At 47.9% G+C, this 130,911-nt stretch overlaps 10 protein-coding genes across 19 annotated transcripts; 7 read left to right on the top strand and 3 right to left on the bottom strand.

Annotated features, from left to right (window-relative positions):
- The first annotated feature begins 263 nt into the window (after positions 1-263).
- On the top strand, positions 264-4,755 carry VPS25 (vacuolar protein sorting 25 homolog). Its single transcript, XM_037493878.2, has 6 exons — positions 264-358; positions 571-716; positions 1,400-1,453; positions 1,814-1,902; positions 2,661-2,736; positions 4,107-4,755. Exons 1-6 carry the CDS (start codon positions 306-308, stop codon positions 4,217-4,219), a joined length of 531 nt encoding a protein of 176 aa, XP_037349775.1. The 5' UTR covers positions 264-305; the 3' UTR covers positions 4,220-4,755.
- A 1,011-nt stretch (positions 4,756-5,766) lies between these two features.
- Positions 5,767-19,989, top strand: WNK4 (WNK lysine deficient protein kinase 4). Its single transcript, XM_037491526.2, has 19 exons — positions 5,767-6,466; positions 7,875-8,047; positions 8,976-9,196; positions 9,478-9,635; positions 10,130-10,218; positions 10,315-10,531; positions 12,356-12,620; positions 12,835-12,956; positions 13,186-13,244; positions 13,342-13,459; positions 13,701-13,817; positions 16,717-16,851; positions 17,368-17,422; positions 17,510-18,078; positions 18,152-18,212; positions 18,298-18,706; positions 18,793-18,992; positions 19,159-19,256; positions 19,362-19,989. Exons 1-19 carry the CDS (start codon positions 5,852-5,854, stop codon positions 19,362-19,364), a joined length of 3,684 nt encoding a protein of 1,227 aa, XP_037347423.1. The 5' UTR covers positions 5,767-5,851; the 3' UTR covers positions 19,365-19,989.
- On the bottom strand, positions 18,016-21,495 carry LOC119230441 (cytochrome c oxidase assembly factor 3 homolog, mitochondrial). Its single transcript, XM_037491594.2, has 2 exons — positions 21,154-21,495; positions 18,016-20,822 (listed from the first exon to the last, which is right to left on the bottom strand). Exons 1-2 carry the CDS (start codon positions 21,365-21,367, stop codon positions 20,716-20,718), a joined length of 321 nt encoding a protein of 106 aa, XP_037347491.1. The 5' UTR covers positions 21,368-21,495; the 3' UTR covers positions 18,016-20,715.
- Positions 21,496-21,525: 30 nt separating this feature from the next.
- Positions 21,526-33,106, top strand: CNTD1 (cyclin N-terminal domain containing 1). Of its 6 annotated transcripts, XM_037491563.2 has the most exons (8): positions 21,526-21,913; positions 24,689-24,764; positions 25,003-25,171; positions 26,100-26,262; positions 26,744-26,888; positions 27,514-27,610; positions 30,264-30,326; positions 30,427-33,106. In XM_037491563.2, exons 1-8 carry the CDS (start codon positions 21,745-21,747, stop codon positions 30,433-30,435), a joined length of 891 nt encoding a protein of 296 aa, XP_037347460.1. In that variant the 5' UTR covers positions 21,526-21,744; the 3' UTR covers positions 30,436-33,106. The 6 variants fall into 6 exon arrangements, with proteins under 6 accessions (XP_037347460.1, XP_037347463.1, XP_037347462.1 ...); XM_037491566.2 differs by lacking the exon at positions 30,264-30,326; XM_037491565.2 differs by lacking the exon at positions 30,264-30,326 and having other exon boundaries at positions 30,867-33,106.
- BECN1 (beclin 1) lies at positions 28,910-38,873 on the bottom strand. Of its 2 annotated transcripts, XM_037491548.2 has the most exons (12): positions 38,741-38,873; positions 38,341-38,469; positions 36,772-36,839; positions 35,634-35,692; positions 34,872-34,962; positions 34,626-34,762; positions 34,276-34,470; positions 32,966-33,112; positions 31,559-31,708; positions 31,007-31,067; positions 30,455-30,597; positions 28,910-29,716 (listed from the first exon to the last, which is right to left on the bottom strand). In XM_037491548.2, the coding sequence occupies exons 2-12, from the start codon at positions 38,465-38,467 to the stop codon at positions 29,548-29,550; spliced, it is 1,347 nt and encodes a 448-aa protein (XP_037347445.1). In that variant the 5' UTR covers positions 38,468-38,469; positions 38,741-38,873; the 3' UTR covers positions 28,910-29,547. The 2 variants fall into 2 exon arrangements, with proteins under 2 accessions (XP_037347445.1, XP_037347446.1); XM_037491549.2 differs by lacking the exon at positions 31,007-31,067 and having other exon boundaries at positions 29,565-29,716.
- Positions 38,874-46,336: 7,463 nt separating this feature from the next.
- Positions 46,337-51,062, top strand: PSME3 (proteasome activator subunit 3). Of its 2 annotated transcripts, none has more exons than XM_037491571.1 (11): positions 46,337-46,603; positions 47,301-47,333; positions 47,456-47,518; positions 47,697-47,801; positions 48,652-48,700; positions 49,221-49,333; positions 49,570-49,638; positions 49,773-49,840; positions 49,938-49,992; positions 50,116-50,202; positions 50,823-51,062. In XM_037491571.1, the coding sequence occupies exons 1-11, from the start codon at positions 46,562-46,564 to the stop codon at positions 50,901-50,903; spliced, it is 765 nt and encodes a 254-aa protein (XP_037347468.1). In that variant the 5' UTR covers positions 46,337-46,561; the 3' UTR covers positions 50,904-51,062. The 2 variants fall into 2 exon arrangements, with proteins under 2 accessions (XP_037347468.1, XP_037347467.1); XM_037491570.2 differs by lacking the exon at positions 46,337-46,603 and adding an exon at positions 47,003-47,212.
- Positions 51,063-51,112: 50 nt separating this feature from the next.
- Positions 51,113-58,854, top strand: AOC2 (amine oxidase copper containing 2). The gene is made up of 4 exons (XM_037491538.2): positions 51,113-55,559; positions 57,220-57,505; positions 57,727-57,856; positions 58,192-58,854. Exons 1-4 carry the CDS (start codon positions 53,978-53,980, stop codon positions 58,456-58,458), a joined length of 2,265 nt encoding a protein of 754 aa, XP_037347435.1. The 5' UTR covers positions 51,113-53,977; the 3' UTR covers positions 58,459-58,854.
- A 495-nt stretch (positions 58,855-59,349) lies between these two features.
- On the top strand, positions 59,350-66,332 carry AOC3 (amine oxidase copper containing 3). The gene is made up of 4 exons (XM_037491536.2): positions 59,350-61,116; positions 63,110-63,395; positions 63,784-63,913; positions 64,522-66,332. The coding sequence occupies exons 1-4, from the start codon at positions 59,517-59,519 to the stop codon at positions 64,795-64,797; spliced, it is 2,292 nt and encodes a 763-aa protein (XP_037347433.1). The 5' UTR covers positions 59,350-59,516; the 3' UTR covers positions 64,798-66,332.
- A 21,108-nt stretch (positions 66,333-87,440) lies between these two features.
- G6PC1 (glucose-6-phosphatase catalytic subunit 1) lies at positions 87,441-93,584 on the top strand. 2 transcript variants are annotated; one of them, XM_037491560.2, is made up of 5 exons: positions 87,441-87,743; positions 89,522-89,631; positions 90,534-90,639; positions 91,493-91,608; positions 93,073-93,584. In XM_037491560.2, exons 1-5 carry the CDS (start codon positions 87,514-87,516, stop codon positions 93,582-93,584), a joined length of 1,074 nt encoding a protein of 357 aa, XP_037347457.1. In that variant the 5' UTR covers positions 87,441-87,513. The 2 variants fall into 2 exon arrangements, with proteins under 2 accessions (XP_037347457.1, XP_037347458.1); XM_037491561.1 differs by having other exon boundaries at positions 87,498-87,743; positions 89,522-89,628; positions 90,608-90,639; positions 93,073-93,137.
- Positions 93,585-118,810: 25,226 nt separating this feature from the next.
- On the bottom strand, positions 118,811-128,097 carry AARSD1 (alanyl-tRNA synthetase domain containing 1). Of its 2 annotated transcripts, XM_037491551.2 has the most exons (12): positions 128,018-128,097; positions 127,741-127,872; positions 125,996-126,155; positions 125,237-125,294; positions 123,827-123,983; positions 123,615-123,731; positions 123,267-123,397; positions 122,869-122,935; positions 122,602-122,693; positions 122,101-122,155; positions 121,025-121,119; positions 118,811-119,046 (listed from the first exon to the last, which is right to left on the bottom strand). In XM_037491551.2, the coding sequence occupies exons 1-12, from the start codon at positions 128,054-128,056 to the stop codon at positions 118,911-118,913; spliced, it is 1,239 nt and encodes a 412-aa protein (XP_037347448.1). In that variant the 5' UTR covers positions 128,057-128,097; the 3' UTR covers positions 118,811-118,910. The 2 variants fall into 2 exon arrangements, with proteins under 2 accessions (XP_037347448.1, XP_054544744.1); XM_054688769.1 differs by lacking the exon at positions 121,025-121,119 and having other exon boundaries at positions 119,004-119,046.
- Positions 128,098-130,911: the final 2,814 nt, after the last annotated feature.

The raw sequence follows: 130,911 nt of genomic DNA on the forward strand, positions 1-130,911 counted from the left end.
AGCTCAACATAGTGGAAGCAAGCCTAGGCTGGGCTGTGGCGTCTTGGGTTCTACTAGCATCTCTACTAACAAACAGTGCCGCTTTTGGGGAGTCTGTGGCACTGCCCTTCTAAGGAGGGCTGAATCGGAAACTTCTCAGGACTCCTCCTGCTCTAAACGGTAAGATGTTTAGGATAAAGGCCAGGGAGCGGTAAACGAGGAAGCGGACACCCCGGAACCTTTCTGCTGTGCTTTCTGCGCGGACGTGCAGAAGCGGAGACCGGAAGTCCACTGCCCGGAGGTTCCGGGTTTCCTGGGCTACTACGATGGCGATGAGTTTCGAGTGGCCGTGGCAGTATCGCTTTCCGCCCTTCTTTACGTGAGGCTCGGACCCCGCGAAGCCCCGCTGTAGCTCCCTTCCCTCCCTCGGACCCTGGGCTCTGCCCTGATGCTTCACGCGGGGAGGGGGAGAAAGTACCCGGTCGCCACCGCCCGCAGTCCCTCACTTTCTTTCCCTTACGCGCTTCCCGGCTGGTGCTACCTCGCCCCTCACGCCCTCTAATTCTGCACCCCACCTCCTTCACCCGGCAGGTTACAGCCGAACGTGGACACTCGGCAGAAGCAGCTGGCCGCCTGGTGCTCGCTGGTCTTGTCCTTCTGCCGCCTGCATAAACAGTCCAGCATGACGGTGATGGAAGCTCAGGAGAGCCCGCTCTTCAACAATGTGAAGCTACAGCGTATCCTCTCTCAGGCTCTTCCACAGCCCACACAGTGCTCTTCCACACTGCCCCACATACCGGGTTTCAGACACCCTTTTCGCCCACAGTAGGCAGCTTCGCACTCACACGAAAACTGGGAAAGAGCAAGAATATATAGCAGTTACCCCTAACTCCCAAATCAAATGCAGCATCAAACCCTCTTGTAGGCAGCGATGAACACCCAAGTTCAGTTCTTAGAATCTCTGCCCGGAAGCTAAGTCCCAAACTTTTCAACCTCAACTCTTTTGACTGTTTGAATCTCTTGTTCTATGTGTGAGCTCAAACGTTGGTACTGCATTTAGTCATTTTCTACTCTTCTCCTCTCAGGAAGTAAGGGTAATTTGTTTTGCTGCCTTATTCATACTTAAAATATGAATTTTAAGATATAAAGGCTGAAGGAAGGAGGGGGGACAGAGGATGAGCGGGAATGGGCAGTACTGTTCATTTTCAAAAGCTGTTCCTTGTAATTGAACTAGTTTCTCTCTATCCCCCCAAGTATCCAGAAAATGCCAATTTATATCCCATTGAGAAATTTAATTGCACATATATGTGTGTGGGAGAGAGGGGACAGGGGTAGGTGGTTCTCAGCATGAGACTGATGCAGAGAATTTTTATCGCACCCAATTCATTCCATTAATGCCATTCCCTTAACATTAAACCAGGAAAGCTCCCTGTGGAATCAATCCAGATTGTATTAGAGGAATTGAGGAAGAAAGGTGGGTTGTTCCAAATTCCTTATTTTTCTTCATAGTTGGGTTTTCCTGAGGAGATTAACAAAAGTCTTTTCCCTTTAGCAACACTTTTTTTCTCCAGAGTGTTCTGTACAGTAGACAGTACAATTCCCCAGTTCCTTTCACACCCCTCCCCAGTGTATACAAAACTGAAACCTCTCCATCATGCCCTAAGACCTGAAGAGAGGTAGAAGATGAGAGGATGTCTTGTTAGGTAATAATAGTAAAGCAAACCTTGTATTCTCGTTCCGAAAGCTGAGTCTCTTCTACTCCGTTCCACCTTGGTTTTTGCCTCTTTGTCCCATTTTAGAGCATGATGCTTTCTTTCATAAGTGTCTTTTACAGGGAACCTGGAGTGGTTGGATAAGAACAAGTCTAGCTTCCTGATCATGTGGCGAAGGCCAGAAGAATGGGGGAAACTCATCTATCAGTGGGTGAGACTGTTTTGCTGCGGTGACCCATGGCAAGGAGCATTATGTCTGTGTTCAGCAGATACCTTCTTTCCAGATCCAGACTGAGCAAAGTGGGAGGGGGCAAGAAAGAGGAAGTGTAGATGCTCCAGGCAAGTCTTTCAGTGACTCAGTCCCTGAATTAGACTGCAGTAGAACTTCTGGCCTGTAGGAGGCCAGAGGCTAGGTGAGGCCATGTTTGGAGAAGGCTGTCCTGGGAACCACCAGTACTATTGTTGGCTGGAACCTCTGGCCACAGAAGATAAATGGGGAAAGGAAGGGGGGTGGGGGGGAACTGGCCCCACCCCCACTACATCCTGATGGGGCGGTCCACAACAGGAATGAGACTTTTTGAACCACTGTGGGTTTGGGGACAAACTCCTTCCCCCCAATTCCTAGCTACCACCAGCCCTAAACATTCCCCAGGGAGTGAGGTGGGGAAGAAGAGTCAACAACCCAAATATAACAGACACACCACCCTTCATGAGCAGGAAAACAACCAAAAGTGAGAGCTCACCCCTGAGACACGTGAACGCCTGCAGTTCAGGCCTTCTGAATGAGCGCATACACATATAAATATAGCGCCTAGAGGGTTTGTGGTTTATACCACTCCTCTCAGAGGGCCACTGAGCCCTGGTTTGGGAATAGGTGCCATTCTTGGATCTCAGAGGTGGAGCTGGCAATTTACCCTCTCCCTGGAGATTCTTGGTTCTTATTCAGTCCCTTTTTTTCTGTGTCCATAGGTATCCAGGAGTGGCCAGAATAACTCCGTGTTCACCCTATATGAACTCACCAATGGGGAAGACACAGAGGATGAGGGTAATGCCTTTCCAGTTTTGACATCTGAATCCCCTTCCAATCCTTGTTTAATTGACATTCAGGGATATTCACAGAATTTCTCTGCCCCTGAATTCCACGTACTACAAAGTGCAAAGGTTCATAAACCACCCGAATTCTTGTGCAGAAGCCCTCCCAAATTTTGTGGGGGTGTACTGCATTCTTCCAGGGACAGAGTCCATATGACAAGATTTTCGAGAGTATCTGTGACTTATGAAAAGTTAAGAATTACTGGTGTATATGCTGAATGAGGAACCAGGGCAGGGGATTAATCCTGAAATCTCACTTCTTGCTGACTCAGGCTTTCTTTCACCCTTTAGTCTTATAGAGGGCTCAAGACTTGTGGGTGGCAGCTGAAGGGATAGGGCCAACATCCCCACACCCACTCCCAGCCTTTTTAAATACTTTGGTTTCTGGCCAGGCAAGGATTTGTATAGTGTTTGGTTTTTACATAGCATAAATACTACTCTCTTAGCTCTTTTATCTCTGACTTTACATTCTTATCCCCAGGATCACCTAAAGTTCCAATCTTAGCTGGGTGAAATAGGTGCCTCCCCTTTCTGCCAGGCCTTGGCTGCCCCAACAGAGTTTACAGTTCTTGGCCATGCCCCCCCTCCCCCACCCTGCAGGCCTCTGCTTGCTACTCCCACCATCATGCCATGACTTCAGCGCTACAGCCTTGCCCAGCCCACCACTCAGACTGAGCAGAGCTGGAGGCTTCCTTAGAAAGCAAGCTCCTGAACTGGAGCTGGGCTCCCGCAGGGGGTGAGGTGGTGTGCAGGCCTGTTAGGGCTTGCCTTCTGCCTCTCACATCTCCCTGTAGTGTCTTGCCAGATCTCCAGATGCTCAGCTGGCCCTTGGCCCCCAGCCTTGTTCCCTTTAACAAGGAAAGGGTAGATATCTGTGCTGAACCTTATGATGTCTCCTGGCCAGAGTTATGGCTGTGCTTTATATACTTTATGATGGATACAGATGTGTGGCCAGGGTCCCTGGACTCTGGACACAGTGACCAGTGACAAATGCCTTTACCTCCCTAGGCTTGATTGTCAAGGTCCTCTGTGGCCCACAAGTAAATGCTGTCACTCACCTGCCTCTGACACTAATGGGTGAGGGCACATGAGTCTGAAAAAGACCAGGAAGGGGGAAATAAACATGAACACATTTCATGTTGACTCAGACTGTCTTCCAGCTCTTACCCCTAAGGGGGAAGGATGGGTGATGGCACAGCAGTGTAGGGGGCACGTGCATACTCTGGCCTCGTGAGGTCTCAGCTTCCAGCTAGACAACTCTCCTCAGAGATCTTGGGCTCCAAGCTGCTGACTGTTCCTCACTGCCTGTTCCTCCTTGTCCAGAGTTTCATGGGCTGGATGAGGCAACCCTACTGCGAGCTCTACAGGCCCTGCAGCAAGAGCACAAAGCCGAAATCATTACCGTCAGCGATGGCCGAGGCGTCAAGTTCTTCTAGCAGATACCTGTCGCCCTTCTTACCTCCTACCCTTCCAGGGCTTTCAAAGGGAGACAGACCCAGTGTCCCCACAGGCTGGATCTGTGACTCCACCAGACTCAAAAGGGCTCTAGTCCAGGGATGGGTTCCCACTTACCCTATGTGTCAGTCCCTGGATAGGGTGAAGATGAGGTGCCAGGGAGAAAAGATGTGCTTCTCCTTGCCCCACCTCTGCTCCCACCCTAGGTTAGCCCTGAGCCAGGCTCTGTAAACCTAACACTTTACATATGTTCACACACATAAATACACAGATACGCACACCTGCACAAATGTCTGTCTCTTCCCCCTCCTACTCCCTTAGCTGCTATTGCCTCCCCTCTCAGGCTGGTGCTGGATCCTTCCCAGGGAATGAGGGAAGCCCTGGCTGCAGGCAGCCTTCCAGGCAGTATGAAGATAAGAGGCCCAAGTAGGGGCCTGGCAGTGAAAGGCAGGGTGGGACACTGATTTATGATATTAAAAAGTTCAACCTCACTGCGTGCCTTTGAATGTACTGCTGGAATGGGCCCCCGAGGAGGGACCTTGAAATGCTGCCCTTAAGTGAATCCCAGCCTAGGAGAGGGGCGATGAAAATGTCCTCCAGTCCTGGCCGGCTCCAGTAAGCCTGTGGTTTTGCATTTGCTGGGTGGGCTGTGCGGGGGAGTGCTGATGGAACACAGCTTGGGGACAGTCTGCTTTCTGTCTCTGAACTGACTAATTTAATGGTTTCCCCTTCCCTCACCATCTCCCCCTGAAGTCCTGAACTGCTCTGAAGCCCCTCCCTCGCGCCCTGGTCCTGACTAGTCGAGGCCAAGGGGAGCTGAGAGGGAGCATACCGGATATGGACTTTGGTTTATTGGAAACTTTGGCAAACGTGAGAGGCAGGAAAGAGAGCCCACATAGCACAAACAGCCGCCCTGGCCAGGGCCAGGATGCGGTCAAGGTAGAGGGGTGGAGGGGATGGGTGACCGGCTCCTTGGCTGGGGGAGGGACTTGCCCTGGGGTGCACACACCCACCCTTGTGCCCCAGCGGAGGGCCGGCGAGTCGGAGAAAACCAAGCCGGACCTTTCCGTTGACCTCGGCGAGTTCGGCCTGGGGCTCCTCCGGACGACGGGGAAGGAGCGGCGCTACTTTATCTGGGGCCTGCAGGCGGGTGGTAGCCTCCCCCTAACCACCCGCCTTTCTAGGGCCGGGGAGCCGAGGTCAATTTCCTTTTGCAGTCCGGGCGTCGCGCCGTCCCCCACCCCTCCCCGTCCCCAACTCAAACAGTTCTGCGCACCCAGCGCGGGAGCGCACCTATCGCCGCGCACCCCTCGTCCGGGAATGGGACGGAAAGCGGGTTCCCGGGAGGTGGGGGCGGGGCGGGGGCGGGGCGGCGGCTGAGGTGTGGACTTGTGCGCGGGGATCCGCACAGCTCGCGGGCGAGGGGGCGGCCCTGGGGGGTAAAGGCGGGGGTGCGCTCGGGGGCGGGGCCGGGGGCGGGGCGGCGGGGCCGCCGAGCTCGGGGTTGGGGCCCCAGCGGCTCAGCCCCAGAGCTGCACACCCGGCCAGCTCCCCTGTCAGGCCGCCTCCGCGCCAGCGCCCGCTCGCCGCTCTGCGGTGGCCGGCTCGTCCCCATGCTGGCACCCCCGACCCCAGAGGCCGCGGCCCCCAGGTCCCAGGCGGAGGCCGACCTGGCCCTGCGGCCCCCGCTGCCTCTCGCCGCCGCGGGGCCGCCCCGCCTCGGGCCCCCTCCTCGCCGGGTGCGCCGCTTCTCGGGCAAGGCTGAGCCCCGGCCGCGCGCCTCCCGTCTCAGCCGCCGCAGCTCGGTCGACTTGGGGCTGCTGAGCTCTTGGTCCCAGGCAGCCTCCCCCGTTCCGGAGTCCCCTGATCCTCCGGGCGCCGCGGGCCCCGGCCCCCCGGGGAGCCCACCGCCGAGCCCCAAAGAGCCCCCCGAGAGCACATGGACCGGAGCAGCCCCGGTGAAGGCGGCGGAGCCCACGCATCCGGAGCCCGCGGGCTCCGCGGGAGGCCCCGCTTCCAGGGAGCCGCCGAGGGTCTCCGAAGCCGAGGCCCTGGAGCGGCAGCGGGAACAGGAGGAAAAGGAGGACACCGAGACCCAGGCCGTGGCAACGTCCCCGGACGGCCGATACCTTAAATTTGACATCGAGATTGGACGTGGCTCGTTCAAGACGGTGTATCGCGGGCTGGACACCGACACCACCGTGGAGGTGGCCTGGTGCGAGCTGCAGGTGTGGCTGGGTACCTCCGCGGTCGCACCGCGGGACGGGACCTTTCGGGAGTCTTGGGAAGGGACACCCAGGGGACAGCAGCGGGGCAGGGATGTGTTTTTCCAGCGAAATGCCCAGACACTCCTTCCTCCCTTGCTCTGATCATCCGTGGAGTTGACTAAGGGATGCCCAAGGAGAAGCTGAAGCAGGTGGTGTCTGGTGGCTCCCCTATGGGTTTGGACATCCCCACTTTAAAGCCTCCATACTCTGAGAGCTGGAATAGGAAGGGAAGTTGAGTAGGGAGCCAGTGCAGATGAGGGGGGCTGGCCTCACCGCTTTCCCGCAGTGATTACTGGCTGTCTCTCTCCCTTGCCCTGAAATCCTCAGACCCTCAGTGTGGCCCTGGTCCTCCTGCTCCCTCACTCTGAGTCCCTGGATCAGGAGGCTGGGGTGATGAAGACCAAGAGCTAGGGCAGGGCCCTTGCACCCCCTGAAGATTTCAGGCAATTAATTTGGGAGAGGGCCCTTCCAGCTCCCTTCCTAAGCAGTTCCACTTCTGGACTTCTCCGGAGCTGGGGGAGGGGGAGCCAGCGCTCTAGCCCTGGCCTGAGTCCAGTCCTGCTCCTTATCCCACTGCCTACCTGGGCTCCGCCTTCCCAGACTCAAAGGCATCTGAACCCTGTGGGCTTTGGGGAACATTGGTTTGCAGGACCTTTCTCCCACTGGGGAGAACCCAGTTAAGTCCAATTCAGACTGGGGGACAGAGCCTGGGGGAAGGGTCCTCTCCTGGAGCCCTGGCACTGGGCTCACCCCTAGTGCCTGCCAGTGCCGCGCCCCAGGCTCAGGGCCAAGCAAGGAGAAGCAGCCAAACTGGAGGGTGGCGGGGGAGGGAGATGAGACGGGGCAGAACGGGCCGGGGGCTGTCTCCTGGCACCTGGTCCTGGATCCTTTCTCTTTTCTCTTTACCTCCCTCTGCAGCCCTCCAGCCTCCTGTCTGGATCGAGCAGTTACCAGTTTCTGGGGCCAACCCTCTTGCCGGTCCCAATTCTCTGCTCGCCATCCGCCTGCTGCCTGCCCACTGCCAAGCACTGGGGCACCCCCTCCCTCCACACGGCTGGCCTTGGCTGCCACAAAGGCGCTATTGAGCTCAGGGCTTCCAGACCTGGCTCCATAAAGGCGCTTGTGTCCAGTGGGGGTCCAAGAGGCGGCCCCAGGCCCAGGATAGGAGTGTCGTTGGAGCAACCCAAGGGGGTGGACCAGGAATTCGGGGTCTACAGCCAGTTGGGAGAGCAATCCCACTGTCCCAGCCCCAACTCTCCAACCCCCTCTGCTCCAACCCTCACCTCTCCCTCTAGCCCCATCCTTGTACCCCCATTTCCCTCTCCGTGGGGGTCCTGGGCCTGATGTGTGCATAACTCCCACCCCACAGACCCGGAAACTATCTCGAGCTGAGCGGCAGAGATTCTCAGAGGAGGTGGAGATGCTCAAGGGACTGCAGCACCCCAATATTGTCCGCTTCTATGACTCATGGAAGTCGGTGCTGAGGGGCCAGGTTTGCATCGTGCTGGTCACCGAACTCATGACCTCGGGCACGCTCAAGACGTGAGCTCTGCGCTGGTGGTGGTGGGAGGGCTGGTGATGGGAGGTACCCACTTCTGGAACTTTTCCAAGGCTCCTCAAACTCTACACCCAGGTCCAAATCCAAGGTCACTGTCTCTCATCCACCCTCCCTGTGTCCTTGCCTTGGAGAATGGCAGCATCTAACAATCCAGTCCAAACTTGGGCATCTCTCCAGATCCCTCCTCTCTCTCCACCCTGTGCATCTCCTTCCCCCCACCTGTCTGTCTCCAAGTCCTGATGTCTCCCCACTGGTCTTTTACTGCCCATCCTCTTTGCCACGTCACTGGTCTGGATTCCTGCAGCAACCTCCTACAGGCAGGACCTTCCCCACCCTGCCCCTCTCCTCTCCATGCTAGCCTATCTTCCTGCAGCCTGGGGTATCGCTCTCCATGGGAAAGAGGACCTTATCACCCCCTCCTTAGAGCCCCTTCGATGTTTCCCACTATCCTTGGGATAAAGTCCACACACACAGTCTTTAGGATCTACCCTTATCTCCAGCCAAAGTTCCAGACAAACAGATTTCCCAGCACCTCCTGCCAGCCTGCCCTGTCACTTGCTGTCCCGGCTGCCTGGAAAGTCTCCATTCCTTCCCCTTTCACCCTTCTCTCCTTCAAGACGCAACACAAAAGTTATTTCCTCTGTGAAGTCCTCCCCCATGCGCTGGGCAGTTAGTCATCCTTTCCTGCATTCCCAAGGCACCTTGGCCCCTGCCCTCTCTGTGATTTACTGCCCGGCCCATTTTGTAACCTCCTGTCTACCTACCACACCTCCAACTCAGTTTCTCCCTGAAGCAAAGTAGGCTTCTGCCTAGAATGTTGGCAGATGTCTAGATGGTGGTTTGGGGGAGGCTGGGGGTATGTCCCGCCTCCTTCCCTGCCCCGTGAGACTCTGGCTATGCCTCCTCTCCCAGATACCTGAGGCGCTTCCGTGAGATGAAGCCCCGAGTCCTTCAGCGCTGGAGCCGCCAGATCCTGAGAGGGCTGCATTTTCTACACTCCCGGGTTCCTCCCATCCTGCACCGGGATCTCAAGTGCGACAACGTCTTTATCACAGGCCCTTCTGGCTCGGTCAAGATTGGTGACCTGGGCCTGGCCACACTCAAGCGCGCCTCCTTTGCCAAGAGTGTCATTGGTGTGTCCCCTCCAGGAGGGTCCTTGCCATTCCTACCTCCCCATGTCAGAAGAGAGTCTGGGGGCCCCCTCCCCTCAGCAGGGTCCCTTGAGATCCACAGAATTAGAAGACCTCTGGCCTCCCCCTCTCCCCTGCAAACCCCCATGGTGGGTAAGGACTGGTCAGTTGCAATGCAGAACTTGCAGGGCTTGCCCCCAGCTTCCTAGCCTCTGCCAACCTGAGGGAAGCGATGGAGTCAGAAGGGAGGCCCTGCAGCCTGATGCCTGCCGTGGATCCTGCAGGTACCCCGGAGTTCATGGCCCCAGAGATGTATGAAGAAAAGTATGATGAGGCCGTGGATGTGTACGCGTTTGGCATGTGCATGCTGGAGATGGCTACCTCCGAGTACCCTTACTCTGAGTGCCAGAATGCTGCGCAAATCTACCGCAAGGTCACTTCGGTGAGAGTGGGCAGGGAAGAGAGGGAATTCTAGGTTCCCTGCCCATTTTCCTGCTCCAACCAGTCCTCTGTCAATGATCCTTAATGAAAACAGGATAGATGCCCCGTGAACATGGCAGGATAGTGGATGCACTCACGCCAGCCTCCAGTACAAGCTATTTTAGGGAGAATGATGCGTGTAGCGCCCCCTAGAGTTCACAAATGATTTTACATCCAATCTCCCCCTGCGATCCTTACAGCGGCCCCACGGGGAGAGCAAGGCCAACAAGCTCTGCCCTGAGTTTTATACACGCCCGCTCAGGGGAGACTTGTTCAAGGTCACACAGTGGGTAACTGGGAGAAAGGGGGGCGGGGCTGGGATTTGAAATCAAACCTCCCAGTAGCAGTCGGGGGCTCTTGCGAGGGCAGGAGCCGCTGCCTTGGGCTAGGTGGGGAGGGTGGGTCGGAGATTAGGGCGCTGAAGTCCGCAGGCTTCAAGCAAATCCCCTCCCCCAGGGCACAAAGCCCAACAGCTTCTACAAGGTGAAGATGCCTGAGGTGAAGGAGATCATCGAAGGCTGCATCCGCACGGATAAGAATGAGAGGTGGGCTGGGGTGGGGGGCGGTGGGCACGGTGAGGATGGATGTTGGGGGGCTGGCGGCCGGGAGATTCGGCTCACCGTGGCGTCACCCATCCTCAGGTTCACCATCCAGGACCTGCTGGCTCACGCTTTTTTCCGCGAGGAGCGTGGCGTGCACGTGGAGCTGGCGGAAGAGGACGACGGCGAGAAGCCGGGTCTCAAGCTCTGGTTGCGCATGGAGGATGCGCGCCGCGGGGGCCGGCCGCGGGACAACCAGGCCATCGAGTTCCTCTTCCAGCTGGGCCGGGACGCCGCCGAGGAGGTGGCACAGGAGATGGTGAGTGGAGGACAGACCTGAGGGGCCGAGGCCATGAGGGTGGGGCCGGGGTGGGCTGGGAGAGACCCCTGACCCGCCCCTCTCAGCTCCTGCAAGTGTCTCCCAGCCACCGCCGCGCACCTGTGCCGCGCACCTGTCTGCTCACGTGTGCTGGCTCACCAAGCTTCCCCTTTCACAGAGCCCTGGGTCCCCCAACCGCCCTGCTTTACTTCCTGCTGGTCTGATAGTCCTGGGATGCCCTTCTTTCCGATTGATCTATTTGTTTTTCTCTTTTTCACTGTTCCAGCCCCCCTCGGTGTTTTCTTTCTTTCCCCATACCCAGAACTGTCAATATTAGGAAGCCTGTCCCTTACCCAGAACTGTCAATATTAGAGCGCCTACCCCATACCCAGAACTATCAATATTAGGGAGCCTGTCCCCTCTAGAGTCAAAATTAAATGCTTCTTTTCACTTCAGCAAGTCCTTCATACAGGACCCACCATAAGATGTCTTATATTAAGACATCTTCCTGTCTTTCTCCTCCACTAGACCATAAACTCCTCGAGGGCAGAGGCTGTTCATTGGTTTTTCTACCCCTGCAGTGCTTGGCTCTTCAGTAGCCCAGTCCCTGCTTGACTTAGAGTACTTTCACATGCATTTGATTGTTGTTACCAACCCTGAGTGGGATGAGTTTATCCTGATTTATTGATGAAGTGAGAGCTCAGAGGGTTGACTACCTTGTCCAAGTTCCAAACAAGTGGCAGAGTCAAATTTAAATGCAGGTCAGTGGAGTTGAAGTCAGATCCCCCATCTCCTTTATATGCCCAGCAAAGCTTGCGTGAAATGAATAGGGAGATAATGGTGGACCATGAGAGGCTTCTATGGGAGGTACAGGCACAGGGGTAGAAGTGTGGGGGCTGGATTAGGAAGCCTGATGGGAGCGGGGTGTGGGGAATATGAGAGTCTTGATAGAAAAATGGCAGCTGAAAGGGGAGGATGATCTGTGGTGGGTCAAGAACCTGAGAGTGTGTCTGAAATGTTGCATATTTCAGATGGGCTCCAGGGCACAGTTCAGACCTGACCTGAGATCCAGTCCTCAGCCATCACTTACAGTATAGTCGACCTTAAAGTGTTGACATCTTTTGGGGGTCGGGGGGGGGTGGCTGTCCTTGTCATTGTAGGGTATTGAAAAGAATCCCTGGACAAGGCTACTCATTAGATTATCTCCAGATAATCTAATATTTGTGACAACCACAGCCACAGATATTTGTGACAACCACAAAAATACTGCCAGATGCCTCTCCTCCCCCAGCCCACCCCAGTTGAGACCATCTGACCAACTTAACTATGAACTCATGAATGGGTCATTTACTTATTTCTAATATGGGGTTAATAAGACCTACTTCAAAAGGCTATCACAGGAGGGCCTTCCTGGTGGTGCAAGGGTTTAAGCACAGCACTGTGAAGCAATCCGCAACCTCTGCAGCATGAGTTCGATCCCTGGCCGGCCAGGGAGCTACCCACATGACACAGCAGACCTCTCCTATCTTGCTCGCTGCTCCCCTCAGCAGTGTTCTTCAGTCAGTCTGCCTGTTCTGCTCTCCATTTTATGGTGGATCCTCGCACCTCTGGCCTGTACCCCAGTTTTTGTATGCATAAATAAATCTTTTTTTAAAAGGCTGTCACAGGAGGATATAATGATGGTAATATAGTTGCCTGTCAATGAACAGTGGCAATCAGTCAGTATTGGTTCCCTTCCTCTCCTATCTTGGAGGTCACAATAAGGTGTCCTGATGGGTCTTCGAGGAGGGTCCCAAACTGTGTTCCTCACCCTCCCAACTCCAGGTGGCCCTGGGCTTAGTCTGTGAAGCTGATTACCAGCCAGTGGCCCGTGCAGTGCGTGAACGGGTTGCTGCCATCCAGCGAAAGCGAGAGAAGCTACGCAAAGCCAGGGAGTTGGAGACCCTACCCCCTGTGCCAGGACCCCCACCAGCAACTGGCCCCATGGGTCCTGGTCCCCCCAATGTCTTCTCCCCTGAGTCTGAGGAGCCAGAGGCAGACCAGCATCAGCCCTTCCTGTTCCGCCATGCCAGTTATTCATCTACCACCTGTAAGTCACTCCTAATCTTAGAACCTAGGTCCCAAACCCCTTGGCCTTGCCCCCCAGCAGCACTGCCTCTTACTGTGCCCTCCACTCATAGCCATGGAGCTCCTTCTGGAAAAGAACTCTCCCATCTCCCTCCTTGCTCAGGCAGTCTCCTCCTCTGCCAACACACCCCATTATTTCCCCTCTTTTGACCCCTCTTTCCCTCCCTCCCAACCAGCGGATTGTGAGACTGATGGCTACCTCAGCTCCTCCGGCTTCCTGGATGCCTCAGACCCTGCCCTTCAGTCCCCTATTGGGATGCCATCCAGCCCCGCCGAGCCCCATCTCTGCCTGCCCTCGGTGAGAGGGGTCACCTGGGGTGGGGGCTCCCAGACATTCCAAACCTATGACCTATCTCCCTTCTTATGAAACCCAACCCCATGACCTGGTCCCATGTCCCTGAAAATCCACCACTCTTGTCATCACCCTCCTTAATTACATCTCCCCAGCATTCCAGTATCCCTGATAGCATCTCCTGGGTGCCAGCAATTACCTCCCTCTGAGCTCACGAACCCACTTCCTATTTCAGGCATTTGCCCTGTCCATTTCACATTCTGGCCCTGGTAGTGACTTTCCCCCTGGAGACAGGTAAGTTCTGGTCCAAGTTGGGGTGCAGGGGTGAGACCTATAGAGTTCTGAGAGCTCAGTGTCTGCTCTGACACCCCTCTCTCCTTCCCTTTCCTAGCTATGCCTCAGATGCAGCATCAGGCCTTAGCGACATGGGAGAAGGGATGGGACGGATGAGAAGACCCCCAGGGAGAAATCTCCGGCGCAGACCCCGATCCCGGCTTCGGGTCACGAGTGTGAGGAAGGGTCACAGGAGATGGGGAATAAGCTATAGGGCCAGGAGGGAACTGTTAGGGGGTGGGGGAGTAGCAATATGTGACAAGAGGCAGCTGGATTAGTTTCTACTACTAGACTTTGAAGTCAGAGTCAGTTTCTCTGCAATTCGTCTGGCCAATGTCACTTGGTTGGAGAGGGGTGGGGCCACATGATGAGAATAGAGGACTTGACCTCCTCTCCTCTGCTGATTTGAATCCGAAGGTCTCAGACCAGAACGACAGAGTGGTTGAGTGCCAGCTACAGACGCACAACAGCAAGATGGTGACCTTCCGATTTGATCTGGATGGGGACAGCCCAGAAGAGATTGCAGCTGCCATGGTGAGGGCAAGAGATGTGGACAGAGTCTTCAGGTCTGGGACAACAGTCTCCCTCCTGATGGCCCTTGGTGCTGAACTCCTTCTACCCCCTATACGACAGCAAGGGTTCTTGAGAGCACCGGATGGCGCTCAGTGCAGTAACACTGGAGACAACGCGACCCTTATTTTGGGGAGATGTCTGTTTATCCAATAAGGTTTGGCTCCTCAACTGGAACAAAGAGAGGCAGGGTATATACAAATGCTCTGGTGCAGTGCACACTAGATGTGATAGTGTGGCTATAAGTAAAGCATAGGCTGGGGGCTGCAGGGGGCAGAGGCAGAATTTATGCAAGGCCCTGACCAACAGGAAAGAATGGTAGTGAAGAGTAGAAAGTGTGTCTCGTGGCCATACAGCATAAGCAAAGGCATGGAAGTAGGGAGTGACTTAGAATATTGGGACTGGGAGAGCTCCATGAGGAGACCACTGTTAGTGGACCAGGGATTCCTGTAAGAATTGTGGAGGCGTGGGTGTATGTGGGCGTGTAGAGTGGGACCAGATTATGGACCGTCTTAAGAATTAAAATGGTGAAAATAAGCTTTCATTCTGCCATGGGATGTGGGAGGGGGTTGGAGATAGGGGGCAAGTGAATATAAGAAGCCAGATGAGGATCAAGGAAAGAATGGATTATGGGGGCAAGGGATAGAAGAAAAGGGGTTGCTGGAGGAAAAAAAAGTTACTCTGCAATCCAGTAATTATTGACACGGTATAGTACACAGAAGTGTCGGTAAATATTTTCTGAGTTGTTCTGATAGGCAGTTAGGGAGAGGGGATGTCAAGGGTGACTTGTGGCTGGAGGAAATGATGAAATAAACCATCAAAGGGCAGAGGGTGTTGGAAATGAAAATAATTCTTTTTTTAGGGGTCAGGTTGAAATTGAATTACAGAGGGGTAGACATGATAAGATGCTTCATAGAGGCAAGATAAGGGGCAGGCGGGACTGGGGAGAGAGGTGGGTTTAGGAATCATGAGCAGAGGATTGAGAGTACAGGGAGATAGACCTGCAAAGTCAGAGTCGTAGAGGGCCCAAGAGTGTGTCTCAGTGGATACCCCCAATTCCTCAGAGAATTGGGGGGAGAGATACATCATTGAGGGACACAGAGATGGAGACAGAGAGGTAGGAGGTGACCATGTGATAGTAAAAACTCAGTGAGAGTTTCAAGGAGGCTGCTTAGGGCAATGACTGTGGTGAGTGTGCTGGCTTCTGTCAGGAGTCTTTGTGGGGGTCTGTTTCAGTGGAGTGGGGGAGTGGATGCCAGCCTCTGGGGTGAAGTGAAGGAAATGGGAAAAATGTCAGGTTCCGGGAGCTCTCAAACACTTCTCCTCTGCCCTGTCATTTACTGTGTGTCACAACGACAGAATATCACTTGGCATGTGGCTTACCACCTTCCCCATCAAGCCACTTGACCTTTCCAGAGTCTTCCAGTCACTCTGGTTTCTGCACGGTCCTGCAGAGGTCCTCTTTGCTTTCCTCCCCAGCACACCCTCCACTCCTCTGCAGCACAGAGACTTAGAGCTGATCTTGTTGCTTTTTGACCCCTAAAAGTAGCTTCCTGTGGTTAGAGTAAGCACCAAATTCTGGGGCGTGGCCTGGGAAGTTCACAGTGCTCTCAGGCAGACTTGTCTTCGTGCTTTGTGAACGTGCCACTCTTTCAGGCAGAGCTGTTATTCATGCTGTTCTCTGCCTTGACTGCCCTGCTCTTCCTGACGAGCAGGGTGGTAGAGGAAAGGGTGGGCTCTCACCCATCTCCTGAGTCCAAATTTCAGGTGTTGTTTCCCAATTTGGGGACTTTGGGCAAGTTTCTCAACCTCTCTCAACCTCCATTACTCATCAGGGAAGTACAGGTTATAATACTTATTTTGCAAAGATGTTCTGATGTGTAATTAACAAGAAGTGATATAATATGTACCAGAAGTGAGTGATACAGTAGCACGTATGAGAAGCGTTCACACCTGGTAGGTCCTCGGTTAAGAGTTGCTTTTCTGACTCATCCTCCCAGGCTCAGCCATCCAAGCTTCCTGTCCTCCAGGGTGGTATGACCAGTTCTCTTTGGAATAGCAATTTTTTGTAATTTTAAAAAGCACAACAAAATGTACCACCTTAACTGTGTCAGTGTACAGTGCAGTGGTGCTAAATATATTCATTGTTGTGACATAGCCCTGGAACTTTTGATTCTTGCAAATCTGAAACTATCCATTAAATAACTCTCCCTTCCCCCTTCCTGGAAGAGCATTTTTAATCACAATTGCCTCACTTCTCATGGGCTGCCTTGCCAGACTGCTGACATATGTAAACCTTCCACTGGGTTTTTGGCTTCCAGACCAGGACCTTGTTTCCCGTATTCCTCACAGGGCCTAGCACAATGCCTGGTGCAATTTGCATTGGTGGAATTATGACATTTACATTTATTGCCTTATTTTTACTTAACTTTGTGTGGGGGGGGGCGGGGATGCTGTATGGTATGCTTTTAAGCCCTGGTAGAGCAGAGGAACCGTGTCTGAAAACACATGAGGGTCCAGTGGGAAGAACTCAAGCTGACTTCAGAGAGATCTGGGTGGTCCTTGACATTAGTTATCTAAACTCTAAAATGGAGATGTTAATACAGACCCCAGAGAGCTGCTGTTGGGGGTAAATGTGGTATGAACAGCACCAGGTGTGTGCAGCGTCCAGAGCGGTAGCACCTTTCCTCAAAGCTGCGTTTCACCTTATGACATGCAGCAGATACTCAGATGCTTGTTCTGGATTGGTGGCTGGCAGGAACAGGGGGATGAAGGGTTGGTTTTTGAGGACCGGGGGTTGGGGTGGGAGAGGGGTGAGTAGATGAACTGAGCCTGCTTTCCCTTTCCTATTGACTCCTGTAAGGTGTATAATGAGTTCATTCTGCCCACGGAGCGAGCGGGATTCCTGAGCCGGATTCGGGAGATTATCCAGCGAGTAGAGACTCTGCTGAGGAGAGATACTGGCCCCGTGGAGACTGAAGACCCCCCAAGCCCTCAGGTTAGACCCCTCTGGGCACTTCTAAGGGAATGGACTCTACTCAGACCCCATTATTCTGCCTGTGCCAAACCCCTTCATTTCTGGGACCCCAAAACAGTGGCTCTTACCCCGTCTGAGAATTGGATGAAAGTCATAGACCCTTGTTCTAGAAAACAATATTCCATGCATACTTAGCTTTTCACTCATTATTTTGAAATCATTTCAGACTTACAGAGAAGTTGCAAAGAACTGCTAAATGCCTTTTGCCCCAATTTGCCAACTGTTAGTGTTTTGCGTATCAGCACTATCATTCTCCCTTTCTCCATGTATGAGCAAATTATTTTTCCCAGAACCTCTTGAAAGTAACAGATATCATGCCCCTTTACCTCTAAATATTTCAGCATATACACTTTTGAATCCCTTGAGACCATCTATGGACTCCTAGAAGTTCCTGGGTCCCAGCTTAAGAACCCCAGACTGAAGCCTCCCAAGGCCTCCTGTTCTCCCCACTGTTAAGGGCCCCTTTCTCTCACTCAGGAGGAGCCAGCACCCTTGCCTGCCCTCCCAGGGCCCCTCCCAGACCCCACCAATGGTATGTATCGAGTCCTGTTCCTGCTCAGCCCAGCCCTTGCTATTGCTCCCGGAGGGAGCTGGAACTTCAACACACCTTCCCCCCCAGGAGAGGTCCGGAGCAGCGCCTCCCCGGAGCAGAGGGGCTGGGCAGCCTTCTCTACCTCCCCATCTTCTCCAGGAACTCCCTTTTCCCCAGGAACCCCTGTGTTCCCCATCACTTCTCTCACATGTCATCCCAGCCCTTCCCCATTCTCCCCAGTGTCTTCCCAGGACTCTTCAAATCTCTCTCCACCCCCTCCCAGCTCTCCACTTCCATTTTCCCCCAGTGCATCCCGGTGTCCAGACCCTCAGTTTCCTCAGAGTTCTCTCCCCAGCTCCCCACTTCCATTCTCGCCTAGTTGTTCCCAGGTCACCTCGATTCTGCCTTCTTTTCCTCCATACCCCCCCGATTCTCCCCTCCCCTCCACCACAGCAGCTCCTCTCCTCTCTCTGGCTAGTGCCTTCTCACTGGCTGTGATGACTGTGGCCCAGTCCCTGCTGTCCACATCCCCGGGGTTCCCTTCCCAGTCTCCTCTAGCCCCTCCAGGTCCCCTACCCAGCCTGCCCCCAGCCCCTGCCCTTGCTCCTTGTGACCAGGAGAGGCTTTCACCCCTGACAACTGAGATGGAGAGTGAGGTGAGTAGGAGACCACGGGGGATGAATAAGGGGCTCCATTCTATCAGTTCCTTCAAGGACCTACTTTTTGCAGGCCTCTCCCAATCCAGCTCGGTCACTGCTGGGTGAAGCTAGACTGGCACCCATCTCTGAAGGTGAGAGACTGACCACTGTCCTCAGTCCTCTTTATATCCAGCCACTGATAAACCTTCCTCATCCCAACTCCTTGTCTCTCTACAGAAGGAAAGCCCCAACTTGTTGGGCGTTTCCAAGTGACTTCATCCAAGGAACCAGCTGAGACTCTTCCCCTGCAGCCAACATCTTCAACCCTTTCTGGTTCCCTGAAGCCTCCAACCCCTCAGCTGACCTCGGAGAGCTCCGACACAGAAGACAGTGCTGGAAGCAGGCCAGAGGCCAGGGAAGCGCTGGCTGAGAGTGACCGTGCAGCCGAAGGCCTAGGGGCTAGAATTGAGGAAGAAGGGGACGATGGGAAGGAACCCAGAGTGGGGGGCAGCCCCCCACCCCTGAGCCATCCCAGCCCAGTATGGATGAATTACTCGTACAGCAGCCTGTGTCTGAGCAGTGAGGAGTCAGAGAGCAGTGGGGAGGATGAGGAGTTCTGGGCTGAGCTGCAGAGTCTTCGGCAGAAGTAAGTCTGGGGAGGAGGGAGGACAAGAGGAACTCTTGGGAAAGCGAAGTGCACAGCTAACCCTCTCATGCTCGGTGCGTCCTCAGGCACTTGTCAGAGGTGGAGGCACTACAGACACTACAGAAAAAGGAAATCGAGGACTTGTACAGCCGGCTTGGGAAGCAGCCCCCACCGGGTATAGTGGCACCAGCTGCCATGCTGTCCAGCCGCCAGCGGCGCCTCTCCAAGGGCAGCTTCCCTACCTCCCGCAGAAACAGCCTGCAGCGCTCAGAGCCCCCAGGTCCTGGTGAGACTGCGGACACCAGCTTCCATCTTTCCTGCCCCCTCCCCAACTGACCTGGCTTTCTTCCAGGCCCTGGCAGTCTGCCCCTTGGTTTGGGGGGACTAGCCTCCCTCTCCCCACGGTCCCTTCCCTCATTCAGTGCTGCTCTCCTTCCCCATCCTGCACCCAGGCATCATGCGAAGGAACTCTCTGAGTGGCAGCAGCACCGGCTCCCAGGAGCAGCGGGCAAGCAAGGGGGTGACATTCGCCGGGGATGTTGGCAGGATGGTGAGGGCGGGCCCAAGAGAGGGAGAGCCTGGGAATGGTAACTGGTTGCAGCTTCACCTTCCTCTCACTCTGGAGGTTTCTTCAGTGCCTTCTCCCCCCCTCCAGTGATTTCAGAACAGAAGCCATGTGTCTCTCCCACACCAAGAACCACCATGGAGCTTGTGCTCTCAGAATCTGCTGACCAACAGAACTGTGCAAGGAAGGCCCTGGCACCGAGGGAGTAGAAGGCCAGAGGGGCATGGAGAGAGCTGCTCCACCACAGGGAAGCCAAGTGTGGGAACTGATTGCTGTGTGCAGAGGTGTTGGTTCTACAGCCTGCAACTCTCATCCCTGTCACCTCCCCAGCTAAGGGTCAACCACTAAGCAGTCCCATCCAAGTCCACATGCTTCTAGAGGGTGCAGTCCCAGATGGGCGAATGGAGGGGGTGTTCTTATACCAGAATTAAGAGCAGCCAATAAAAATGCTGGAAACTAGTACTCTGGATTTGTATATGTTGTGCCTTAAGAACTGGGGGGAAAGCCAGTTCTGGGTGAGGCAGGGAAAGATTTAGAAAGAACTTTCCTCTCACAATGGAAAGTAGGGGTAGAAGCTGCCCAGCCTTCTGGCTTCCTGCCAGCCAGCTATTCATGAGGAAACTGACAAGTCAATGATCCATCTCACCAAGCTAAGATCCCATCCAGACCCCACCCTAGACCTAAATAGGCAGGACACAATAGAAATGAAAAGGAAGGAGGTTGTCTGTCTCTCATCCTTCATCTACCTCTCTAGTGAAGGGAAAAGGCAGATAAGTTGGGGTAAGGATGTATTGTTCTTGGGGATAAAGGGCAAAAGGGTGACTGACCTTCCTTCACCTAAAACATTGGTTTAGTCTCAAATAGCCCAGTGACATTCTCCCCGCCCCAATGATCTTTCCCTTAAATCATGTGGAAAAATCTCAAGGAAAAAAGTAATTTTAGTTAAATATTTACAGCAGCTCCCTGGGGCATGCCACTGCTCCAGCTACTGCCTGCAGAGCTTTCCAGCATGAAGTGTCATGCCATCCCTTGGTCCCAACACACTTATTTGGCTCCATGAGAGATGACAGTTTATTTTCTTAACCTAAACCCATCTTTCCCACTTTAGGCTCTAACACTGCACAGAGCTGCCACCCCTACTCCCATAACAGTCAAGACACTGACAGGTGAAGGGGGTAAACCATAAAGTCAGAAAACTTGAGAAATGTCAAGGTCACAGCTCTCAAACAAGGAAACAAACTATAATCTCAGTCCCCACGCACAATGAGTGTGAAGTGGGCCTTGAAATGCATAACTCTCTGGCTTCTTGGGCTCAGTTAATCGTCCAAGGTTAGTAAGAAGACCAGCAATGCTGTGACCAGGTTTCCATTTCTACAGGGTTATGGGGCATCACCCATCATGTCAGGGGCTCCAGCAGGTTGGAAGTGTGCAGTGCTCAACTGGATCAGGGTCCTGATGCCCTTGCCAGGGCACGGGCTCGGGCAGCTTTGGCTTCCTCCTCCAGGTCATCTAGGAAACGCTCCTGGGACACCGAGTAGAAGGTGTAACCATCTGGGAGGTGGGTTCAGGAAACCACTTGGAAAATGCACATTAGTTTTTCCTAAACTCCCTACCATCATCCTCTCAAACCAATGATTCCATCTTCTGCCCTCTGCTCTTCTGAGCCCTGAACCCCTGCTCCGTCACTACTAATAAATCATACTTAAAAAGCAACTTAAAATGACCAGGTACAATAAAACGCTTTCACTCGGCCTTACAAGTGGTCAAGACTTTCACAGGTCAAGCTCTTTCCACCACCCCCACACTGTCCTCCCACGCGCCCTTGCTCCCCTTCCCCTACCCCCACATACGGTCTCCCCGGTTCTACAGTTCGGAGGGATACAGATAGCTAACACCAGGGCCCCGATGCCGAGGCCGGTCAGGACGTTCCGAGTCCGCCGCTGTGGTAGCGCCTTCTGCCACTGGGCAAGCTGCACCTGCCGCATGAACTGCAGTTGCGCAGGAGTCAGCTTGTCCCGACTTGGATCGATGCGCTGAGCCAGAGGGGCCTTGCTACTCTTAGCTTCGAGAGGATCTCCAGCTCCGGGGGCCGCCATACTGCCGCTCCGCCCTTCGCAGTCCGAAGGCGCGGGCTGACTGGGAATTGAAGTCCTTGGGCGCCGCAGGGGACGCTGGGAGTTGTAGTCTTTCCACCAACAGTGCGGCTCCAGGCTTTCGGGGAAGGGCGGGGAGGTGGGAAGCGGTTGTGCTTTCTGATTGGCTGAGGGGTCGGCGGCCGTTGGGGCGGGAAAACACTGCCTGGAGAGACGGCTCGAGGCCGTGGTGCAAATTGGGTTTTCCTCAGACTTGAGGAGAAGACAAAACACCAGGGGGTCGAAGACTCCAGTGTGTGGCAAAAGGCTCTGGAGAGAAGCTAAGTGGGTCCATATATGGGTCCAGTGAGACGTGTGGGGGTCCAAAAAGGCTTTTGAAAATGAACAGAGCTGTGAGGCCCAGATTGGCTTCCCTCAGTGACTTTCAGTTTGGAGCTGCCGCCACGGAGACCATAGAAGACGCGCTGTTGCACTTGGCCCAGCAGAATGAGCAAGCGGTGCTGGAGGCTGCCGGCCGGATGGGCAGCTTTAGGGACACCCGGATTGTGGGTGTGGACGCCGGGCCCGGGTGTGGGGTTTATGGGAGGTTGGGGCGTCTGTCTCTGAGGCACCGACCTTGAGCTTCAATTCACTTCATTCAAATAAGTTTCCTTAGAACCTACTATGTACCACGAGCTGGTGATGAACAGGCTGCAGGAGCACCTTAGCCTGGGTTCCAAGCTGTTCAGAATACTTAGTGTCCATGTTGCGTGGCTAGAAAGAGAGGGCGAGTCCCTGCTCGCAAACCACTGCTGTGTAATCTTTGCAGATCTGCAAATGGCTTGGTACAAATAAGGTTAGACAAGTGACAATCAGATAGGCAAACTCTTCTGGGGGTTGCAAGACATGAGGGAATGACGCGGGGTAGGAAGAGTTAAAGGAGGCCTCCAGGCATTGCCACATTTGAAGTAGGCCGTGGACTGAAACATGCCATTTTGCTTGATGGTGGAGGGGGGCAGCCTTCCTACCAAAAGGGGTCTGGGGATAAAGACACTTAGGGTGTGTCTACAGTGTACCCCGGTTGGAAAGAGCACTTGGAGAGTAGTTGAAATTAAGCCTGGAAAGATAGTTTGGAGATATTCCATGTACCTTAGAAAAAATTATTTTGACTGTGATGTAAAGGCTGGATTGGAGCAGAGAGAGGTGGGGGTAGGCAGACCAGTGGATTCTGTGTCAGTTATCTAGGTGATAGGGCAGAGGGAATGGCAAGGGAGGATGGATTACAAACATTTTAGAGGTAAAATCTAGGGGTCTGCAATGGGTAAATTTAAGAAGCGAGTAAGGAGAGAAGATGATTATGCTGAAGGGTTGAACCTTTGAGACTGAGATTACAGTGGGGTCATTAAGGGAAATAAACAGTTAAAAAACAGGAGGAAAGGTGACTCCCATTGGGGAAAGCTTGGTTTCGGATATAGTGAGTTTCAGTCTTGTAAAACATGACGAGGAAGGTTTCTAGCTGACTATTTTTTTTTTTTTTAAGTAAGAAGAGAGGTCAAACCTAGAAATAAAGACCTAGTTATCTCTATAAGGATGCTGTTGAAACTGTGGCATTGAGTTCCTAGAGAGAGAAAGGAGAAGCAAGACAAGGATATTTCCTTGGGAAACTCTTTGTGTTCAGGGAATTGGAGAAAAGTCATGAAGGAAATGAAAGGAGTGGTTGAGGAAAAACAAGAGGCCTTTGGAAGCCAAGGGGAGAATTTCATGAAGGATAAAAGCAGTTTCAGATATTTCAGGCATGTGAACAATTGGAATGATTATTGCAAAAGGACCATGATATTTAACAATTAGGACATATTTACTGACCTTTGAGATAAGCACTTCAGCAAGTTGGGAAAAGTATAGTCAAATTGTAGAACATTAGGGAGTGAATGATGTAGAAGCAATAGGTATAAGCTAAGTTTTCAAGAAATTAAAGAGACGGAGCCCTAGCTTAGGTGAATAGAAAAGGATGGTCTTTCAGTTAGTAACAGATTTGAGTTTGTAAGTGGAGGAGGTGGAGCCAGCATCAAGGAAGAGGTGTAACCCTCATCCTTTCCACCTAACCAAAGTTTTCTTGGCAAATTAAAATGGAAAACAGAAACAATTGCCCAGATAATTCAGACCAAAACCCAAAAACCCCAATTATAGACACATATACACACCCCACCACCACCACCACTACTAACAACAAAGAAATCTTATAATTCCAGGGAATGAAAGGACCGGTTGATAACACACAGTTATGTGTTGTAGGGTATTTTGGTAATTGCCTAAACCAGTTCTCTCTGCATTGGACATTGCTAGCAGAACTTTAGTCTCTAACGAGAAAGTTTTGTGATACCTATCTACATGTACTGTGTCTAATGCTAGCTTGACTTTATTATAGTCTTTTTCCCTAAGAAAGTCAAATTTTTTAACAGATATATGATTTGACTATATAATTCTTTGCTGATAAATGCTATAAGTTCCTAGTTCTGCAGGAGTTTTCTTCCTTGAGAACTAACCTTTTCCTTTGTTTCCACCCTTTCATAATATTGCAAACTAAATAGAATTCTATCTGGGGTTGTTCTTTCAAAGCAAAATAGAGGCAACCTAAAGTCTTGCCAAGGTATCTTGTCCGTCCCACCTTCTAATGACTTTTTTTGCCCCAAGATTGTGCTAAGCTCCCTGATTTATGGGGATGTTTCTTCAAAACAAGTCGCTCCAAGTAAGAAAATTGCTCCTGGTGAGAGGCTCAGCCACCACAGATTTACCCAACAAACTGGTGGTGGAGAAATGGTATCCAGCTGTAAGGTGACTTGTGTTTGTAAAGCAGTGGGAGTTCTCCAGAGGGTGGTTACTAAACAAACAGTGTTATAAAGAATATTGAAGCTCCAGGAGGGACCTTTCTGTTCCTGTCAACATTCCACTGAAAACAGAATATAGGGGTTAGGGTTTTTATCCATCCAAGAACCTCTCTTGAAGCTGGGGTCCCAGCATGGTGGAGAGGCCAGCCAGACCAGCTGGTGTGTTTGTGTGTTGCTGCCAAGCCTTTTATCAGCTGAGACCCACAGGAGGGCTCCAGGGTGGCCGAGGGGGCTTGGTCAGTCCTTGTCTTTGGCACTCAGTCAGCCTCCTTTCCATGCCTCTGATCTGCCTGTTGGCAGCAAAAGGAACTGAGCTCAGCTTGGGTTGTTTCAGTCTCATCTTTCTCACCTTCTGACCCTCTTCCCTTGGTCCCGTCGTGGCCTTTATACAACGCCCAAAATTCACAAAGTGCTTTTGGTTGCACCTTGCGAATTAGGCTCTTCTTTCCTGTTTTGGCAGAGTTTGTTTTTCTCCTGTCTGAACAATGGTGTCTGGAGAAATCCGTGAGCTACCAAGCTGTAGAAATCCTAGAAAGGTAAAGCCTGATCCTAAGGCCTTTTTGAGAGGCAACTCTCAGAACCACCCAAATCTTTTTAAAAAGCACAAGCTGCTCCATACCACGAGACTGGTTTTGCACCCTCTTTTACTTACAAATGTTAACTTTTTTAGCCAGTGATTAATATTGGAGATAAGACTGCAGCATAGTTTGAAGCACAAACTCCCTTTCATTTGGGTGAGTGTGGCTTGCTTACTCTTTTTTTCCTTCTTTATAGTTTTATGGTTCAGCAGACAGAGACTATCTGCAGGCAAGCCGCACTCCAGCCAAGAGATAAGGCAGAACTTCAGAACTGGAGGGCCCTGAAAGAGCAGCTTTGCGACAAGTTTATCCTGCGTCTCGTGTCATGCGTTCAGCTGGCAAGCAAGCTCTCCTTCCACTACAAAGTAAGGAGCTAGGGTCACCCATGGGCACCTGTGGATTTGAAAGAGACTAGCTCATCCAAAGAGGACTGTGAGACACCTACTCCTGGGCTCATGTGGAAATCCCAGTGGGCAATTATGCTTCCTAAGCATACACACATACACACACAGAGTCACACACACTCAAACAGTCACACACAGTCACACAGAGGCAGTTATTTAATAGCCTGAAGTTCTGTTCCCAAAGTATAATTGCTGGACAGATGCCATTGTTCATACAGGTCACCTTCCTTCCCTGTGGACCCAAGGACAGTTTACATAAGGTGCCTGATTTGCCAACATACCTATCAGTGTTAAAAGCAAACTCTTAACACTTGTAGGGATAAACTGTTTCCACATTGCCACCCCATGCCTATATAGTGAAGTAGCATCCATTCATTAAATACTCTGTCTGCTGGGTGAGATGCTACAATAGGTACCATGGCTACAACAATACAAATATTATCTGGGCTGTCAAGGAATTTGATTATCTAATGAGAGACGACACAGGCAAATGTGAGAAAGTGTGCTCCGATCAGTGTAAATACAGAGGGCTATGAGTGAACCTCACAAGCCTCAGAGAACCCATGAAGTGTTTTTAGAGAGAATGACTTCTTGAAGGGGGAGGGGTGGGAAGAGAGAGGAGTTGAGGAAAGCTGGGAGAGAAGAGAGGGAGGGAAGGGAGATCTGCATACTGGAAATAGCATGTATATCCACATGGAGAACTTGCTGGACTTGGGTCCTGCACATAGTTCTACATATACGCGTAGAGTATAAGGAGAAGCTACCAAGAGAGATGAGATGAAGACACAAGTTGGGTAGTAGAGGGCTGTGTTTGGATACCATACCAAGATGTAATGGTCTTATTCTGATCTGCTTCTCTCCTTCTCACATTTTGTTTTTCTTTGCTCAGATCATCAGCAACGTTACTGCATTGAATTTCCTCCAGGCTCTAGGGTATCTCCACACTAAAGAAGAACTTTTGGAGTCAGAGCTTGATGTTTTGAAGTCCCTGAACTTCCAAATCAATCTGCCTACTCCCTTGGCCTATGTGGAGATGCTCCTGGAGGTTTTAGGTATTTTATGAAATACCTCAGGGAAAATGGGCTGGAGTCTTCCAGAGAAAGCAATAAGAATGTGCCCAGGGGGTTGGGGACAGTGGGCAGCACCTGCCAATGAGGTCACCAGCAGGACCTGGGGTGACTGAGGGAAGTAAGTGCTCCCTCTGCTATTTACCAGGGAAAGCAGTTCAGATCTCAGCACCCAGCTTCTATTTGAACTTACTGGGTACTCTCCTATTGCAGAAAGAGTTGATTTTATAAAGAGGCATGAGATCAGAGAAGAACAAATATACCCTCATTGTATATACACTATGCTTGGAGATTTCTCTCTCCCTTTGTCCTTCACTACTGACCTCCAGCTACAGAGGTTTCTTACAGTGGACCATAGCTACCAGGAAGCACATTAGTAGTACAGTGGCTTTATGTCACCTGACAACTGTGATGATGACCAGAGAAGACCCGCATGATGCTCTTACCATGTCCTTACTCCATCCAGGATACAATGGCTGTTTGGTCCCAGCCACACGGTTGCATGCAACTTGTCTAACCCTGCTCGACCTGGTTTATCTTCTGCATGAACCCATATATGAGAGTCTGCTGAGGGCTTCAATTGAGAACTCCACGCCCAGTCAGCTGCAAGGGTAAGGCAAATCCTTTAGGGTAGGTTTCTTCCAGAAACAGGTCAGAAATATACCATAAGGACCTGGGGAATGGTATTAACCTAGGGAGGGATCCAGTGCACAGGTAACCTGCAGGGGTTACCTGGTTCTAATTCCAATGTTTCTTGGCTATAGATGACTGAGTCCAATTAGCAAAACCCTAAAGGCTTTTTACTTTTAAATCTAAATGACTTCAAGCAATTAACATACTTTCTTTCCTAGTTCTTTTATTGCTGCTTATAACTTGAGATTACTGAACTGCTTTTATAGTCACTGAGGGGAAAAAGCCAGTCACAAGGTTGTAACTTGGACAAAAGCATTTGATTACTGTAAAGTCAGACTGGTAAAAAGCCTCACAGTTACATTTGTCAAGGGGACAGCTGGAACAACAAAAGACCTAAAACCATTCAGACATGAAGCTCATGTTCTCATCCCAGTTGAGTTGGGGGAGGTTGGGGAGGGGCCAATCAGCGATTGACCATTTCATTCCATGTCTAAAAAATTCAAGATGAGCACCAAACAACTCACAGTTGAAGTTCCATGACTCTAAGATTTCGAAGATCCAGTTTCACCTATCTCCAAAATTAATATGGTTTTAATTACTCAGGGAAAAGTTTACTTCAGTGAAGGAAGACTTCATGCTGCTGGCGGTAGGAGTCATTGCAGCAAGTGCTTTCATCCAAAACCATGAGTGCTGGAGCCAGGTACGCACCACTGAGCAGGACCAGCACGGTCAGAATTCATTTAGCAGACAGCATTCTCCATCAGTTAAAGGAAAACAGAACACGACCTATAAAAGATAAGTGCCAAGACCCAGGATTAGGATGAGCGAGCAGGATTTGGGAGAGGAATGACTAGGGTAGGACTGAAGTGTTCCCCAGCATTCATTCCTCTTGTGAAACTAGAAATGGAGGCCCAAGGTCAGCTTGTTCATTTCCCTTTATAATTTGCTGTTATGTCAAAGTCCAGTAATTATATCCTCCCAAATAGAGAAAATGTCAAGGCCCAAATGTCCCCCTCCTACTTCCACAAGGCGTATCTCCAGCAGAGTTAAGAATCTAGCCAAAACCTTCCATGCTCAGTATCAGAGCAAAGGTATCCTAATGAGATTTGGCCACTGGCAAATACTGGGATCTGGATTTAATCTTCTCTGTAAGTTCACGGAAAGGAAAAGCTTACATTTGGCTTGAGTCAATAGCCCAAGCAATGTGTCTGTTTGTGCACTAAAACATGTTGAGATTATTTAGTAATAAGAAATCTGTCTTTTCTGAAGGTTGTGGGCCATTTGCAGAGCATCACTGGCATTGCCTTGGAGAGCATTGTGGATTTCTCTTATGCAATCCTGACTCACAGTTTGGGAACCAACACTCCAGGGCCTCGGCAGCCTGTTCCTCCCCACCTGGGGGCCAGAGCTCTGAGGGCTGCCGCTTCCTCCAACACATAAGGCGGGCCGGACCCCTCAGTTATAAATAACTTTCCAGTCATTATACTCACATCCCTCCCTTTGTTTATTTTCATACTCAAGGCACAAAAGTTCCAAGTATCTTTTGAACTATATTTTGTATTTCAACTTCATGCTTATTTTCTATATTAGAGTTAAGGTGGACAAGCATGTCCTTTTTGTCAGACTGAAAATGTCAAAGGGCTTGAAGGAGATGCAATATTTGTTAAGTTGATTTATTTTTGCATAACAAGGTATTTATAGCTTTAACTGTTAAGTTCACTGAGGGAGAACACAAATTTGGAGATGACCAGGGGCTCAAATACTGAGATTATATGGGTGACCTTGACTGAACATCATGGAGGCAGCCTTTATTTCCTCTCAAACTTTTCTGCTATTACTGAAATCTACACAAATAGGTTTTCCTCCACAGCAATAAATTTTCATTAGTCTTTTTAAAATGAAAACTAGCCCATTTCTAAACATGTTTCATCAGGATTTCCACAGACCTGCACTTGAACTCAATCTTCCCAGAATACAAAGTACTCTATTTTAGTTAAAGAAAAACCCAACAGCACACCTCTGGGCAGTTATCAGACTGCAGCAAATCTTTTATTACAAATAATTAAATCTCTCCATAACATCTCAAACAGCATCAAACACAATTTCATAACTCTAATAGATCAGAGTAAGCATTCAGTACTAGAACCGAGTGAGGAGAAGTGTTCTATTTCAAGCTTCTGATCACACCACACGGTGACCACACAAAGCATATAGGTCATTTCCTCACGTTATCCATCTGTGCCTTACACATCTCGTCATCTCAGTAGAAACAGACGTTTTGATTTCATATTGTAAGTGCATGAAGTTGAGAGAGATAAAATCCAGTGAAAACATATCAATCTCAATTCAACTCAGTCTTTTTAAAAAAGCAAACTTAAATTAGTTTTGAGTGGGGAGAGGGAAAAGAAGGCATTGGATTAAGAGTCAAACTATGACAAAGGTGGCTAGACATGGCATGTTGTAGTGTTGGAAGCTCTCCATCATCTCATTTTATAATAAAGTGGCTTTTGTGGATTTTTTTTTTTTTGGTATTGTAAACATGTGTTGAATCCAAATTGAATTTAAAACAATTTTTTGCAAACAAAATTTAAAGCCTTTAAGGCAAAACATCCCCCTTGCCCCAGGAAAAAAAGAAAGTCATTTGTTATAAAACTGTGAGGACACCCAAGCAAGACCCCACTTAAGATTCGTCAACATGAACTTGAGAGCTTTTGTCCACTGTTCCTCAGAGTTAAACTGGGTTTTGATGGAATAGGAGCCGCCGCTGCCTCCTGTGTCTTCAATCTTGCCTTTCTCCACATCCATCCTGTAAATGGACACAGCAGAGCTCATTAGTAACTGAGATACGAATGAAGTCAGCTCAGGCAAATGGGCAGGGCCTTGATCACAGGATCATTCATGTCATTTTATCCATTAAAAAACTCCTGGCGAGCAACGGTAGTGTATTTTGGATTTGCTTGAAAGCAAAAAATCAAGAAGGCTGTCACAAGAGCCTCATTGTCATTGTGGAATACAGGGACAGGACATACACCCAAACAGAGGAAAAGCCTGGAACAGAGGGTAAGAGTCACAGTGCTCCTCACTGTTTTCCTAGGCATCTCTGAACTCATGGGGAGAGAAGGGAGGAAGGAGGAAAAAATACTTTGTTTTGGGATGACAGAAGCAGCTCAGCCTCACTCTCTTACGCTAAGGTTTCCCTCCATCACCTGGGTCTTACAAAGTCTGACCAAACGAAGCATTCCTGTATATTTCCAAAGGCTTCAGGGGAAAACCTTCCTGAAATTGGAAAGCAGGCTTGAGCTCTGTGCCAAGAAAATGTCCCAACGATCTAGGACAACATTCTTTTCCTCTAGGGACCAGGTGGTCATATTCTCTCCAGCAGCAACATTGGACCAGTCTTTGCCTATCGGTGTCAGGTGATTTTGCACACTTTCTGCTTTCCCACCATTTATATTGTTTTTCCTCCGTACTTAGTGCGCTTCAATTTTGCTCAATTTGGTCCTACTTTTACCATAGGTTCATTGAGCACTGGGAGGATACTGACCTGTAGGGAAGACAAAAACGGGTCTCGCCTTTCTCAACCTCCTCTTTGAACTGCTGCACACAGTCCAGGAAAGCCACCATTGCATGGTCAAACTTGTTGTCCCAGAAAAACCGCAACCCTCCGGAACAGTATAATGGCAGCTCCTGCCCAGGAAGAGAGAACTGGCTGTGGGTGTGGCATCACCAGATAACCAGAGACTGCACCCCATCCTACCAATCTCCCAAGTCATGGTCTGTTTGTAAACAGTAACTCTGGCAAATAACAACGCATCTGGACCTGTTTCACCATCGATGGGACTGTATTACACCTCTACCTCACGGTGACCCCTTCCCCATCTCAGCACACACATTCTCCTCTGATCTGCCCATAGTCTTCTGGACAAACTGTGAAAACCTAATTTTTTTCTCTACAGGTGCAAAAGAGTTAATCCTAAACTAGACAAGACAGTGAACAAGAAATTGGTTCCTCGTGAGACAGCTCAGCCTAAGAAAACTGTTTCATTAGCAGGGACAAGAATTCTACATCCCGGTGGAAATGGAGCTGCCAGAATACCTTGGATTTGTCTGTCAGAGACTCCAAATATGAATGGTTTCCATAGGGAACAAGTCGATACCTAGAAAGGAGATGCAGACAGAGATGGACAGGTCTCCCTCTAAAGCGATTACTGGAGTGTTAAAATCCAGTGATCTGTCTCCATCCCACAAGGGACTTCTTTTATTATTCCCACCCCTCTCCCTCACCTCCCACAGGTTCCACGTTTAAATGATTTTGTTTTCTGAACAAACTACATTTATTATAGTTGTTTGGGGGCCTTTTATGGGCAAATGGATGTTTTAAATTTAAAAACAAAAACTGAAAAGAGCCTGAGGAACACTGAAATTCTGGAGGCAGGAGGTGGGGGCCGCAGGCGTGGCCATGTGGCTCGAGGACTACTCCGTCCATGAACCCTGTGTTGGAGTGTGAAACCAGAGGCAGACAACACACAGAAAACTCCTAGTCTGTCGGGAGCAAAAACTCATGGCCGAGGGGAAAGCAGTAGCAGGTTGAAGATACAAATCACATCAAAGACACACCATACTCCCATAGAAAGGGCTGCATTTTTACCTCTGGAATTTGAGACCCATCTTATTGGCCAGGGCATGGAGCAGCAGCACTGTCTGGCCCCAGGCTGCATTAATCTCATTCCATTCCACAGGAACACTGGGCAGACGGCCCAGTCTGAAGTTATTGATTGTGCCAAATTGTCCACTATGCCTACAGAGGAAGGCAGAAGGGCAGAGAAAACACAGGGAGAACTTAAAACTAAGAAACTCCTAAAACTTCCTATTCTCATCCAAAACCTAGCATAATCTCATCTCCAGACGAATACATCTAAGCTCTTCTTGGTTCTTCAAACACATATCAAAAACGAAGCCCTCCTCTTCCCACCTGCTCCTCAGAGGTCAAAGCAGAAATTCGGTGTCATCCTTGAGCATCTCATCTCCCTTCCCCCCAGAAACAACTAAGCTCTGTTGATTCTATCTCCTAAACCTGTCCACTTCTCTCTGCTGATTCCATCTCCTAAAGCTGTCTACTCCCCTACCTCAATGCCAGTACTCTTTTTCCTGTTTGGGTTCCTACTGACAAGTCTCCTTACCAATGACACTGCCCTCCTCCCCAAGTCATTCCCCACACTGCAGGTTCATTACTCACAAATGCAAATATACTTTCCTGCCCCAAACGCTTTATCCAACTTCTTTTGAATAAAGTCCAAATCCCTCAATGAGGCCGACATGATCCTTTAGGAACTGATAACTCTCCACTTTATATCCTGTCACTCTCCCCTTTACAATCTGAGTCACAACAGCTCCTTTCAGAGCTCTGAATGCACCACTCCCACTTTCCCCTGTTTCTTTGCACATAATGTTCTCTCTGCCAGGAACAACCCCCCTCCTCTGCAGACTTCCACTTCCAGTCTCAGCTTAAACATCAACCTCTTCTGGGAAAACTTTCCATGCAGCCTTCCCATGTTAGGTAAAGTGCCCTTATGTGTTCTCACAGCACCACAGGTTTGTCCTTATCACACTGTGTTACTTATTTATCCATCCGGTCCACTAAATTATAAGCAGAAGGCAGAACACATAATCTTTGCTATTGCACTTCTAGTGCTTAGCACAGTGCCTACCACTAGTATCTTAAAAGATACTAGTTAAATGAACACGACTTTCAAATAAACTAATAAATACATGATCCTGGAGATAAGAAATCAGTGCCAGAGGACCAGGTCTTCATGCAGCGGAAGGCCAGATCTTTCCCTTTCCTTGGAGGAGTGGATGTCACCAAACTCTAGAATTCCAGCCCCCTGACTATGTTTTTCCCCTCACAAGGAATGAAAGATACCAGGATGGGGTGAAGATGACATGCAGTCCATTTCATGGGAGATGGGTCCCCTGGCTTAGTGGTCACAGCTAAGGTCCTGCTATCTAGTGCTTCCCAGTTCCCAGATGCTCCTCGCCCTCCAGCCTGTATTACCAGATGTGGAAGGTTGCATTAAAGACATTGGTTTTCTTCAATTTTTCCAGTTGCATCTGGGCATAACGCATCTGGTTTTCTACACTCTTCAGTTCATCATCCAGTTCCAGCTGTTGTCGTTTAAATTCACTGTACTCCCTCTGATACCTGTGAGCAGCCAAGGTGCCATTGAAAGCCATCAGTTTGGGGGCCAAAATTTCTTTCTCACCACCCCTTGAAATGATTTACTCTAGTGATTAAGGGTACATCTAGTTAGGGCACCCTTTCTATTTGGTAAAGATCCCACACAAGGGAACATACATACCCTACTGTTTTGTCTGGGAGGGACAAATGTCTCAAAATCCAACTGCTGATAAAGTGGAGAAAAACAGGGCTCTCTCAAAGTAGGACCCAACACCTCTAAGAAGCACCTCTGTATTTCTGATTTTATTTTTTTAAATTTAAGATACAAGAACTGGGTTATAGGCTGGGGGGAGGAGGGATGAGAGGATTCATCAGAGACAGATTGGGGAGCAGAATAGGTGGATTGACTGAAAGACACTGCTGAGGGGAGCAGTGGGCGAAACAGGAGGTCTGCTGTGCCATGTGGATTAGCTTCCTGGCCAGGAATCAAACTCATGCTGCAGTGGCTGGCAATAGTTTGATAGCTCTGAGACTTTAACCCCTGTGCCACCAGGGAGGCCCTGTATTTCTGATCTTTTCCAGAAATGCAGTAAGTGGATTATGAGAGGTTTCGTTCATAAACTGTCCACACTGAATCTCTATAACTCATTTCTATAAACTTACTGTCCTTTAATGAACAGTATACACTACTTCCCATGGAGTGTATTACAGTACTCTGAAAAAATTAATTTCTTTGCACCTTACTTCCCCAACTTTAGTTAGTGTGGACACCAGTCAATCACTCCTCCACTAGACAAAAGGTCTTCTCAGGCTGAGCACCAATGAAATGTTTGAACTGGGAAAGAATGAATGTAGGCCAATAAGCTCATCTTTCTGATAGCGGACATAGGATAAGAGGTTGACTTAGCCAAATATGCCCAGGTACCTAAAGGCCAGAGTTGCCTCAGGGCCCTGGTTACTGCATTCTTTATTGAAACAATATGCTTCCTGCACTTAATTGTGCTACCCCTTCATATATTACCCTTCCAACTTCTATAAACAGGGCCTAGATGCAATAAGCAGGACAGTGGACTGTAGCTTATAAACTAATCTGACACACTCAGTTGCAAGCCATTTCGGCTCCTGGAGCCTTCAGGCAGGAAGGTAGAAAACTGGGAGCAGGGGCGAGGGTAGGGGTGGTCACTTACTGGGCTTCTTCCTGATCCAGTCTCTCAGCCTCAGCCTGGACCTTCTCGAGATTTTCTGCCACTATCTTGCGGTTCTTTTCCACGTCCTCTAGCTCCTGGATCAGCCTCTCCTCCTCTAATGCCAGCTCCTTTAGCTCCAGCTGTAGCTGTTCACTGTCATCCTCATTCATTTGCTCTAACATCTCCAAGCAGCGCCTGCCAGGCACACAGAGAAGGTATACTTACCAGAGGGAAAGTACTACGTTTGCCTGAGTTGAGTATCGCTCTGGTGGAAGGGTTAGTCTCAGAGAGGGGAGGGACCACTCTAAGACTCAGATCTGTTTCCAGGTCGCAGCTCTGGAGGCACTCACTTGTAGTTCTGACACTCATTTTCAGTGACGTTGAGCTGAGTGTCCAGTTGGTCTAAAAGAGTATCTGTGCATTCTTCACACAGTGGGTGATCCACATCTGTCTGGCCTGACATGATGTCAAAAAGGTCCCCTGTGACCTGGAAGTGGGGAAGAGTCAGGATTGGGTCTGTCCCTGCTACTACCCACCTACCACCTCTACCAACCAGGCCCACTGCGCAGGCCCACAGTGGAATGAAACTGACTTGCCTTCAATCTTCGGCTAAGGTTCTCCATGGTGCCGCCATCAGATGCCTCCCCAATCAGAGTGAAGCTGTTGGCACTTTCTGTAGACATCATCCTGCAGACAGCCCCCCGCCCATGGGCCACATGAGGGAGCAGAGAGGCCTCCTCCACCTACTGCAGTGCCAGTGGCAGAGACTCTCAAGCACCGGCTGAGGGGCCTCAAGTCGCATACCCACTCCTAGCCCGACTGACCTCCCAAGGGCACCTCTCTCCCAGGGGAAGGCCATGCTGGTCTTCCACAGGGGCACTCAGCACGAAGGTTGGCCTGGATGGACTAAGGAGGGAGAGGGGCATCAAAAATTGATATATGTGTATCTACAGTAAAAAGGAAGGAGAATCAGAAAAGACTACTTTTTAGAATTATACCCCTTGTAACCTTCACATGCACCAGTACTAAGAACTTGAATATCTACCAATATTTGCTATTTTAAACTTCTAAAGAGACCATCTTGTTTACTAGTCAATCCCTCCCTCCACTTTTCTCACTTCTTCATCATGAAAGTTATTGTCCCTACAATAGCTGTTGTCCCTCAGAATGGCTACAGGAAAAACTCAATCAGTACTAGAAGGTGATGGGCCAGGCATAAGGGAATATATCTTTCATGGAAATGCCAAAAGGCTAGGTGATGATTCATGTCCATCACCTGGCTCCAGGCCTCATATCTGGCTTCAATTAAAATTCTACTGCCTTTGGCAAGGAACAGGGGGCTGAGGAGTAGTAGGCACCTTGCTGGGGGGATGAATCTGCGAGAGACACCATCCGGGCGAGTTTCAATAAATGGCTCCTGGGAAGGAAATAAGAGGACATTAGAATTCTGGCCGCTTAGGGGTAGAGTATATTTCCTAAACAGCCTCAGAAATATGAGCGTGGGTTGCGAAGCTAAACCGGAGGAGGGTCCCACATGGCGCGCAGAGCTCCCCTCAGCAGTGTACTTTGGTTCTTCTGCCTGCTCTGCTCCCCGCTCTGACTCTGGTGCTTCCCGCGTTTCTGACTGAGTGCTTGTATAATAAACAAACTAAAGCATGCCTCAGAAATACTTGGCTTCCCCCTTGATTGAAACAACAAATCTTGATAAAACACAGAGACTTAAGAAATGGGCATTATCTAGCCAATCTCTGGATATATGCACTAAGAAAGGAACGATGGTACACACAAGCCTCAAATCCCACTTGGTTTTTTGTAGACAACAGCATTTCCTGACCATGTTGTACTCTATTGTAGTTAAAGTTGCATTTTCTCAACACTTACCACTCAGAGGTAGGGGAGAGAATGCCCTAAATCATGGCAGAGAAAAACTCAGATCACACTGCAATGAAGTTTGCCATCGCATAGAACAAAGTAGATAATTTTTATGTTTTCAACATAAATTTATATTTATGATATAAATTATAATGGAGCAAAATCTTATGATATGTATCTTTGGCCATGAAAATCATCACTGAAGTTGATCACCAGAGGGTTTAAAAATGACAGTGACAGCCCTTTTTGACTAGGGAATCATACAATTCACCATCCACACCAAGATACATTTGAGAATAGAGAAGAGTAGATATTAACAATTGACTAGGGCAACAGATGTAAACCAAGAATGCCCTGGGCGGGGGTCAACCTGGACACAGAGGTCTTCCCATGTCCCTCCTATAATGGCTTATAATTCTGTTTCAAATAGAGCCTCTTCCCACATTTTTTAATGGATGTTACATTAAGTAACACCACTACCTGAAGTGTATTCTGTCCTTCCAATGATCCACATTGGCCTTGTCATGTATTACATGTCGTTAACCATAGATTCCAAAAGTGGGGGGGAGCCTAAGAGCACCAAGTACCTGACAAAACCCACTGTGCATTCCAGTATTTTCATACCTCTCCTGAGTTAGCCTCTTCCTCATGGGTCTCTCCTGGTTTCGCCTGGGCTGTGGCAAGTAATGGAGCTAAGGATAAGGAAAATATTGAGTCAGAACAGTCCTATCAAAGCCAGAGGGCATATGAAAATATATAAAAAGAATTAAGAAATATCATCACCAGTACTATTAATACACAGAAGAATCTTGTCTTCTTTCCCTTACCCCTATCCCCCATCAATGCAAATTAAGGATTTTTTTTTCCTGGTAAAATGGTATCATGATTATGTTTCAAAAAAGATACCTTCGTCTTCCAAAAATACCAAAATATATACAGTAATTATATGTTTGGGATTTGCTTTAAAATAATTCTGAGTGGGATAGGAACAGATGGGACTGTAAAGGAAATATTATTAAATATGCATTGATGACTGTTGAAACTAGGTAATAGGTACATGGGGATGCATTAATTACTTTATAACAACCTCATTCCCCAGAATAACTGGAAAGGAACATAAGGGAAATTTCTGGAAAGATGAAACCTTTCTAAATGGCATTGATCTAGGTTACATGAGTGTATCCATTTCTCAAAAATGTTTAACTAAGAGTTGTATATTTCAATGCATGGCAATTTACCTTTAAAAAAGAGTGAAAAAATAATTGAGTGGGGATAGGAGGTGAGTAACAGTATAGACAATACAAGAATGGCAGAATGTGGCTAACTGTTGAAGCTGGGTGACAGATAACAAGGGAATTCATTATACTATTCTCTTGGCTGTATGTTTGAAATTTTCCATAAGAAAAAGTGTAAATATATTAAAAAGTTAATCCCCCTTTTAAAAAGAAAAATAAGGTAGTAACAATTGCTAATGTTTATTGAATACTATTTGCTTAGTATATTCCTATATATACATAATTTGTCATAGTTGCGCCTTACAACTGCTTTCAGGTCTTTTTACACTTTACAGATAAAGAAACCACAGCTTGTCCAAGAATTAGAGGGGTGAAGTAGCTTGCAATAAGTCATTCAGCTGGTAAATGACAGCCATGATTTAAATCCAAGCAGGCTGATTCCAACACCATGAGTTTATTTAAACTGTCTTTTCTTTGTTCTCTAACTTCATCTCCCTTCTTCAAACTCTAAGACTCTGTTCCTCCACTTACCAGCTGGTTAAGGTAAGTTCCTTAACCTCCTTGAGCCTCAATTCCTCATCTGTTAAGTAATGATAACGATTGCACTATTTCATAGGTGTAGGTGGAAAAAATGAAGTGTGTAATGCACTTGGTATATGACAAGTCCTCAACAAATACCGTTTATTATTGCATAACACTGTATGTGCATATTCCATTACTCTGAAACAGAGGGAGCAGAAATTTAATGACTTTTCTTTGCTATAGAAAGCTCTCTAGAGCAGTATAAGAACTCCTTTACGTTCCCGACGAGAAAACAGAAAGCCAGAGTGATGTGACTTGCCCTACGTTCACACGGCGAGTCTGTGAGACTACATAGATAAACACCTTGAGACCTTTATCGCTAGAGCTGCCCACTTTCCAAGATCTTGACCACCCTCTTTCCAAGGGTCTCGCTGACCTGTGAGCTCCTGGATGGTGACACGATCCAGGATCTTGAAGCTCGTGTCCAGTTTCAGGGGCTGGCTGCAGCGCTGGCACACGAAGCTCACCTGCATGGTGCTGCTGGATGTCTTAGAGCCCTCCATTCCTGCGGCGTGGAAAGGAGGCGATTTAGGGAGAATCGACGTCCTTGAAGCCCCGGCCCAGGACTACCACCTGCCTTTGCTAATGTGAAAGGGGCAAAATCCCCGCCCGCGCCATTCCCTCTAGGCGTGGTACGAAATCAGGCGAACCTGCTTCCGGGGCAGCCCCGGCAAAAGCAGCTTACAGCCCAGAGTCAGGGAGGGGCTGCAATAAGGGCAGTGATGGTTCCCAGGCCCCCCTCTAAGGTCCACTTTCAGCCCCCCGATGCTCTGCACCTCGGGACCCGGAGCCCGCCACCCTGGCGTGGTCTATCGCGGGGGCACCGTGGCCTCGGGTCGGCCCCGGACCCAGGCCTCCAGAACTGCCATCGCCCAGTTTTCAGCTACTTCCCGGTCCGCCAGCGGAGACTTCCGCCCCGACCGGATGTGACGCCACGGCGGCTGCCGCCGGTCGGGCGGGCGGTTATGGGCGACCCGCGCGCGGTCCCGCCTGCGACCCCTAGAGGCCGAGATGGGAAACGCGCCGCGTTTGGGCGGGTGGGCCACGCTGCGGCGGGAGGGGGAAGGACCCAGTAGAGAGAGGAGACCTCGCCCTGCTTTAATTCAGTGACTTTTCTCCAGATTTGCCACTTCTGAGCGGACCCACTTTAATTCCTCACGCTTTTTCAGTTTGGTTTTTTTTAAGTTTCTGCTTGAGAGAGCTGGGTTTTCTTTCAGATACCACTGAGAATGGTAGACGCCCTTGGGGAAGGTTGAGGAGGTAAACATTCTGTTTTGTGTTTTACTTTTTCAATTATTGATTAGGGGAAATGGCACATACTCTGATTCTGAAAAGTATTATAAAGTTATAAAACTAAACCATTTTTGTCTTGCTGCAGGAATAGCTCAGTGAAACAAAATATAGTTTAAAAAAAATAAGGAAACCGAATATAGAAGGGATTTGTGCGATTTATGTAATAAAACTGGTATTTCAAATCAGTGGGGAAATTAACTGCTTAATGAGGGATGTGTGGGGCCAAAAGACACGTAGATAGTGGTGAGCTGAAGCTTCTTCTTCAGTCTTTCTACCAAGAGAAATTCCAAGTTCGTCACAGATTTAAGCATCTAAAATACAATGATTAAATGTACCAAGTGAAAGTGTGAGTGAATATTTTTTTTATAACCTTGGAGTGGAGAAGGTCTAAGCATGGCATGAAAATCAGAAGCCAAAAGGAAAAAACTGAATTTCACTTCTTAGAAAGTGAAGCTTTCTGAACAATCAAAGACATTGTAAAAAAAAGTTTACAAAAAAAAAATGTGGAAAATAGTTGCAAATAATGAGAAGATAAATTTCTTTAATATACAGAAATCTATTCAATCAATAAAAATACCAATAGGCCAGTAATGAAATGGACAGATAATATGAAAACAAAGCTTGCAGAAAAATGATTGATAAAAGGTATAAAAGTATTTAATTTCATTTGTAATTCAGTCAATAGAAATTAAATTTTAATGAGGCAGCTTTTCTCATATATGACATTGTAAAGACTGTTGTAAAAACTATTGTAAAAAACCAGTTGATAACATCCAGTGTTGATGTACATTTGGAGAATTCTAGAATGTTGTTGACTGGGAGTGTAAATTAGTATAACTTTTGGAGGTCAGTCTGACACTGTAGGAAAACAAGACTGGGAGGTAAACTTCATTGTGTTTGTGCCTATTAAAATTTTAAATGTGCATATTCTTTGACTCAAAAATTCCTTCTAGAAATTTCCCTAATAGATATGCAAGTACTTAAACATTTATGTACCAGAATGTTCCTTCTTAAATGCCCTTCAGTAATAGGAAATGTTTAAATAAGTTATGGTATTAAAAAAAAAAAAGTTATGGTATTCATTCAGTAGAATACTATGTGGTCATTAAAAAGACGGATGTAAGCTTGCGTTTTGCTTGATTCACTTGGATACTTTGAGAATTGTCAGAAGGGCAATGCTGGAAGCTGGAAGATTATCAATAGTTAGGCGGGTTTTGTATGAATTAAGGTAAGACTGTCAATTGAAATAAGAAAAGTTTCAGTAGTATGTATGATATGATTCCAATTATACAAAAAATAGTATGGTATATGATATGATAGGTTACACATTATGTGAGGTGACAATAGGACAGAGACATTTCACTTTGTACAAATTTGTATTATTAAATTGTTTTTGTTTTTGTTTTTACAACAAGCCTATGTAATTCATTCACAACAAAAATTAAACTCTTACAGAAGTAATATAACAATACAGGAAGTTGGGGGAATAGTATTATGAAATGATGCATAGCCTCATTTCATATAGTTTTTATGTTTTCCATTAAAACATGTTTTTCTTAGGTAGTTTAACACAGTTGTATTTGATTTGTAATGTATGCAATTTTTGCATCCTACTTTTACAAGTTAACACTGCATAGTATTCAAGTTGCTAGTTTTCTTGTCATTCTCACAGCTGCATTATAGTACATCAGTGTAATTACATTACAATAATGCTTCAGTGAAGAGCTGCTTCCCTATGATAGAGCCTCAAAACTGGGATTACGGAATTAGGAGAGTAGCTGTTTCATGTGTCTTGATTAACATTAGCTATTGTTTTCCAGAGTGGTTGCAAGTGATTCTCTTTAGTAATGTATGAGAGATCATGTTTCATAATGTATGCCCGATATTATGTATCACATTATTGGAGGAACAAGGGCCAAAAAAAGTACCACTTCCCTATTAATTTCAGTGGCACCACTGGTTACCAGTGCATATTGGTATGTTGTAGGTCCTCTTTAATGTTCTGTTTGTGTCTGTTGCCCGTTTATCTATTAGACTCTTAATACTTTTCTAAATATTTTTCATCAGTTTTCATGAATGGTCTATTTAATTAAGTATATGTACAAAGGAGTTTTAATAATTTTTCCAGATGTGCAGTTTTAAATTTGTCCTTTTTACCTCTTGGTAAATGACATTGCCTGGAAAGTTGTTCCCACTTCCAGAATTGACTTTCTGATTGTATGTGATCTCTATTTATGTGATTCCACTATAATTGGTATTAGATACTAGATTGATTTTCTACCCCATATGGCTAAAGAGTTTTTACAACTCTTCTTCCTCTGGGATCTTTCAGCATGAGACCCCCTCTAGAGGAGGTGAGTGGAATCATCCCCAAAGAATTCTCACCTAGGCCTGGTTGGCTGGTTCTTGGTAGTCCAACTGCATTTCTTCCTGCTTAGTCGCCCCTAATACTGTCTCAGACTGGCCTAGAGATACTTCTACAGTGGTTTGGCTTGTCGAAATTACAGGTGAGAATCGTCTAGATTGTCCGGGTTTAAAACCTCACTGTCATTCACCAATCCTGACCTTGAGCAATTTATTCAAATACTCCATGCCTCATCTTCTCATTTATAAAATGAGAATAATAATATTTATTACCTAAGGTAGCGTGGCAATTAAATGAGCTAAAGCACACTTAAAGCACAAAGAGCAATGTCTGGTACAAAATAAACTCTTTGTGTGCTCTGCTGCTTGAGAATACAGGGCAGTCAGTATACTTAGTGCTTGAATGATTGTGAAAAATCAACATACTCTAAGTCATCAATTCAACAAATATTTATTGAGGACCTACTATGTGCCCATCACTTCTAAGAGTGGGAGGATACATTGAAGAATTGTTTTAATAGCTTATATTCTACAGGAGAGAATTTGGCAATAAACATGTAAGCAAGTGAATAAGATGATTTCAGATAATGGTAAATGTTATGGATTGAATTGTCTTCCCCTCCCCCCACCAAAGATGTTAAGCCCTCAGTATCTGTAGATGTCGTGTCACTTAAAAATAGGGTCTTTAGGGCCTCCCTAGTGGTGTAGGGGTTAAAGACCGCACTATCAAGCTATCACCAGCCACTGCAGCATGAGTTTTAAAATCTTTTTAAAAAATAGGGTCTTTACAGATGATCAAGTTAGTGAGGTCATTAGGTTGGGTCCTAATCCAATATGACTGATATTTTGTAAAAAAGGACAATTTGTATGCAAAGATGGACAGGAGGGAAGACATGCGACAAGAGGGGGAAGCCAAGGAATACCAGCCATTACCAAGGACTAGGAGAGAAACCTGGAATAGCTTCTTCCCCAAACCTTCAGGGGGAGCACACTCCTGTCAGCACTTTGATTTCAGACTTCTAACCTCCAGAACTATGAGACAAACATTTCTTTTGTTCTAAGTTACCCAGTTGTGGCACTTTATTAAGAAGCAAACCAACAGAATAGGTATGGTGAGATAAAGAATAAGTGGGGCAAGGGAACTGGAAAGTTCATGAGAGCCTGTAGCTGGGAAACCATTGAAGCTGATAAGCAGGGACAATATCGGCTCTGTCTGACTTGTTAAAAAAAAAAAACGCAACAGTTTACTCAAGTATAAAATACATAAAGAAAAGGGCACGTGTCTCCCTGGTGGTACAAGGGTTAAGCACCACACTATGAAGCTGTCCACAGCCAGCCGGCCAGGGAGCAACCCACATGGTGCAGCAGACCTCTCCTGACTTGCCCACTGTTCCCCTCAGCAGTGTATTTCAATCAGTCTGCCTGTTCTGTTCCCCACCCTGTCTCTGGTGAATCCTCTTATCCCCTGCAGCTCTGCCCTGTACCCCAGCTCTTGTATGCATAAATAATCTTTTTTTAAAAAAAGGGCACAAATCATAAGTGTACAGCTCAACTTATTTTTCAAAAATGAACACACCCATGTGACCAGTACTCAGATCTCTTCCTCCATACTCCCTTCCAGTTGTTATTCACCCTAAAGGTAAACAATTCTAACACCATAGATTAGTTTGGACTCAATATTGTACAGTATTCCATTGTCCAAATATGTTGAAATTCAGTTCTCTACCCTACAGTTGAGGGGAATTTAGGTGGTTTGCAGTCGGGGCTATTGTGGATAGTATTGCTATGAGCAGGTTTGTTCATGTCTTCAGTGAGTTTATATATCTTATCTCTGTTGGGTATGTTCCTCAAGTTGGAATTTTTGGGTCACAGATTTAGTAGATACTACCATAACCGTGGTTGACATATTAAACAATAATTTTGTGTGCTAAGTAGAGAATAGAATGTGGTAGAATGGGGTGGTGGCAAGAGTGGAAATAGAGAGACCAAATAGGAGTCTATTGTTATAAAAGCAAAGGATGACAGTGACTTCGAATAGGGTGAGGAGACCGAGAACTCTAAGTATGCTCCTATAGGATCCACAGCACAGGTAAAGCTCACAGGACCCACTGATGGACTGGATGTAGGAGATGAGAGAAAGAGGAATCAAGGTTGATGTATTTAATTTGAGCAAATACAGTTATGTGGTTACTGAGATGGAGAAGAGTAGGAAAAAAACAGGTATGTGGGATAATAGACAATTTTGATTTGTCAACACTGAGTTTGAGCTGCCAATTAGCTATCTAAATAAAGATGTCAAGTATACGATTGGGACTTAGTGAAGATGTCAAGACTAGAGATAAATATTTGGGACCATCAGCATGCAAATGGCATTTAAAGCTATGAAAATAGGTAACTTTCTCCCTTAAAGAGAAAGTCTAAGTGGAGAAGAATAAAAGACCTAAGGCTGAACCCTGGAGGGTGCTACTATCAAGAAGTAGAGTAGTGGAAGAAAAGCCAGCAAAGAAGATGGAGAAATCACTACTGAGGTTGGAAGAATATGTGAGGACCAGGTTGCCACATGTATTTTAAGAGGGGGGTAAGTTAACTGTTAACAGGGATAATAATAATTATTACAGTTTAAGGAGTAATTTCTCCTTTTTAAGCACTAACAGGTTGCTTATCTGACCAGGGCTATTATTCATCAAGTGCCCGCTTTGTGGCCAGGTACACTGTGTTAGGTGTTTTACATATATGTGATTTCCAATATTCTCTACAACCTAGTTGTTTTACATGAGTGCTAATATTCAAAACTATCTTATACAGTTATATTTTGATAATTATTTAAATCACATTCTTACAGGGGAGGGAGTTGAGATTGAGCATTTCAGTCTTTTGCCCAAGATTTCAGTCTTGAAATCAAGGAAGAATTTGAAGCCAGGTCTGATGCCAGACTATAGTCAGTCTTACTTTACCTAACTTCACATTGCCCCCAATTCCCTTCCACGCTGCCCAGGTCAGCAAAAGTGACCCCAAAAGGTAAACCAGATGATCTGCCTTTGCACTTAATACAAATTGTTTCCTAACAACCTTCACCATTCCCTCCCACCACCCTCCACCCCCAGCTCACTACTAGTCTTTCAATTTGAATAAGACCGTCTTCCTCAATGTATTTGCCTGCATACCTTGTGGGTTCCTCCTGTCCCTCTTCCCAAGATAACCCTTCAACATCCTGTGTTTGTCTTCACTACATCTGAGCAGCCTCTCTTGGCTATTCAATCTAAAATGGATTCCTGGTATTCCCCAAGTTGGTCATTTGTTTCTTAATACTTGTTGAATTTTGCAATTGTCAATTCACTTCCTGGTGTCTTTCCACAGTATTAAGTCCCATGAGACCAAAGAACGTTTCTTCTTAATTTCCCAGAACTGTGCTGTTCAGTATAGGAATAAGTGGTTACACTTGGCTGTTGAGTACTGCAAAGATGGCACCTCTGAGTTGAGATGTGCGGTAAATGTAAAATTCATACGGAATTTCAAAGACTTGGTATAAGGGGGAAAATGTTTAAGCTCTCACTGTGTTGATAACATGTTGAAAAAATATGGGGATAAGCTGGGTCAAATATATTATTAAAACGAATGTTTTACTTTTCAATGTGGCTACCAAAAGGTGGTTCATTCACATAAGTGACTCGCATTTCTTTCTTTTTTTTTTTAAAGATTTATTTGTTTATTTATACAAGCACTGGGTACAGTCAGAAGCACGGGAGGGTGAGAGAATTCACCAGAGCCAGAGCCGGGAGCAGAGCAGGCAGAAGGACCGAAGTACACTGCTGAGGGGAGCAGCGGGCGGCAGGAGAGGTCTGCGCGCCATGTGGGACCCTTGCCCTGCGGCCGGGGATCGAACCGGTGCTGCAGAGGCTGCGGGTAGCTTCGCAGCCCAGCGCTCAAGCGCTGCGCCACCGGGGAGGCCCGTGACTCGTATTTCTAGGTTCTGGGGCAGCTGCTGAGTCTAGCAGTGTCCTGGTCCATTTTATTGAGCAGAATAACCAATGTTAAAGAGGTTGACCAAATGAAAAAGTGAAGAAGTACGGTCTCTGCCTTCCATTAGGAAGATGGACACAGCATGGCCCTCGAAGCCAGGAGACCTGGATTCTGGTCCAGGATTTACTGGAAACAGTATGTAACCTTGGACTGGCCCTATCCCACTACCGCCAATTTGCCCACCAGGCAGCTGATGTCAGAGATGTGGAAATGCAAAAGATTAAGTGGTGGAGAAAGGTCGCGAAGCCTGGTACAACAGAACTTGTTTTTTTGTTTGGCTCTAGCCCAACACTAGAGCTCGGGGGGAAAAAGGGAGGAGGCAGCAGGAATCGCAGACTAGGGCCCCCATCCCCCACTCCACTCCCGAACACATCGCAAGGGCCGCCGGCTTCCTCGGACCGACGTCACTGGGGCGCGACGGCGTCGTGGGTCCCGTCCCCGAGGCGGCAGCGGCTCAGAAGATCCGTTCGGTGAAGGCCAAGGCCGGGCTAACAAGCCAAACGGCTCCCGAGTCTCTTTGAGGCTCAGTAAACTGGTTTCCGCCGTCCTCCGCCTTACCTTGCCCTCACCGGGCGCAGGAGCCCGGGAGCTAGGAGCCCAGGCGCGAGCTCCCACAGCCGAACCTCAGCGCGGCTGCGCAGGGCACGAGCGCATCCTCTCTGGAGCCCCGGCGATTGGCTGTGACGCAACTTCCGGCGTGAGCGGCGAAAGCCGGGAGGGCGAGCAAGATAGCGAGCAGGCACCAGGCAGCAGGCGGGCGGGTGGACCGCACGGAGGGAAGGTGCGAACGAACAGTGAGTGAGCCAGCGAGGTCGGCCGCGTCCCGAGAGCATCCGAGATTCCTCCCGTCCCTCTGATCCCCTCCCCGGAGCCCACAGCGCCTCCGGTCTCCAGCGGAGCGGACACGGCCCGACCCGGCCATGGCCTCGTTGCTGAAGGTGGATCAGGAAGTGAAGCTCAAGGTAGCGGCACCGGCCCCGGCTTCCTCACCCCTCACTTTGGTCCCCGAGTAGTCTGACCGACTCCCCACACCCCATGGCGTCTTTGTCTCCCTGGGGACACCAGCTCTGAGCTGCCGCTCGGCTCAGCCCAGCCCCCCACTCCCGGAGACCACATCAGAGGAGAGAATAACGTAGGGTGGCCTTCTGAACCCTGTCCGGTGGTGGAGAATCGCCGGGGAGGTCTCCGCGGACACGTGTTGGACTCAATGCTTTAGACCAGTGACAGCTGGAAGTCCCCCAGCCCAGCAGCGTTCTCGCCTCTGGTCTCTGCTTCTGCCCCTGCCCATGGCGCTAGGCCTGCTTATATCATAGGCCTAGATCATCAGGGGTTGGCGCGTTTGTGAGCTCATACCTCACTATCGACCTGTCTTCAGTCCGCTCTTAAATTCAGACAGCTTCAGATACGGGGAGGGAGGGTGGCAGGGGAGGGAAAGAAGTAAGAAAGAAGGGAAAACCGGCAGGTGCTGCCCTTAAGCCCTACTTCCCTCTCCTGAGATGGAGAAATGGATCATCAAAAAAGTAAAGTATCTGCAGTCTGGGGGCCTCTCAGCTTCTCATTACAATTACAAGGTGAGGGAAAGACAGCTGGAATGAGTTTCCCCACCCTTCCCTTTACCTCTGTTGCCAGGCACTGAATTGGTTTCTTTGTTAATTTTAGGTTGATTCTTTCAGGGAGCGGATCACAAGTGAGGTGAGTAAAATAAATAGGAAAATGTATTGGTTACCAGTTGGGAGTTTCCCAAAGAAGAGATACCTGTGTGTGAGAGACCTTCCCATATTTATTAATCCAGCTCTGTTTCCCCTCATCTTTAGGCAGAAGACTTGGTGGCAAATTTTTTCCCAAAGAAGTTGTTAGAACTTGATAGTTTTTTGAAGGTAAGAGACTCTTCTCAGATTTGCCAATATTTTTGGCCCTGGTCTGTCTTTTGGGACAAATTATGTGTCGATTTTGCTTTTTACTAAAAAACACTCTCATTCTTGCCCTTCAAGTGGAATACTTCTTTGGTCATCTTGAAAAGACTAATGTTGTGGGGGTTGGGCATCTCTCTTTCAGGAACCAATTCTAAACATCCATGACTTAACTCAGATCCACTCAGACATGAATCTCCCGGTCCCAGACCCCATTCTTCTCACCAATAGCCATGATGGACTGGATGGTGTAAGTTCTGTATTTATCTTTGTGTGGTACTCAAGAAGCAATAGGTTCTGTGTCATCTTATTTCTTGGTCAGTTTGAATATGTGCAGCGGTGACCACTGGTATTTGAATTGGGAACAAGGACTCTCATGGCATGGTGACTTCAGTAAGCCCGCTTTGGACCCTGCTTTTCATATAGAGCATGAGGTGGCAATGTTAATGCTACCCTCTGTTAGGAGGTGTTTCAAATAGGACTAATAGCTACAGGTTCCCTCTGGTTACCTGCTCTGTCTCCCAGGTGCTAAGCAAGACTTCTCTTCCCTGTTTCACTGTTTTTTGAGTCTGGTTATAGGGTGAATAGTTCTTGCTTATATAACTAGAGCCTTTGTCTTTGTTGTCCATCTTTAACAACTCGTCCTTTTTAGTCATTTGTCCATATTTAATTTTAACACAGATGACACTGTGTCGGTCTTTGCATTACTGTCTTGTTGGTAGTTTCTGCCTTCCAGAAGTATAAGTTCTGTCTTAATCATGTTTGTATCCCTAGCATCTGCCATAGTTCCTGTTACATGGCAGGTGCTAAGTACATATTGGTTAGCTGAGTATTGTGTTCTTTATGAAAGAAGATTTGTATATATTCCCTTAATTATCCTCACCCCTGTACTGATTGGTTCATTTTTCCTATTTATAGTATCTTTTCCCCCACCCCTTAGAACCTTTTCTTAAAATCTCATATGTGCTTAGTAAATGGTGCATAGATTATTAAGACAGATTATGCGGTCAAGGAAGGGATGAAATTTGCTTGAAAGGGTATTCTGTGATAAGAATGTGGGTGTCAGAGCAGAGTAATTTCCTGTCTCTTTGTCTCCTTAGCCTACTTACAAGAAGCGAAGATTGGATGAGTGTGAAGAGGCCTTCCAAGGTAAAAGCCACCACCCCTACCCCACCCCACCCACCTCCTAACTTGCAGCCCTAAGAAGCAGGGTGGATCCTGGTGTTTTGGCCAGGAAGCAGGATCTGACTTTATTTCCCAGAGTTAGCGTTCCCAGGTCCTCCAAACATGGTCACTATTTAGCACTCGAGACCTAATTTTCCAATAAGCAGGGAGGGTTTGACTTCATTTGGACTTCCAAAGGAGAGAGGTTGGAGGTAGAGGTATCACAGACTTTTTTCCATGTTTTTTTCCTCTTCATTAATAGTCCTTGGTACATTGAGTCTTTAGGGCATGTTTTACTTTCCCTGTTTTGGATACTTTAGATATTCTTGTTAATCCACACATTCTCTCTCTGATTCTGATGGTGGTGTCTTGGTTTGTAGATAGGGTTGTGACAGCTAAAAGATAGAAGGTCAAGGTATCTCATGGGTCCGGGGAAGAAGAGGGGTAGTAGGGAATACTGTGTCATTTCCCCACCCCAATCATTTGACTTTCACACCCCTGCCAGGAACCAAGGTGTTTGTGATGCCCAATGGGATGCTAAAAAGCAACCAGCAGCTGGTGGATATTATTGAGAAAGTGAAACCTGAGATACGGCTGCTGATTGAGAAATGCAACACGGTGAGACAAACACTAATGATTGTGCTAACCCCAGATAGTTTGGATTGTACAATGCAAATTGATAAATGTGGGGCTGGAGGATTGGATGTGATTGGGGGTGTGGGGGACAGTAACAAACTAAGTATCCTGACTCCTGTGCTAGCATTTGCTTTAGTGGCATGAATCATATATTTCATGGCTTTAGCAGAAGAGGTCAAGGTCCTTGTTCATACATGTTTTGGTGCCCCTACCCCCAGGTCAAAATGTGGGTACAGCTCCTGATTCCTAGGATAGAAGATGGGAACAACTTTGGAGTGTCCATTCAGGTAAAGTGCTTGCATTAAAAACTAGAAAGCAAGGTTTGAGAGATTCTCATTTCCCTTGCTTTGTCTATTTACCCTTTTTCTTGGGCTGCTGTGGGGTGGAGTTAAGTAGCTTTGGTCTCATTTGTTTTTCTCAGGAGGAGACCGTTGCAGAACTAAGAACAGTTGAGAGTGAAGCTGCCTCTTATCTGGACCAGATTTCTAGGTAGGGCTGCTTGGGTTTGACCCCAGGAATTGGGGGTGTTGAGATGGTAAGCATCGTCCAGGGTCCTGCAACTTCCTCCTCTTCTCTCTCTTTCCAGATATTACATTACAAGAGCCAAATTGGTTTCTAAAATAGCTAAATATCCCCATGTGGTAAGTAAGGGTTTTTTGGCCTGAGGGTGGAAGTAGTAGGATAAGGAGGAGTGACTGTTTCTTAGGAAAGAGCTGTCTGCCAGTCAGGTCTTGGGAACTAGTGTTTCTCTGCCACCCCTTCAGGAGGACTACCGCCGCACCGTCACAGAGATTGATGAGAAAGAATATATCAGCCTGCGGCTCATCATTTCAGAGCTAAGGAATCAATATGTAAGTCCGTCCCTGCCCACAGTTGCCTTGCTTTTCTTAGTTCTGTTGATAATTTTCTTGTCACTTTCTGGGGATTGAGATTGAGGGTAAAATGAGTATAGAACAACTTCTTTTCAACGGAGTATTGAGAACTATGAAATCACTGAAGGTATCTAGCTGGGTGTCGCTTTTCTGCCTGGAGGAAATGCTGTCTAGCATAGTGGTAAAGATACTGGTGTTAGAGTGAACAGACTTAGGTTTGGAACCAACTCTACCCGGAGTGTGCAGCCTTGGCAAATTGTCTGACTGCAAACTTCAGTTTCTTCATCTCTAAAGATGGGACATAGTGTACCTATTGTAAATGACAATTTTTTTAATGAGCGAGCTAACACATTAAAGAATTTTGTAATTCTTGACATGTGAAGTGCTCAAGATGTTAGTTATTAGACACTTGGGGCCTTGGAAATACCCAGGTCTGCTCGGTTTGGGGGTATAAGAAAGGTAAGGTAGTGATTCGGGATTATGCAAATGATCAATTGGGGATTTATTGGGGGGTTGGGGGGCAGGGAGGAGAGTTGTCGCCTTTTGCTTTGAAGTAGGGGTAGATAAGGTATATGATTCCCTGATCCCTTTTCTCCCAGGTCACTCTACATGACATGATCCTGAAAAACATCGAGAAGATCAAACGGCCCCGGAGCAGCAATGCAGAGACACTGTACTGAGGCCAGGGCCAGGGCCAGGGGACTCTGTGAGTCTGGCTCAAGACCGACATTGCCTTGGTTTGTTACACAACTATCGTGATGGGGAAACTGGCTGGAAATAGTAATCACACCTCTCTCTGTTTTTAGTTAGAGTCTAATGAAACTCTCATGTAGTTCTGTGACGTGTTTACCTCTTTTTTCAGGCCTCAGGAACTCTTCTATTTCCTCCCCTAATACCCCACACCTGACCTGTCCTAATTTCTGGAGAACTCCAGGTTTGTGTGTGCAAGATACTGGCACAAGAATACTTGCGTTTCTCTCTCCTCCTCATCTCCTCCTGTGTCTCTGGCTTTGTGGTTTTTTTTCCCCCTTTTGATGATTAGGTGGTTAGAAGCTGAGGGAACTAGAAGGAAAGTCCTAGTTGTTCTTTAGGAACTTGGCTCGGGGAGCAGCTCCTCTCTTCCTAACGTAGGGTTAGCATCTCTGCTTCTGTGGAACATTGCTCCTCCCTACCACAGTTGCCCTGGTGATGACTATGCATCCTACCTTGAATCTGATCATGACAACAAACACCTTAGACTTTCAGCCAAGTCCTTAGCTCCTTCAGATGTTTTTATAACTAGGATTCTCACCTGCACATATGTACTTGCGCATGCGCGCACACACACACACAGAGACCAGGCACACGCACACATGCCTTCCTGCTTTGTTACATGACACTTCCTTTCCCACCTCCCCTTTGGAATCCTGTCTCACACCTTTCAGGTGATGGCTGTCTTAGTTGTCATCTGCAGGGGCCCAACGTCTCTGATGTTGTGGCCTTTTGGTGCCCAGGATGAACTTCAGGGGAAAGTGATGAGAAGCATAGGGAGAGTGCAAGGCCCCTTCTCTGTGACTGGGGTCCATTTGGGCATTACTGCAAAGGCTTGTCCTCTGACTCCTGGTTGCCTCTTCCCAGGCCAGTTGTAATTTGGTGTGGGGGTGTCTGCACCTGTGAGGGCCAGACGCTGCTGCTCCTGCTAGGCTTTCCCTTTGGGAAAATATTTCTCTTATTTATAGTATTGAGCTTCCAGGGAAAGCATTTGTGTGTGTGTGTGCATGCACACATGCTTATACCCTGTGTGTGTGTGTGTGTGTGTGTGTGTGTGTGTGTGTGTATACATATGTAAGTAAATCTGCCAGGCAAGTCCAAACCATAGAAGAGTTGCCTATATTTCAGAGATTCCAGAGCTTATTGTTAACAGCTTCTGTTCTCACTTGTCAGTCCCTCCTATTTTCTTCTGTCACTGCTAGAGAGTCATCATCTGCAGTCTGCCTGTGGGAGACTCCTGGTGTGTCTTTCTGACTTATCCTCCCCATCTCTGTCTTCCAACCTCCAATCACATTTCCCCCTAGGTGCATCCTTCTACTCCCAGTATGCCGTGTATAGGAGGAGTCCAGATGCTGTCTTTTTATGAGTAGTACTGAATAACAAACCCATTGCATTTTAGTTGGACAATGCCCCTTCCACCCCCCAATCCCTTCCAGCTAAAGCCCTCCCCTCGCCTACCATGTTTCTCAGTTTCTCTTTTTGTTTGTTGGATCGGTCACTGCCCCTCCTCACCCTACCAGCCTTGTTGGATCATAATGTAAAATTCTTTTACCATGTCAAGAAATTATTAAAAATACAGGTACTTTGACTTATTTCTAAAGCTGCAGACCCTGGTGCAATGCTGTGGTGGCTAGGGGACATAATTACTTGTGTGTTCACATGGGAACACCCATCTCCACATACATGTACTTTAGCCACCCTATTGGGTGTCTTTGTTACCAGTTGAGCGGCTGCTTTTCTTTGGGATAATGGAATGACTGAGGCTTCTGCCTACCATGAGGCAAGGCTTGGCCCATCATTTGTGTTCAGTGTGAATCATGTAAGTTAGCTCTTCCGAAACCTAAACTGCCTTCTGTCCCTATCTGCACAAGATCCTGGTTCCTTCCTTCCTTTCTTCCTTCCTTCCCCTGTGATATCCACCAACTGCCAGTAGAGGCTGCTCTAGTTCTGTGAACCTGGGATGACTTGGTTCAAGGAACATGCTATCCTGTTGTCTCTTTACCTGCTACTAATTCTCCCCTCTTACGATGTCTTAAATTTCATAGGAGATGCCAGAAACCTGTGCTTTTGGTTTTCAAATGACTTGGAGGGCTGGTTAGGACCCTTGCTCCCTCTGAAATAAAAGTTTCCTCAACTCCATCTTGTAAAGTAGCCTTCTGGTATCCAACAATCCCCTCATTGTCTCTGCAAATAGAGATTTTAGGTCTTAAACAATGGAGGCACATCTGCTCTGTTATGTTTCAGAGATTGCTACCAGTAGCTAACAATCTTTGAATACCTGCTGGTGTCAGGTTCCATGAAGCACTTTACGTGCAGCATCGTGTTCAGCTGTCATGACTACATAGGGTAGCTCTGTCCCTTCGTAGGTGAAGCACAGACAGTATCAGTAGCTCTCCTTAGGTCACAGGGCTTAGGAACCTGGGGTCGGGGTACAAATCTGACTGCTAAACCGAGGCCCTCACCACTCCTCTTTTTCCACTGATAGAGGAGCCCTGAGACTATAGATCCAGGACCTGGCACTAGGCAGCTGGCCAAACAGTGCTGCTGAACTGGGCCGTGGAGACTAGAAATACCAGGTACAGTGCCTGCCAGGAGACAGTTACTGCTGCCTGCATGTAGCACATGGGACTAGACTGGGCACCTGAGATTTATATTCCTCAGACCTGTCCACCTTCAGGGTGGAAGGTTGAGTGCAGAGGTAATCCAGATGCCCTCTGATCCAGTCTAAGTGATGGAAATCGGTAGTTAGTACTGACCTTGCTGCTGGTAGGAGGGAGTTCAGGGACAGGGGACAGACTTTGCGTCTGGAAGAAGTGCCTTGAGCCAAACCACAGAACAGAAAATTGGAACAGAATTATATAAATCAAGGTTAGAAATTTCCTGTCCAGCCCACAGGGTGGAGTTTTCTCCATCCCTAACCATCCTACTGAATATAAAGCCTGATTTGCTGTCAGTAACTAGAAGAAGCATCTGATAGGACTCTCATTTCAGCTCAGCATCCACCATGAATCTCAAGGTACTCCTCGTGTTCCTGGCACTGTCCCTCATTACCATCTTTGCCCTGGCCTATGTCTTGCTGACGAGTCGAGGCTCCAGCCAGCCTCCCCACTGCCCCTCCGTATCCCACGGCGCCCAGCCCTGGGCACACCCTGGCCAGGGCCAGCTCTTTGCAGACCTGAGCCCAGAGGAGCTGACGGCTGTGATGCGCTTTCTGACCCAGCAGCTGGGGCCAGGCCTGGTGGATGCCGCCCAGGCCCAGCCCTCTGACAACTGCATCTTCTCCGTGGAGCTGCAGCTGCCCCCCAAGGCCGCAGCCCTGGCCCACCTGGACGGGGGGAGCCCCCCACCTGCCCGGGAGGCGCTGGCCATCGTCTTCTTTGGCAGACAAGCCCAGCCCAATGTGAGCGAGCTGGTGGTGGGGCCGCTGCCACGCCCCTCCTACCTGCGGGATGTGACTGTGGAGCGTCACGGGGGCCCCCTGCCTTACCACCGCCGTCCTCTGCTGCCATCTGAGCATTTCCACATGTGGAAGCATTTGAAAGAGGTGGAGCTACCCAAGGCCCCAGTCTTCCTGGCTTCTGTCTTCAACTACAACGGTTCCACTTTGGTCCCTACGCATGCCAACCCTCGTGGCTTACGCTCAGGCGACCGAGCTACCTGGATAGCCCTCAACCATAACATTTCAGGTGTTGGTTTTTTCCTTCACCCGGTGGGGCTGGAGCTACTGCTGGACCACAGGGCCCTGGATCCTGCCCAATGGTCTGTCCAGCAGGTCTTCTACCTTGGCCGCTACTATGCAGACTTGGGCCAGCTGGAATGGGAGTTTAAGGCTGGTCGGCTGGAAGTGGCCAAAGTCCCTCTACCCACGCCAAATGGGGCTTCTTCCCTGAGGTCCCGTGTCCCCCCTGGTCCTCTTCCTCTTCAGTTCTCACCCCAGGGCGCTCAATACAGTGTACAAGGAAACTTGGTGGCATCCTCCCTCTGGACATTTACCTTTGGCCACGGGGTGTTCAGTGGCATGAGGATTTTTGATATTCGCTTCAAGGGTGAGCGAGTGGCCTATGAAATCAGTGTGCAGGAGTGTTTATCTGTCTATGGTGCCGATTCACCCAAGACAATGATGATTCGCTACTTGGATAGCAGCTTTGGACTTGGAAGACATAGCCAGAGCTTGGTGCGGGGAGTGGACTGCCCCTACCAGTCTACAATGGTAGACATCCATGTATTAGTGGGCAAAGGGGCGGTCCAGCTGCTGCCAGGAGCTGTGTGTGTGTTTGAGGAGGCCCAGGGACTGCCCTTTCGAAGGCATTACAATCACCTCCAGAGTTATTTCTATGGTGGTTTGGCCAGCTCCGCCCTGGTAGTCAGGTCCATATCATCTGTGGGCAACTATGACTACATTTGGGACTTCGTGTTCTATCCAAATGGGGCGCTGGAAGGGCGGGTTCATGCCACAGGCTATGTCAACACCGCTTTCCTGAGTGAGGGAGAAGAAAGCCTTCTCTTTGGGAACCGTGTGGGTGACCGAGTGCTGGGGGCTGTGCACACACATGCCTTCCACTTCAAGCTGGACCTGGATGTGGCAGGTGAGTGTGGGATGTGAATTGAGAGTTGGGGTGGGACAGAGGGAAGGGAGAGCCCCCCAAATCAAGCCAGTGCTTTGTGGAAGGGGCAAGAGGGTGTCATCACTCCAATTTACTGATTAGTGTATCAATAGTAATTGGCCTCAAATACTGGGCTTCTTGCTATCTGGTGAAAGAGAGTTCCCCACACAACCCCTCTGACTTGCTGCTCTTAAGAAATTAGTTTAAATGTAACTGCCTTGTCTGACTGCCTTGGCCTGATGTGAGTCCATGGGTGGGGCAGTTTGCTGACTGAGGCTGCCTGAGGCCGAAGTTGGGGCTCTTCCTAATTCTGAGGGTCAGTGGAGTTGGGGGGAAAGTAGCCAACAGAGGTTTGGCGGGTAGATGTGGTCCTAGGGCCTGACATGGGGAGTCCTGGCTGGAAGGTCTCCATGGGGTTTCAGACACCTAGGAATACAGATCAGTGACCCCATCCTTGGTGCAGGAGTGGGGGCACCCCATTCCCCCAGCACATTTCATCACAGTGGACTCTCGAGCTGCCAAGTGTAGGGAAGGATTTCTCAAACTGGGTTCAAGGCACAGAGGACTTATTCCTGACAGATTCTTGTCGAGTCACAGACTCTTTGAGTCGAAAGAAATTAGAAATTTTAGACCCTCTCACAGGGAAACTAAGGTGAGGCGAGGTGGGACAGGAAGTAACTGCACTGTAACTCAGCTCAGTGTGAGACATTTTCTTCTATATAAAGACGTGGGTGCACAGCAGGGGTCGAGGGGAGGGAAGACTAAGAAAAACATGATTAGAGTGAGCTTGTTAACTAGTAGATTATTTTATATATTTGGTATATGTCTTTAGGAGTTGAAGTTTCTCAAGCATTTTTAGCATTGAGCGTCATCTTGGCAAGTAAAATCAAGTAACATTTCTTGAGTCCCTAGAGTGTATAGCACAGGTTGGTGCTGTGTGCCAAAGGCTGTGCCAGTTGCCTTCACTAGGTCACATGCAATGGAACTAACAACTGCAGAAGGAAAACATGACCAAGTGCCAAGTGGGGTGGCAGGTTATGAATGTAGCTGTTCTAGGGAGCTCCCAGACAACTGAGAGATACAAATCTACTTCTAGAAAAAGTGAGAGTGGATCCCCCTTTGTTGAGAGAGCGATCTCAGAGCTGGGGGGAGTGTACAGGGCACTGCAGGAGAGGATTGGGGCTTTGCAGCCAATGTCACTCCAACAAGTACCCCTTTCCTATTTCAAGAATGTCAATAGTCCCCTGCATGTGCTTCTCTCTCAGAGCTCAGCCAAAGAACAACTCATGCCCCTGTGTAGAGATTCAGAAAGTGTGATGTAACGAATTGGCCCAAGGACCACGGAACCTTCGGCAGCGACAGAAATGTTCTGTTTGCATCAGTCACTAGGGACTAGTGGCTACTGAGCACTTGAGATGTCACTACTATGACCGAGGAACTGGGTTTTTTAGGTAATGGAATAGCCACTTGTGGCTGGTGACTGCTGGAGTAGGGCAGGTTAGAGAAGAGGGGCTGACCAATCCAGACCTCACTCCCAGCACAGTGATCTACTGCCTTTTGTCAGGCCAGGGTAGTAAGCATCATGGGGGTATCCAGGGTCCTGTCTCACCTGCTGTGGAACCCCTCCCCCTTCCCCTGGCAGGGTTGAAAAACTGGGTGGTAGCTGAAGACGTGGTGTTTAAGCCTGTAGCAGCCCCTTGGAGCCCGGAATACCAACTGCAGCGCCCACAACTGACTCGACAGGTCCTAGGAAGGGAGGACCTGGCGACTTTTTCTTTGGGAAGCCCCCTTCCCCGCTACCTTTACCTGGCTAGCAACCAGACTAATGCCTGGGGTCACCAGCGCGGATACCGAATCCAGGTCCACAGCCCCCGTGGCTTGCACATGCCTCTGGAGAGCGACATGGAGAAGGCCCTCAGCTGGGGGAGGTGAGGAGGGCCCTGGGTGCTGGGTGGTGGGGAACGACTCGCCCCCTTCCCCAGCTCTAGGAGACCCCAACTCACTACCCCTGGCTTACCAGTCATCTCCGTATCTCTCCTCTTAGAGCAAATAGATATGGGCTGGGGAGTTGTCTTACATATAATCTTATCCAAAGGACACTGGGCCAGTAAAGTTCCTTGACATTTTCTGACACAACATTCCTGGTCAGATACCAGCTTGTGGTGACCCAGAGGAAGGAGAAAGAGCCACAGAGCAGCAGCATCTATTACCAGAATGACATCTGGGCATCCACTGTGGCCTTTGCTGACTTCATCAACAATGAAACCCTCTTAGGAGAGGTTGGTAGCATGGGGTGGGTGGGGTGGAGGAGAGGGGCTCCACTGTGCCTGACATCTTGGCTGCCCAACATCTGACCATAGGTTGTAGGGAACAGTTTCCAATTCTCAGATTCAGGGGTCACGGAGTTATCTGATGACCCCCATGGCTCACCCCTGCCAGAGTGAGATTAGCCTTGGGTGACTCTCCACCCTAAACTCATGGACTGGGCGGAGGTGGAAGTGTGGTTGGAGGTTGGTGGTGGGGTGGAAGTGAGGCTGAATGTTAGGGGCGTGGCTGAGGGGTGGTGCTCAGGGTCTTGCCTCCAGAACCCTCCAGGCCCTCCCTCTTCCTCCAGGACCTGGTGGCTTGGGTTACAGCCAGCTTCCTGCACATCCCTCATGCTGAGGATATCCCCAACACGGTGACTGTGGGGAACAGAGTTGGCTTCTTGCTCCAACCTTATAACTTCTTTGATGAGGACCCCTCCATCTACTCCCCTGGCAGCGTCTTCATTGAGAAGGGTCAGGATGCTGGGCTCTGCAGTGTCAACCCTGTGGCCTGCATTCCCCAGGTAGCAGCCTGTGTCCCAGACCTGCCGCCTTTCTCTTACCGAGGCTTTTAACCCAAGGGTGTGGGGCACACGGTGGGCATGGGGAGCTGAGACATGTACCTTCCCCTCTGTTCCCACTTTCTGCTCCCCCTCTGACTTCATCCTCTTACTGTTTCCTAGAAAACAGTCTCCACCACACCAGATCCCCCTACATCCTTCCGTTGATTCTGATTCCAATTTGTCTTTTTAAAATGCTGAATTTATAGAAGATACAGATACAAGTAAAACCACCACAAATCCCACCACACAGAAAGAACTACTGTTCACATCTGGTGGACATCCTAGCAGACATTTATGCATGTGCATTTAAGTGTAAGAAGAGAATTTTGTAAAAAGTAGGTGCTATGTATAATAAAGATAGGTGCTATGTAAGAAGTAGGTGCTATGTATAATAAAAAAATTACAAGATGTTTTCTTGAATTTCTTCTGTTTGACTTTTTAAGTATCTAGAGTTCTCCAGAGAATATTAAGGACTCTGGCCAAGAAAATTTGTAATGGAGGCAAGGGCAACGGGACAGACCTGGCCAAGGAATGCTGCCTGGGAAGCTGAAGGGCGGAGTGGGGGTTTCCTTGGAAGGAAAACAATAGTTCCAAGTTACAGGAAAGGGACCTAGTGGCCCTGGGAAGAAGTGGGGCTTGAGGTGGGGGGGGATTAGCAACTGCTCTGGCAGACAGGGCTCCTTGCTGGTGGTGCATTTCTGTGCTCAGGCTGGCTGGCCGCCTTGTCTTAATACCCCCACTCCTAAGCCCCACCTTCCCCCTACCAAACTCTTGCCAATTCCAACGCTGACCCAGAGAACAGAGTCTGATTTGGAGCCTGGAGGACAGAGCCATGTAAGGTCTGTGGAAATTGCTACTACCCTGCTTCAAGCCCGCCCCCTAACCCCGCTGCCCCACCCCCTCCCCAGCTTCCTGTGTCCTTCCCACCCTCAGTCTCCTGTGCCTCCGGTTACCAGCAATCTCAAGCAGAATCCAGGAGCCCCCACTCTAGGAGCCAAGTGAGACCCAGCCCTGCTAACCTAAGACTACACTTCACACTGGTTCAGAGCTGTTTCTCCGCTCACGCCACTATGAACCAGAAGACCACTCTGGTGCTCCTCGCTCTGGCTGTCATCACCATCTTTGCCTTGGTGTGTGTCTTGTTAGCCGGCAGGGGAGGAGATGGGGGTGAATCCAGCCAGCCTCTCCACTGCCCCTCTATAACTCCCAGCGCCCAGCCTTGGACACACCCTGGCCAGAGCCAGCTCTTTGCAGACCTGAGCCCAGAGGAGCTGACGGCTGTGATGCGCTTTCTGACCCAGCAGCTGGGGCCAGGCCTGGTGGATGCCACCCAGGCCCAGCCCTCTGACAACTGCATCTTCTCTGTGGAGCTGCAGCTGCCCCCCAAGGCCGCAGCCCTGGCCCACCTGGACGGAGGGAGCCCCCCACCTGCCCGGGAGGCGCTGGCCATCGTCTTCTTTGGCAGACAAGCCCAGCCCAATGTGAGCGAGCTGGTGGTGGGGCCGCTGCCACGCCCCTCCTACCTGCGGGATGTGACTGTGGAGCGTCACGGGGGCCCCCTGCCCTACCACCGCCGCCCTGTGCTGCTCCGAGAGTACCTGGACATAGACCATATGATCTTCCACAGGCAGCTGCCCCAGGCCGCTGGCCTCCTCCACCACTGCTGCTTCTATAAGCGCCAAGGACACAACCTGGTCACCATGACCACGGCCCCCCGGGGCTTGCAGTCGGGGGACCGGGCCACCTGGTTTGGCCTCTATTACAATATCTCAGGGTCTGGGATTTTCCTGCACCCCGTGGGGCTGGAGCTGCTGGTGGACCACAAGGCTCTGGACCCTGCCCACTGGACCATCCAGAAGGTGTTCTTTCAAGGCCGCTACTATGAGAGCCTGGCCCAGCTGGAGGACCAGTTTGAGGCCGGCCTGGTGAACGTGGTGCTGATCCCAGACAATGGCACAGGTGGGTCCTGGTCCCTGAAGTCCCAGGTGCCACGGGGTCGGGCTCCCCCTCTGCAGTTTCATCCCCAGGGCCCCCGCTTCAGTGTCCAGGGGAGTCAAGTGGCCTCCTCACTGTGGACTTTCTTCTTTGGCCTCAGAGCTTTTAGTGGCCCAAGGATCTTTGACATCCGCTTCCGGGGAGAACGGCTAGCTTATGAGATCAGTCTCCAGGAGGTCTTGACCGTCTATGGTGGAAATACCCCTGCAGCAATGCTGACCCGCTATCTCGATGGTAGCTTTGGCATGGGCAAGTACTCCACATCCCTGACCCGTGGGGTGGACTGCCCCTACCTGGCCACCTACGTGGACTGGCACTTCCTGTTGGAGTCCCAAGTTCCCAAGACAATTCATGATGCCTTTTGTGTGTTTGAACAGAACCAGGGCCTCCCCCTGAGGAGGCACCACTCCGAGTTCTACTCCCACTATTTTGGGGGCCTTGTGGAGACAGTGCTGGTGGTCAGATCTGTGTCTACCTTGCTCAATTATGACTACCTGTGGGATGTGCTCTTCTACCCCAATGGGGCCATAGAAGTCAAAGTCCACGCCACAGGCTACATCAGCTCAGCGTTCCTCTTTGGTGCTGCCCGAAGATATGGGAACCAAGTTGGGGAGCACACACTGGGCACCGTCCACACCCACAGTGCCCACTTCAAGGTGGATCTGGATGTAGGAGGTAAGACATCCTGGTGGGGGCAAGGATTCTGGAAGAGGAAGCTAAAGAGATGTCTCTGTTTGCTTTGAATTTCATGGAGATTGTCCAGAAAAGGAAGATTTGATCATGAGTATAGGATTTTGGAGTTTCATACTTCTTTGGTTGGATGGGAAAGAGTTGACTGCTGATTTTTATTTGGGTCTTAGTTCATTCTCTGGGTGGACAGCTGCTACCTCCCCTCCATGTGACCTCATCAGAAAATCTTGGGAAATGGCAAAATTCGGGGTGGAGGCAGGATCTGGTCTCTTCCCTCTTTTGAACTTACATGGGCTCTACTCAGGGAGGCAGCCATTTGCTTTTCAGTTCATTTCTCTGCATCTGAGCCATGGAGCTGGTGTTTTAGAGGATTTGTGTCCAATCTTCTAAGTCCCTGGCCTATGGAGGCCAGTCGAGGAACACCCAGGTTATACATTTCCTTGGAGATGAATCCTCCTCTTCCCTAATTTTCCATTGCTCTCTGGGCAATACACTTAGGCATGAGGGAGTAGAATGAATACTCTGGAAAGTTCCTGATAGTTCCTGGAGTTGGTGGTCACAGAGAAAACAAAGGCTACATGAGGAGTCAGGATATTTGTCTTTTCACTCTCCTTCCCTACATTGAGTTCATCACCAGATTTTTTTTTATTTGCCTCTGAATATCTCAAACTTCTCACTGGGCTTTTGCTATCCCCCTGTTGGTGCCAACTTTCTGTCTACTCCTTCCACTCTTCTTCCTCTCAGATCCAGCATCCACTCTGAGTCCAGAGGGACCCATGGTCCCCACTGTGTCCATAACCTGGAGGAACCCAGGCACAGAACCACCCCGCCTTTCAGACATGCCCTGGCTGTTTTGCCATGCCCGTGCCTGCCTGAGCTTTGGGCATACACCACGTGTCACAGTTGGCTTTGTTGGTTTTACTCATGTTTTCCCTGCCTAGAATGCCCTGCCATGTCATCTCTGCTAGTGACATCCTCTAAGGCCAGGCTGAAAAGTTGCCCCAGAAAACCCCCTTTTCCTGGGCCTCCCCTGGTGGCGCAGCAGTTGAGCGCTGGGCTGGGCTGCGAAGCTGCCCACAGCCTCTGCAGTACCGGGCCACTGGCGAGGGTCCCACATGGCACGACAGACCTCTTCTGCCATGCCCGCTGCTCCCCTCAGCAGTGTACTTTGGTCCTTCTGCCTGCTCTGCTCCCCGCTCTGGCTCTGGTGAATTCTCTCACCCTCCCGCGCTTCTGACTGTACCCAGTGCTTGTATAAATAAATAAATAAATCTTCAAAAAAAAAAAAAAAAAAAAAAACCACCTTTTCCTGCCTGTATTTTTTTTAAAGATTTATTTTTTCATTTATGCATACAAGAACTGGGGTGTAGGACAGAGATGCAGGGGGTGAGGGGATCACCAGGGACAGAGTGGGGAGCAGACCAGGCAGATGGACTGAAATACACTGCTGAGGGGAGCAGCGGGTGAGTCAGGAGAGGTCTGCTGCACCATGTGGTTCAGCTCTCTGGCCAGGCATTGAACTCAAGCTGCAGTGGCTGGTGATAGCTTGACAGAGCTGAGACTTAACCCCTGCGCCACCAGGGAGGCCCCTCCTGCCTGTGTTTGTATTCCTATAACCTTGAGCCTTGATCGTGCTCCCCACATTGCGGACCCATCCTGGCTTTGCCTCTCTGGGTCCTCTGTGAAAGCAGGAGGTTAAGGATGACGCTTCATTCATCTCTGTGTTCCCAGGGCTGGGCATGGGGCTCTCCACTAAGGAGTATGATGGATGAATGAGTTAAGTCCTTGAAGAAATATTTTAATAGCTTTGAATGAAAGAGTTGGAATTCCCTGAGGAGAGGAAAAACATGGGCACACTCAGGTCTGAGCTTTTCTTTGCCCCCCACCTCTCTGAAGTTGTGGGGGCAGAGTGCAGAGGAGACAGAGCAGCTGTATGACCAGTGCCCCCCACCCCCTGCATCCCTACCACCCCCTACAGGACTGGAGAACTGGGTCTGGGCTGAGGACATGGCCTTCGTCCCCATGGCGGTACCGTGGAGCCCTCAGCACCAGATGCAGAAGCTGGAGGTGACCCGGAAGCTGCTGGTGACAGAGGAGCAGGCTGCCTTCCCCTTGGGAGGTGCCACCCCTCGATACTTATACCTGGCCAGCAACCACAGCAACAAGTGGGGTCACCCACGGGGCTACCGCATCCAGGTGTTCAGCTTTGCTGGGGAGCCACTGCCCCACAACAGCTCCATGGAGAGAGCCTTCAGCTGGGGGAGGTGAGTGTCACAGTGTCCAGAGAGGCTGAGGGAGGTGAGTATGAGAAGGGAGCTTTGGCCAGGCAATTGGGAACTCAAATAAAGATGAGGTGAGAGCTGCAGGAGGATTTCCTGGCTATCAAAGTCACCACTTTGGGCACACATTCCTCATGGGGGGCTAACCCCAGAGGTGAGGGCTCTTACCTGTTTTGCATGGGAGGTGCAGCCACAATATGAAAAGGCAGGGGGTGAACAGGAAGACACAAGAAGGCACTGATGACCCAGCAGGTTGGCATCAGGTCACTATGTGAATGACAGGGAGGGGCTCAGGCCCCTGTGCTCAGCTCCCTCCCTCCCAGTCAGGTGGTGGTCAGGCTGGGGAGCCAGAAGCCTGAGCCTCCCTCCCTAGGTACCAGCTGGCCGTGACCCAGCGGAAGGAGGAGGAGCCGAGCAGCACCAGCATCTACAATCAGAATGACCCTTGGGTGCCCACCGTGGACTTCGCAGATTTCATCAACAATGAGACCATTGCTGGAGAGGTCAGCGCGGGGGGCTGAGGAAGGGTGGCAGGAGCGCAAAGACGAGCCCCACCCTATTTTAGGGGGTCCCTGAACCCATAAGATCTCTCTCTCATGGCTCCATCATTACCTCTCGAGGGAATCTCCAGGTCTCAGCTGGTGGGGGACTCAAGAAGGGCTGGAAGTCCCATCTCTGTAAATTTCTCCCATTCCCGGCTTCACCACAAATGGATAACTTCTGAAAGGTGGCCTTTTCTGCCTCCTGAGCCCTCGTCTTCCCTCTCCTCTCCTTCTTCTCTTATAGTTGGGAACTCTTGGAGAATGAGGGGCAGAGGAGTCAAGCAGTCTGTGGGTGTCATTCCTCCGAGGGCAGGTAGTCTGGTGGCCACGTGATGGGAACTGTCACAGGTGGCAGGTGCAGGCTGGGATAGGCCGACAGGTGTTGCGCCCGATATGAAAATGACCATTTATGCTTTGACTTCTGGGCCAGTAGGAAAAATGTTTAGACTTAAGATCTTTTGGGGGGAAGACAGGCTGGCAAGGTGAATCCTTGACACATGAGGCCACTGTGGAGGCAGGTGAGTCCTCAGCAAAGCCAGGCCTCCTGATCCTTCCTTCTCTCCCACTAGGACTTGGTGGCCTGGGTAACCGCTGGTTTCCTGCACATTCCACATTCAGAGGACATTCCCAACACAGTGACCGTGGGGAACGGTGTGGGCTTCTTCCTGCGACCCTACAACTTCTTTGACCAGGACCCCTCCTTGGATTCCACTGACTCCATCTACTTCCAGGGTGATCAGGATGCTGGGGCCTGTGAGGTCAACCCCCTGGCTTGCCTCCCTGACACTGCGGCCTGTGCGCCTGACCTCCCTGCCTTCACTCATCGGGGCTTCTCTCACAACTAGGTTGTCTCTGGGTGGGAATGTGGCCGGAGGCCCCAGGGCCAGGGTGTGGGGGAGTGGGGCACAGGGCCAGACCACCTGGTCTTCTTTTTTCCCTCATCCTGCAGTTTCCCTCCGCCCCCTTTTCCAGGGTCCTCTCTCCTTATCCCCCTCCCTCACATCCCTCTCCCTGCTGGCAGCATCCTAAGACTGTGATGCCAGACACAGGGGGGACTCAACTTTGTAGATCACTGACGTTCTGGGTTCCCATCACAGAACGGAATGGCCAGCCGGAAGCCTGAATGATGGCCAGACTCTCTCTCTCTCTCTCTCTCTCTCTCTCTCTCTCTCTCTCTCTCTCTCTCTCTCTCTCGCTTTTCCAAATCTCCCCAGGCCATCCCCAGATTTCTTCTGGGCTCCCCCAAGCCCTCCCCACTGGAGAGGTGGCTGGGGGCTCTGTCCTGGGAACAGTTCCCCTGAAGCCCCAGGTCAGGGTTCCCACCAGGCCTGCATCTCTGAGGTCACATTCACTGTCACCCAAACCTCCCGCTCCCCCTCCTCCTTCCCCTTACCTACTGCCTCCTCCCCTGTTGCTACCTGTTCTCAGATCCTGGGTTTCCCCTCCAGTCCTCCAGGCATGCTCCTCTGCCCCATGACCCCCTCGCCCCCCCTTTCTCAATTTTCTCTCTTCTCCCAGTCCTAAGCTTGTAGAAGTCTCCAGAATGCAAAGGACATTTAGTCTGAGATGACAGCCCCATCTGTTCCTCTGTGTTTGCAACATATTGGGAGTAAGCGGTGCCCTCAACCGGTGCTGGAGCAGATGTGTGCCCCCACAGTTCTCTCTGCCCCTTTTATACACTTGCCTTGAATTCTCTGTGGGAAGATGCTCATCCAGACAGCAGCAGCTCAAGTTCACATTTTAGGTGGTTTTGTGGGTGCAGTGGTAATAAGGAGTCATCATTGTGTGCTGGGCTGTGTGTGACCAGTGGCCTCTGTACCACCCAGCAGCCATGTGGGAGGCTGAGTGGACCCCAGATGAGAAGCAGGAGGACCCAGGAACTCTGGTCTTTGGCCAAGGGCTATCCAATCACATGGGGACATGCAATTGAGAGGTGGGGCCTCCCACCAGGCTGTCCTCCTGGGATCTGGGTTGCTATAAATAGCAAGAGAATGGCCACAGCAGAAATGTCCCATCCTGGAGGGGAAATAAATTCTGATACAGCCTTGCAGTGCAATACTGTAGAGCTATGCAAACAATGATGTCTCTAAGCTCATAGGGGATAATCTCTCAATGAAAAAGGCAAGTCAGAGAGTGTTTAGTGCCTTCCCATTTGTTTTCCAGAGGAGGGGAATATAATACAGATTTGCTTATCTATGCATATTCAGAAGAGGCAGGTAACACTGGTTGCCTTGGGAGGGGAAACGGATGTTAGGGGGGTGGGGGAAGGGAACTTAAAACTGTATAGACTTTTGTACATATTGAATTTTGAACCATGTGGCTATATTATCAATTCAAAACAAAGAATAAATGGCCCCAAACAGGTCTTGACTTTTGTTTTCTTTAACTGGCATGTCTTTCAAGAAAGGGTGGTGGGGGCCTTCCTTATGGTGCAAAGGGGTTAAGTCTCAGCACTATGAAGCTATCCGCAGCCACTGCAGGATGAGTTCGATCCGCTGCCAGGGAGCTGACCCACATGGTGCAGCAGACCTCTCCTGTCTCGCTTGCTTCTCCCCTCAGCAGTGTATTTCAGTTAATCCGCCTGTTCTGCTCCTCACTGTCTCTGGTGAGTCCTCTTACCCCCCACACCTCTGGCCTGCACCCCCGTTCTTGTATGCATAAATAAATAAATCTTTAAAATACACACACAGGGCCTCCCCGGTGGCGCAGCGGTAGAGCGCTGGGTTGCGAAGCTGCCTGCGGCCTCTGCGGCGCCAGTTCGATCCCCGGCTGCTCCCTGGCCACTGGAGGAGGATCCCACATGGCGCGCAGACCTCTCCTGCCGCCCGCTGCTCCCCTCAGCAGTGTACTTCGGTCCTTCTGCCTGCTCTGCTCCCCGCTCTGGCTCTGGTGAATTCTCTCACCCTCCTGCGCTTCTGACTGTACCCAGTGCATGTATAAACAAAACAAACAAACAAGCAAACAAATAAAGAAAAACATGCCTCTATTAAAAAAATAAATAAATAAAATAAAATACACACACACACAAAGACAGGGTGGTGGGAGAGGCAAGTAAAGTGAGTTAAGAGAGGGGGCCTGGAACTCATTTTTCTCAAGTTGCTGAGACCCAGAGAAAAGAACGTGGCCTCTGCTAACTCCTTTGCCTCCTCTCTTGCTTGGCTGTCTCTGAGGAAAATGTTAAACCTCTTTGGGTCAGCAATGGCTGGATTAATTTATAACATGGCCTGAGGTGAAAATGAGAAAGACAGAGGACAGAGCAATCAAGGACAAGGAGAGACTGAAGACTGATAGGGGGAGCAAAGGGAGTGTTGTGGCCCCTTGAGGCTCTGATACTTTCTACTTCTCTTTCTCTGACCTGAGTGATTTAACTTCTCCTTTAAATGCATAATTTTCCGTTTCCACCTCCTTTGACTCCTTTTTCGGATCGGTTGCACAATGGTCAGCCTATGGCCTGGTGAAAGGTTTCACCTCCCACCCAGTCACCAACAGGAAACCTTTGTGGCATCTAAGTCACCAGGCCTTTTCATGCTCAATCAGGCACCCAGGCTGTCACCTCACCCTTAAACTCATCCCTTCCTCTGTCCTCAAGTTCTCTGGCCTCATCCTGGCCTCTTGCCAGGTCTTCTCGCCACTAGTCAAGTCGCAGGTGCAGAGTCTCCTCCCTAGAGTGCAAATGGAGCTGAGTGATGTGGACATAGGAGGAGGTCCAGCTGCCCTCAGGGCCTGGGGGGCAGGCGGGGCCAGTCGTTCTGCTGAGTCAGCCTGTTCTGGGGTCCAGTCTTCAACCTGTGGGTCAGGGGTGAACTCTGTCTCCCAGGGATAAACTCATCGTCCTCATGTTCACAGAGACTGGAGCCAAGTTTATTCAAAGGGAAATAAGACCTGGGAGGAAGGGAGGCAGACTAGGACCATGGCCCTGTGTCCTGAGTAATTCTCTAAAAGAGAAACTTTTGGGGGCCTCCCTGGTGGCACAAGGGGTTAAGCACAGCACCATGAAGCCATCTGCAGCCTCTGCAGTACGAACAATAGAACAGCACAGAGTTCGATCCTCAGCTGGCCAGGAAGCTACCCACATGCCAGAGCAGACCTCTTTTGGCTGGCCTGCTGCTCCCTTCAGCAGTATGTCTCAGTCATTCTGCCTGTCCTGTTCTCCACTCTCTCTCTGGTGAATCCTCTCACCCCCCTACCTCTGGCCTGCACCCCAGTTCTTGTATGCATAAATAAAAATAAATTTTTATTAAAAGACTTATTTGAGGGCTTTAGGGGGCTGGAATCCATGAGCACCCCTGGAGCAAGGCTGTATAAATACTCCAATGTGGGCAGAAAAGTCGGTTTATATAGGCAGAGCTGTAAACAAAAACTTTTTTAATATTTTATTTATTTTTGCATAGAAAATAGTACAGGCCAGAGGTGCAGAGGGTGAGAGGATTCACCAGAGAGTGTGGGGAGCAGAACAGGTGGATCTACTGAAATACACTGCTGAGGGGAGCAGCGGGCGAGATAGGAGAGGTCTGCTGCACCATGTGGGTAGCTCCCTGGCCGGGGATCGAACTCATGCTGCAGTGGCTTTGGATAGCTTCATAGGTTTCGTCTAAACCCCTTGTGCCACCAGGGAGGCCCCAACATTAGTCATCTTAATGGTGTGTTCTAAACTGGAGGTGAAGACCTTCACTCACCAAAAGGCCCAGACTCAAGTTCCCAGGCTGGCACAGCTTGCCTCGTGGCCAGGGCAGGGCCCTGACGTTAGAATCCTGTTCCCATTGTTTCCAAAGACCTCTCCCTGCCTTAACTGAACTAACACTATTGTCTCTGTTTTGATGAAAAAAGTTCCTCCTTTCCATGTTACTGCTCAGTCAAGGGGAATATTGAGTAAACTTTACTCCCAACACTCAGGGGTAAGTGTTAAATGTTGAGCTTGTAAATTGTTTCTCAAGCAAACAGCCAGTTCTGTACTCGCACTACCTGGTTGCTAGGAATCAGGTTCCGTCCCGCTAGTCCAGTGCTCCTGGTTAGGACTAGGTGAGGAGCTAGAGTCCGGGGCTTTGGGCGTGGTTGGCTCATCTTCAGTTGACAGTTGTCACCGCTGTTACGCTTTCCTCTGCCCTGAAGCCAGTCTTGCCAGGGCAGTGATGGGGGAGCTTCTCTTCGGGGTTAACCCAACCCAGGACTTCCTTGCAGGGAAGCCCTAGTCTCTCCTCTTTTCCTCCTCCCACAACGGACTTTGAGGAGATGCCCTTAAAGTGATTGTTTCTAGGGAGAGGAGCTGAGGAATGAGAGTAATGTGTCTGTCCACGTGTAGGCTTTATCTTTTCTAAACTGTTTACCTAAAACTTTTTATTTGTTCACTAAAATGTTTCCAAAAGATTTAAAATACCATTTTCCATGAAGAGCTTCTGCAGAGCATGAAAACCAGATCAGCAAAAGCAAAAACACAGGGAGGTTGGTCTCCCTGGAGAGGTGGTTATTAATGTTCAATTCTAACCTGGGGGAGGGAGACCCTGCCTTTCTCTCCCCCTTAGTATGCGCCCCATGACTCCTGCTACAGCTTTAAGGAACAAGGACAGGAAAACCTGGCAAGATTCACTGTCAAAACACGGCTGGTTGCATAAATATTTCTGGATAATCAAACCTTCTGATACGGATTTACCCGGTTTAATTCTCCCAGGGCCCAGAGTCTCACTGCCTTCCTATAATTATTAAAATATGCCCCATTCAAGACTTCCTGACCTTCTTCTGTCCCCACCCCCACAACCCCCACCTCACACCAAATACTCCGACTTTGGACTGCCCTTACCAGGGAGGTTCAGATTTCTGTACCTTGCACCGTCTGTTCCCTCCAACTGGAATTCCCTTCCTCACCTCTGCCAGACATGTGCATTCGGTCACAAAGTCATTCAATCATCTCTTCCTGGGGACATCTTCCTGGGCATGTCCAGGTTGGAGAGGGTTCTCTCAGGCTTGTCACCAGACAAGGGAGGTACCAGGGCCCCTCAGTCCCCTAGTCTAACCCCACCCTCCAACAACACGGGTGGATTAACTGGGAGCAAACCGGCCCCTGTCCACGATCCACCCACTGGGAGTCAGAGGAATGGGCCCTGCTTCCAAGCCAGGAAAGGGCTCTTGAGACCTTCTGTTCAAGACTGAAAAAGAGCCCCACAGACACCAGCGGTGGCGAGCAAGGAGCCAGCGTTTATTGATTAGCCAAAGAACATGGGCAGAGCTCCAGGGAAACTCTCGGTGTCAGAGACTCACCAAGGCACAGGCTAGGGGTCTATATAGGCTTTAGGATTGAGGTTTGAGAACAAAAGAATTAGACTTTATTGGCTGAGAAAGCAAGGAGAGTGTGTAACAGGGTGGTCCCCAGAAAAAGGGGAGGTGACAAATGGACTTGGCTAAAGTCCATTGATTGTCGCTAATTGTGAGTCATCAGCAGATCAGCAGCAGCAGCTCAGGGGTCGGGCAGAGCACGTGACCCTCTCCAAAGTGAACATCTCATAGAGGCCACGTGCCCATGGCTCTAGCATGAACTGGTCTGGCCTCAAGGTCTGTAACTCCCTTTGCTTCCCGTAATAGCTAATGTGGTCATCTGGAAAGATAGCTCAGAAATGGTGAAACAAAACACTGAGCCAAGGAAATGTGTGGCAGCAGGCGTGTGGGCCTAGAGTCATCAGGTTTTTAATCTTGTTTACCAGTCCCTAGGAAAAGCAAAATTCTTGCAAAATGTCTGCAGTGTTTCGGTTTTTTTTTTTTTTTCCCTTTAAGTGCTGCCCTGCCCTGTCCTTGTCCAGGACCCTTCCTGTCTCAGGCTCATGAGGAAAGCATGTACCCTCACTGGAACCCTCAGTCTCTCCTTGTTCCCCTCAGGAAGTGGTGCTGACAGTGGCCGCCTCATGTCAATGGCAGAGAATGGAGGCGGCTTTGCTCTTGCCGGGGGAGGGGCTCATGGAGGTGAGGCCTGTGGGCTGCTAGGTTAACTCCAGAGCCATGTTCCAGGTCTGCTGACCTCTGACGTGGCCCGTCAGTCCTGCTCAAGGGGAGACAAGAAGGCCTTTGTTACACTCCGCAGCGCCCCTGTACTCACCACCCCCATCCTCACAATGAAATGCCCTATATGCTCCCCTCCAGTGACTTAGGGTGCTCAGTCTTTCAGTCCCGGCTCCTCCCAGCTGGTTTGTGTCCTCAGCATTACACTCAAACCTCTTCAAACCTCTCAGCAGCTGGTAGGAATGTGGTTAATGGTGGTATAGGGGCAGCCCCAAGGGGTCACATGCTAGAGCAACAAAGGAGGGAACCTGGCTGGAGAGGTGTGGGCAGGTGTGAGCCTGGAGCTGGGGGAAGGGTGCCATCTGGAGGGTGGAGAAAGAGCCCAAGGGCTGTCCTTTCTGCCACCTCCCCCCCACTTCTTGCCTCCCACCAGCTGTGTTATCACCAAAACCCTCCCTCCCTTCCCCCTTTCATTCCCCAACCCTGACCCTGAGTGTTTGCTTTGGAACAGGAGGACAGAGGCTTACGTGGGCCACTGCATATCCAGATTTCTACCTCGGCCCCACCACCTGAGCCTGATCTGACCCCTGGACCCCCAAGTTCCACCCCACCCCACACAACCCTCTGCCCTTGGCTGCCTCTCTCCAGTGTGTCCTTCATGCCTCTTGCCCAGCAGCACCACCCAGAGTCAGAACCTTCCAGAGACTGAAAGGATTCCTGTGTCCAGATCCTGTCTGTTTATTTTCTGTCTCCTAACTGCATTCTAATTCAAGAACCTACACACAGCCCTGGGCCTTCAGCTATGGCTGTCTCCATTATTTTGTCCCTGTGTAGTGTCCTGGTGATTGGCACAGGTGGGGCTGGAAATGGGGAGGAGGTTGAGACGAATGTAGCCTGGCTAGCCTCGCCACTGCCCCTCCATATTTCCCAACACCCAGCCCTGGGCACACCCTGGCCAGGGCCAGCTCCTTGCCGACCTGAGCCCAGAGGAGCTGACAGCTGTGATGCACTTTCTGACCCAACAGCTGGGGCCAGGCCTGGTGGATGCCGCCCAGGCCCAGCCCTCTGACAACTGCATCTTCTCCGTGGAGCTGCAGCTGCCCCCCAAGGCCGCAGCCCTGGCCCACCCAGGATGGCGGGAGCCCCCCCACCTTCCGGGGGGGCGCTGGCCATCGTCTTCTTTGGCGGACAAGCCCAGCCCAATGTGAGCGAGCTGGTGGTGGGGCCGCTGCCACGCCCCTCCTACCTGCGGGATGTTTAAGTGTATGAAATATGAAAGGCAGATTGCCCAGGCTCTTACCTGTATCTCTGGGGGTTCCGTGGCAGCTGAGAGGTGTTTCTGACCAAGGAGAGGGTAAGACAAACTTGGCATAGGCATCCATTTTCGGGGGAAAAGGGGATATAGCAGGATGTGGTCCCAGGACAGGGAAGACAGAGGGGGTGGGGGAGCCACACTCAGCACTCAAGAAAATCCGCAGGAGATGGTGAGAAATGCTCAGAAAGGAAAGGGTTAAGGCAGAGCTGGTTTGCTGCTGCCCACTCTTCTTCCATTTTGCTTCTGGGTTCAGTGATTTAGCTTCTCTTTCTCCTCTCAGCCCAGATAAATATCATGTTTTGAATTTCTTGTTTTTCTATTTAAGGAAGTTCGGACTATGGTGGTGTCAAAGCTCTCTTCTCACCCCCAAGGCGACATTGGGGGCAGGCAGGATGCTTCTCCTGGCTGTTCCACTCCTTGTCCAGGGGCAGGGATGTGACCCCCAGGCTGAGGATGTTGGTGGCTCTGCTGCTGTGACTCCCCAGCTGACCAGAATGTGTATGGGCTTCCCTACTGGGGTCAGAGGACACAGCTTGAGCCACTCCAAGGGAGTGTGTGCGCAGACGACTCCCAGGGAGACCGCAGGCAGCCCTGCTGGAAGGCTTTCCGGGGACCACCTCCTTCCAGCCACAAGAGAGAAGCAACCGGATCCTATGTTATATAGGCCAGAGATAGCAAAGTTCTGGGGGGATCCTGGTGAGTGGGAGGGAACCATGGGAACAGGAGCCCTCGGGGAACACTTGGCCCTACACACCCATGTGATGCAGCCCCTTCCCCCCACACACACACTCAGTGTGAGCTCCCTGACACGGAGCTGGTGGAGGCTGCAGCGCCCCCACTCTGACATTCGGCCTAAGGCTGCTGGTGTTTGCTGCATCCGCTGGGTGGGTAGGTCTCTGCACTTCTGGAGCCTTCCTCCTCTCCACGTCTGGGTCCTGTGACTGAAACAACTTCATTCAGCTGCCCAAGAGACTCGCGTGTCCTTTATTCCCTCAGCTCACACCCTGGAGCCCTTGGCACGTGTTGGGCATCTGTTCATTCTACAGCAATAACCACTGTCGTAAATGAGGTTGCCTTCTCTGTGACATTATGGTGGAGTGAGGGGCACTCAGATGAAGAGACTGTTACTGTTTCTTTTTTTTTTTAAGATTTATATTTTTATGCAAACAAGAACTGGTGAGTAAGCCAGAGGTGCGGGGAAGGGGGTGGCGGTAAGAGAATCCATCAGAGACAGAGCAGGGAGCAGAACAGGCAGATGGACCAAAGTACACTGCTGAGGGGGGCAGCGGGCGAGACAGGAGAGGTCTGTTGCACCATGTGGGACCCTCACCGGCCGCCAACTCGTGCTGCAGTGGCTCGTAGTAGCTTGATAGCACAGTTTTTAACCCCTGCGCCATCAGGGAGGCCCTAAAGAGGCTGTTTCTGACCCCGTGAAGTTCCCACTGCTAGTCTCGGGTGGTCCGCAATGCATCTCATGAGCTGGAGCTCTTTAAGAAACAAAGACAGATGTAGGTCAAATGGCGATGGGCTTGGGAAGAGAGTGGAAGTGAACAGAGGACAGAAGTTGGGAGCGAGACAGGCCTGGAGAGGAAGGGGGGCAGGCCTAGTGCTGGGGAAGGATGGGCTAAAGAGGAAATGGGGTGGAATGAAGTGGCTTGGGGTGGAGATGAAGATGACAGCTGGGAGGGCCACGTAGCCTTCTCGCCTCTCCAATTCACATGCTTGCACTTCCTACCTTGCCCCTTCTATCTTGAAATAAAGAGACCTTCATTCAATCATTCATTAAACATTTCTTGGAATCTTCCTGAATGCCAGACTAGCCCTGACACACAATAATGAGTATCCCCTCATCTTTGCCCTTGAAGAGCTCAAGGTCTGGGCTGGAGAGGGCTCTTGTAAATAATTAAAATACACTGGGACACCAGTGGACAGAAAATGGAGCACAGAGCAGGGAACTGCCAATTGGCTCTGGGTGTCTGGGAGGACTGCACAGAGGAGGTGATGATTCTGTATTTCATTTTACTCACTTATTTGAATAAGTAAGTCATTCACATATTCAAAATCCTAAAACAAAGGGTACATGTCTGCTGATGGTTACACAACATAGATGTGCTGAAAGACATGGAATGATACACTTTAAATGGGTGACTAATAGGATATGTGCCATATCTCAATAAGGCTGTTGTTTTTTAAAAGAATAGGTGTGTCCATCTCTGCCCCCCAGGCCCCAAGACCCCCTCCCTGAAGTCAACCAATATTATGAGTTTCTTGTACATCTTTGGTGTTGGAGCAGGAGTGACACATGAAGTACTGACTGAGTCGAATTTAGTTAAATGATGACTGGGGCACAGAGTGGCAGAACCAGGGGGCATGAAGGTCTCAGGAAGGCTCCAGCTGCTGGGCACCAGGGGTCCGGGTTAGGGGAATGATGGGACATGAATGGGGTCAAGATGAGCGGGGTCTCAGATGCCAGATGGACTGTCCAGACTTATCCATAAGCAGTGATGGTCCAAGCCCTTAGCAAGGTGGCAATAACAAAAATAAGAGAGAAATTATCACCCTGAAATATCCACATCCCCTATTTCCATCACTTAAGTTTCCCTCTAATTCTTGTCTCTGTGGACATGTGTCTTTACCTAGTTAAGTACAGTGTAAATATGCTTTCATAATTTCCTTTTCCCATTTAACATTACATCATAAGCACTTTTACAGTTTGTCATGTAACACCCAAAAGAGTGTTTTTTAAAAGATGAGCAATGTTCTGTCAATGGAGAGTAAGCTCATCATTTCCCATTGGGCAATCATGTTGGTTCCAATTTGCTATCAGGGGGAGGAAGGAGCCAGTTGGAGCTTGGCTTTGGCCAGTGGTTTTGATCTGGCAGACTCAGAGCTCAAAGGGACTCAGAAGGGGTCATCTAGGGTCCATCCTTAGACTTCCATGGCCTTGAGTAAGTAACAACCCACAGGAGCCTGTCTCCACATCTGGAAATGGTCATCACACATTCCAATTACTCAAAAGTGTGTTAGGCTTTGGGAGGTTTTTCTGACTTTGGAAGGTCCTTCTGCAGCCGCCTGCTAGGCACCAAAGGAACATTTGAAGACCCCGAGGCCCATAAGGGTTGGCATCTTCTGGCCTAGGAAATTACCCACCACCCTCTTGCCTTCCTTGACAGATAACAAAAGAAGATCTGGGGCAGATGAAACTCTGGAGACTCAAAAGGAGGAAATGTTGGGCTGTCACAGCAATGCTGAAGCTGCTGGTTCTTCTTTTTAAAACCACTAGTTTAAATTGCTGCTGGACTAAGAGACCCTCTTGAATGGCTTCTGGCCTTGGAAATGGGAGCCATTCCTGGGCCCTTCCTCTGCCCCTAATCTCTCTCCCTCATGCAACCTTCCTCAGCTACACTGTTTGGCCCCAGTTGTCCTGTGGTTGCTGTAGAGGCCTCACCAAAGAAGGAAAATAGAGTGTAGCATTCACCCGGAAGGGCTTGGATCTCAGACACATTCCTACTTGTGTGTCTCTCCTTGCTGACTTTGTGAACATGGGTCAGAATATGAGGGGGCACGTTCCCTCTTGAGGACCCTCAAGAATCAGGATCTTTTTCTCTCATCTCCCACTGAAACGGAGCCAGCACAGTAAATACAACTCTGATGTCCATCTGTCGGCCTCATTTTTTCCTCACAACCACCTTGAAATGCAGATATTATTATCTTCATTTTACAGGTGAGGAAATTAGGATTCAGAGGGATTAGGTAACTTATCCTGAGTTACCTGGCTGGTCAACAGTGGGGCCAGGATTGAATCCTGGGCATGGAATTATCCCTGACGGCCTTCCTCCGACCACTGCTAATCTCCAACACCTGGAAAAGGCCTAGTTAAAGGCCTAGTTAAAGAATTTAAAAATGCTTGAGAAGCACTTGGCACCTGATCCATGGTAAGTGATCCTCTAAGAGCACAATGAATACTCAACGGACCAGAGCAGAAATATGCACAGTTGCCTTAAAAGGACGGCTCTCAACCTTGACTGCACCTTGACTCCTGAAAATGCTGGGGAGCTTGGAAAACTCCACATACCCAGGCTGCACCTCAGACCAATAAAGTCAAATCCCTGGGAGTGAGGCTTAGACATGAATAGCTTTTAAATTTCCCCCAGGTGATGCTAATGTGTAGTTAAGTTTCAGAAAACCCTGAGGCAGCAGTTCAGTGTTCAGGCTGCCAGGAGAGGCTGACCAGACAGTCGAAGACATAGAGTGTCCATCTGAAGGCACAGGAAAGGGGCCTGGTAAAGCCTGCCCTGGCAGTCACAACTGGGCCAGACTTAGGATAGAGGACCCAGCCTAAAGCCAGGGCATGCCTGGGCCTGGAGGCAGAGTAGCCTCACAGATGGCGGCCCCAGGCCCCGTCAAACGTGCCTCCTGGCCAGCTGCTGATTCTCATTCACAGCTTGGTGGGCCAGCTCCCACTTCATCTTGTCATGGGAAGAAAATGGGCAAGTCAGTTATAACTGTTGTGTAAAGGAACTAGTTGCTATTCTGATAATAACTGCTTTTGCTTTGACAGTTACTGTAAATGAGGATAAGCTTTCAGGGAATACTCTGGTAAATTCAGATCTTCCCTGAAAGACGATCCATCTTGACGAGCTAATGAATCTGGTTTCTGATTGATAGCCCTCTGTAGGAGCAGGAATGACACGGAGCAGGATCTTTATGACCCAAACAGACAGGTGAAGGAGGAGAGAGTCCTGGAGACCTCCTTCTTTGGTGTAGGCTTTTATTGGGATTTACCAGGCACACGGCAGGCAGGGGTGCTGGGGGGCCAAGAGGCTGGCAGGCCTCCCAGCCGCCAGCAAGTCTTTACTCTTTCTGGGCTCTCCGGCGTTCTCTCGCTTCTCTCGTGGTTCTGCTTCTCTCTTGGCTTCTGCTGGCGTCCCCATGACGCCGCCCTTAAAAGCCCAGTCTTAGCCCAGGTGAATCCCATCTACACGGGCCCACACCCTACTCCAGGTGCCCGCCATCAGGCAGGCATTCGGGACCACAGGGTTCCATCATCTATCCTAATAGCGGGAGGGCAGAAAAGCTTGATATTTTTTACATTACCCTACACCCTCCTTGTGTGGTGATGTCACATGAGGTACGCTAGCGCTGACAAACAGCCTCTCCTGACACGGGCACACCAGCATCGCCAGGGATGCCACATCTCACTTCCAGAGCAGAGAGCTTCATGGCAAGCCAAGTCCCACCCTCTTCCCTCCTCCCCCCAACCCACGTACAGATTTTCCTTGACACTCAGAGCTTCCCATTCTGCAGGGCATACAAGGTTGTTCACAAAATGTGTACACCATCCCCCACTGCCTCATGCTCTTCCCCTTGAATCCCTTCCCATCCACTCATACCTCTGCCCAGGAGCTCCCCGCTGTCCTGCTTCCTTCCTCTCCCTCCCTCCCCCTTCTTCATCTGGTGATGCTTTATTCATCCTCTAAAATCCAACTAAGGGTCCTCCCTGGTGGTGCAAGGGGTTAAAGTCTTAGTGCTATCAAGCTATCGGCAGCCACTGCAGCATGAGTTCAATCCCTGGCCAGGGAGCTGACCCATATGGTGCAGCAGACCTCTCCTGTCTCACCAGCTGCTCCCCTCAGCAGTGTATTTTAGTAGAACCACCTGTTCTGCTCCCCACTCTGTTTCTGGTGAATCCTGTCACACATAGACACCACCCCAGTTCTTGTATGCATAAATAAAATAAATCTTAAAAAAAATAAAATCCAGGGCCTCCCCGGTGGCGTAGCGGTTGAGCGCCATGCTGCGAAGCTGTCTGCAGCCTCTGCAGCGACGGTTCGATTCCCTGCCAGCCAGGGAGAGCCCCACATGGCGCAGCAGACCTTTTCTCCCTCGCCCATTGCTCCCCTCAGCAGTGTCTTCGCTCCGTCTGCCTGTTCTGCTCCCAGCTCTGGCTCTGGTGAATTCTCTTACCCTCCCGCGCTTCTGACCTGTACCCCAGTTCTTGTATAAAATAAATAAATCTTTAAAAAATAAAAAAATAAAATCCAATTCAGGCAGCTCTCCTGCCTGCCTGTAACTATGCAGGTGCCTCTCTTTTTCTTTCTCCTTTTCTTAATAAATCTGTAAAACAAAAAAAATAAGAATTGAAAAGAAAAAAAACCAACTCAAATATCCTCTTTCCTTGAGAAAACTAGCTCCTTCTTTCCCCCTGCTGCCTTAGTACTTCGGTCAGAACTTGACTCAATTTCATCGTCTACACACGGATTCCCCTCCCTCTCCATCAGAGAGTCTGAGTTCTCTGGGGGCAGAAGCATGTCCTGCTGGCTTCAGTGGCCTGGTGCCCAGCATGGAGTCATGCCCATTATGGGTGCTTAAATAGTTCTTTGTTGAACCTGAACAGATAATAACAGTTGTTATTTTCAAGTCTTAGGGGAAAAAAAACCAAAACTATTTCTTAGCCATTTTCTCATTTGACTACTTCAAAAAGAAAGATCTAAGGAAGCTCAAAGATCCTGAGTGGAAAAGCACCCAGGCTGCTCAGGATAAGCCAAGACATGGGCAGGGTGACCCTGCTTCTCTGACCCCGGGCATTTCCTCCCCATGAGCACTGCATGGCTGGACACAGCCACCCAGCAAGGTCGCAGGAAGGAGGAAACAGGCCAGAAGGGTCTCTGAGTCATGGGCCCTCGCAGCTCCCCACCTGGGCTTTTTCCTAACACATACAGGAGGGGCCCAGAGCCTGGGGTAGACCCAAGGGGGCAGGGCATGGGAGGGTTAGGTGCACAGGCTGCACATTGTACCCCAAATGCTATTGCACTTGGCACGTATGTGGGGCAGGGTGTTTCTGAGGCAGCAGATTGGTGAGTTCATGTTTTCCTCGTTCTGGATAAGCAGAGGCAACAAGATGTGACTTCTGGAGTCAGATTGCTGGGGTTTGACTCTGGCAAGTGTGACATTGGCAAGTCATCCGCTCTGCCTCACTTTCCTCGCCTGTAAGATGGGGACAGACAGCAATAACCTCTCCCTCAGGATTTTCAGAAGAATTAAATGAGTTCATCTCGCTAATGTTCCAAGATTAATTTTTGGCATATAGTGAATGCTATCTATTATTTAACATCTTCTTAACCAGCATCAACAGGGCGTTTCAGTTACTGCAGAAGAAACCACCCCGAAATTTAGTGACTTAAAATAACAAACCATCTTATTTGCTTATCACTCTGTAGGTTGGCTGCCTGGGCTGGGCTCAGCTGGACGATTGTGCCACGTCTCCTGGGAGCACTCATGTGGCTGCAGCTGTCTGGCAGGTGGGCTGGGGCCAGATGGCTTAATATGGGCTTACTCACATGTCTGCAGGTGGGGACTGGCTGTCAGGCCACAGGTTCAGCAACGTATCCTCAGCAGGCTAGCCTGGATCTCTCCCTTTTTTAATGTTTTATTATTTTTCCAAATTAAATGTGTCAGTTGTTTACATGTCTGTATCACTTTGGTGTTGCCTTTTGGTGTAATCTCCAGAGTCACATGCTATACTCACCCTCCAGCCCCTGTGTCAATGTCCTGTTCTCTTCCTTCCTCCCCCACACCCTCTGGTATCCAGCATATTTTTCATTTTTCACTAAGATTTGTTTTTGCTATACTTGGGTCACTACATGCTTTTTGTTATTTCTATTTCACAGATAAATGAAACCACCTGACATCTGCCTTTCACTTTCTGACTTATTTTACTTAGCACAATCACCTGAAGATTCATCCATTTTGTCCCAAAGTTGCTATTTCATCTTTGTAAATAGCTGGGTAGTATTCCATTGAGTATATATTTCACAACTTTTTTATTTTTTTTAAAGATTGATTTATTTATGCACACAAGAGCTGGGGTACAGGCCAGAGATGAGGGGGGTGAGAGGATCCATCAGAGATAGAGTGGGGAACAGAACAGGCCTATTGACTGAAATATACTGCTGAGGGGAGCAGCGGGCGAGACAGGAGAGGTCTGCATTGCGATGTGGGTTGCTCCCTGGCCGGCCAGGGATTGAACTTGTGCCGCAGAGGCTGTGGATTGCTTCATAGTGTGGTGCTTAACCCCTTGCGCCACCAGGGAGGCCCTTCACACTTTTTTATCTAGCCATCTGTCAATAGACACTCAGATTGGTTCCACCACATGGCAATTGTGGACATGGACTTCTTTCTTTTATGGTCCAGGTTTCCAACCTTAGCCCAAAGCCCTCATGAGTGAGGGCTTCTCAAGCTTCTGCTTGCATCACAGGTACTAATGCCCCATTAGCCAAGGCACAAGATCAAGCCCAGATTCAAAGGATGGAGACATAAACCTCACACCTTGTTGGGAAGAGAGAAACTCACAATCCAAAGTGATGTGCATCAGCAATAGAAGGACTCATCACAGCCATCTAAATAATCTACCATACTGGATACCAGATAGGCAAGTTCCATTGTGGAGACTGAAAGGGATGCTTTCTTGGCCCTTAGGACTCAGGATAACAGGAAAGGGGAGAGGATATAGATACAAAACAACTGTAAAGCAAAGTTGGAACTCGCTAAGTGCCCCCAAGATAGGCGCAGTTAGGTGCTAGGGAGTTCACTTTAGAGTGACCCTTTACAGCTGATGAGAGGAGGGAAGGCTTCATTAACTTGGTCTTGAAGATAGTAGACTCTGGACATGTGGAAATGGGGGAAATGATATTCCACGGGGAGGAAGAGTAAATTTACCAAGGCATGTTTGGGAAATCCAAACCCATATAGTATATATACCTAAAGCCGGGAGGCCCTGAAGGGGTAAGTCTGGAAAGATAACAGGGGTCCCGATTGTGGGTGAGCTTGAGCTTTAACTACATTCTGTAGGCACTGGGGAATCACGGTATATTTTTCAGGTGTCAGGTGAAAAGAATCATATTTTGAGAAGGCTTCTTTGACAGTTGTCTGTAGCATGACTTACGTTGGGGGTAGAAGGGTAATAGGAGATCATGAGGTAATGAAGGGCCGGCAGGGCCTAGACAGAGGGTTGGCAGGGACAGCCAAGTTTAGGAAATATATTGTCAAAACCTGATGAGGCGGTGTCAAGGTAGTGTCCCAGCATGACCCAACAGCGAGGAGGTTGCTGGAGCAACATTGGACACAGGGAGGGCGCACTTTTCAAGGCAGTTAACTGTCAAATGTGTCAGATGTAGCCAAAAATTAGGGAAGATGAGAAAAAGCCAAGAGGCAGATTTGAAGGTGAAAGGTCACGATGACTTCCCAGCAGAGCAGAGGAGGCTGAAGTTGCATAGGGTTGAGGAGGGAGCAACAGGCATCCTTACCCCCTGGAATTCAAGGTTGGAAAAATTCCCTGGACTTACATGACCCTGGCTCTGTCCTCTTTCCACTTCAAACCTACTGAAGTGAAGAAAATCTTTAGACCTCAAAGCAATAAAATATAACAAAAACATTGCCTTCTTTTTTATCCTACAGGAGGTAGCACAGTCGACCCTCCCTGCCCTCCAGTCCCTGGCTGGAGAGCAGGCACCATCAGGTCTCTGTCTAGAGAGACAGGCCGTTGGCAGGACAGGCGGCTGTTTACTTCCTAGCAAAGCCCTGCTGTGTTTTCATAGCTGAGAATAGTTCCATGGCCCTCTCCAGGCCTGGGGGGCACGGGAAACCTCACTGTTTATTTTCATGACAATTCCAGGTCTCCCCTCTTCTCTTTCACTGCATCATGGACCCCTTTTGTGAACTCTGAGAGGGTAGCATTTGGTTTAAGAGGGTCCAAGACTACTAATTTCCTAATCATCTCTTCCAACTGCCGTCCAGAGAGGGACCGACTAATAACTGGCTGTACAACACGGGTGTTTTGGTTGGGGATGAGGATTCTGTAGCAATTAAAGAAAGGACAAGAAGGGCAGAGCTGGGAGAGAAAGAGGCAAGGGGAAAGAGAAGCGGGTGAGAGGGATGACACCCCCCCAAGTCTGACTCTCACTCCATATAGGGAGCACTCTTCCCCTGAGAATTGGGGGGTTCTTCTTGGCCTCCCAGCACACCTCAGGTCTCGACCAGGTTCTGGCAGTATCTGAGTTTGGAGGGTTTGCGGTGGTGGGAGAAAGAACTGATGTCACTGAGCACTCTTATGAACTCTGAATGTTTTTAACCATGTGACTATACTCTGAAAATATTTTGATGAAAAAGATACAAACCCATTTATCTTTTCCTAAGAGCAATAATTAATCATTTAGGGCCTCCCTGGTGGCCTAAGGGTTAAGTCTCAGTGCTATCAGCATGACAGCCTGAGTTTGATCCCCAGCCAGGGAGCAACCCACACAGCTCAGCAGACCTCTCCTGTCTCCCCGCTGCTCCCCTCAGCAGTGTATTTCAGTAGATCTGCCTGTTCTGCTCCCCACTCTCTGGTGAATCCTCTCACCCCTTGCACCTCTCGCCTGCTCCCCAGTTCTTCTACGCAAAAAGAAATAAAATCTTTTAAAATAATAATAGTTAATCATTTAATTCTGTTAGATCATTGAGAAGCAGGCACCACCTCATTGGAGCTACTTTCAAAGGAGCACTAAAACATACAGGGAATTTAAAACTGAGAGGACGAACTAAAAAATTAACAAGTAAAGCTGAGAGGACAGTGAGAGTCACCATCTCATTTTACCTTTGACAAAAGTAAAACCCAGAGAACTCCAGTGATTTAGCCAAGGACACAGAGTTCGTTAATCTTCCTATTTATCCTTTTTCTTCCTTTAAAATCCTAGCGATGACAGTGGAGGAGGGGCAGTCTCCCACGGGCTGCTGCTGCTGGAGACTTGAGGGCATTTCTGAGAATCTTTTAAGGCAAACGTAGAGTTTCCTTCTGCCCCCACTTCCTGCCCCCCAAGCCCCTCCTCACTCCTCATCCCACCAGGCTAAGCTTTGGCCAAGCAATTGATGACTTAGTTTCCCTACCTTCTTTCTTTAGTTAGTCCCAATTCAGCTAAAAAAGCAAGGAGAGAGGGCAGGTTAGTGTTGGACCCTTAGTTCGAGACTTCCAGACAGTTCCTCTTTGCCTCTGGGGGACAGACTTAAATGATTTGCAAAATGAATTTATTCCGAAGAGTCCCGGCCACTATTTTGGAGGCTCGCGTCCCTTGCCCTCTGTCCACTGCAGGGCACCATCACTGACGTTGAACTCCTGGCAGGGAGGATCAAATTTGACAGCAGAATGGTTTCCTAACTGCTAGGGTGCCTCGGTACCACCAGAGAGGTGACTGAGGATGGGAGAAGTGTCCACCTTCTGGTCAGGACAGAAATGTTTGACCATTGGTATAAGCAGGATTTTCTCTAGAGGGAACAACAGCTTAGGGGGCAGGAAGGGTAAGGAAGAGGGAGGAGAGAGAGTGGATGGGGAGTTTGTTCTTCCCATAAAGGCTCCTGATGGTTGCTTTGATTTCAGAGGAAGGCAGACTCTGGGGGGTGGGGGGCAGGAGGAAGATAGTGAGTGGGGAGTTCCTAGCTGTTTACAATGAAGCAAACGCTCTTGGGTACTTTTCCGTGGACAAAGTGTCCAGCCCCTCCTGAGACAGGCACCATGCTCCCCCGACCTGATCAACAGATACACAGTTCAAGGTCCTGCAAGCTGAACTTTCTCACCATGCCGCGCACACCGGAGATAAGTCAGCCATTTTCGCCAGCTGACAATGATTAATCCACCTCTCCTTCCACCTGTTTTTCCCAACATGCTTTTGTTAAAAAAACACACACACACACACTCACCAAAAAACCAAATGACACGCTTAAAAAGGGACAGCAGTTATCCAGCCAGTTTCTTCTGTCTGTCCCTAAACATGTCCCCATGGATCAGAGGGGGAAAAAATGCCCACAAAGAAATAACGAATTAAAAAACAACAACTGTACATCTTGCAACTTGAGCTATAAACTCTTGGGCAAAATCTATCCAATTGCTCAGACAAAACCTTGGTGAAGCTGGGATTTGAATCCTGCTACAAGGTGCAGACGAGACCCATTCTAGTGATAACACGGAGCAAAGCAAAGGCAGCTCCTCTCTCAACAGCCCCCAGGCCCCCAGCCACAGAGAGGACTGGATGGCAGGTGAGGTCAGAATTTCTTTTTGCTATTTTTGGATAAACAGTATGGTAAATTATGTTTCCTTCCCTTTGCTTTCACACTGGCAAATAAACTTATTTGAGTGAATGAGTCAACCCTGCTTCTCCAAAAGAAGGTGCCAGAACACTGGAACCAGCTGTACTCACTTAATGGCAGACCAGACTGTATTTTCTGGCCCCTTTCCTTTATGTTGTTCCCAAACCAAGATCCCCAAGCCTCTAACTTTCTGTTTGTGGAGAAAGTGCCTGAGGAGTGGCCAGCTAGTGGATGTGTCAGAGAGGGGCCTTGTAATTTTCCATCTTCATTGCTTCCCAGACTCAAGCGGTCATTTCCCCAGAGAGCGTTTATACATCTTGAGTCATCTCTGCCGCCATGTACCTAGCGCGCTGAATTCAGTGTTGATCGAAGGATTACAGTTTCATAGATGTCTGGCCCCTCTGCCCCACTAGGGCGTCCCCCAGAGAGAACGAGGACTGAGCTGCTAATTCCTCAGAGCTAGGAATGGTGTTTTGCTGAGAAGTGTTTGTTGAATTAACTGGAACTCTTCTTGAGTTGGAAGAGAATGGGAGATGGGGATGATGGCATCCCCTCTCCAGAGATAGGTCTTTAAATGAGTGAATTCTCACCAAAACCTCCAGGAATTCAAATGCTTTGTCTACAATATTCTTTGAGAACTTGAGAAGCCCTCCGTCCCTCTCCTCAGTCAGCTTGCCAGCAGCCTCAAGTCCTTTGGAGCCTCACCTCTTTCTGCACATGATGAGAATGTGCTGGAGGAAGCACGAAGGGGCTGGGAGGTGAAAGGCTGAGCAAGACATCTCAGGATACCTTACACCGTTGCTCCAACCAAGAGGGTCCCCTTGCCTGGCAGGCAGCCTGCTGGAGGACTCCCCACTGCCCTCACGTCCAGATGGGACATCAGCTCCATCATGATTCCCTTATCTAGCCGAGGCTCCTCCAGCAGTTAGGGCGCCTCACAAGCTCCCCATATGTCAAGCACATGATGAGCCCTGCCTGACTCAGGCTGTGGCTCAGGAAGCCCCACGGAGAGCCAAACAGTGGCCTTTGGTTGTTTTGTCAGAGGACCTGCTCTATTTGCCCCCGACTCACCTCAGACCATAGAAACTCCAGCCCCGGGGTCACCACGAGAGTTACCCAATACTTTCGAGGAAGGCTTATCTGGGGAGAGGGAAAGGGCCTCTCCTGTGGGGCCCTCTACCCCCACCTGACAGTGCACAACGCTCTTCCCCCAGCACTTTGAGGACAAGCTTCATGTCCAGCCCAGGCGGGGCCATCACCACCACGACCTTCTCTCCAGGCAGGACAGGGCAGCCAGAGCCTACTTGAGTCCTTGGGACCCAGTGTGGGTGGGAATGAGACTCCGCATCACATCTCCTGGGTGATGTTTTAATCATTTCTGTTATAGAGCAACCCCGATATTGAACGGGTTCCTGGCTGTGGGTCCTCACCCACACGCTTTAAAGGGACTTATGAATACTCTACTACACACACACACACGGAAAAGGTTAATAAAAGGTTTATTTACAAGAGGAAAGGAAATAAGGAAAATGTACAACTCAGGGAGAAAATAGGGAAATAAAGTCTTTAATGCATCCTACCCGATCTGACGACCTGGAAACCCAAAGTCACTCTCAGAGCTGGCTGGATGCTGCGAGCTGGTGGAGAGCCCAAAAATGGGGTCCCCCCAAAGCCCATGTGTCTGCCTTTTCTATCCACCTGGCTGCTTAACCCCACCCTCAGGTCCCAGCCACCTTCCCTTTGGTGGTGATGGGATTTGGAGTTCCCAGTGTCTTTGGCTTTGACCTGGGGTGGGGGTGGAGTCCACAAAGCTTATATAGAAATAGCTTTGGGACATCCTTTTCCCCCTAACATTTCCAGTGTGGAATGCTGTCAACCTTTGCTACAGAATCATGAGCTCTGAGTGTCTTCCCGGTCCTGACCGACCCCATGCAGGGCACTGTAGACTTCCTGATGAAATTCAATAGGTTTTTACAAACTTCATTCCCATGGACTCTAATCTTGGAAAATGTACTAATTCATCATCTGACTCAGCCCTTTTTCCTTTCATGAGTCCTAGGTGACCCAGCTAGGTGAGCTTCGCTCACACACTTATTTTGCATATTGTTTTGCATGTGTATCTATTTATTCTATTGCTTGAACTTTCATGTTCAAACCTCCAGAGTCTTAATTTGAAGGTCATTAAACGAATTCATCAGGTGAATTCAAAGAGGATTATTTTCTGGCCTTAAGAGATACAGAACCAGGGGCCTCGCTGGGGGTGCCGGGGTTAAAGTCTCAGTGCTATCAAGCTATCGCCAGCCACTGCAGCACGAGTTTGATCCCCTGCCAGGGAGGTGACCCACATGGCACAGCAGACCTCTCCTGTCTCGCCCGCTGTTCCCCTCAGCAGTGTATTTCAGTGGATCCGCCTATTCTGCTCCCCACTCTGTCTCTGGTTAATTCTCTCACCCGCTGCACCTCTAGCCTACACCCCTGTTCTTGTATGCATAAATAAATAAAAATAAATCTTTAAAAAAGAGAGATACAGAACCAATAATGGGAAGAGGATTTGATCTCCCAAATGAGAGGCATTTCCTAGACCCTAATGCAATGAAAAAAGGACCAGCAAGGTGACAGCTCTCAGCACAATAGAACTTATGAAATTTTAAAAAATTCACAGCTTCAAACTTGAACAGCTAAAGCACCAAGACTTTTCTTTGACCTCAAATAAGGGCTGTTGCAGACTTAGGAAATGAAGCATCTTTGTAGGAACCATGGTGGATTTTGACTCTGGCCGGTGTCTCCTCACAGGTTTCAGAGCCAGGAGGGCAGCCCCTTGCACTGTGGAGTGGCATGCCAAGGTTAATAATTGCCTCTGCCCAGTACATGGCCGATCAGGCTGTTTTTGTGTGCCTGGTTTTCTATTTTACGTAAATCACTCTGAACACGTTTGCATCAACTTACTGGAGATGCACCTTTGATCAATAGATTTTAGACAAAAGTGGTTTTTGAGTCCAAAGATCAGGGCTGGGTTGACATGCAGACTGGATACAGGGCGTATAAAACCAGGGCATGGTGCAGGCTGATAGCAGAGCAATCGCCACCAAGTGTGAATAACTGCAAGGGCTCAGCTAAAAGCCTCTGAGGGGCCAGGTGAGTGAGGATGGAGGAAGGAATGAATGCTCTCCATGACTTTGGGATCCGATCAACGCAGTACCTCCAGGTGAATTACAAGAACTCCCAGGATTGGTTCATCTTGGTGTCGGTGATTGCAGACCTCAGGAATGCCTTCTATGTTCTCTTCCCTATCTGGTTCCATCTTCGAGAAGCTGTGGGCATCAAACTGCTCTGGGTAGCTGTGATTGGTGACTGGCTCAATCTCGTCTTTAAGTGGTAAGTAAACGCTGAATGGAGAGGAGACTGGCAAGCAAAGAGGCTGGCATTCTCTCTGGAATTGTCTGTCCTTTGGAAAGTTGCCTCCTCTGAGCTATTCGGGAAGCTACAGGTGACTCCCCTCCTGACTTTGGATCATCTACGTAAAGAGGAAAGACAGGAAAAAAAGTAATCCTGACAGTGAGAAAAGATTATTTCGTGTGGATGGAAGACTGATGGATTCACTGGAAAGTCTGAATTACAGGCGAAAAGCACCAAGGCACAGTTTCATTATTTTGAAGCAAAATAATGAAGGTGGAGGTAGAGTATAAAGGAAGAAAGAAAAAAGGAAACATGTAGATCATTTCAAAACCTGCTCTTGGGATTACCAGAAGTTATCCAGAGAGCTGGGCTCCAGACAATCTGCCATCCACCAACTGCATGTCCTGTCCAGTTGCAAGTCATAGCAACTCTGAGTTCCTGCTTCCTAATCTATAAATGTAGGTTCTCTCTGGGACTGTTGCAGAACTAAATTCTAGCCTTTTACCCAGGCAGGGGAAGAACAAGCAGTACTTTAGGAATGGTGAGGTCAGGAAAGCTTTATTACTCATGCATGAGGTCTCAGAGCTGGGTAGTCCCATAAGGTCTGAGCACTGGTCTAGACACAAAGAGTTTCTTTTATACACAAGCACTTTACATTGATAAAGCTGGTTAGTTAGCATACAAATTCTTGACACAGGAAAAGGGGAAGGATACAGATCTTCCAGGATGGCCTGGGAGATCAATCAGCCTAGCAGGCTGCCAGACTTTGTTTAGACATGCTTATTAAGGAAGCAAACTTATTATTTACTTTACATTTCCAGGTCTATGACTCTTTAACAGGGAAAGATTTCTTTTTCTTAGCAGTTCCCTTTCAGGACCTTAACAGTTATGATCGTTAACATTTAGTATGTACCAGGCCATGTAGGGTATTTACCACCATATTACAGAGGAGACCAACACAGGAGACCAACAGAGGCAGGACTTAAGCCCAGGCAGGCTGGTTTCAGAGGCAAGCATCTTATGAGCTATGTGCTACGTGATAGCTACTGCTGATTAACTTACTCTTTTGGTCTTTTGGAAGGGGGGTGGGGGAGAGAGTCATAATTTTGTCACTTTCTAATCTTTACTGTGTATATATTACCATCATGCTCACTTTCAAGCTACTGATGGATGCATCCAATTGTAAAAATCCTGAATATTTTACAATCATTAGCCAATACCAGCTGACTCTAAAACATTACTTTATGTAATGTTTATACATATGTTTAAAATACGTTGGCCTCTATTTCCTCATCTAGAAAATGAGCTGGCCAGAGGTGGCGGGGGTGGGGGGGGTGTGTGGAGGGGGAGAAGATTCACCAGAGACAGAGTGGGGAACAGAACAGGCAGATCTACTGAAATACACTGCTGAGGGGAAGCAGCGGGTGAGACAGAAGAGGTCTGCTGTGCCATGTGGTTCAGCTTCCTGGCTGGGGATCCGAACTCAAACTCGTGCTGCAGTGACTGCAGATAGCTTCATAGAGCTGAGATTTAACCCTTTGCACCACCAGGGAGGCCCTCAAAAATCAACTTATATAAAAGATGTATTATAAAAGTCTCCCTCCATGCCTCTTGCAGCCACCATTGCCCTTCTTGAAGGCTGCCAGATGTACCGGTTTCTATGTAGGATCACATGGGGTCTCCTCAAGCTAGTCTCTCTTTAAGGTGTGGCCTCAAGGCCATCAGTGACTCCAGACATGGGTTCTGCTTTTCCACAGGATTCTTTTTGGACAGCGCCCATACTGGTGGGTCCTGGACACTGACTACTACAACAACACCTCAGCGCCACTGATCAAGCAATTCCCGGTCACCTGTGAGACTGGACCCGGTGAGAGGCCCACCCTGTGGAGGCCAGGCCCCTAGGTGGGCCATGAGCACAGTGGACGCCTGTTAACAGTCACGGTGGATGATGCTGCCTTTATGGGGGTGGGAGGAAAGTTATTCCTTTGAGTTCTCGTCATGGGCTTCAACTTGGCAGCACTTCAGCAAGGCCTTCCTGAATAGCATGTGGCTGCTACTTTAGAAATCTGTCTAAATCTCTAGAGCAGAGAGGCAAGGTCACCCTCATGGGCAAAAGGCTCACCATGGCCCTGTGTCCAGGGGAGGAAAGTGGTACACACCTGAGTCCCTGACTGTCTTCCGAGAGACAGGCCCAGTAGATGTGTCTCCTCAGCTGACAGCCCAATCCCACACTTGTTTGTATTAACTGGTTACAGCCAGATAGATATTATCCAAGCAAATGATAGACTTAGCTTTCCATGGGAAGGCGCACTATCCAACCACTTCACTCCCCTCAGGTCTCAGTGCCATGTCCCTACCGCAGGGACGCTATCCCTGAAGAGGTAATGGAGGACAGGTTGGTTTGCAGTTAAACACCCAGTATGCAGATTCTTCACACAGTCTCTAGACTGTACATAACTATAAGGAAAAAAACTGTACAGTGGTTTTGCTTGCCACTGTATTCTCAAAGCTTACCACAGTGCTGGGCCTGTGATAAAAACTCAATACATATTTGTTAAATAAATGACTAAATGGATAAATGAATGGATGCAATGGTGAATGGATTGCTGGACAAGTGGATGGGCAGAAGGATGGATGGATGGATGGATGGATGGATGGATGGATGGATGGATGGATGGACAGATGCACGGGTAGATGATGGCCCTGAGCGGCTTCCCCAATGGGAACCTCTCACCTTTAGTCCATTTATTCATTCTTCCCTGCTTTTAGGGAGTCCCTCTGGCCATGCCATGGGCGCTGCAGGTGTATATTACGTGATGGTGACATCTACCCTCTCTATCTTTCGGGGAAAGAAAAAGCCAACCTACAAATTTCGGTAAGAACCTACCACTGGGATGGGGGTGGTAGAGGAGGCTCTCCCTGCAGCTCATACAGCACTTCTCTCCCTCACTTTCCCCTGGCCCATCCCTTGGGCATCAACCTCGGGTTGGTACTGATAAGTATTGAGGTGTGTCTGTTGAGGTTGGACATTAGTGTTACAGAACGTTCCTGAAAGCAACTCCTAGTTTTTATTTTTTAAAGATGTATCTTAATTATTTATGCATACAAGATCTGGGGTATAGGCCAAAGGTGTGAGTGGTGAGAGGATTCACCAGAGACAGTGTGGGGAGCAGAACAGGAAGATTGACTGAAATACACTGCTGAGGGGAGCAGCGGGAGAGTCAGGAGAGGTCCGCTGTGCCATGTGGGTCAGCTCCCTGGCCAGGGATAGAAATTGCTGCTTATAGCATCATAGTGCTGAGACTTAATACCTTGTACCACCAGGGAGGCCTGCAACCCCTAGTTTTACAGATAGTGAAACAAGGAGGGGGCCTCTCAAGATCAGATAGTGAGGACATGCAGCATTTAAATAAAAACCCATTTCTGTACCAACCCTGGAGTCTCCCCATCCAGGTTAAAATAAGTGGAAAAACTATTCCTACCACAGGGAGTTCTGGCTTGCAGTCACTGTGCAAATCCTTAATTATCAAATTCCCATAAAACAGGGAAGCTAAAACCCACATAGTCAAAGTTTGCCCATTGGCCACAGGCATCTTTGAGAAGTTCAGTTTACAAAAATTCCATCAATGGCACCAAAGTTTGCCAAACTCCAGACTTCAAGCCGGGGCTGTTTTCTTTGCTGAAGGATCTGTATCCTGGTTCTGTTACGGCTGCCTCTTCCATTGCAGGTGCTTGAACATCGTTTTGTGGTTGGGATTCTGGGCCGTGCAGCTGAACGTCTGTCTGTCGCGAATCTATCTTGCTGCTCATTTTCCCCATCAGGTTATTGCTGGAGTCCTGTCAGGTAGGGGCACTACGGCTTCCTCCCTTCCTCCCTGCCCATCCCATGCCTCCCTCATCAGGACAAAACTCCTGTATCCCAACCATGTTGTATGTATAATCGGTAAGCAATCTGATGATTAATTTCTATAGGAAAGCTCAGATCTACACAACTAAAAGTGTTCCAGAGAGGTGGCAATACACTAGCTTGATTTATTCAACTGAACTAGCTTGAAATTTCCAAGCTTTTTGCATTCTTTCTTTCTTTCTTGGAAGTGGCCCCTTGCTTAGTTTAAGGGAATCTACCAAATTTAACTAATGGACACATTATCCTCAGAAAGCTCTTTAAGTATTCACTTGAAAACCTAAAAGATTTCCACAGCTGGTCTTTTTTATAGGTTCAAAGGTTTGAATATTTGTGTTTTCTTAGATCCAGTTAATAACGGCCAGGGAAGATTTAGATTAAGTGTAAGAAGAATTTCTTGACTTTGTGGGAGGTACTGGAATAGAAAAACTTAGGGAAAGTGTGGAATTTCCCCCTGAAGATCTGAAATAACAACACAGGAGCAAAGAACCATGTTGAAAACAAGGGAGATAATGGCTTCATGGCAACCACAGAAGTAACACAGCATTTAGTCCCAGGCTCCAGGTTTGAAGAAGAGCCTGGATATCATGTTGCATGAAAGGCTTAGCAATGTTGAGGTCAGAGAATGTAACTGTCCTCCAACCTGTTGCAGAGGCTCAAGCTTTATAACTGACTAAATCTTGCAGAAAGAACTGAGACCAACAGATGGCCTTGGTGAGGGACACATTCCAGGTCAGGACAAGAAAGAATTTTTTTTTGATAATCAAATCCAGTCAAAGATGAAATAGGCTGGGGCCTCCCCGGTGGCGCAGCGGTTGAGCACTGGGTTGCGAAGCTGCCCACAGCCTCTGCAGCGCCGGTTCGATCCCCGGCTGCTCCCCGGCCACCAGAGGAGGGTCCCACATGGCGCGCAGACCTCTCCTGCCGCCCGCTGCTCCCCTCAGCAGTGTACTTCGCTCCTTCTGCCCGCTCTGCTCCTCGCTCTGGCTCTGGTGAATTCTCTCACCCTCCCGCGCTTCTGACTGTACCCAGTGCTTGTATAAACAAAAACAAACAAACAAACAAATAAATAAAAACATGCCTCTATAAAAAAAAAAAAAAAAGATGAAATAGGCTGCCTAAGTGGAAGTGAGTTCTCCCCGCCATGGGTGTTCAAGTAGAGACAGGAGGATTCCCCCTCAGGAAACTTGCTCATGATTTGATGCTTCCATCTGCGTCGGTAGCGCAGGGCAGGCTGGAGTCATGTATGGGAACAAACCTCTAACCTGGCACCTGTCGTTCCACAATGTCTATCTGGCAATCCACAGCAGCAGTGCAGATGGCATCTCACCCCTTGCTCCAAACAACCTCTGGATGAGAGTCCAACTCTTGCTATTTCTCACAGACTTTCTTTCTTTCTTTCAGGTATTGCTGTTGCTGAAACTTTCCGCCACATCCAGAGCATCTACAATGCCAGCCTCAAGAAATACTTCTTCATTACGTTCTTCCTGTTCAGTTTTGCCATTGGATTCTACCTGCTGCTCAAGGGCCTGGGTGTCGACCTCCTGTGGACTCTAGAGAAAGCTAAGAAGTGGTGTGAGCGGCCAGAGTGGGTACACATTGACACCACGCCCTTTGCCAGCCTTCTCAAGAACCTGGGGACACTGTTTGGCCTGGGGCTGGCTCTCAACTCCGGCATGTACAAGGAGAGCTGCAAAGGCAAGCTGAGCAAGTGGTTTCCGTTCCGCCTCAGCTGCATCGTAACCTCCCTCGTCTTCCTGCACCTCTTTGATTCTTTGAAACCCCCATCCAAAGTCGAGCTTGTCTTCTATGTCCTGTCCTTCTGCAAGAGTGCTGCAGTGCCCCTGGCATCTGTCAGTCTTATCCCCTACTGTCTTGCCCAGGTCATGGGCCAATCGGACAAGAAGTCTTTGTAAGGGATGTGGAGTCTCCATATTTAAAATCAATGATCATGCCAAGGATTGAGGGTGGCTAGGTCTTCTGCCAACCCATTTTGAAGCCAGAGGTGCTAGAGTCAGCTCAGGTGACCCTCTCCAACCTTTGCAATTCTAATTGTAACAGGTGACTTTTTTGAAAGCTAAGGAGGCTATTTGAGAAAATCCTATCTGCTAGTAGTTGTCTTTCTGGATTTTCCCCTGAAGACTTACTGGTTCTTTTGTCAGATATGCAAAAGCAAGACTTGCAGGTAAGACTAGCTCACAATCCTGGGCTGGAGATCCCAACTGAGAATTTTCTATTCGTGCTCATCCTTACCCAGAAAAGGAGAAAGCAGCAGTGGATTTGTTAGGGAAGGAAGGATGCACTAAGGAGGATTTTTTAGTATTTTGCCTCTCAGGCATATTACATGTCAAATAACATCTAAATGTTATTTGTAAAATGTTTATTCAAATCTTTAGGTAAGAGACGATCGATAGTGGAGGACCAACTTAAAGTATAATTAATAGGTAGTTAGTGGAGCAATTCTATTTCTTGTATTTTTCTATTATACATCCATGGTCTTTGTGTTTATAAGGATTTCCAGATGACTGTGGTGACCTAGACATTGTACTAGGACAAACCATTCAGCCATGGTAAACTTCTCTTCCACCACGTTGGATCTTCCTCCTTAGCCCAGCTCTGCCTTCTCCAGAACTTTCCACTGGCTACACTCACCCTGCTGGACCCTCAGATGCCTACAGATGACTCTGGTGGCACTTTTTTATGTTCACTGAAACTCTGAAATCTTGAGTAAAATGGCAAGGAGAAGGCAAGGAGATGCAAGGATTCCTCCTCCAGAAGGTCACTCCAATATTACATTTGACTCCTGGAGGGTAAATATGACTCCTTTCTCTATCCCAGGTCAACCAAGAACACATTCTTAGAGGAAAAGCCAACTCCTCCTTGCCTATTCTCCAATCCCAGCTAATTTGCAGAATATAGCCTTTAAAAAAGTGTTAATGTCTATTTATTTGAGATGCCTTGTTTTTGCTACTGATTATATAGTACATCATATATTATCATTCACATCAACCATTGTGGTTATAAGATCTTTAAAAAGAAAAATATATGTATGCAGTATTTTATTAAAACAACATTTTATTTAAGAGCTAATTCTTGTTGATTACTGTATTTTAGAGGCAATGTCATCTGAAGGTTATAATTCTGGCTCAACTCAATTTCTAGTTCTTTCTCTAAACAATTTGTTTTCTCTATATCTATGTTTAGTTTCTGTTTATCTATGTTTTCCCTTTGGTTCAGCCAGGCATCTCCACAGGCTCAGGACTCAGGAGACTTATGAGGTGGACACAGGTAGAGCTGAGCACATCAACATAGGCACAGCATCAGCACAGAGCTGGAAAGATCCAAGGTTGTGTAGATTGAACATTAGTTACCACACCTCAGATTAGCATGAGTTGATCAATGGGATCAAATTGAAAGAGCAGAGTCATTACCAAACTAAGCAATCAGGGCATGTTAAGTTTTAGCAGCAGAACAAGACTCAGCAGACTCTGGAGTCTAGCTGGCTTTGGGTTATGGTTAAAGGAAGTCCAAACAGGTCAAATCCCAGCAGCAAGGCATGCTCAAGGAAATTCCTGCAGTTTCTCTACTGAATGATTTACTTCATCCTAGGTGCACTCCACTGAGAGTGAGATCTCGCCATTGACTTTGGAATTCCAGATGTGTGTATTTAAGGAAAGTTGAGTCCTTCTACAAGATTTGGTTTCTTCTTGATGGTCATCAGGTCCAGAGACTCTAATGGTCTCACCAAGGGAGAAGGAAAATGGTCTTGTTCTGTCTGAATTGACACGGCTTAGGCATGGCCCCCATCTTTGATGATGTATCTTAGGGACCAACTCCAGTTTCCTTGCAATTAGACAGCACCCCTACCCCTGGGCATTATACAGTTGCTACGGATACACAATAACAGATGAAATGTATTAAGTGCTTACTATGTGCTGGACTCAGTGCTGTGTATTTTATTTATTTATATAATTAACTCACTCAATTTTCCCAACATCTTTGTGGTGTGGGTGCTATATTTTACCCTCATATTACACATAAACAGGCAATGAGGGGTTAGGCATATAGCCCAAAATAGTAGAGCCAGTTTAAGAACCAGACACTCTGACTCCAGAGACCGTGCTTTGTCCTCCACCTCCTTCAGCCACGTGCCCCAGATGCCAGTGAGACAGGCGACAGATACTAACAATTCAAGACACCAGGCACTACTATTCATTCAGGACAGACTTGTTTGGGCATTTGAATTTCCAGCCTGGTTCAACCAGGTTGTTTGTAACCTGTCAAAATTTGTTGTTTTGTTTTCTGAGAATCATCACATTAGCTGCTAAATTGTAAATATTTATTGATTTCATTCTGTGCTAGTTGCTGAGCCAGGACAGATGACTATAAGACAAGTGAGTGTAAACAGAATAGAATAATATCACTTGTATTCAAGAATTTTCAAGAGCCTCTTGAGAACAGAAAACACTGGCCAAATAGCCTTCTGATGATGTTGTTAAGAATTGATGGGAAATGGCACCAAGAGGTAATAAACAAAACGCACTTCCGCTAGAGAACCAAGAACCTATTTCATCTGGAAGACAAACCACAGTTGTCTATTCCAGTGATGGACAAACAGAGCCCAAATCTAACTTCAGAGTAAAAGTTTAAAAAGCCCACTCCAGGTGACTGCTCCTTAATAAAAACAAAAAAGTTTATAAATATTTTTAGTTTTTTTCTGAATTGACCCTTATTTCTAAAAAAAAAAAAAAGTTTCTCATTAATTCTATTCAAACATTTTTCTCATTTCGTAGAAACAGAAATTAACACCCAAATATGTACAATAGCTCCTCTGAGTCACATAAGCAAACAGTTTCCAGGTCCCCTAATTCTTAGCCAAAGACCCATCTCCCCTTTGCTGTCTGCTGCATTTACTGGGGCTGCTGTGTCTGCAGACAACTGTTGAGACAGAAGCCAAAAACATAAGTAAACTGCAGAGCCAACCCATTTGAAGCAGAACCAGTTTGTGAACAATATTAAAGTCACAGCTAGAAAAACTGTTCAAGGTAGCCTGCTCCTAACTATGTTTTGCTCACTTTTCTTTCTTCCATAAGTCATTCCAGGGCAGAACTGTAACTATAACAAGAAATAATTTGGTGTTTTTAAGAGTTTGGGTTTTGTTTGTTTGTTTTTGTTTTTGTTTTGTTTTGTTTTTAGCAGGAGGTAATTTTCCAGCCAGCAGACTTTTACCACTCTCCTTTGGCCATGTCCTCATGCTCTTTTGCTTCATGTTCCACAGTCATTACCTCAGATCAGCTCACTGCACACCAGTGTTTGAAGGCTGGTAGAACTCCTCAGCAACTCCATCACACATTCAGAGATTCCAGTTCTTTATTATCTTCAATTCTTTCTCTCCAGAGGCAAAAAAAAAAAAAAAAAAAGGGAAGGAGGGTTGAAAATTGAGTCCATTCCCCTTCATTGTGAACTGTTATGGGACCCCTTGGCCAAGGCAAGTCATCACAATTTCACCTTTTCATCTCCAGCTGTCATTCTAACCTCCTACATCCAGTGTCGCCAGTTTTTTTGGCAACGCTGCCACTGACTTTATTTGCTCCACCCTTTGTAATGAACTCTAATGAGATTTTGATGGGTGTCATTTGGCTTAATTGATTTGATAGCCCAAGGTCCATAAAACAATTTTCTTTACTTAATCATGTCTTTAGACTGCCACTGTCTGCCTTCCCTCCCAACAATGCCTGCAATGGAATGGCAGTGGCATCATCTCTCCCCACAGGCTGCAATGAAATCTGCACATGGACCCTGCACCAAAGCCTCCCGAGGCTCCTTTGTTCTGGGACCTTTAGTTGGAAAAGTCACTCCTCATGGGTATCAGAGTTGATTCAGGAAGAGCTGAGGCAGCAGCCCCAGTCTCTGATCTGGCTCTCCACTCTCCACGCTTAGTCAGCAGACCGCCAAATTGTTATCTCCAGAACTATGCCCTTTCTTGTTTGCTACCTACAGAGCTCTGCACAGCCTGATATGCTTCTAGGAACTTCCAAAGGGCAAGTGACCCCAAACAAAATGACTGCCAGATTGAGGAGTTAAAGCCTCAATTGGGAGTGGCTGAACTCAATCCATTTTAAGAAAAATGTAAGACCTGGAGAGGATTCTGCCCACTTTGGACACTTTCACCTGAATTTGAGATTTCCTCTTAGTTACAGATTTCCTTTGGGGATGTCTATAGTACTCAATCCTCAAGGAGCAATTGAGGAAAAATAATCTGAGGTAGAATTAAAAAGTTGCTGGGATGATGAGAGCACACACAGGCACCTCATAAAACCCGCACAGCCAGGCGCCAAGGGACCAGAGGTAAGCTAAACCCCAGATAAGCTGACAGCAATAAAGAATTCCAGTAGAGACCCCTGCCCCTGGCAGTAAATAACTCCAGCAGACCTCCTCCGGCAGAAGAGACCCCTGCCGGGCTCCTGCACACCAAAAAATTCCAGCAGTAGCCAGACCCTATAAAGACCAATTCTCCCAATTTCAGGTCATGATTCTCTACTGCTGCCAAGAGTCGTCCCTCACAGACCAAATAAAGTCTGCTTCAGTCTGATACTCTCGGCCTCCTTTCTTTTCTGATATTCTGGTGCTGAAACCCAGGACGAGGACACGGAGTTGGGCCCTGGCCTGTAGTCCCCTCATCTTCCAGGCCTCTATTCTTGCCTTTCTGCCCCCATCCCCCACTCTGCTTCCCGCCTTTCACTTACTAGGACCCAGGAACCCTCCAAGCTCACTAAGGCTTAATGGCAGCCGGTAAGGGAACCTCCCCCAACAGGGAGTACGGACCCTCAACCCTCAAAGTCTCACAGCCTGTGAGTGGAGAAAGGATTGTCCTGGTCCTATACTGGACCTCCTGCAAACCGCAAACCTGCTTCTCCTCACCCTGCCTTTTCTATATGTGCCTTTTCCGGCCATCAGACGAAGGACCATTCTGCCATCTCCCCGACCACGTCCACCACAGGCCAGCTTTTAAGTTAAAATCCCCAAAGCCCGACCCCAACCAGACTGCTGAGTCCTATACCCTATCACCCCTCCCTCCTGCTCCCCTGTCCCTCTCTGTCCCTTCTCCTCCCTTATCTGCCACTGTTTGGTTTCTCCCTCCAGTCCCATGAAGGCACCCACAGGACTTCTTTTTGGGTCACGGTGACCCCCCCCTCCACTAGTAAACCAGAGACAGCCACAGGACTTCAATTTGGGTCACGGTGACCCCCTCCTGGAGGTGAACCAGAGAGGGCCCACGGGATTTCGTTTTGGGTCACAGTGACCCCCTCCTGGAGGTGAACTGGAGATGTCCACTTCACTCAGGAGGGTTTCATTAGGTAACCAGAATCACGGGAATGCCTGTTGGATCCTGCTGTTACCTCCACCCTTAATGGCCCCCTTCAACCTCTGCCTTCTTTCTCGGGCTTTCACTCCCCATAATAGGCAACACCCTATCCATCTTCTGCGGTGCCCCTCCAGAATGCCTCCTCCACAACCTCTCTAAAATGGGATTGACCCCAGTTCTAAAGTCCAAATGGCCCATTCGCGGCTCTCCACCCAAATCAGGCCCACTTACAGGCTAAACAATAATAATCAATGGGCTGAACCCATCGGCACTTTTGACCCTGACATTTTTCAAGATTTAAATAATTTCCTCCTTTCTTTGCTAACAGTGGGAGGAGAGTTTGGTAGTGATGAGGAAGCATCAGGAATGGGAACCTTCTCCCTCAAGTTTTATTTTAGGCTTAGACCACTAGGAAACAGAGAGAAGATGAAGTTGGAAGTTTCCATTCTCTTCATAGCTAGAGAAGAATCTCAAGCTATTGCCCAAATACCATTACTTTCATACCAAATATTTAATAAACTGATGGTTCTCACCTGAGGGCGTTTGTGACACATCTGGAGATATCTGAGGTTGTTATAACTGGAGGAAATGCTACTGGTTTCTAGGGGGGTTAGCAGTCAAACCAGAGGCTGAACATCCTACTAGGCCCCGTGACAAAGAATTAACCCACCCCAAATGTTAACAATGTCAGGTTTGAGAAACCTGGTAATGAAATTAAGAAGAGAATCAGCACCTGAAAGAATTTTCCTCAGTGAATGCTTTCCAATTCAACAACTGTGCACTGCTGTGTAAGGGGCTCACCCAGGTGTGCCCAAAAACCCCTCTTCCAGTTCTGAGAGATTTATGCTCTTGAATCTACAACCTTTCCCCATCGTGAGTTTGACTCATTAAAGTTACTGGAGATTGGGCCTCCCTGGTGGCGCAGCGGCTGAGTGCTGGGCTGCGAGGCTGCCCGCAGCCTCTGCAGCGCCAGTTAGATCCCCAGCTGTCGGAGAGGGTCCCACCAAAAAAAAAAAAAAAAGTAACTGGAGACATTGCGTCTGGCTTTGTATGAGTAAAAATGCTCTTGGCTTCAGGCTTTCTGTAAAACCTGAGCTGGTATGTTATTGGTACCCACAGATGGGGACATCATTAAAAACAGGATGAAATGGAGAATTTAAACAGTTGAGGTGGGGTCTGGCAGGGAGCCACCTATTATAAGAGATTGGTAAACAAATTGTCCCCCAAAGGCTCTGTGCGTGCTTAACATTGTTGTTAAATCACCAGGGAGAGGACGGAATAAAACAAAACACATTCTTCCATGAACAAAGAAAGAACATAGTTTAGACACTGCATAGCACTGGACCTGCCAAGCCTGGACTTGATTTCTGCAGAGAAACTTGAGAGGAAGAAATGAGATACTTTCTTGATGTCTTTTTACCATAAAACTCAGTGTCTAATACTGTGGATACAGTATCTATTTTAATTTCTGTTGGTTGCTCATAAAAAAAAAAAGTTCTAATTTGATTGTGTCTTATCTCCCAAGTTCAGGTTGAGAAAGGAAAGGAATAATCCCAGACCAAAGAGACTTCGGGGGCCTCCCCGCTGGCGCAAAGGGTTAAGCAGAGCACTGTGAAGCTATGAGAGGCCAGGTGCATGGTACATGGTGCAGCAGACCTCTCCTGTCTGGCCCACTGCTCCCCTCAGCAGTGTATTTCAGTCAGTCTGCCTGTTCTGTTCCCTACTCTGTCTCTGGTGAATCTTTTCACAACCCCCCCACCTCTGGCCTGTACCCCAGTTCTTGTATGCATAAATAAATAAAAAAAAATTTTTAAATAGCCTTCAGATGATGTTGGTAGGATCAGATTTCACCAGAAGATTTTAAATGATGTGTAAACTTTAACTAATAAAAGTTGGTTCCAGTGACCGTGCATTGTTCCCTTCTAGTTGTTAAAGATTAACTCATATCCAAGATACATTCTTTTAAAAAGCACTCTATTTGCCGTCTTAACTTGTCACAAATTTCTTTCCACCTTTCTTTAAAAAAAAAAAGCTTCTTAATTTAATGCCCTCTTAGTTACTTGATCAGATTCAACAGGTTCTTATTTTGAATTTCTGCATTCCTAATTTAAAAATAAAGAAGCAGGAGTTAGCTGTAGACCTGACTGTATAATAGTAATTGAAAAGTCAGTGTAACTTTCGGTAAATATTTCTTCGGTATCTCCAATATAGTTTACTTCTGAAATGTAATTTCCTTCTCTTTCCCCATTTCAAAAAAAGTTCCCTGCCACTCGAATGGTTATTGGGGAGCTCTCAGCAAGGCCTGAAGATTGATTTGTCAGGGACTGTGAACAGATCACAAAGAGGCCTTAATGCCCAGCATGGCTTCTCTGCAGTACCATCGTCCCTTGTTGTCTGTAGATTCTAGAGCAAAGAGTTCTGATGCTCCAGTCCACAGTTCTCAGGTCTTGGCACATTAACTCAGAAGACTTTTTGCTGCAAAACAAATCCTGTGGGTTGGTTTATATTATAACCCATTTCTCCATCATGTGCTTAAATAGCTCTTATGTTCTCAAAATGTTCAGACCCTGGAATGCACTTGAGTAGATACTGTAATTCTCTACTTTACAGAAGTAGATCTCTGACGCGAGCCAGCTGCAGCAGCCTGGGTGTCAGGGGTTCCTGAAGGATCAAAAAGCATTTGCAATTTTACTTTTATTTATTTATTTATTTTTAATATTTTTTTTAAGAGGCATGTATTGTTTATTTGTTTGTTTGTTTATACATGCACTGTGTACAGTCAGAAGTGTGGGAGGGTGAGAGAATTCACCAGAGCCAGAGCGGGGAGCAGAGCAGGCAGAAGGACCGAAGTACACTGCTGAGGGGAGCAGCGGGCGGCAGGAGAGGTCTGCGCGCCATGCGGGACCCTCCTCCGGTGGCCGGGGAGCAGCCGGGATCGAACTGGCACCGCAGAGGCCGCGGGCAGCTTCACAACCCAGCGCTCAACTGCTGCGCCACCGGGGAGGCCCCGCAATTTTACTTTTAAATGCCTATTTTAACAATGGTAGAAACTAGCCAGAAACAAATGAGGAGAATCTAGAGGGAGTCAGCTTATGAGATTCCTGACTTTTCAGGAATCTGCCCCATGCCTGGACCTTTGTCAGACAACATGAGTAGCATGGCTTCCAGCAGATCTCAACTCAACTCTAAACTACATTTTCCTTTTCTCAGAATTCACTTCCAAACTTTCTTATGCAAAATACACTTTGCATGGCTACATTCCTGTCATTTAAAAAGCGACAGTGATGTCGCTTTATGTCACTATACCATAACTTGCTGAACCATTTCCATATTTGGCATTTGGCGTCTTTCCAGTTCTTCACTCTTATAAATAGCAGCACATGAACATCTTTGCAAAAATTACATTTTTTCCCTTTTGGGTTATTTCCTTGGGGTATATTCCCAAAACTGGTATTACTGGGTCAAAGGTTTGAAGTTTCATAACTCTTGTTACCCACGGCCAGGATGTTCCTGAGACAGATTGTGATGTATGGAACATTTTAAATGTTTGACCAGGTTTCCCACGCCACACAATAAGATGCACTTTCATCTTCTCTTAGTCGTCCATAATCTTCAGTGGGGGAGGGCGTTACAATATTTCAAAACAAAAACCACTTTTATGTTAATGATAAAACACTGGTCCATCTTTGCAGGTGTGAAATACCTGCATCCCAGGCAGAACAGAAAATATACCCAAGGTTCTGAAAGCAATGGCTTCTGATGTGATCTGGGGCAAACAGAGTTTCAGAGAGAACTTAAAGCCACAAGTGACAAATGACAGGGAAGACTTGGTGAGGAGGGAGGCAGGAAATAGCCAGAAAGGATGGGTTCCCTGCCCTTGTTGCCTTTGGGGTGATGGCAGCACTGGTAAAGAGAAAAATCAGCTAGTTCCAGGCCTCTGAGAGTCACATTATCCCCCACCTGTAGGTGATTTCTAAGAATAGTGACTGATTGAGAACCTTGGTCTCCTTGGTGTCAGAAACAAAACCAACACAAAACAAAAATAACCCATTGACTCAGACTTACCATCTGCTTCCTGGAGCTAAAAATAGTGATGATGATGATGGTGGTGGCGGAGCACTGTACTAAGTACTTACGGGCCTGTCACTTTCTAAAAGTTTTTAACATAACTTGTTTTCACTCCCCCCAGCAGCCATTATTATCCCTTTAAAAGATGTGAAAACAGGAAGAAAGCTGAGAAACTTCCTCAAAATCACAGAGCAAGTAAACGCCTGAGCCAGATTCGTACCCCCCACAACTGAGATTCGTACCCCCCACAACTGAGGGCCCCGCCTGGCTCTGACCACTGCATGAAACGCACCAGGGTCAGCCCGAGAGAAACGGCTGGTACAGGCTGAGCGGTGGTGCCCTAGAGCAGCCAACCTTAGACCCTTTCCAAAACTTCTGAATGTTTAAAATTATTGATTTCCTGTCTCATCTAAATTGAAACAACATGATATTCAAATCTCTTATTTAAATTTAAACTAAATGCGTTTCTGGGGATATATATTTATATAACAAATCAAATTACTTTTTAAAGGCCTAAGAAAGGAAATACATCAGAATGTCAACATTAACTATCTTTAGGTGGCAGAATCGTGGGTAATTTTTTTCTTCTTCCCACATTTCTTTTTTTTTGCAATTGATCTATAACAAGCACGTGTTACCTCTTTTCCTACACTCTAGCTTCAAAAATTATCCAAATAAAAAAATAAAGTACACTGAACTTCTATAGATCCTTTATCTCAATTACCAACTATCCATTTGCCAAATTTGCTCTTTATGCATCTGTACATATTCATTTTTTTGATCGCTCATTTAAGAGAAATTTGCAAACATCATGACTCTTCCTTTTAAACCTCCTAAAAGCAGGGACTTTCTCTTATACAACCACAGCAACACATGCTGCTTTGATAATCAAAAAGAACCTTAAGGGCCTCCCTGGTGGCCTAAGGATTAATTCTCAGCGCTGTCACCTCTACAACCTGAGTTAGATCCTGGCCAGAGAGCTGACTCATATGGCATGGCAGACCTCTCCTAACCTCCCACTGCTCCCCTCAACAGGGTATTTCAGTCAATCCACCTGTTTGCTCCCCACTCTGTCTCTGGTGAATCTTCTCCCCCCACCAACCTCTGGCATACACCCCAGTTCTTGTATACAAAAACAATTTTTTTTTTAAAACTTAAAAATCATTAAAAATAAACTAAGGCAAATAAGTATTTTCTGCTTGAAGACTGCATTCTGAGTTAAAAGGCCCTTCCTTGCTCAATGAAGTTCATCTGTCCTGCCAGAACTTGGCCCACATGACCAAGGGTGTCCTATCCCCTTGGGGAGCCTTCTAGGAGACCCTTGACTCCTCAACATCACTGAACCTCAGTTTCCTGTCAATTTCTGAGCATCTTGGTATCAATCTATGCACTTTCTTCCCTCTCTGAAAACCAACGGGCTGATTATTCTGTTAGTGTAACACTGAGATTACTATTACTTTAAAGTTCATATTTTTAGCTTTTGTGACCATCCCCTGTCAGGCAGGTTCATCGTCAGTTCTTGCAGAGGAAAAGATTATTTTGGAGACTTCAGCAAATATTTAGAGGCCTTTAATGCTGAATCAGGGGACAGACCAGCTTTCTTTCTCAGCATTTCTCCTCTCAGAGTGACGCCACCCTTATATCACCTCCCTTCTAGGCCCAGGTGTCCACACTTACCAGAGGCGCACAAGGCCGCAGGTGCTAGCCATAGAAGCTAATGGCAGGAGGGCTTAAAAAAAGCCCAATTTTTAACTCATGTACCCTCCCCTTTACCATTGTGGTGGAAATTTTAAAACCCTAAAGATTTAAAATTAGTTTTTCACAAAATCTAATTACCACTTTGGCAAGTAGGATTCCTCTTTTAATTTAATAATTTTCAACTATAAGAATTATTCACTTAACAAGTATTTACTGAGCATCGGCTCTCTCCAAGGCATTGTTGGAACTAAAATAGCCAGCATTTTAGAGCAATTACTATAGCCCAAGTACTTCACCTGTTGTACCTGAGTCACCCATTCCCCAGGTAGTTAGTCCCAGTCCCCAAGTAGGTAAACTGAGCAGTGAAGTCGGCCCAAGGCCCTCAGCTAGCCAGAGTGCAGACCAGGCAGTCCACCGCCTTGGGACCTGTGCTCACAGGCACCTGGGAATCCGGCTGGAGGTGCCTTAGGGGGGGCTTATTTGTGGGAGCAGTGATAGCACTAGCACTTCTGAGACAGTGGGCATTCCTGTCATGGAGGGGGTGGCTGTGGTCCAGGGAGAGAGACCCAAAAGGCCATGTCACTGTCCCTGCTAAGAGTGCTACCAGATAAAATAGAGAAACGCTAGAAAATTGCGCCTCTGGGGCCTCCCTGGTGGCGCAAAGGGTTAAGACACAACCCATGAAGCTGTCCAATGCCACTGCAGCACGAGTTCGACCCCTGGCCACCCGGGGAGCAACCCACATGGTACAGCAGACCTCTCCTGACTCCCCTCAGCAGTGTACTTCAGTCAGTCTGCCTGTTCTTTTCTTTTTTTTTTAAGATTTATTTATTTATACAAGCACTGGGTACAGTCAGAAGCGCGGGAGGGTGAGAGAATTCACCAGAGCCAGAGCGGGGAACAGAACAGGCAGACTGACAAAGTACACTGCTGAGGGGAGCAACAGGTGGCAGGAGAGGTCTGTGCGCCAAGTGGGACCCTTGACAGGGGCCAGGGATCGAACCGGCACTGCAGAGGCTGCAGGCAGCTTCACAGCCCAGCGCTCAACTGCTGCGCCACCAGGGGAGGCCCCAGTCTGCCTGTTCTGTTCCCAGCTCTTTCTCTGGTGAATCTTCTCACCCACCCCCCACACCTCTGTGGGGTGAGACAGTGCGGACGGCTTCACAGTGCAGCGCTCAACTGCCTGTGCCACCAGGGAGGCCTATACCCCAGTTCTTGTATGCATAAATAAATAAATCTTTAAAAAAAATTACACTTCTGCAGGACTGTTTCTGTAAACACTGGCTGTGGAATCTTGGCCTTCACTTCTAGGAGTCTTAGTGTTTCTACTCCTCTGGTCACTCCTCCTTGGCCAGCCTGTTTACCTCCTTCACCCCAGCTCAAGGCCCTGGGGTGTCTCAGGCCTCTCTTGATGCCCCTCACTCCCTGGGTTTAAATTGCCACCAGCGCTGTACAGCTTGTTTGCCATTCCGGACTCTCTCTCTGAATGTTGCCCTGGATGGACAATTCAGGCTTCCTTTCCCTGACTTCCACTTGGGCTTTGCACATGGGAGGTGCAGTGAAGAGACCAGACAGAGACAGTGAGGCCAAGTTATCTATTCCTGAGAAATCACTGACGTCCACAGCTCACTGGCTCGCCCTTTCTCCCCCTAGTCATCTTCACGTCTGGGGGCAGGGATGGTTCCCAGCTTGCTGGCCTCAAGGAACTGCATTTTTAAAAAAAATTTCCTTCAGCCTTAGTCACACTTTTATAAACAGCACCTTTCCTAAGCTCTCCTCAGAGCATCCAGTTGGAGCACGCCACCTCTTCCCTGCAGGCCTGACCCCAGTGAAAGTACCTGTCAAGCATTTTCTCTGCTTTTTCTAGAACTGCACATTCAGCTACCAGTTCAGCCTCTCTCCTTGGCCTCCAACTCAGTATAGGAAGAAATATTATGGTCTTTGTCTCTGGTTTCTGGCACAGAGCTCCTAAAAGCCTTAGCATTTCCCAAGTGATAGCAGTGATTCAGACTGTCTCCTTTCCCTGCCCTCCCTCCTCAGAGTGATGCAACCTTACAGCTCCTCGCCCCTCAGCACAGGTGTCCTCACATATATACAGGCAAGCCCCGCGTTCTCTGGGCCAGGTGCTCATAATTGCAGGTGCACGGGCAAGATCACTGGTGCCAGCCATAGAAGGTAATGGACGGAGGGCAGAAAAAAGCCCAATTTTTAACTCATTTACCCTACACATGCTCTTGTCTGAAACTTTTTCATGGATTACTACTGCTCTTAGGATAGAAATTGTTATTGTAAAAACATGTTCACACAAAAACTTGCACATGAACACTCACAGCCAATTGGTCACCATAGCCAAAAAAGTGGAAAAAAACCAAATGTCCATTAACTGGTGATAGACAAACAATGTAGCAGGGGAAGCCCTCCTATTATGTCACCAATAGGTTCTTGGACAATGAGAAGTTAAACGACATGACATACAGTGATATCAATTTTACCATAAATTAATTTCTATAAACAAAGTCTAAGTTCCTACAGCATATTTCTGGTCATAAAAGCAGACCAAACTTCTAAATTAAGAGCCCAAACACTTGTAATAGTAAATTTTTTTTAAGATTTATTTATTGTATTTATTCTTGTATTTGCATACAAGAGCTGGGGTACAGGTCAGAGATGCAGGGGGTGAGAGGACTCACCAGAGACAGAGTGGGAAACAGACTGACCAAAGTACATTGCTGAGGGGAGCATTGGAGAGGTCAGCTTCTCCATGTGGGTTGCTCCCTGACCGACTAGCTGGGGATCGAACTCATGCCACAGAGGCTGCAGATTGCTTCACAGTATGGCGTTCAACCCCTCGCACCACCAGGGAGGCCCAATAGTAAATCTTTTTTTAAAAAGATATATATTTATTTATGCATACAAGAGCTGGGTGCAGGCCAGAGATGGGGCGTGGGAGGGTGGTGAGAGGATTCACCAGAGACAGTGGGAAGCAGAACTGGCAGACTGACTGAAATACACTGCTGAGGGGAGCAGTGGGAAAGACAGGAGAAGTCTGCGCTATATGGGTCAGCTCCCCTGGCTGGGGATCGAACTTGTGCTGCAGAGGCTGCGGATAGCTTCATAGTGCTGCATCTTAACCCCTTGCGCCACCAGGGAGGCCCAATAGCAAACAATCTTTTATACTCATCCATTCATTCATTTTCCAACCTGCTCACTCCAGTTCAGGATCTCTGGTGACCTGGAGCAGGTCCAGCAGCAGGGACCCAGCCTGGACAGGACGCCCCTCTGCCACAGCACAGGCACACTCACACCCACACTCACTCAGATGGAGATGTTTCAGACACACTAATGCACCTCACCTGCACATCTGTAGGACAGGGAGAAAACCGGGGAAGCCCTCACAGGCATGGGAGAAAATTCAGTAGTCTCACCCAAGACCAAACAGCGACTTCATGTGGTCAGCACCCTCAGCCAGGAATCAATTTTTTTTCTCACCAATGTTAAAAGGAAACCATGTTATTCCAGAACGTGCTGTACATCCATCTAATATGTCACTATCAGCCATAAAAAGGAATGAAGCACTGACAGACAGTGCTGTATGGATGAACTTTGAAAACATTATGCTAAGTGAGAGAAACCGATCACAAAAGACCACCTCTCCTGTGATTCTATTTATATGAAATATCCAAAATAGAAAAATCTATAAATACAAAAAGTAGATTAGTGGCTGCCTACGGCTAGGGGGTTGGAGGGAATGGCAAGCGAGTGCTAAAGATACAGGTTTCTCCTGGGGGTGATGAAAACATTCTAAAATTGGTTGCAGTGATTATTCAACTCTAGATGTACTTTAAAAAACTGCATATCTTAAGTGGACACATCTTTATGACATGTGACTATATCTCAATAAAGCACCTGGCCCAAAAAAAAAATATATATATATATACATATTTCTATGGCACTCATGAGCCTGCTAGATTTGGGCCAAATCTTAGCAGCCACCTTCACCTCCTACCTCTACCACCACTGCAGCCTTGTTCTTCCACATGTCACATTCCAGCCTGCTCTGGCCCTGGCAGCCTCTTCTAAGATTCTTCCCACACTTCACATGGTTAATTCCGCCCCCCCCCATTCAATATCACTTTCTCAAGGAAGTGCCCCTCACCCTCATCTAGATCTAATGTCTCTGCTGAGCCCATGCAAAGCCTGCTAAGCCCTTCACTTGCTCTCTCCAGCCAGAGTCAGTTTGTGATTATTTGAGTCATGTCCTCAGCAGACTCTAAGCAGCTACTCAGAATGAGGGCAGTGCCATGTTTTGACCTCCACTGTACATACCTCAGGGCCTAGCCTAGGGCCTACCACAGAAGGGGACCTTCATAAGTCTTGGTGGAATAATAGATGAAAAATAAATAACTGTTTACTGCTGAGTGGGAAAAACCACCAAACAAATTATAAATTCAAGTAGTTTTGAGTTCCCACAACTAACTCAGTAAAAAGACACCCTTGGGTACTGCCAAGTCAAAATTAGGAGGTTGAGAACCCAAAGGACAGAGCAGACTATGTAGAAACGCTGGCCTCTTCCAAGAGAGGCTGACCACCCAGTTGGAGGTCAGCAGCCAATGACTCTATCAGCAGCCAATGACAGGGAACTCATGATAAAGAGTTCTTGCTGTTTTTCAAGATAAAGACCCACTCCCAAAGGGTCTAGGATAAGAGAGATAAAGTGAAAAGAAGCAACTTCAACCCCCGCGGGCTTTCTGTGCAACTCTTGTGACTTGGGTTGGTTGACACCACCTATGGGTGGCTTAACCAACAATTACCACAACCCCAGTGACACTCCAGCCTCTCACCTTTATCATGCTTCACACATCACAAAAGCTGAGAAACCATACACAGCACACCATGTCATAACAGAACTCACTATTAGAAGCTATGCTTAGGTGGTTACATAAGTATTAATACCACGGTGTCAATTTTCATTCATCACCATTATGTATCTTTTTCTTTTTTTCTATAGAAAAGAACTTTAACATTATTTATATTTTTCTTACTCTCCTGGGTTCCTTTGCCAGGGTTATTTGTGACTCTCTTAGGTTCACAGCAATTTGTATTGCTTTAGCTTTGTGGGTTGTCTTACAGTTTCTGCAAGAGAAAAAAGGGATTCTATCTCTGACCCCTGATCACAGCCCAGGTTTAGTTTAAATAAACTGTGAGAAATATTACATCCATTGAGACACTGTACTTATTTTGATTCTCAATTTACAGAGTTGTAATGAAAAATTATCAACATTTATAGAATTCTGATTTAAACGTACGTATCTATGAGAAAATGTCTCCTAAGTTAAAACATCCTTACAAGCAAAATGGCAGAATAAAAAATTGCAGATCTATAGGTCTCAGGCTTTCCCTATTTTTTTCCTTTTTGTTTACTAAGCTTTGTTTTATTTTTTGTTAATGTTTCTTAATGAGAAACATTGTTTGCAGTTCAACTTAGTCAACTGCCCCATAGAAGTCAGACCTCTCTGCTTTCTACCTGGATCATCAAAAACCTATTTTTAATGTTTAAAAAAGCTGAAGACCAAAGTCTTCTTTAAGATCCAATCTCCAAGAAAAAAGAAAAAGTTGAGCTACAATTACAATACCCAGGGCAGTGCAGCCCCACAAGTACCCTGCCCTCCAGGTGCCTCCCCTTAGTGCTTCCCCACCCACCTAATCCCATCCCCCCTCCCCCACCCCTACAGTGAACAACCTGGTAAGGGCTCCCAGGCCCCAGGCCCTTCCCTGATTAGCACCATCCTCCAAGTCCAGGGGTGACCCTTCCCTGCCCCCCTCAGTCCCACATTCATTCAGAAACACCAGTGGCTCTGCGTTCAAGTAGCCACCCACAACTGCACCCACAACTTCTCACCTGAATCTGAACCATCTTCTCACTCGCATTGTAGCCTTAGCTAGCTTCCTCCTGCGCCCCCTACAGTCTTCTCTCCGCAGAGCAGCTGTGGAGATTCTTTGTAAGTAATGATCAGACCCTGACTCTTGTGGTGGTTTTTTTTTAAGTTATTTATTTATGCATTCAAGAACTGGGGTACAGGCCAGAGGTGCTGGGAGGTGAGGGGATTCACCAGAGACAGAGTGGGGAGCAGAACAGGCAGACCAACTGACTGAAATACACTGCTGAGGGGAGCAGCGGGCGTGATAGGAGAGGTCTGCTGGCCATGTGGGTAGCTCCCTGGCTGACTGGTTATTGAACTCATGCTGCAGAAGCTGTGGACAGTTTCACAGTGCTGTGCTTAACCCCTTGCACCACCAGGGAGGCCCCTGACCCTTGTGTTTAAAGTGCTTCAGGCCCCAATCCAGCCACTTCAGCTGCCTGCCATGCCCCAAGCAGATTCCCAGAACTGGTCCCCAGCCTTGAGCTTAGCGCAGCTGCTCCCCCTGCCTCCACACTACCTCAAATACCTGCCTGCCGTACTCCCAGCCCTCCTTCCCTTGGCTTCCCTTCCCCCTTTTCTTTTGTTTTCCCTCATTGATTATATTTATTGTTTCTTGTGTGTCTATATCACTGAAACACAAAATCTACTAGGGCAGGAATTGTTTTGTTCACTAATGTGTTCCAGGCATCTAAACTAGTGCCTGGAATATGACAGACATTTAATCAATGCACTTAGTCAATATTTGTTGGAACTGGACAGCATTTATGCCATAGCGATCTGAATATATCACCTGAAAATATCCTATAAAATGATCTTCCAAGGGCCCCCCTGGTGGCACAAGGGGTTAAGCACAGCACTATGAAGCAATCTGCAGCCTCTGCAGCATGAGTTTGACCCCCAGCCAGGGAGAAACTGGCATGGGGCAGCAGACCTCTCCTGTCTCGCCCGCTGCTCCCCTCAGCAGTGTGTTTCAGTCAATCTGCCTGTTCTGTTCCCCACTCTGTCTCTGGTGGATCCTCTCAAACCCCAGATCTCTGGCCTGTACCCCAGCTCTTATGTGCATAAATAAATAAATCTTAAAAAAAAAAAAAAAAAGATCTTCCAAAGGCAGGCAAAGAAAAAAGAAATAACAAAGCAACTAATATAGTCCCAGTGATCGTACAGGAAATGAGGGTATCCCTCAGACCCGCTGCCCCCCTACTCCCACCCTGAATTACCTGCCAAAGGAGACATGACCCAGACAGTCTAGAAAATGCTGCTCCTTCTGCTTCCTCAGTTCTCAAGTTCGCTTTTATGTTACAGCTTGCTTTATTTTCAGATTCTGACTTTTTTTTTTAGCCAGTTTGTCCTTTCATGTTCTTTTAGAAGTTTCTAGTTGTCTTTCCATTTTCTCACAGATGAATCTTCAGCTTCTCAAGGACGTCAGGTTCATGGTCATAGACCTTACCTGTTACATCAATTTCTCTACGTGCAGTACTCCATCAGTTCTGTGTTTCTTACATCCTATCTGTCTGTTGTTTTGCTAGGTTGTTCTAACATGTCAACTCAAATATTATTTGTTTGCCTCAGAAAAAAAGCACAGGCAGTAACCTTTCTGAGTTGGCTGTCTACATATCCCTATTCTGCTCAAGTCTAAAATCTTGAAAATTCAGCAGGGGATTGCTGATGCCAGTCTTTGTAGCCACAACTTTCCTCCCAGGTTACCCAAGGTCCTGCTGTAGCCCCATATCCATTCGCCCTTAGTGACTGTGAAACCACATGGAAGCAGGAGGCGCCAACCCGAAGACAGATGTGTCGTATGCTCATAGGAGGCGGTAAGTGAACTGGATGTGCGTCCATCAGGTTGTCCTATGAACTCTTTGCATGTCTTCCCAGGAAGACTGGTGTGAATGGTTTTATAAAAATAAACCACCTATGGATATCACTAGGAGACACCTACATTCTCATAAAGCAAACTTGCTTAGCACAAAGGATAACTGAAAGAGCCAGAAAGCTGGAATATCATTGTTTTCTAAAGAAACAAAAAAAAAAAGACTAAAGAAACAAACAAAAAAATGAATTAAAAATGCAGAATTTCAGGAAATTAGAGAAAAATTGAAAGACAACCTGGATGTAACATCTAAGCCTTGACTTTAAAAAAAGTGAAAAGAAGTAAACTAAGGTGGTGTGTGTCGGGGGGGGGGGGGGGTGCTGTCTGTTTTCTTGCAACTACTGACAGAATCAGTACAAAGGAATTTAGAGGGAGTTTTGGAAAATGGTTTTTAACCGTGCTGTTTTCTGTGTTAAGTTCAGGACTTAGCACTTATGCAGAGTCTCTGGTGTTGGTGGAGTTCAATGCATAAGATATCAAGCATCCATTTAACTGCAAGAGAGTTAAAACTCTGGAAAACAAAAATGATGAATCATTTTCAGAAGGCCACAGCTCACCTCTTGATTCCCTGCTTACATTTTGCTTTATTTTCAGATCATGGCTTTCTTGAACAGTTCATTTTTATGTTATTTTAGAAGTTTCTAATTGTCTTTCTATTTATTATTGATAAACGTGTGACTCACATCCCACGGACAAGGACTTCAGAAGCCACAAGGGAACAAAATTTAGAAACATTTCAGGCTGACTGAACTCGCAAGGAGAGCTCAGAGCCTCTTTCCCCCCCGCCCCCCCCCCCGACCAAGGTCTGAGCAGCCACGGGCTCGCAGCGCCCTCTGCTGTTAAGTTACAAAGGCTCCTTGGTGTTGAGACTGAGCCTTCTAAAGGATTCGCTCTAGTCTGTAAGAAGCAAAATGAGGAGAGCAGAAGATATTAAAAACCAGTGTTGATGCAAACCTTAGAATGAGTTCGTTTTGCTGGTAACAGAGATCAGGGACAAAGGAAAATAAAAACAAGTAACTGAAAGTAGAAAGGAGTTTTTCACCCTTTTCCAGCATGAATGGAAATCCCCAATTCACCCACAGCAAGGTTCCAAAACAGGAAAAAACACTTTTTCGAGCGTCACTTGTGAAAATACATGTAATACTGTCTCCACAGAGATTGTGCCCAGAGTAGCAGAAAGAGGAGACAGACAGGTTTAGAATTAGATATAGGGAATCAGGGACTGAGCTTTTGGACCCCTGAAGAAGAAACCCCTGACTTTTCCGTTCCTGCATTATAAAGTATACAACTGCCTTAAAAGAGGTAAAATTAAAGTCTGCGTGGCAACATTTCAATGGAAAATTTTCACTTCTATCTATAGTTTGCTCATTTGATCCTTTTTACTTGCCAAAAGCATCAGACGGCCTCAAGATTCTTAAACGCCACCGTCCTAAAATCACATAGTATTTAACTCTGAGACATGCAGTTTATGAGAGAAGCGATATCTGTGTGATCCTCTTAAGCACATCAGTAGACATCACACCAAGAGGCCACCGCGCATGGAGGTGAGGCGGACGCGCTCGGGAGCCAGGTGGTTCACAGACATGCCCGGTCTTGTACTTGCTGAGTGATCATAGACAAGCTCCTCGTCTCTGTGTGCCTCAGTGTTCCCCTCAGTAAAATGTGGATGACAATATCATCTCTTTCAGGGGGGTCATTATGAGAATTAAACAAGTTGATATTCATAAGGTGCTTGGAACAAAGCCTGGAAGAAACTTCGTAAGGGTTGGTTTAATTTCAACCAACGATTGCGGGACCCGGCAGGGTCTTCCGGGGTCAAGATGGCGGGTCTCCGACGTCTCTCAACCTAAAGATGGCGGCCTCACTCACGGGTGAGAGGATTTGGGGCGCGGCTACCAGATGGACCGGAACGCTGCTTTTGTTAGAAAAATTCCCTGGCCGCTACCTCCAAAGAGTTGAATGAACACTTTGTACAGTTTGGCCAGGTATGAAAGTGCTTTCTACCTCTTGACAAGCTGGCTTTCACAGAGGTATGAGTTGGATTCCATTTTCTCAGAACTTCTTAACGCACTACAATAGGAAAATCATGTTATTCATGGAGTAAAGCTCCATGTTCAAGCTCAAAGACCGAAAGTTTGGAAAGAGGATCAAACATCTGATGAAGAGAAAGATTTTTGAGACTCTTAACTGCCTATTAAATAAAGTAAACAAAATACCAAGCAATAATTAAACAATACAGAATAACTATGGGGTGGCACTAAAGTTCGCATTTCATTATTGGAACTTACAATTGGGAGAGGTTTTAATCAGCCACTACTTTCCTGCTTTCATGAGGTCCCTTTCAGCCTCTGTCTTTGTCATGCATTCTGCTGAGGTGTCACTCAGGGTTTACCCTCTGCTTATGGGGAGGTGGATGGGCCTGGGGGTCAGAAGATCTGACTTAGCTGCAGTGGAAGCTGCTGGTTTGGTTGAAAATCAACACAGGCTTCATGTCAGTCTTCTCTTCCTGCTTATAACAACCGCCTAAAAGGTGCTCCAACTCACTGGACATACCTTCAAGACCCTGGTCACCTTCTGGGACTAAGACAATTCAAGTTCCAGAATTTCTATAAAGCAGGGGTTCAGAAAAGACCATCTACTTGGAAGGGAAACCAGTAGAGTTGTCTTAAAAAAGAAGTCTGGATGTGGGCCTCCCTGGTGGCGCAGGGGTTAAAGTCTCAGCACTATCAAGCTATCTGCAGCCACTGCAGTAGGAATTTGATCTCACAGGAGCTGACCCACATATGGCACAGCAGACCTCTCCTGTCTCACAGTTCTCCCCTCAGCAGTGTATTTCAGTAGATCCACCTGTTCTGCTCCCCACTCTGGTGAATCCTCTCACCCCCACCCACCTCTAGCCTGTACCCCAGCTCTTGTATGCATAAATAAATAAATCTTTAAAAACATGAAGAAATGTGGAAGCCGGAAACAATCTTTAGTAGAAAAAAGATAATGTGGAATTATATTGCTCCTAATGTCAGGATTTAAGATTTTTTTAAGTATTAGATGCTTATGTCTTCATTAATAATAAAAATTATGCTTAGGATTCACTTTCTGATTCAATTTATTAATAAGATGTCATTAAAGAACTTAGTAAAAAGAAAGTATTACTTTATGAAAATTGATACTAGGTTTCATCAGAAGATCTAAGGTTGAAGCAATACTTTCGACAAGATGGAAAACCTGGCTATTCACTTATTTCTTAGACACAAAAGCACAGTATGCTTTCTGGAAAGGTAAATGAGTACTTACGGGAAAAAGTAACTGACACACAGTCTGGTGTCAGTTCCATGAGCTCTGATACTCCTTATAGGGCACAGTAAGTGGAAAACATTTCAGGCTTTTTAATCTTTATTTTATACCTTGTAAACTTCTTGGATATTTTATTTCAGTTAGCTGTGAATTAGATGTCTTGAAAAAAGGTCAATTTCACTATAATACCTGGAAACAAAATTTCTTTAGGGGCCATGGAGCAGGGGGAAATACAACTTAGGGTTGGCTATTAAGCACATTACAGTATTTGAAATGGTGGGGAAAGTGGAGTTCATGAAGGTACTTGATTCTCCCACTACACTCCCCTCCCCATTATTCTCTTTTACTCCACCTTGTTCCTTTCCTCTTTGACCAACAGAATGTATAATTTCACTTTATTTACTTGTTTCTCTTGTCTTTTGTCTCTTCTTTTGTCTTATCAGGTCATTGGAAGAGTACCCACAGCTGTATTATTCCCTAGAGTAGAGTAACCGGTTCTTCATGTCAACACACACTACACTCTCAGAAAATATTTGTGGAAGAAGTGAATTCTGTGATTGTTTATTATAAGTACAAGTCAACAACAACACAAGTCAGATGGTATGAAAGAAGAGGGACCTTTATTTTCACAGAAGAGAATGTTGATTCCTCCCCCTCTTCTGAAACATTTGACTTGGAGATTCATGATTGAAGACACAGAGGTGTTGACCAGCAAGTCTTGGCCTCAGGGCCTGGCAAGAGAGACAAGTCTGTCCCAGTGAGCACCTGGACACAGGCCCAGCTCAGTTAACCAAGACCTGCTCTTGTTCCTGAGGGTTGAGAGCTGGCACTCTGTCAACAGTCATGCACAGACAGTGCAGACCTTTCTAGAGACAGAAACATCTCCATCATTCTTTCCTAAATAGCCCTGGTTGCCCCCCATCAAGGGCACTTTAGTCACAGCTTGGATGGAATTCAGGAAAGGAATAGCAGACAAGAAACTTACAGCAGGAGTTTTTCATTAGCATGTGTTGAGCCTGTTTTCCCTGAGGGGCCCTAGGTTTATTTAAGTTCTTATTAAGGACAAGCCCTGGCATTTTAGCCTAGCCTGGCTGACTTACCGGTTTCCACTCAGGACTGGGTGGGACCACAGGACATTCAGGCACCGCACCGTGCTGGATTCCGTCTGTATCCTGCTCTGCGTCTGTGTATGATTGACATCCCTGTCTTTCACACTGTTACTCTCACCTTGGTGCCAGTCACAGCATCTGTGTCTTCAGCATTTTGAGGTACTTAAGTACTCAGACTATCTTAGGTAGCAAGCAGGAGCCCCCCTCTCACTCTTTCTCTGCTCTAAGAGTGACTTAAAGCAATATTCCATAATATATAATCTATGTATATGTGCAAGTGCTTAAAACAGTTGTATTTGCACCGATTTGTAAAATATTTATTTGGGCCTCCCTGTTGGCACAGGGGTTAAGTCGCAGCGCTATTACCTCTACTGCCCAAGTTCCATCCTCAGGCCAGAGAACTGACCCACATAGCACAGCAGACCACTCCTGCCTCACCCGCTGCTCTCCTCAGCAGTGTATTTCAGTAGATCCACCTGTTCTGCTCCCCACTTTGTCTCTGGTGAATCCTCTCACCACCACCCCCAACACCTCTGGCCTATACCCCAGTTCTACGCATAAATAAAAATCTTTAAAAACATTAGTCTTCTGTTTGTGCTCATGTAATTAATAAATAATTAAACACATCCTGCTTTATTTTCTGGTGAACCTCAAAAGACAACCCCATCCCTGCACACAAACTATCCCTCTCCGGGGACGTTGAATTAGGGCTCCTTTGACAGGTGTGAATGACAGCATCAGCTCACCAACAGCTGATTTACTGAATAAACGTCTCCTCTCAAAGACGGAAAAGGATGATCAAATTTCCTAGTTTTTCAGACTGCATTTTTACTCATAGACCCCAAACTTTCTACAGGTATGAGGCCACATAATGTCCTCAGGAGACCCAGGACTCAACTCCAGGTTTGACTCCAAGGGCCAGCACACCAAACCTTATACCTGACACGGCCCGTGAGGGAAAAATGCAGAGGCTGTTCAGGACAATCTGCCTCCATTTTGTTCATGGTACACTGAAAACATGCTTATTACATATGAAGTTAATGTTTTGAATAACCACCTGGGAAGCTTATTACACTATGGTGCTAATTATGTGCCCCCTGGCACCTAACTTCCTGGAACCGTCTCATCCATAAAGTAAGGTGGTTACCACTGAGTGTAGACTTGTCTGCTTTATGTATTTTGAGGCTACAAGGTTCATACAAATTTAAAATTCTCTTCCTCTTGTCCTTACACATCTGCAGATTCCTCTGCGTTAGTCTTGCATGGCATCCTTTTCCAGCCTCAGTAAGAGACTCGGAGCATCTTTCCACTTTATATTTTTGTGGCCTCTTCACCTATTTGCAAAATCATTGATACTCTTTGGTTCTGACGCACAAGACTAGAGGATGAAAACAAGGGGGAGGGCCTCCCCTGGTGGTGCAGTGGTTGAGTGCTGGGCTGCGAGGCTGCCCGCAGCCTCTGCAGCGCCGGTTCATTCCCCGGCCGCTGGCAAGGGTCCCACAAAAAAAAAAAAGGAAAGAAAAAGAAAAAAAATAAAAGGGGGAAAAAACACAAAAGGAGGTATTTTTTCTTTTACCAATTGTAAAGGGATGAATCTAAGCCTGGGCCAAGCCTCCAGCCTGACTGGCACTCTCCTTAGCAGCTGTGTTTCTGCTGGAAGAAAAGCTTTCTGTCGAATGAACTGGCAAACTTCATTGACATAACTCCCTCACAGAGTTACAGTTACTGGGGCCAAATTAGAAAACTATTCACACTTACTGCATAAGCATACTGAAATGCACTCTATAAATCAGCCATATAAATAAATATACGTGGCACCACGACCATCCAAGTCAAACTACTTTATTGTCCAAGGGACTCTTCTGTGGGCCTAGAAGCCCCATTCTCAATGGCAGAGCACCAGGGAGGCACCCAGGCCCTCACTCCTCAGCGCTCTGTGTGCTGATGTAGTCCTGGAGCAGCGCCTGCACTTCTGCTCGCCGGCTCATCTTGGTGGCCTTGCCCTGGAATCGGCCTTTCTTCCCTGCTCCTTTGCCTTCCAGGACCTCAGCCACCCTGGGGAGCAGAGACAGTCAGGGAGGGAATCTTTGAGGGAAAAGCTCTAAAAAACCAAGGGTAGCCCTGAGTCTTTCCAGGGAAAGGAAGCTTCCAGAAAACTCTTCTAAAAAAATACATGCACAGGGCCTCCCTTGTGGCACCCACATGATGCAGCAGACCTCTCCTGTCTCACCTGCTGCTCCCCTCAGCAGTATATTTCAGTCAGTCTGCCTGTTCTGCTCCCCACTGTCTCTGGTGAATCCTCTCACCCCTGCATCTCTGGCCTGTACCCCAGCTCTTGTATGCATAAATAAATAAATCTTTAAAAAAAAAAAAAGGCAGGCAAATCTTCAAAAAACCCCACAAAACTTGAACAGGTGCACAAAGCTGTAAGTGCAAGTTTACTTCAAGACTGAGTAACTGGGGGCCCTCCTGGTGGCCTAGGGGTTAGATCTCAACACTATCACTGCTATGGCCTGAGTTTGATCCCCAGCCAGGGGACTAACCCACATATGGTACAGCAGACCTCTCCTCTCTCACCTGCTGCTCCCCTCAGCAGTGTATTTCAGTAAAATTCACCTGTTCTTCCCACTCTGTCTCTGGTGAATCCTCTATACCCCCTGCACCTGTGGCCTGCACCCAGTTCTTCTACAAAAAATAAAAAATAATAAAGATTTTTTTTAAAAAATTAAATAAATGGAGACAACAGAAGTGTCTAGAAATGAGGAGCAAACTTAATTATGGAGGCTTCAGAGAGCAGAGTGAGTAGATGCTAGGGCCAAGGGACTGCAGATAATGCCTGTGGGGAGCAAGGTCTGACAGCTGGGAGAGGCTGTGGCTAACTGGAGAGGGCAACCAGTGCTCAGCAAATGCAGCGACTGCTAGGTGGGCCCAGGGTTGCCAGAGGCTGCCGTTCCTCCCCCTCTTCTTTGAGAAAAGCTAGCATTCTATATATATTTTTATGCAAAGATCTAATTTTAAAATATAGACGCTAATTTTGAAAATTTAAAATAGTACACAGGCCCAACCAGTCTATAGGCCGCATCTGGATGCCTGTCAGGACTCTCCACTTTAGTACTTACTTTCCCTTCGGTATTTTATAATGAACACATAGTCATTAGAGCCAATTAGGACTCTGAAAACCCTTATCTCACAGAAAATATGGGGAACTGCACCTCCATGTCTAATGCAAAGTAAGAGACACTAAACAACATAAGGGTAAAGAAATTAATCAAAGATCTAGTTTTGGGCCTCCCCGGTGGAGCAGCAGATTGACCACAGCGCTGTGAAGCTGCCCACGGCCTCTGCAGTGTGGGTTTGATTCCCAGCCAGGCACGGAGATTCCCACATGGCGTGGCAGACCTCTCCCGTTGCGCCCACTGTTCCCTTAGCAGTGGATTTCGGTTGTCTGCCTGTTCTGTTCCTCACTCTCTCTCTCTGGTGACTCCTCTCACCCTCTCGCACCTCTGGCCTGTACCCCAGCTCTTGTATAAAAATAAATAAATCTTTAAAAAAAAAAAAGTCTAGTTTTGCATCACAACTATGTTGATGCCTTTTTAAAGGTATCTCAAAAGTCTCACTTATTTCCCCAGTTTGTCTGTGTCTCTGTTTTACTGGTACTTTTAGCACCAGCTTCATCTGCCCACTAATAACTTAGCACCTGTATTCATGTGCCACATATGAATCTAAATTTCTAAAAATAAATACATAAAAACAGAACACAGTCAAACAGAAAGTTTATAAGACACAGAGCCTTTTGCAGAGCCTCGCTTCTGCCTCTTAACTGTGAGATCTCAGGCGCAAGTGCCGTCCTTCATCTTTATAACTGGGAACAATGGTGATGAGCATTACCTCTGCCCAGCCCACCTCTGCTGCCAGCGATGAGAATGAGATGGCAGGCACGGTGGCCCGCTCCACCGGGAAAGGGCTGTAGCAATAGGTCAGGCTGACAGATGCTTCCCTCCCACCCCATACGAGGCAGACCACGGAAGATTACCTGGGTCCCAGGGTCTCCACAGCCTCCGCTGGCCCTGCCAGTAAGAAAAGCCCAGCCCCTTTCTCATCGCCCACAGTTAAGAACAGGAGGGTCTCCTAGGAGGTAAGACGAGGAGATGAGGCCTGATCCCTCAGGATTTGGATTCAACCCTCCTAAATTCTGCACTGTCCCCAGATTTTCCTCCCTAAACCATTAATTGTTCCTAATGAATAACATAGCCACGCTACTCTGGGCCACCAGGGCAGGACCTGAGCATGATGAGAGCAACTTTGGTTAAACATTAAGGAGCAGAAGGCGCTGACCACGGTCAGGCCTAATAGGCCTTTCACGATCTGACTCCCACCAACCTCTGCCCCCTGGCCACCACCTGTTCCCACATGCCCTGTGCCAGCCATTGCCTAAGACTCTGCACTTCCCCATCCCTGACCACCTTCACACCCTCGTCTGTCAGTGACAGCTAAGGAGTCATCAAGGTCCTTCCCTCAGTGCCTCCGCCCTTTCAGGCAACATGTTCCTCCCCATCTAACTCTTATCACACTGAATCAGAAATGTCAACATCCACATTTACCGCCCAGCCTAGGGAATAGGCTCCATAATCAGTGCTCTCCACAGAATAAAGGAAAGAGATATACACGCTGGTTGACCCAAAGTGTTTTCTCAAGTAAATGTGAGAGAGACCTGGAAATCACTCTGTTCCAGACCATTAGGATAGGGAAGGCCAGCTGAAGTGAGCAAAAAAGGAAAATGGAAATGATGACATTCCAAGAGTCTGGCCAACCCCCTGTTATTTAAATATCAGGCACTCGTCACTCATCAACTGATGATTGGGAGGAGTCCTAGCTCTGATCAAAGGTTCTTCAAAGCTGGTAAATGATACAGCCCCAGAAAAATCAACACCGTAGACTTAGCTTAACACCTAAAACAGAGACTGGTTCACAGGTTCACTTGAGAAAACAGTCCAGAATGAGTTTCCAGTCCCTACTCTTCATGTGCTCTGTGGGGGCACTTCCACTGACCAAATGGCCCTCATTTAGGTCTCTACCCCAGGTGGAAAGAGAATCTCACATTCCTCTTACCTCTGATCCAATCTCATTGGCAATGATATTCATGAACTCAGAATCACCCTCCTTCCTACAATGAAGGACACAGACATGAAATCAGGTGGAATGGGAGCTGGAAACCACAGGAAGCCCAGGTTCTCATCGTGAGGCTGATCGCACTGCTACCTGGTCGTGTATCCCAGACTCTCTTAGCAAAAAGAGCGTGCTGGCTGAGGGCAGGCCTGCTAGACAGCCTCAGCAATTTCTTACAAGCTCTGCAATTGTTCCTGTCTCCCTTAAACAGGATTCACCCAGATAAGTAAAGATCTGCTAGATGGTGAAACAGGTGAAGGAAGATACTAATGAAAGCTACAGTTTTATGGTGAAGATGTTTCCATAAACATGGAAACTGACAGTGATAGATTTCTTAGGGTCTATGCAGCCTCAGGGATGCCAGTGAGCAACTCGCCTGCCACTATGCGCTGCAGACAGAGGAGAGACAGCACTCTCAGCCAACGCTGCTGCCTCGTCTCTCACCTGTGCAAGGTGACCACGCCTCCCCAGTCAGGGCTGTTCCTCAGGCTGTGGGCAACATGCACAGCAAGGTCCCGGAGAAGATTCAGGTTGTTCTGCAACATATGCCGTGACTCAGTAAAAAAAGACAAGAGAGAACACCATCTTCCCTCAACTTCACTCTCCCAGCTCCCCTCCCATCCCCTGACAAAGAACACTTCTGGTTAGGCAGAAGCCCAAGTTCAGGACCCTATCCCAGCCAGAACCTCTGCCCTCCCTGGAGTAAGTCACCTTCTGCAGGAGCTTGGCGGAGTTCTGTAGCTTTTTCACCGCTTCCACATGATCGTCTGCGCCACACCTACAGGAGAAAGGTCTATGGAGAGCTGCCCAGCTTCCCAACTGCTTTTTGGGGTGGGGGATAAATCATTGATGCCCTTCGCAACAGTGCAGTGAGTCTCCCCCAAAATGGGGACTTGGGAACATAACAAAGAGGCCTCTCAGGCAACTGGGGGGGAGGACAGAATGGAATAAACCATTTTTTGTGAGTCTCATTTACTATTCAGTGCTTTATCACTTATGGCTATATTACCACCACCACCACCCCCCAATCATTCTGTGTATCCAACAGTATAAAAGTTAAGCCCTGGGCATCTGGGATCTGAGAAACAGCCGGCCTCAAGCACACATACTTAAGCAAACCAGTCAAAGCTTTTTCAGTTCCATGACTTTTCTCCATCCACCTCAGCACCCGGTTCCCAGCCAGAAAGATCAGGTTGGTTTTGTTCTTTTTCCCCTTCTCGGTGCCCAGAATTTTAATGACCTAGAAGAGGCAAGGAGGTAACACACGCACCACATAAACTGCAAGTGGTCCTGGATCTGAGGGCTAGAGCCACCTAGACCTCCTCCCAGCAAAGAAGCAATAATGGGGTGAGTTCACTCAGTCTGCCTCAGATGTCCTCCTCTGTCATTCCCAGTCTTGTCATGACCCCCACCCCCCACCCCTGCCCCCAGCCACTCAGCAGTCCTTCCTCACCTACCTGAAGGTCACTGAGGTTGCTCACGTGGGTACCACAACACATATTGGAGTCAACGCTCTTGATGGTGACAACTCGAATGGGCCCAGCATGATCATCTGGCAGGCCCCGGCCCCTGACCTAGGACACAGGGAAGGGAGAAGGGCTGTCTGAATTTTGATGAGGGGCCCTCTGGGGTCATTCCACAGGAGCTGCGCTGCTGGCTCACCCCTCACCTGCTCCACCTCAGGGTCATCCAGGCTCAGCTCTCGCACGTTCACAGGCAATCGATCTCGGATTCTCTCATTGACACTCTGCTCAATGGCAGTGACTTGCTCTGCTGTCACAGAGGGGCTGTCGAGCTCAATCACACATCGGAGTCGCCCTAACTCCCTGCCAGGGAAGGAGAGGGGTCACCGGATGCTGATGACAATAATAAGAAAGGTCATAAACAACACTTATGTAAATTATCTTATTTTAGCCTCACAAAAATTCCTCAAGGTAGGAGTGGTCACTTCTGCTTTTTAATGGAAGATATTAAAGAACATGATCAAGGTTGTACCACTGGGATTCACCCCCTAGTGGCGCAGGCCATGCTACTCATGCTTTCTGACAATGGGGGAAATTCCTGAAAAGTTGGGAAGCTCGGAAGCTGGCTCCTGCTACTTCCTTTCATTTGTTTATGGCAGTTATTGAAACCATGGAAATTTTCTATAAGCTTTAGAATAACACAATGAGTGTTGGCATTCATGCCAGCTTCAGTAGTTTGAGAAATGTACCTTCCAACATGATTGATAATGAAACGATTTCCAATATTTCTCCAAGTCCTCCAATTTGTAATTCAGTTACCATGAGTAACACTGAGTTCTTTAACAAGCCACACTTGATAGAACTATTGGAACTGAGCCCAGTAAAAGACCCCACTAGAGAAGGCCCTGAGGTGCCCCGGGAGGCAAAATGGTCTGAGAGAAACACACCACATACTGTTCCCATGGTACTGGGACCCTTTGGTTCTATATAGAAAATAGGAAGCTGCCCTCGATCTCACCATGCCTGCTTAATCTTTTAGCTTGATGCATAAATCACATTGTGTACAGCACCTATTTCTATTTTTTGAATAATGTACATCACCTAGGGAAATAATGTAACCAACTTAATGTAACCAAGTAACCAAGTTAATCATAGACTGGGAAAATTCAGAAAGGGCTGTGCATTGATTGATGATCAAAAATAAATTCTAAAACAATATAAAAGTAAAATCACATGATTGCATGATATAATGATCAAATAACAATTTCTGATGTATAAATAAAATCCCGCTGAGGCTATCAGCAGGAGATACTTGCATCTCACCAAGTGTGTGTGTCTCCTCATTTCCCTATACCCTTACCCCTCAGATTCGTCTATGCAGTCTCGTCCTGCAGGGACCCTGACACGATATTTTGCCGGAGCTGGCTTCTGGCACCCTAAATCTTTGGGCTCCAAATTCCATGCTCTGTCTCGGCAAGGGCAGATATCCTATCATCCCATCATCAAGGGGGGCAGGGGAACACAGCACATTTTGAACACTACCCTTCCTTTTATTCTCCTACTCCCTGGTAGTCATGAATCCATGCCCGAGAGTCAGTCTTATGCCTTCTACTCACCACGATGTTGTCTTCAGCCCAAATAAGTTGTCTGCAATAGCTGTGATGAGATGCTGCCCTGAGCAGAGAGAGCAAGAGACAGAGGCGGCTGAGAAGACAGCTACATGCTCACCCAGTGAGATCACCACAGACCTCCCCTTGCTGATGACCTGCTAGGCGCTGAGTAACACATTTGAAAGAGATTGTACTGAAAATCCTCATGAGAATTCTGCAAAAGGCTTTATGATGCCATTTCACATATAAGGAAACTGAAGCCTAGAGAGATCAAATAACTTGCCAAGGCAATGTAGCTTATCAGAGGCAGGATTTGTACTCAAGTTCAATATGCTGCATTCATTCATTCATTCAACAACTATTTGTCAAGAGCATAGCACATGCACACTATGGGACTTGGCATTAGAGATGCAGCTTTATCCCTGACTGATGTCAGGGAGGAGGAAGAAGAGGAGGAGAAACTAACCATGAAGGTGAAGGGAACAAGACAGCCAAAGGAGGAAGAAATAAGCAAATGTGTTCAAGGAATCCAGAGGAGCCAGTAGGAGCAGAGTGCAGTGAGCAAGAGGAAGGGACCAGAGGTTGTTCCAACACTTAATTATTCACCTTGCTTTTGTAACATTGATCATATCCTGCCTGAAGGAGCTCATTCTGAATATGTCTATCTTTTCCAAAAGGTTAACACCTAGAGAATCCAATTCATGTCTCACATGGCAACTCACACATGGCAACTGTCCCTCCTGTCCCTCCCCCAGCCCCACCTACCCGAGTGCTGCTGCATGTGATCAAATCTCCGCTCCCAGTCCACCCGGACCTGGACCTCACTCCCAGGGTCCAGGGGGGTCTGTGTGAAATGATCAGCCTGGGCCCCCCGCCGGGTCACTCTCAGGACGGAGATATCATTGATTGTACCGCGGTCATCAGGCTTGAGAAAGAAGTAAAGGGAATCAATGTTGGGAGGCTAGGCTCACTCTAACGCTTGGTCCCCCTCAAAGACCCTCTAGGGAAAGTGTGGGAGAAATACCCAGAACTTGAGATTCCCTAAAGGAGAAGAGGCAATGCCAAGTGAGGTGGGTTCACTTTGGTCCTTGAGAGGACCACTCACTGAGTTAGTTTAGATTCTTATCTTTTAGCAGTCTCTAAAATCATCTTCATTTTCCTCCCTCCCTTGATCCTCTGCACTGCTACTAGCATCAGATTAAAAAATATTCATTCATATTTAAAAAACTAACAAGGGTCAACTGCTTGCACAACACTATGCCAGCCCAAAAATATCATGTAAGCAAGACATGGCCCCTCATGAAACTTAAGAGTCTGGAGAAGCAAGCAAGCACATAACTGCAATATGACCTACATCATAGCATAATAGGAAAAGCACATTATTCCAGAGGAGTGCAAAGAAAAGAGAAACAGCCTTGAGGAATCAACGAAGACTTCCTGAAAGAAGTGATGGGTAACATCTTGTATGGATACTTGAGGTCACAGGTTTTCCTTCAGAGATCAGGAAACCTCCATGCTTAGGAAAATCACTTTAATAATGATGACACTGGTATGAAATTGAAGCTTTCTCATTATATAACTTACTGAACACATTCTCTCATGTGACTTCTTTGCCCAAGTACCACCGCGGCTCACCACAGCTTCCTGAATGAAATCCACAGAACTTAAGACATCCACCAAGGCCTTCCGAACCTGCCTCCACTTAGCTTTCCCAGGGAATCTTCAGTCTGTCATCACCAGGCACCACACACCCCAACTCTATCAGACTGTAGTTACCCAGGCTTGTCAGATTCTTTCAGGCTTCCTTGATTGTGCCATTACCTCTGCTGGAAAAGCCTCTCCCATAATGCCCACTTTTGGTGTTATCCTCCTCTTCCATGTACACATTGGGCCTAGTCCCTACCCCATCACAGCACTGATACATGTCCTCTGTTGTGCTATTGTCATTCACCTATCTCACCTGAACTCCTTCTCAAGGGAATCTTTATCAATCCCGTTAAACACCCTAAGGTAATTCTCACCACAGGGCCTTTGCACATGCTATTCTCAGGGCCTGGAATACTTCTCTCTCACCCACCAGCACCACCAGACATCTGCAATGGCTTGTTCATTCACTTAAGTAAATCTCTACGGGGGTAACTTGCCTCCTGGAAAGCACCCCATCACTGCCCCTCAAGCTTCACTTTTCCTTATATTACTTCTCATACCTGGCGTACTATTCATGCATTCACGGGGTCGTCTATCTTCTCCAATAAACACTCGATGTAGAGACACTCTCGCTCGCCCCTATTCTTGGAGCCTGTAAATATTATCTAGTATACGTTATGGCTAGACAACCACTTATTGATAAACATTTGCTAAATGAGCAAATGTAGTAAACTTAACTAACTCCCATTCTGCATTCCTTACGGCTGGGGTCAGAGCAGCAGGAGAGTATTTTCCATCGGGGCAGAAAGGAATGAGGAGCTTCCAGAGAAGAGCTTGAAGCAGGCGAGTGACAGGCCCCGTACCTGCCCGCCGCCCTCCGGGAAAAGCAGCGTGTCTTCCAGCACCACATGGAAGCCGCGCAGCACCTCCTTCTTGCCGGCGCTCCCTTCGGTCTGCAGCTCGGCGGGCCGGCAGGAGAGCACGGTGGTGGTGAACTGCGCACGGGAGAGAGCGTGAGCCCGAGCCCGGCCCGCGGCGCCCCGGAACGCCGCTGCCTCCGCACCCCCGCCAGCAGCGCCCTCCTCCCCGCACCGCCCCGTCCGCTCGGCACGACCAGGCCCCGCGCCCCGCCGGCCGCACCTCCCGGGCGTAGCTGTCCCGCTGACACCGAAACGCCATCGCGGGCGTCTCCCGGGACGCCCGGCTCCGCGCACTGAGACGCCGGGGGCGGGGGGGTGGCGGACGGCGGCCGGCGCGGGACAATCCTGGGCGCGCGCGCGCCTTCGCGCAGAAGCAGGAGGGCGAGGCTTGGGGTGTGGTTTGGACACATCTATTGAAAATGCGACTTGCAGACTTGCCGGGTCTTTTTGGCCACTGTTACGAGGCTTTGAAAAGGACTAGAAGACGTAGAAAATAAAGCTTTAGCCTGGACGCGTCGAGGCACTTAGTGTAGCCCCCTGGGGCTCCAGGGGTGAATTTATTCCAGCCCCGGGGACTGCGGCTGGCTGGAGGAGGGGGTGGGACCGACTCGGAGGCACAGCAGCGCTCCCCTTTAGAAATGTAATGCAAGCCACGCGTTAGTGATATATTAAATGTAATGCAAGCGTTAGTGATACATTAAATGTAATGCAAGCGTTAGTGATATATTAAAACCAACATACCCAGGATATTATTTCATCATGTAATAGGCATTTAAAAATTAGTATTTTTCCCCTCTCCCGTTCAAAATCTACAAAACCTGATGTGTATTTTACATCTCAGTTCGTGCTGGCCACGTTTCAAGTACTCAGTAACCACAAGTGGCCAGTGTAGATAAAGAAAACAGACGTTAACTGCAATCAGTGTAGATAAAGGAAACAGAAGTTAAGTGCAATCAGCGCCGTATAAGGTTAAACGGATTAAAAATTTAAAGTCACCTTCTGCTCTATTAAGATAACTAATAAAAAAAATAAGATAACTAATAAAAAGCTTGAGGATTCCAATAGACTTTTTCAGATTTTCAGCAGTAATGCAGAGCAAATACCCTGTGTTATGTAACACGCTCCACTTGGAACTCAGGTTATCAGAGGTATTTAGATTTATGATGAAAAGTAAATACATTAAATGGAATAATATAAATAGCCTCACATAATGTTAGGCCAGGTTTTGCTGCCAAGTGAGTTTTGGTATCAATATGTTTTAAGTCAGTTTTCAGAACTTCAGTTTTCAGAATTGAGGATAAGGGGACATATGTTATACACGTTCAAGCCCCAACTTTTCTGCTTATTTTGTGACAATGTTTGATCAACCATGAAGACAAGACCTACTTAATTTATAAGGCTGACATCAGGTTTAAGCATTTAAATGAGATAATATGCAAATACTTAGTAAACTAAATCATGAAACAAATACATAACTTTGTATTATCCATTTTTCTTAAAGGGCTAATGTCAAAATGGGGAAAGACAGAGCACACATTAAAAGGAACACGAGGGCCTCCCCTGGTGGCGCAGCGGTTGAGCGCCGGGCTGCGAAGCTGCCCGCAGCCTCCGCAGCGCCGGTTCGATCCCCGGCCACGGGGTGAGGGTCCCACATGGAGCGCAGACCTCTCCTGCCGCCCGCTGCTCCGCTCAGCAGTGTTTCATCGGTCTGCCTGTTCTGCTCCCCACTCTGGCTCTGGTGAATTCTCTCACCCTCCCGTGCTTCTAACTGTACCCAGTGCTTGTATAAATAAATAAATCAATCTTTAAAAAAAAAATAAATAAATAAATAAAAGGAACACGAATCACTAATAAAAACAAACAGTGAACACTAATTAAAACCAAATTAAGGGCCTCTCCGGTGGCGCAGCGGTTGAGCGATGGGTTGCGAAGCTGCCCGCAGCCTCTGCAGCGCCGGTTCGACCCCCGGCTGCTCCCCGGCCACCGGAGGAGGGTCCCGCATGGCGCGCAGACCTCTCCTGCCGCCCGCTGCTCCCCTCAGCAGTGTACTTCGGTCCTTCTGCCTGCTCTGCTCCCCGCTCTGGCTCTGGTGAATTCTCTCACCCTCCCGCACTTCTGACTGTACCCAGTGCTGTATAAAGAAATAAATAAATCTTTAAAAAAAAATAAAAATAAAAATAAATAAATTCTCAGCACTATCAAGGAAAATAAAAATAAAAATAAATAAAAATAAATAAATAAAAAACAAATTAAGGTACAATTTTTTATCTGGGCAAATATCTAAAAAGTTTCTGAGAACGGAGCACTTTCATTGTTGGTGGGAGTGAGAACTGGTACAATTTTAAACTGGTACAATTTTATCTAAGAGCAACTTGGAAAAGCTATCAAAGTGTTTAACTATATCTACTCTACCTAGCAATTCCACTTCTAGAATTTACCCCACAGATGTTCTTGCCAAATATGTAAAGATCTACATTTCCAAATGCTCATTGTAGCACTGTTTGAAAATTGAAGAAGACTAAAAACAACCTAAATGTCCCTCGATAAGGAAACAGTTAAGTTATGGAAAATGTATTCAATGAAATGTCATGTAACAATGCAAACAAACGTTAGATCTGTTTATATTGATTTGGAAAGATTGCCAACAATATATTAAGTGAAAACTTGCAAGGTGTAAGGTGTACACAGCAAACCCACAGACACTGCATTTTCTTATGTGTTCAATTTTAACATCTATACTACAAAAAATACACGATGCTGCATGTTTCTATGCCATAAGTATAGTTTTATATATTAGATAATTATATAATAACACATATAACTATACAAATTAAAATTATATAACAGGTACTATGAAAATTATATTGTATATAATATGTATATAAATATTTATGTAGTCATATAATATTTTTGGAGAAACAGTTAATACTAGTTATCCCTATGAGGGAACAGATGCAAATTTTACTTTAAACATTTACCTTTCTATACTGTTTTAATATTTTAAACTCTGTCCACATATAAACTTACATCAATTTTAAAGCTGAATTTTTTTTTAAGATGTATTTATTTATTTATTTAATTTATTTGTTTATACAAGCACTGGGTACAGTCAGA

Source organism: Talpa occidentalis, unplaced genomic scaffold (genome assembly GCF_014898055.3).
Source record: "Talpa occidentalis isolate TD23 unplaced genomic scaffold, MPIMG_talOcc4v2.1 talOcc4.7, whole genome shotgun sequence".
Lineage (NCBI taxonomy): Eukaryota > Metazoa > Chordata > Mammalia > Eulipotyphla > Talpidae > Talpa > Talpa occidentalis.

What these genes read in the sequence shown, in the direction of transcription:
- AARSD1 (XM_037491551.2), bottom strand. Translation starts at nt 128,056, where the DNA reads ATGGCGTTTCGGTGTCAGCGGGACAGCTACGCCCGGGAG. An exon ending in GGGACAGCTACGCCCGGGAG is followed by an intron (nt 127,873 to 128,017) that starts GTGCGGCCGGCG and finishes TCCCGTGCGCAG; the next exon opens with TTCACCACCACCGTGCTCTC. An exon ending in CCAATGAGATTGGATCAGAG is followed by an intron (nt 121,120 to 122,100) that starts GTAAGAGGAATG and finishes CTTACCTCCTAG; the next exon opens with GAGACCCTCCTGTTCTTAAC.
- PSME3 (XM_037491570.2), top strand. Translation starts at nt 47,138, where the DNA reads ATGGAGAAATGGATCATCAAAAAAGTAAAGTATCTGCAGTCTGGGGGC. An exon ending in GGGAGCGGATCACAAGTGAG is followed by an intron (nt 47,334 to 47,455) that starts GTGAGTAAAATA and finishes CCTCATCTTTAG; the next exon opens with GCAGAAGACTTGGTGGCAAA. An exon ending in ACTTTGGAGTGTCCATTCAG is followed by an intron (nt 49,639 to 49,772) that starts GTAAAGTGCTTG and finishes TGTTTTTCTCAG; the next exon opens with GAGGAGACCGTTGCAGAACT.
- VPS25 (XM_037493878.2), top strand. Translation starts at nt 306, where the DNA reads ATGGCGATGAGTTTCGAGTGGCCGTGGCAGTATCGCTTTCCGCCCTTC. An exon ending in CGCTTTCCGCCCTTCTTTAC is followed by an intron (nt 359 to 570) that starts GTGAGGCTCGGA and finishes TTCACCCGGCAG; the next exon opens with GTTACAGCCGAACGTGGACA. An exon ending in GGAAACTCATCTATCAGTGG is followed by an intron (nt 1,903 to 2,660) that starts GTGAGACTGTTT and finishes CTGTGTCCATAG; the next exon opens with GTATCCAGGAGTGGCCAGAA.
- G6PC1 (XM_037491560.2), top strand. Translation starts at nt 87,514, where the DNA reads ATGGAGGAAGGAATGAATGCTCTCCATGACTTTGGGATCCGATCAACG. An exon ending in CACCTGTGAGACTGGACCCG is followed by an intron (nt 89,632 to 90,533) that starts GTGAGAGGCCCA and finishes CCCTGCTTTTAG; the next exon opens with GGAGTCCCTCTGGCCATGCC. An exon ending in AAGCCAACCTACAAATTTCG is followed by an intron (nt 90,640 to 91,492) that starts GTAAGAACCTAC and finishes CTTCCATTGCAG; the next exon opens with GTGCTTGAACATCGTTTTGT.
- CNTD1 (XM_037491562.2), top strand. Translation starts at nt 21,745, where the DNA reads ATGAACAGAGCTGTGAGGCCCAGATTGGCTTCCCTCAGTGACTTTCAG. An exon ending in GATGCTCCTGGAGGTTTTAG is followed by an intron (nt 26,263 to 26,743) that starts GTATTTTATGAA and finishes TACTCCATCCAG; the next exon opens with GATACAATGGCTGTTTGGTC. An exon ending in ACGCCCAGTCAGCTGCAAGG is followed by an intron (nt 26,889 to 27,513) that starts GTAAGGCAAATC and finishes TTAATTACTCAG; the next exon opens with GGAAAAGTTTACTTCAGTGA.
- BECN1 (XM_037491548.2), bottom strand. Translation starts at nt 38,467, where the DNA reads ATGGAGGGCTCTAAGACATCCAGCAGCACCATGCAGGTGAGCTTCGTG. An exon ending in CTGGATCAGGAAGAAGCCCA is followed by an intron (nt 33,113 to 34,275) that starts GTAAGTGACCAC and finishes GGCTGCTCACAG; the next exon opens with GTATCAGAGGGAGTACAGTG. An exon ending in CGTTTTTGTCTTCCCTACAG is followed by an intron (nt 29,717 to 30,454) that starts GTCAGTATCCTC and finishes GTCCATTTACAG; the next exon opens with GATGGATGTGGAGAAAGGCA.
- LOC119230441 (XM_037491594.2), bottom strand. Translation starts at nt 21,367, where the DNA reads ATGGCGGCCCCCGGAGCTGGAGATCCTCTCGAAGCTAAGAGTAGCAAG. An exon ending in GGCCCTGGTGTTAGCTATCT is followed by an intron (nt 20,823 to 21,153) that starts GTATCCCTCCGA and finishes CCCACCTCCCAG; the next exon opens with ATGGTTACACCTTCTACTCG.
- AOC2 (XM_037491538.2), top strand. Translation starts at nt 53,978, where the DNA reads ATGAATCTCAAGGTACTCCTCGTGTTCCTGGCACTGTCCCTCATTACC. An exon ending in GCTGGACCTGGATGTGGCAG is followed by an intron (nt 55,560 to 57,219) that starts GTGAGTGTGGGA and finishes TTCCCCTGGCAG; the next exon opens with GGTTGAAAAACTGGGTGGTA. An exon ending in ATGAAACCCTCTTAGGAGAG is followed by an intron (nt 57,857 to 58,191) that starts GTTGGTAGCATG and finishes CTCTTCCTCCAG; the next exon opens with GACCTGGTGGCTTGGGTTAC.
- AOC3 (XM_037491536.2), top strand. Translation starts at nt 59,517, where the DNA reads ATGAACCAGAAGACCACTCTGGTGCTCCTCGCTCTGGCTGTCATCACC. An exon ending in AGAGCCTTCAGCTGGGGGAG is followed by an intron (nt 63,396 to 63,783) that starts GTGAGTGTCACA and finishes CTCCCTCCCTAG; the next exon opens with GTACCAGCTGGCCGTGACCC. An exon ending in ATGAGACCATTGCTGGAGAG is followed by an intron (nt 63,914 to 64,521) that starts GTCAGCGCGGGG and finishes CTCTCCCACTAG; the next exon opens with GACTTGGTGGCCTGGGTAAC.
- WNK4 (XM_037491526.2), top strand. Translation starts at nt 5,852, where the DNA reads ATGCTGGCACCCCCGACCCCAGAGGCCGCGGCCCCCAGGTCCCAGGCG. An exon ending in ACTGGCACCCATCTCTGAAG is followed by an intron (nt 18,213 to 18,297) that starts GTGAGAGACTGA and finishes GTCTCTCTACAG; the next exon opens with AAGGAAAGCCCCAACTTGTT. An exon ending in CTGCAGAGTCTTCGGCAGAA is followed by an intron (nt 18,707 to 18,792) that starts GTAAGTCTGGGG and finishes GTGCGTCCTCAG; the next exon opens with GCACTTGTCAGAGGTGGAGG.